The sequence below is a fragment of the Ochotona curzoniae genome, unplaced genomic scaffold (assembly GCF_017591425.1).
Source record: "Ochotona curzoniae isolate NIBS_2020 unplaced genomic scaffold, NIBS_Ocur_1.0 contig_1, whole genome shotgun sequence".
Lineage (NCBI taxonomy): Eukaryota > Metazoa > Chordata > Mammalia > Lagomorpha > Ochotonidae > Ochotona > Ochotona curzoniae.
Genome location: NW_024464918.1, coordinates 36,963,929 through 37,078,894, shown reverse-complemented (window position 1 = coordinate 37,078,894; position 114,966 = coordinate 36,963,929). Strand labels below are relative to the sequence as shown.

General features: G+C 51.0%; 1 protein-coding gene across 6 annotated transcripts; it reads right to left on the bottom strand.

The window, feature by feature from the left end:
* Window positions 1-457: 457 nt before the first annotated feature.
* Window positions 458-76,919, bottom strand: JADE2 (jade family PHD finger 2). Of its 6 annotated transcripts, none has more exons than XM_040971894.1 (12): window positions 76,835-76,919; window positions 33,982-34,039; window positions 32,009-32,103; window positions 22,528-22,685; window positions 18,839-18,981; window positions 18,011-18,222; window positions 16,816-16,983; window positions 15,400-15,516; window positions 13,825-14,289; window positions 7,350-7,467; window positions 5,741-5,869; window positions 458-4,889 (listed from the first exon to the last, which is right to left on the bottom strand). In XM_040971894.1, the coding sequence occupies exons 2-12, from the start codon at window positions 34,037-34,039 to the stop codon at window positions 4,075-4,077; spliced, it is 2,478 nt and encodes an 825-aa protein (XP_040827828.1). In that variant the 5' UTR covers window positions 76,835-76,919; the 3' UTR covers window positions 458-4,074. The 6 variants fall into 6 exon arrangements, with proteins under 6 accessions (XP_040827828.1, XP_040827809.1, XP_040827837.1 ...); XM_040971875.1 differs by lacking the exon at window positions 76,835-76,919 and adding an exon at window positions 41,172-41,261; XM_040971903.1 differs by lacking the exon at window positions 76,835-76,919 and adding an exon at window positions 41,172-41,181 and having other exon boundaries at window positions 33,982-34,057.
* Between the last annotated feature and the right edge of the window lie 38,047 nt (window positions 76,920-114,966).

Genomic DNA, 114,966 nt, shown 5'->3' with positions numbered 1-114,966 from the left:
AAGTAGATGCTGGATGAGTGAATTAACTAATGGTGCCGCTTCCTCAAAAAAAAAAAAAAAAAAAAAACACGCTCGCTGAATCTGGCCCCAACGCCCCAGCCTCAGACTAGCCTACAGAGGACCAGGAGCTGTTTCTAGACCTGCTTGGCTCAGCACTAACTACTGCATGAGTGCTTCTGTGAATAAGCGAGGAATGAACCAGACATCTTCAGGTTTAGGGGCAGATGCCCTGGGAAGCTGTCCTGCTGTCCCAGGCACATAGCCAGCAAAAGCACTGCCTCTGCCCGGAGGTATGATTTGGATCTTTGAGCTGCAAGGGACAGCCCTGAGAACTGAATGCTGGCCTGCCCTTGAGCAGTTCCCCTGCATGTGGTCTAAAATGTCTACCAAACCTACCCACTGCCACTATCCTTAGGGCCCCAGCACACCCCATGCAATTGAGTCTCATACCAGCCAGCACAGAAAACATTGCTTTATTGATTGCGTTTGCCAACACATGAGGAGTGCAAAGGGCTCCAGGAGACACAGGCCCTGATGGGGTGGAGGTGAGAGGGGCCGGGATCCGGACAGCCCGGTCAGTGAACAGGACAGGATGGGGCTGGGGGCGAGGCAGCAGCGGCAACACAGAATCATGCAGGGCACAGCAGGCGGCAGCCACACACAGGCTGCCAGACATTCTATTGCTCGTTAAGGGTTGCAAACATGGACAATGTACAAAAAGGAGAAATAGGTCTTTGCGGTAATGAAAAATACATTTTTTTCTCTACAAAGGAATCTTCTCTAATACAAGAAAATAAATATTGCAACATAAGCCAAAAATAATTTAAAATTGCTCTTTTCAATATATTTTCAATATTTCTCTTGTATATTAACAAATGGCACATCACTTTCTTTGAAACAGACAGAAGGTGTCTCCTCCTGTGACATTCATATCACCCCCCCACCACCCTTCAAGACCATTGCAGCACAAGGCATGCGACTGAGGGAGAAGGTGGCAGGAAGCGCCTTAAAGAACAACCAAGGTTCCCAGACTCCAGCCCTGGCTCTTTGGCCAATGTGGCCAGATGGGCCAGGGACATGGGGGAAGTGGCCTCCCTGAGGGCCAGGCTATAGGGTTCCAGATCATTCTGCAGGGCGTCAGGAACAGGTAGAGGTTGACCACACCTGGCACAGAGCAAGGCAGTGCCAAGTACTGTTGCTGCTGATTTGTTAGAACTGGACAGTGGAGTCGCTAGGACAATGCCATGTCCTGTGGGATGCACCTGCAGCCATGCATGAACAAGGACACATGCACCCCACACCCCAGTGCCACATCTGGAAACCCAGGCAGCTTCCCCAAGGAAAGAGGCTCTTCCTACACAAATGCTCAGGCTCTGCCCCAGGGCAGCATTCCTATGAGAGGAGTGTTCTTCTTTTGTCTTTCAAAATATACTTATGATGCAGAAAAATACTTTTCCTTGCACATTATCCTTTGTCATGTGATGAGGGAGTTGGAGGTCAGGTAGGGTGACCAGGACTGGTGAGAATGTGGGACAACAGCCAGAATGAGTTACGGAGCAGCTGCTGCCTCCCGGACAGGAGGCAGCCGATGTGTGGGCAGATGCGGTTGGGAGAAAGCTCTGCCATGGTATTGGAGTCGGGCAAGGCCCCCTCTACTGTGTAGACAGGAGGTCAGGAAAGGAGTGAAGGAGCCATGACTAACAGGAGACAGGCAAAGGGGTCAGGGCCAGCGGACTGGCATCCCAGCCTGTTTGAAGCCTGTGGCCTCCCTCGAAGTGGAGGGCTGCCTCGTGAAGTTGGTGTGAGGGCTGGTGTGGTAGTGAAGCAGCCCAGCAACCAGCTTGCCTCCCATACACTTGGGTGCTGAGGGTCCCAGAACCAGCCTCTCTCCAAAATACTCCACTGGAACAATCCCTAGCAGGGTTTGGTTGTTCTTTAGGCCTTTCCTCCCACAACGCCACAGGAAGTTTGCCAGCCAGCAGGGACCAAAGCCCTGGGGTGGGGAGGAGGGCCATTCAAAGGCAGTAAACAGAGACTGGGGTTGGGACGCTGATGCTGACACTGCACTGGTCACTACTACCAAGGCAGGCAGGCAGACTAACTACGTGGTAGCTCATGCCCTCCCGACGCCCACCCATGCCCTTGGTGTCCACCTTGGACTGCACGCGCAGGGTGCGGCGTCTGAACCAAAGTTGTCTTTAGTTGCCTATTTTGCGAAAATCCACATGGAACTGAGTGTCAATGCTGATGCCACTGTCGTACCTTGAGTCAGGGATCAGGCGATGGCCAGGCTTGCCCCTGGACATTATTTGCTCTGTAGACTTGGGTGGATGGGTGGGAACCACAGGGTTGAGACTTTTCCATGCTGGTTGTACTGGCGGGATTGTACCCCCACTGTGAGTTTGAGTCCAGGCCAGCTCCTGGGGAGGGAGAGGGGGGCCCATCCCAGGACCTGAACCCCCATACCCAGGTGCAAGGGAGCGGCAGTGAAGCCTTCTCTTGCCAGGGCTGGGCCCATCCCTGTGGAGGTACACGACGAGCCCATCTCCGTCCTTTGTTGCTCAAGAACTTGATTGGCAAAAAGTCCAAGTGACAAGTTGTCAGGTCCCGGCTGTGCTGTGTTATGGTCAAAATATTCTTTGGCATCCATAGAATGATTCGACTGATTCACTGGACTTTTGCAAAGTTCTTGTTGGAGATTTTCTGGCTTCACCAGTGGCAGAAGTAACCCCGGAGTAATTCATAAAAGAAAAAAAAAACATACAACGTTTTCGAGGAATCCCTTTTGTTGTGTTCCCTGAGCTATCACCCTGGGGCCGCTCCACTAAAACTTTCCACAGCCATTACCTGGGACCTACAGGGGTGAGGGGAGGAGGAGGTAGGGCAGTAGTGGTGGGGAACAGGGCACAGGTAAGAGACGGGATTAAGGCTCAGGAGAATGGAGGAACAGGGGGATGTCCCCAGACTTCAGCCAGCACCAAGGAAGGCTGGCAGCGGCCTGCCCTGGGCCCCGGGATCCCACTGCTTGTTGGAAGCAGGGGTTTCCTAGAGGAAACCAAGGAAGAAGCTCATCTCTTAGCAGGACTAGGAAACTCGAAAAGGCAAATGGTCTGGTCTGGTCAACTCTGTCTGGGAGTGACCAGACTTTGGCCAGGACTGGCCCCAAAGGAAAGGAAGGAAGCGGGAGTCCCCCCCGAGTGGTTCTCTGCAAGGGGCTGGTCTGAGTCCCCCACCCTGGCTGGGCACTGGCCCTTCCCAGCAGCCACCTGCACAACTGGCTGCTGCATGGGAGTCCCCTGAGTAAACAGCACAGCTCCAGGACTGGAGGAGCCCCACCTCCCCAGAGCTGCTGGGCCCGGCGCTGGCAGGGGCAGGGCGGTGAGGAGGGGTTACAGGGTTGGGGAGTAGGCCTCCGATGCTGTGGGCTGGTCAGGAGCAGCTGCTGGGTGCCCAGGAGCCAGCAGGCCCCAGCAACCCATCAGTGCTTTCTCAGATAGACTCGTTGTGCTTGTGACAGTGAGCAGTCTCTGGCTGGGGGTCACCTAGTGAACTGTCTTGGGGATCAGTGGAGTGCAGCAGGACCCCCGCCCCCTCCAAAGAAAAAAACAACTCCCCCCAAAAAAAACAAACAGAAAAAAAGAAATGAGCCCCAGTGAGACCCCGGGACAAGGTGGGTAGGCCCTGGGCTGGCCTGTCTTCTGTGAAATAATGCCCAAACGACAGTGCGAGTTACCCAGCGGCCTCGGGCCAGGGGCCTGAGTGCCACTTTTTACCACCTCTGGTTAAGCCAAGGCCCAGCAATGCAGCGAGGGCCAGGCAAGGGTGGTGCACAAGTCCTGGCCCAGTGCAGGTGGCTGGAATGCAGGAAGGACTCCTGACGTCCTAGGCCAGTGTGGAGGAAAAACGACAGTGTGGAATCCAAAATGTGCCCAACATCCAGAAGGAACCCACAGAGGACTGGTAGCTCGAGGCTCAGGATGGGGGCCCTCAGCAGAGATCAGAAATGGCAGTTGTAACTGGGCTGAGGCCATGGGGTGGGGAAGGGACGGGCCAGGGCATGGCCAGGGGTGAGTTTTAGGAGGCCAGGACTCCCATGCGGACCACCTCCTCGGCCCCTGCCTCCCGGGGACCCTGCTGCACCCCAGCGTCATCAGCTTCGACATCCGAGTCACTCAGCTCCCCATCTGAGAAGTAGCCATCAGTCTCGGTGTCAAAGTGTAGGCTGACCTTGGGCCGTTCGGCCAAGGTGGAGGGCGGTCCTGTCCCAGTGTCAGGCCTGGTGCCTGAGGACCGTCGGGTTCCCTTGCTCTCACGGGACGGCCTCAGCCGTCCTGGGGGCTTAGGATTCGCCACAGGGCCAGGCACTTGGACATTCAAGTCAGCAGCTGTTGGGGCTGCCTCGTCTGGGGTCTCGGGGTCCAGCAGTGGGGGGTTTTCAGGGACTTTTGGGAGGGGACAGTCCCTGGTGGCAGGGCTGGATGGCAGGTGGGAAGACGTCCGCCGCGGTGGCTTCCGGGCAGGTGGCTCCTGCCCACCCTTGATGCTGCCCACATCCTGGGCCCAGGGCTTCTTAGGGGGCCTGTCTGGGGCCGTCCGTGAGCCGGGCGTGTCCTGGGGTGGTGGGGGTTTCTTCTTAGCAGGCAGGCGGGTGCGGCCACGGGCCTTTCTGGCGGGGTCACCAGGCCGCAGTGAGGGGTCACGCATGAAGCTCAGCAGGGTCTCTTCGTCTTGCAGCAGCTCTTCCGACAGCAGCCCCGGGGCAGGGTCTTCGTGATGCCCATTGTTGAGTGACCACTCGCTCATAGCCATGTTTTCAGCTGTGATCTGCACTGACTGTGCCAGCCAGCTGTTGAAGAAGGTGCCGTCGATGGGGAATGAAGTGGACAGGCCTGGTGAGGGAGAGGAGGCAGGTGAGACAATAGAAGGGGTGTGCCCAGCCCTCCTTTGGGGGGAGAGGGAGGGGAGCCTTCCCGGCTCAAATATACATAAATTTCCCACATTCCTTCTGGGCCACATTCAAGCAAGACATCTTGTCCATTCCCCTCTTCTCCTCTAAAGACATCCTGCCCCCTGGACCGGCACCAGCACCAGCGTTTGGAGTGGCTACAAAGTCAGGATGTGGGCCCCTCAATCCTGTATCATGCAGACCCTTGAGATGGCAAGGACAGGACACTACACCCATCAGAGAAGGCCTGTGAGGGTAGGGATGGTGGGGATGGGAAAAGGGAAGTGGAGAACACCTTCAGGCCACCAGAGGGCGCTGGGAGGTCATGAGCACTTCTTGCCAGGGTACCAGGGCAAAGAGCTTGGATATGGAAGAGAGGTCACAAAGTAGACGCAAGGTGCAAGGTGGCAGGTAGCCTCACAAATGTCAGTGTTGCTGAGACTGGGCCTCCCTCACAGACACACAAACTGTCACTTCCTTGATACTGGGGATGAGGCCTAGACAGGAACCCCACTCTGCTCTCATAGGCTGTGTGTGATATCCTGGGAGGCGAAGACCCAAATGAGGGCCTGTCCTTCAGGGACACAGGGAAAACAGAGGTGAGCCCGCTGTGTCTCCCAGGGTTAATTCCAGGCTGGGGTTGAAGGATGGGTCCTTATGGAAGGATTCTGGGCAGGTAATGTGGGACTGACTGGGCTAGGCCTCCTCCAGGTACTACCCAGAGAAGGGGCAGGGTGTGAGTGTGGAAGGGGTGAGCACCTGGCCAGGACCCAACATGGGATGATGGTCACTCACCCAGCTGCCCTAGGACGGAGTCAGGCCCCGCCTTCACTTTCTCCTTCTTCTCGGGGCTGCTTTTGGGAGCCTCACGACTGTTCCTCTTGCACTCACTCTTCTTGCCCTTAGCTCTCTTCCCAGACCGTTCTAGAGGATGACAGGAGGGAGATGGTGACCCGAGCAGACACAGGACCTTCATTACCGCATGGCTGCCCAAGCGCCCTTCACCACCCAGAGTTCACCCTTCTTGGCACAGAAGGTCACAGCCAGGGGCGGGGACAGCTGCTCACTGCTGCTCCTGGGGTGGGCACAGGGGCAGGAGGGAGGATTGTCAGAGCACCTGGACCATGTGGTCTGGCTGCAGCAGCCCTGGGCCTTAGGAGAGTGTGGACAGGGCAGGCCTTAAGTACCAGGCCAGGGGGCTGGGTACTGAGGGGCAAAGAGTACTGCTGAGGGTGGGATGCCTAGTGGGCATTCCTGACACCACTGTCAACGGAATACTGGGAGCCAGTGTTTGGCCTGCATGTCCGGCTTGCCAACAAGGTTAAGCAGAGGAAGGCACCTCACGTGCAGCTTCTGGGCTAGCCAGAGGAAGGCGTCCTGAACAAGGCTGAGGGGCATTGCCCTGTTCCACCCTTGGGACAGATCCCCAGGTCCTCTGGAGGGAGGCTCCCTGCTGCCCTCAAGAGGGCCTGCACTCCTTCCCAGGCCACAGCCAGTGCCCTCTGCCTCACCTGAGGCATCACAGCCTCCCTGTGCCCAGCAGTGGTATACCAGCTGCAAGTGTCTCTACCATGCCATTGCTTGACCTCTGGGCTGTTCCAAATCTGCTGTGTGATTGGCTTGTCCTTCACTTAGCTTGTCCCTGGTCACATGGTTCCAGGAAGCCTGAAATGCTTCAGTCTGGGTACAGGGTGAGCTCCTCCTGGCTGTGACCTGCCCTGACCCAGTACCCGTACTTGGCTGTACCAGGTCCTCAGTCACGGACTCCAGCAGTGGCCCTGCTGCTCTCTTCCCACAGCTCCAAGCCAGGCCCAGCCTGACCCAGAGCTGATGAAGCAATGGCAGGCCTGCTAGCTACATGACAACTCAACATCAGGGCTTTCTCCCCAGCACACAGTGGGAAGGGCCTGTGAATGGCTAAGATCAGCATCAGTGACTTTGGCCTACAGGTTACGGGTCTGCTAAACGCACATGATGGTGAGAGGAGAGCAGAACCTGTGGCTGATGTAGTCAGTAGCATTGTACAGAAGGAGCACGAGGCCACGTCCCAGCCCTGGGGCAGCTCCTGTGAGGCTGTGTTGTGGGCATACCTTGCCAGTTCCTGGCCCTTCCTGCTTCAGCCCCAGCTGAGCCACCGAGATGTGGGGCCTGGAATGCCCCTGTTCATGAGCCACAGCTCCAGAATTGCTGGGACTGGGCAAACTAGGAAGCTCCCTGCAGGAAGGTCTGAGGACCACAGTGCCCACCTTCGTCACAGCCCCCTCAGGACCTCCTACCTGGGTGCTAGAGAGAACAGGCAGGAAGCAGTGGCCCCTGGGACCCTGAAACACTCCCTCCCTCACTGCTCCAGGGAGCTAGGCCTAGGCTACCATGCACACGGTAGCAGATAAGGGAGGGCGCCTACCTTGACACAGATCTTGTTCAACAAGCCTCATCTGCAGGTGGAATATCTGCTCCTGAAGCTTGCAGAGGGCATGCTTCGTCCTCTCGCGCCGTGTCACCATGTAGCACAGGTTTCTGACCTGAGGACACAAGAGAGATGTTCTCCGCTTTACTCATGGACAGTCGCTTGTGGAGGTTGCAACCAGGATAGAGGCTGCTGCTGCTGCCCCCTGTGCTGCCTACAGCATCCGGGAACCGGCTCCCAGGCCCTGGGAACAGCCTTAGCCCGGGACCACATGCTTCTGATCCAATCATAGCCAGGTCAGCCATACTGCCCCTAAGGTCCCTCCCACACAGCTTCTTTCCTTTAAGTCCGTGATAGCCCAAGGCTCATCCGCATCTGGCCAGGCCTTCAAGGTCATCTTGTGTTTCTTGTCCAGTCTTTCTTCACACACGGGCACCACAGACAACACCTGTCCCATGACACACACGGTGCTGGGACATGGAGCCGGACCGCACTCTCACATGGGGGCTTTGCAGATGTGGGCGCTCCTGACCCACTTGAGCCAGCCTGCCTCTGACCCAGGTCTGCCTGCTGCACTGGGACCTGAGCCAGATTCACAGAGCTTTGGCCAAGGCTCCCACATCCACGTAGCTTTTGTGGAACAACTCCATAGCACCAAGGCCAGAGGCCTCCAGGACCACCACTCTCACCTGCTCCGCCAGGCCAGCTTGAGAACAGTCTCCCCTTGCTAGGTCCTGTACTCAGAAGCATCTAAGGCTGGGCCAGACTGTTGCCTGCACATCTGACACCTCCCCCTGAGGAACCGTCGCTCAGCCACAGCTCTCAGGGTGGGTCAAGATCAGGACCCCAGCCTGGGACACTTCATTTAATGTAGTCTCTGCAGCTCAGGAAAGAGCCTTCAGCAGCAGACAGCCAGCCCAAAGCTGACCATCCTGAACCTGAGACCCACCACAGTCTGTCCAGCTGAGGTACTGCTGTCGCATTTTGGGGTCCATCCTGAAGGCTGAGTTCAGTCCCCTGTCCTTAAGCTGCCTGAGTAGTGATATCTGGTTGCAGACTGTCTGTGCACACGACCACGGCTTATTTCTCCTGGCCCACTGGAAGCTGTGGCCAGGCCTACAACAGGCCTGAGCCTGCTCTCTTGCTTCCCGAGCCTGGCAGATGTGAACCAACAGAAGAGAGCTTTATTCATCCAATTAATCCATTAAAGTGTTCTCTCTGGGAGTGGGCAGAGCCCTCAAGTACACATTTCACATGGTACCAATATCTGGGCCTCCAGAGTGAGGCTCAAAAATGTACCACTGGGCCCAGCGCAGTGGCCTAGCAGCTAAGGTCTTCGCCTTAAACACACCGGGATCCCATACGGTCGCCAGTTCTAATGCCGGCAGCTTCACTTCCCATCCAGCTCCCTGCTTGTTGCCTGGGAAGGAAGCCGAGGACGGCCCAATGCCTTGGGACCCTGCACCCACATTGGAGACCCGGAGGAGGCTCTGGCTTCTGGTTTTGGATCAGCTCAGCTCCGGGCTATTGCGGTCACTTGGGGAGTGAATCATTGGATGGAAGATTTTCGTGTCTGTCTCTTCCTCTCTGTATATCTGACTTTGCAGTCAAAATAAATGAATCTTTAAAAAAAAAACATCAAATAGTAAGAACATTAGGACCCCAGCAGTGTCTTCTTTCCTACTCCATTGGACGTCTCGTTATATTTGCTTTAGATGACATACTGGTAAACACAAGTAAGATCGTTAATGTGCAAGTTGAGTTGGTTACTTCTTGGGTGGCCCACACCCCATATGGGAGTAGCCGGGCTGAGTTCTGTCTGCTCTACTTCTGATCCTACTCCCTGCCAAAGTGCCTGGGAAGGATGGTGGCCCCAAGGCTTGGGTCCCTCGCTTCCCAGTGCTGGCTGATGCAGCTGTGAACCAGCAGATGGAATATCTGTCTCTCCGTGTCCTTCTGCCTTTCAAATAAACAGGCAACTAGAACTTCCTCCTGTGTGAATCCAACACTCTTGGCTGATATGAGGCCCACACTTTGATCCCTCAATCCCTCATTTTCTAGAATCGTCAACTGCTTGCTTCTCAGAGGGACTCAGGCTCCATTTTACCAAATACTGCACTATCCAGTTCTCTCACCACAATGGCGTTCAGGGCCAAAGTGCTGCTCTTATTTTAGATGTTCACACAGCCTCCTCACACTGTCAGGTTTTGTCTTGTTTTTTAATTGAAGGAAAAAATAGTGTCATTAAAAAAAATTAAACAGTACAAAAATGAATCAAGCAGAAAAGTCCCCAGTAACTAGGGCAGCGATTGGTAGCGCAGGTTTTCCGGTTTGATTAAGTTGTTTTGGTAGCAATAGGTTCTGCAGACAGAGCCCAGATGTGGGGCTTGTGCAGCTAGAATGGACTTGCTGGGATCCTTATAGAGGCGGGGCAGGGGAAGGTGGTGGGGGCAGCAGGCAGGAGACGCCTGGAGTGCATGTGCAGATCCAGAGCTTTTGCTGCAGTCAGATCCCAACTCAGGTGGAGGCTGGGAATGGGGTGCTTCAAGGTGGAGCCTGGGGCCTCCTCAACCTCTGAGAGAGACCTGGCGGTATGGCCAATGGGGCTAGAGAGTGTCTTAAGAGGGCCCAGACATTGTGAGGGCCTAGTTGGAGCATCTGTAACTGATGGATCTTACCATGGGGGTGCTCAGAGCCTGGGTGCTGCAGCTGGAGAGGCGGAGCTGCTAGGTGCCCAGCTGCACAGATGAGATGTGACAGAGGTGGCAGGAGCCTGACCCAGATGGAAATCAAGGCAGTAGAACCATGTGGGCCGCCAGGCAGGAAGGTCCTGGGGTGAAGGTGTGGGAGCTGGGAGGGAGGGCTGCTCCCAAGGGAAAAGGGGAGGCTGAGCTGACTCTAATGGAAGGGGAAAGGGACCTGTATGGTGGCCCAGGCAGAGACTCCCTTGGCCCGGGCCACAGGGAGGGTGAAGAAGGGAGATGGCATCCAGAGGGCTCCAATGTGGGAAAGCACGTGGGTGTCAGGTGCCTGTGAGTAGGCTGCAGCCCTGAGGAGGAGGGCAGGCCAGGGGAAGTCCCATATGGGAACCTCACTGCGTCATGCCCAGGCTGGCTGGCAGGTGCCCGCAGACTCACTTGTTCATTGTCCAGTATCTCCTGGTGTAGGGCGTGGCTTTGGCTATGAGCTGTGCAGTGACAAGGACTGTGGAACATGGGGTTGTAAGGACAAGGTGGGCTTGGGCGGGGGCCCATAGGTCTCACTGTGGACATCTAGGTCAGAGTCAACAGTGAGTGATGAAGTGACAACTTGGCGGGTAGCCAGTATCTGAGGAGGGCAGGGCCTATTTCCCACTGACCCTCTTTCCCCAGGCAGAGGGAGCAACAGCCTTGGGGAGTCCCCAGCAGTCCCCCGGGGTGCCAAAGATCTGCCTGTACTGTATCAGTGCACCCTCAGGCCAGGCCAGACTCCTGGATGAAGCCCTAGTGAGGAGATGTGGACCGCAGCACAGGCATCTCCCTGCACAGCAGCCTGTGGGAAGGCATGGTTGCTAGGGGATGCGGCCGGCATTTGGCTGTCAGTGCTGCAATGTTTCTGTCAGCTGGGAATAACTCTGGGAGGCCACAGGGGCCTACAGCTGAACTTTAGGAAAGCCTCTCTTCTAGACTGACTGTAAATTGGATTTCTCACTGGGAGCGGCATGGGCCCCTTGCCCAGTGGCCATAGGCAAATCCATCAGGGAGGAGCCCTGATCCCTGGGCCCCACTTCTTCCAAGAGGCCAACTGTCTGAGAGTCCAGAGTGAGGCCAAACCTAACAGCCCCCAAAAAACTGCATGGGGCCAGCTCTGCCCCCGGGTTCAGACTCCCATTTTCCAGATGCCAAACCCAAAGTTCAGAGAAATGGAAAGAGAAGCAGAGGCGGTATGCAGTAGGCCAGGCTGGAAGCGGACACAGACCCAGCCCACCCAGTGCCGGGATCCCAAGCCCTTCCCTGCCTCCCAGCTGGAACTGAGCCTGAGCTGGCTCAGCGCCTGGCCACAGGCTGGATCCTCCTGGCTGCTGGCTGGGTGCCACAGGCAGGGCTGGCTACCCCCACTGTAGGGCTCTGCAAAAACCATCCTTCGCAGCAGCTGAAGGGTACTCTAGTCAGCAACCTGTGGCTATGGCACCCACACCCGGCTCCCCTCCATCTGACACTCAACCCTGCCTGGACCCTTCTCACCCTGTGCAGTGGCCCCCTCAACGTCAGCCCATTTCCTTTTCCTGACATGTGTGTGTGAGGGGGATATCCAGGCCACCTGGACTTGGAGGACTCTGTACCCCACTCCTCCAGAGAGCTCCATCACCTGGGCACCCACGCTCAGTCCTCAGCCCCACCTATGCTCCAATCGTGGGGTCAGGAGGTTGCAGGACAGTCCAGAGAGCACCTCTGCACTTTGGATCAGGAAATAGGCAGCCATCTCTTCTCCTGACCAGTCCCCCGCCGCCCGCCAGCACCAATCCAGGACCGAGTCCAAGCTCAAGCCCCAGGAAATGAGTTTCTGTAAGGCTTCCTGTGACGTCAGCTCTCCTCATCTCCTGGGCAGAACTGGGAGGGCCTGCTTCCAGGCCCTTTGTCCAGGCTTTCTATCACCAGAACAGCCTAGCCCGGTCACTTTATAGGGCAGACTGGTACAGACTTGATGGCACTGGTGGAACCAGCAGGAATACAGTGTTAGGAGGACGGGCAATGTTGGGCTGAAAGGTGGCTTAAGTTGCCACCTGCCATGCCGGCATCCCAGTGTGAGCCCCAATTCCGGTCCTCAGTGCTCCATTTCCGATCCAGCTTCCTGCTAGTGCACCTGGGAAAACTGCGGAAGAGGATTCCCCAAGTACTTGAGTCCCTGTCACATCCGTGGGCAAACAGGATGAAGCTGTGACCATTTGGGAGGGAAAGAACCAATAGACATAAGATCTCGTTTGTTCTGTCACTCTGCCTTTTAAGTAAAATAAATCTTTAAAAAAAAAAAAAAAGAGGGTCCAGCTCAGCAGCCTAGTGACTAAACCATTGCCTTGCACCACTGGGATCCCGTGTGGGTGCAGGTTTGTATCCCAGCTGCTCACTTCCCATCCAACTCCCTGCTTGTGGCCTGGGAACGCAGTAGAGGATAGCACAAAGTCTTGGGACCCTGCACATGCGTGGGAGACCCGGAAGAAGCGCCAGGCTCCTGGCTTCGGATCAACTTCACTCTGGCCATTACAACCATTTGGGGAATGAACCAGTCGATGGAAGATCTTTCTTTCTGTATCTCCTTCTCTGTGTATATCTGCCTTTGCAAAAATTAATAAATTAAATAAATAAATGAACAAAAAAGGATTAAAAAACCAATCAGGGGCTTGCACTGCCGACCCTTGGAGTTTGGGACAACTCTGGCAGCTGCTTCGGTCTGACAAGGGCTCTCACGCACCTGCCATGTGACTGGAAGCTGGGCCTCCTAGGATGAGGTGGTGTGCCTTCTGCCCTGGCTACACAGCCAGCAATGCCAATTTTGCTCACTCCCTCCTTTCCCTTTGACACAGTAGCAGGGAGTAGGATTCCAGCCAACAGGGTCTGCTCCTCCTCACCCAGACCCCAGGGCAGAGGAGTTGGGTGAAGGAGCAAGGGGATACTGGATTGTTACCTGCTATACAGTACAGTACCTGCTCAGATGGCCCAATAGATTTACAACAGATCAGCAACAGCCTCTGGTCACACAAAAACCCTCAAGTGCTGCTGCCCAGGGCCTGGGGACAAGTTGAGCTCAAGAATGCCTGTGGAGGACACCTGATAGGACTCCACAGGCTCTGTAACTCTGGGACTCATTAGAGATTCAAGAGCTAAGCAGTTCCCCTGCAACAGACCCAGGGGCCCCAGGACCTCTCACTCAACCCTTAAGATTCCCCCATATTTCAAGTCCCACCTCTAACCTGCCTCCAGCAAGTAGCTGGGCGGGGGGCAGTTCTGAGAAAACTAATCATGTACTTCCAGAATGAAATTCCAGAAGTTCCAGCTGCACTTTGGTCCACCAAGGCACATGGAATCCCAGGCCACAAGCTCAGCTCTGGAAACCCATGCTTACACTGCTAGATAACAGCCCACGAGCTGGGCAGGAGGCGCAGATATCCACTTGTGTTGGCTCATACATGCCTGCCTGGCTGGTGGAGCCCCCAACTTTTTATGATCTTGGATTTACACCAGCAGCTCAACCAGGACTGGGCAGGATGCAGAGGCCGGACCAAAGGCCTGAGGCTCAAGTCTTTGCCCCAGGCAGGTTCACTAACCCTCACCAGGCCGGCAAGAGTGCAGGGACAAGAAGTTGTAAAGTAAAGAGCTAGATCCTTCTTAGTTACATTAAGTATTGGTCAGCCTGCCATGTCTGGGACCCAGGACCCTTGGCTAGCTCAAGAGCTCGGTGTTGAGTCGGGTGTACAGGCAGGCAGCAGGGTACTCACCCTCTCCAGGTCCTGCCGCAGGTGCATGAAGAGTTTCAGGCGGCGGTACAGGACGTCCTGCTCCTGCTGGGCCAGGTTATCCACTTCATCGGTCTTGGGGGTCAGCAAGGGCTGGTTGCCATTGGCTTTCCTCTTGAGCTTCCAGTACTGGTAGATAAAGTCCACCAGCGCCTCTGGTAGGTCCAGTCGCTCGGCCACCTCAGCTGGGTCCACCAGCTCATAGAAGTCCTCCTCTAACTGCTGTAGCCGTTGCTTACGCAGTGTCACCTTCTCCAGGTCCTCGCCAGACTGGCTGATCTCCGCAGGCTCAGTTGGGGGCTCACCCCGTGAGCCACCATCACTGTGCTCCTGGCAGAACGACTTGAACTTGACCTCGTCATTGTCTGCTAATATAGTCCGCATTTCCAGGCCATGATCAAAGGCGCATGTGACATGGAACGCTGTGACACAGGAAGGCATGGAGCACTGGAGGGAAAGGCAGGGCAGTGTCAGGCATGAGCAGGCCCTAGTGGGAGGAGAGGACGTGGGGCCTCCTTTGGGCTCCACCTAGAACACAGAATGCCGGGGACACCCCAAATCAAAAGGACTCCTAGCATCCTACGCAGATGGGATGGAGCAGCTAGTGAGCTAAAGGAGCCAGCAATCACAGAAGATTGGGCAAGCCCCATAGGGATAGGTGGCAGCTTTATATGGGCAGAATGACTGGCACCAAAGGTATAAGAAAAGGCAGATACTGGGTCACCACTTCCTGTACTTCTACCATGCTAAGGTGGGTACATTTCCAGGAGGAAATAGACCTTTTCTTATTGGATATACCCAGGCAACCTGGAGCTGGATCCTCTCAGTCAACCTTGGATAATGGCCTGGGAAACCTAACTGCCGCACAGTAACAGCCAACTCCTGGTGACCACTGCCACTGGCAAAGTCTTTCAAATGCAGGGAGGCGCAATGACAACTGCTCTTGGAGTGAAAGGGTGGTCAGGCAGAGGGTGAAGCCCACCCCCACAGTACAGGACACAGGCATAGCACCACCCAGAAACTTGAGAGACATGCACATTTTCAGCCTTATGTGAGACCCGCTGAGTCAGACCCTCTGATGGGCCCAGTAAGCTGTTTGCCAATCTTTCCAGGTAACTCTAACCTGGGAACTTCTACTGGAGACAGAGCAGTGTGGCAGTGTCCTGAGTCGGGAGAATCTACCAAATCAGCAGAGAAGTCAGATTCCCACCCCTTCCATGTGTTCAGCCTGATGGCTAACAGGAAACCAGTGCACGCATGTCTGTCACACCCACAGATGCCTACTCCAAAGCCAGAATTCCCCACACTCCTAGTACTGGTCCTTTGCCCACTCAGGTAGGGAGGAGGAATGATGCCCCCGGAGGAATGAGCAGTTTCAGCTCTGCCCAGACCCACACTTCCCAGACCTTTTAGCTTTCTGATGTGCAGCAGCAACCTTGGAGCGGGCAGAGGGTAGTGACAGCCACCCATTTCCCAAGGCACTACAGACTCGGCTCTCTGCAGCTGGCTCATGAGGGCAGGAGTGTGTGTGTACTGGGGGTGAAGTGGGACACATACCTGGATACAGGTGCCTGTGCACTCCTTGCAGAGGCTGCAGGACAGAGCCCAGCGGCTGGCTGGAATATGGGAGATCTTGGTGATGGGCTCCATCTTCTCTGGACAGCCGATGCTGACCTGGGCAAGACATAGGAGCTGCATGAGGTCCCCAGCCTCTCTCCAGGGGTCCCCCAAGTAGGGAGGAGGGGCTATCTGCTAAAATCAGATCGGGGCAGTCAAGAAACTGGCCAAGTCTGCAAATCTCTATTCCTTCTTGACCCCAAACAAGCATGGCTCCAAGATCTGCATCCCCCCAATTCTCCCAGGCTGGACAATGTCTGAGTACATTAGTATGAGCTTCCCAGTAACCAACCTGCAACAATCTGAGGGTGCATGAACGCATGGCTATATGTGTAGCTGACTAGATAAAGTGTGCCTGGAGATAGAGATGCCTCAGGGTGTGGGTCTGTATGTGTATACATGAATGTGTGCACGCAGTCCTCCTTGTAGCTTTAGACTCTTGTAACAGTAGCTTCAAGGCTCTTTCTACAACCTGGGCTTATTTTATGTACTGTGGCACCAAGCAAAGGCCTCCTGCCAGCATCTCCTGGTGGGGGGACTCCTGGGATCCTTCCTGTGGCTTGTCTGAGCCCAGTTCAAGGGAAGTGGATTAAAAGTCACCCAGGTCAGAGGGCACAGCCCACCCTCAGTCCCCAAGGTAGGGCACAGCTGTCCCTAACTGTCTCCAGAACTGGAGGATTGCCCTAGAGGGAGGGGCCCTTGTCAGTTCTGCCTTTCTTGCTCAGGGTACATGCAGAATTGGCTATAGCTTTCCTTACCCTGATTGGGGAGCAAGTGACCACTCACACACAGGGATATCAATCAGGCCTGCAGCATGTGCCCAGTAGGGGAGGCCATGTGCTGTCAGGGCCACCTGGCCTGCCTGGGCACAGGCTGTGCATCCTCGATCTGGGTCAAGGTACACAGCAAGGCCGTCAAGATACCAGCAAACTTGAGTAACTTGCAGGAGACAGGGTAGGATGGGGTCCTCCAGAAGCCCCAGTAACTTTCCAGGGTCCCTGATGGCACACCATACTCCCACCTAGACTCAGGCACAGCCCACTCTTCAGAACTGGTCACAGCTACCACGATCACAGCGGTTGGCTCACTACCTTACTGTTTGCTCGTCTGTGAGGTCTGTCTGCCATATGAGCTCGGCTTTGGCGGGAACCACTTCCTTGATCGAGATGGATCCCTCAACCCACTTATACGGTCCTCGGTGGTGCCCTGACTGATTCCTTTGGTGGCTCATAGCCTTACTGACAGAAGGCACCATCAGAGCTCTGGCCAAGTTCATAGATCAAGCTCCCCGCTGGATGCTGCCCGAGTCCTGCCCTAGCCTGAGTTCTGAGTTGCTCACGGCAGACACCTGCCCACCTCGGGAATCCACAGGGCGCAGCTGACGTGCACCCACTTCGTCCCGCTCCTGGTGGGCTTCAAGGCTCCTCCTCGCTTGGGGCAGAGCAGGCACTTGGGCTGGACCCCCAGGGCGCAGGTCCGGCACAGCCAGCTGCCCATGGGTACTTTGAGGATCCCATAGCATGCCTGGGGAGAGAGAGCGACTGGTGAGGGTATGAGTCTGGTGTGCAAATTACCTGGCTCTGGGTCCTCCCAGCCTAAGTCCCAAACCCCACTGCTATGCAGCCTCCAACCAGGAGAGCACCTGGGAGTTCCAGAGGACCTGCAGAGAACACCTATGATGTCCTCACCCCCACCCCCAGGTCCCTGTGGGCTCTCTGCTAGGCTTCAAGAGAGCCCGGAGACCCCTGCAGGCCAACACTCTCTAGAGACAAGGCCCAGAGCCCTCATCCTTTAACACAATGGTCTGTGTTCAGGTTTCTTCCAGCTCAGACCTGGGGTTTGGGAAGGACACAGGGAGCTTAGAGCCACTGAGAAAAAGAGATGGGAATGCATGAGAGGCAAAGACACTTTTTGAGCTATCAGGCCAGGGGTGCACATTCTTACAGAGAGAGCAAGGACAGCCTCTAAGTCAGTGCCAAAGGTCTGGAGGGTCAGTTAGGTCTGCAGGCGAGGATTAGAGACACTCAAGACCTTGACCCCCAGATCAAGGTGGGGCCCCAGCCAGACTGCACCAGCAATGGGGGTTGGGCATTGTGGTGGAGCAACTTAAGCCACCACCTACAGTATCAGCATCCCCTGAAGGTGCTAGTTGAAATCTAGGCTGCTCCATTTCTGATCCAGCTCCCTGCTAACTAGCCTTAGAACGTAACAGCATTCTAACTAAGAATGCAATTGCTTGGACCCCTGTCACCCACATGGAAAAAATTCCAGGCTTCTGGCTATGGCCTGGCTTGGCTCAGCCCTTGTGGTTATGGCCACTGGGGAAGTGAACCAGCAAGTGGAACACCTCCCTTATCTCTACCACTGTCCTTCAACAATAAATAAATAAATCTGCTCCACTCTGGCAGGCAGAACCGAGTCCAGGATCCAGGGACTGACATAGCCCTCCACCCTGCTGCCCTGCTCCTCCAGGGGAAGGATGAGTAGCCCCAAGCATTGCACCCTAGGGTGTGTGTGCAGCCTGTGCAAGGCCAGTTGGGTGGCTGCCAACCTGGTGCACACAGACGTTGCACTTGTCACAGAAGACCATCTCGTTGCCATCCTCGCCCTCAGGGGAACGGCACACGTCACACACGACGTCTTCATCATACTCAATGCCTAACCCCTCCTGCGTCTCGATGGCCCGGGTCATGTTCTGGTGGCACAGGGTTTCCAGCTCTTCCAGCACACGTTCCAATGTTAGTTCGTCCAGTTCTGGGCGCTCTGTAGGGGACAATGACAGAGGATGGGATTGGGAGGCCCATCTGTGGTGTGCTCTGCACAGGATTCAGTTTTATGGCATGGATTTGGGGCAGAGGCTATCTTGGGAGTGAGGGATCGAGGCACACACCTCTTTTTGCCTCAGCATGAGGGCCCGCACCTCACAGGCATAGGAACAAAGGAGCATGTGTGAAGACAGTCAGTGGAAAGTGGCTTGCATATGCAGCAGCACCATGGGGACCCACAGTGCACACCGGGTGGGCTGTGGGTATCTCTGCAGAGGGCAGACCAGGGCAGTGCCAGCCCCTCTGGCAAGCAGGCCTGCAGCCACTCACTAGACTCCGTATCACCCTGGTGAGTAGTGTGGTCCCTTATTCTTCCCATGATATTCCCATTTACTACAAAGTCCCACAACCCCTGCCAGTCATGTCTATCACATCCAACATTCAACAGTTCTGCACATCCAACAGCTGCCCAATTTTGGGAGACAGAGGGACTCCAGGCAGCTTCCTAGTAATTCCCACTGATCTGGGGGAAACCCCATTCCAGCCCTGGAATGAGAACCCTTCCTGGCTCCCTGGATCATCCTCCCAACCCCTCGATGCACAGAGTTGCCTACCCATCTCCCTGAGTTCACAGTTGATGAGCTCCAGCCAGTAGGCGTCAATCTCGTCCAGGTCATAGCGGCTGCCTTCTGGCCACTCTGGTGTAGAACTGCTCCGGAACGCCTGTGGTTTAGGGCCTTCCAGCGGTGGCAGAAGCCTAGGGAATCAGGAGGGGGTGTCATATAGGGAGGACCCCCCATCCTACTAGGTGATACAGCTCCAGTAAGGTTGAGGCAGATGCTTCAGAGGAAGCAGCCCATACTTTGTGCCTCTTCTACCTCTTGTGGCTTCTGCACACACCACAGGTGGCAGCAGGGACCCTGAAAGCTCAAAGGGCAGATCCTGAGTCTGGCACTGTGGCCTAGTGGCTAAAGTCCTCACCTTGAACACGCCAGGATCCCATTTGGATGCCAGTTCTAATCCCAGCAGCCCCACTTCCCATCTAACTCCCTGCTTGTGGCCTAGGAAAGCAGTAGAGGATAGCCCAAAGCCTTGGGACCATGCACCTGTGTGGGAGACCTGGAGAAAGTTCCTGGCTCCTGGCTTTGGATTGGCGCAGTATTGGCTGTTGTGCTCACTTGGGGAATGAATCATTGGACGGAAGTTATTTCTCTCTGTCTCTCCTCTCTGTGTATATCTGACTTTGCAATTAAAATAAATAAATCTTAAGAAAAAGCGGGTAGCAGTTTCCAGATCCACAGCCCTGCTCACACCTGTCCCACTCTACCCAGAGCACAGCCCAGGTCCTGTGATAGCCACAAGGCCATGAATGGGACAGCACCCACTGGCCTCTAGGTCTCAGGTGTCCAATGGCTTCATAGCTCTGTGATTGTCAGTTACCCCGTTGCAACCCAAGGAATACCTTGAAGACACAGGTCCAGTATACGGGCAACCCCCTCACAGAGGGACCAGAGAAATGAGATTCTGGCTGGGTGTCACCTGTGATCCTTCCCTGCCCACTCCCACCCCCCCATCCTGGGACACAAAGGCCTAGATCACAACTGGCTCGGCCCTCTCTTAGGGCCCTAGCTCCACCCTATACGCTGCTTAGATGGGCAAGGCATGAAGCTCAGTTCTACCACTGATTATGTGGCACTGGGAAAGCCCCAGTGTTCCTGTCCTCCCCTCCTCCGCCTCTCCTGCTATGGGCTGATGGACACAGGAGTCCTATAGACAGCTGGAGAGAGGACTATCTATCCTGACATAGGTGAGGTCATGAGATGCGCCTGGCTATGAATCAAGTAAACCCTGGGTATCACCATCTTCTGAAATGGAATCTGTGGAGGAGGACACAGCTTCCCTCTAACCACCTCCACCCTACTGCTGAGCTATGAACCGCCCTTTAGCTCTAGTGACAGTGCTTCCTACCCCCCCCACCAGTTGCCATGGTTATTGCCTCAGAGCCTGGCCTCTAAACTGCCAACCCTGCCAAGGATTGTGACTCAGTGTTAACTAGGGAGGGAGAGCAGGACCCAACATGACCCAGAGACATAGGGTCACTTGGTGTTATCAAGACACAGGAGACCAGGTAGGCAGAGGCTCGAGCAGGGAGGGAGGGGGCAGTCTAGGTGAGGTGGAGAGGCATGAGGGAAAGGACTTGGCACTGCCTCTTTCTAGCAGAGAGGTCATGTCCTGGGAGTACATGCAGGATAACATGATGATAATATGCAGGAGTACTTACAGCACAACCTGACCCTGCCTTTGCCCAGGAAGCTTCCTGCTTTCCATCGTGGCCTGGCTATCTAGGAGCCTGTGGCCTGGTGCCACTCTTGGGTGAGTGCCATGCCCACTGGCCCAACTCCCCACATCTGCCTACCACCTGGCTAGGCCTGCTCTGGCAAGCAGGGGTCCAGAAACTTGCAGTTTCTGAGCTTCCTGGCTCTCATCCTCATTTGCCTGTCCCTGCTGGCTTGGAAACAGACTTTGCTACTAGTTGCAGAAGGACCTAGAAGGACTAGGTGATCCTCAGCCATCATGGGGAGAGGAGACAGCTAGCTGAGACCCACCACAAATGTCAGGAGATGGCTCTGAGTTGGCCACAATGGAGGCAGCACAAGCCATCATTTATAACTTCTGACCTCAAGGTCCTGGGAATGGCCTGGGACAGAGATAGCCTACACACCATGGGGCTCAGGGCCTCCCAGGGATAGCCCAGCTCTGCTTCCTGTGCCTGGGATTTCCTGCCCCAGTCCCCTATGCCCTGGGGGCCATTCAGGGAATTCCCCAGAATTTTCCTACTTCTTCACCTATTGAAATGGGGACAGCGACTGACTCAATAAGGTGGGCTGAGCAAAGTAGTGATATGGAGATGGAGTTTCTCAGATAACCTGGATACAGGGGCTGTTGATGGGGATGATACCTCGGGGGAGTGGGATGGACACAAGGGAAGAAGAGATATGGGGAGACTGCTCTGGCATATCCCATGACTCTCCCCTCCAAAGAAAATGGCCAGGCCAAGGACACCTGGCTCATGCCAGCCCAACATGGCTGGGTACGCACTAAGTAAAACCACAGCAGCATGAACATGTCTCCCACTCCAGGCAGGCTGAAGTCAAGCTGCCAATTTAAGGGCACTCACACTGGAACCATGTGACAAACATCTGATGAAGAGGACAGATCAAAGGGCTCACCCTACTCTAAGGAATGGCCTGTCCCTTCATCCTGCTCCTGGGTCCAGCAGGTATGACAGTGGTGGCAGACTACATACGTTCAGCACCACACTGTCAGGAAGGTCCCAGTATCACCTTCTCTGCACACAGGAGTATAAGGATGAGGGAGTCGCTCATGGCCCTTCCATCTATGGAGGTGAGGGGTGGCAGGGCTGTTGAGAAATGCATTTTTCCAATTGTGCATGGGCCTCCAGTGGGACATCCCAGGAAATCACTAGCGGAGGACGCAATTGCCTCAAACCTCCAGTGTCCACCTGGTGCTCTGGCAGGGCTAGTAGCTTATTTAGCCTATAATCCCATGCCCACCACAGGTTGGCATAGCCCAGCTATCAGTGTCTGTGAGTCAGTCTCAGGCACAGCTGCCAGGAGGTGACAGTGCCAATGTCTAGGGAGGAAATGGTTGCAATCCTTGTCCCAGCCTGGTCCACATGGGATCAAAGAACATCCACAGGGCTGCCAAAGCCAAGATCGAGTGCCAATAGCCCAAGCAATCCAGATCGGGCAGGCTGGTGGCCAGGGCCACAGGCTGCCTCCTGCTGGGAGTACACAGGGTTCTGTCTGATCCAAGAAGAGAAGAAAGCTGGGGAGCAAAGGCTTGGTGACAGTAGCTGCTTCCTGAGGGCGTACTGTGTACCTCCCTGCCCAAAAAACCCATCATCAGCAGGCCTGTTACAGGATGTCAAGAGCACAGCTCAGCCCTTTTAAAGCCTGGAGGCCTTCCTGAACAGGCAATCTAGTTAATTTGGACTAACAACACTCTGGCCACAACCAGACTCCTGGAGTGCTGGCTGGGTGCCTGGTCCCAGGCTAAATGGCATCCAAGCAGTGTTCCTCTCCTTTCAGCATCTCAGCATGCAGGTGTCTATGTCTCAGGAAGGGAAACTGAGGCCCGGGGATGGCAAGGTTCTGGTGCAAGGTCAGTGAATGGAATGGCCAAGACTAAGCTCAAGCCCTCAACCTTTCAGAAAACACAGCAGTGAGACAGGCTAGGAAGAAGCATGAGTGCCAGCACATCTCTTGCCCACCCTGCTCACCTCACCACAGGCTCGGGAATAGCCTCCGCTCCGGCGGGCACTTGTACACCTTTCTCCCATTCTTGCCGCCATGGGTCTGCCAGGATGTAGTAATCATCCGGGTTGAGCTGATAGGAATCTGGAACCTTCATGGCCGTGATCAAGTCTGTTCGGAAAACCTGCAGGAACAAGGAGGAAGAGGAGAGTTGCTTCAGCCAGCCTCAGGCAGTCTGTTCACTGGCCCTGGGAGAGGCTAAGTACATGCACCATGGGTAGGGATTCTACCCACTTTTAGGGAACCCAAGAAAGAACTTCGCTTCTCTAAATCCCACACATCCTTTGCACAGATGAGATGAACTCACTCTGCTCTGACCCACGAAAGGACACTCAGCAAGAAACAATAGTAGAGCAAAGTGAGAAGACAGGATTAAAAAAATCAGGGACAGAGGCTAGCTTTGTGGTCCAGTGGAATGAGCCATCACCTGTGATATAGGCATCCCAGGTAGGCACTGATTTAATCCCAGCCGCTCTACTTCTGTTCCAGCTCCCTGCTAATGCACCCAGGGAAGACAGTGGAGGACCACTATTATCCACTTGGGAGACCTAGATGCAGTCTGGGCTCCTATTTCGGCCTGAAGCAGCCCTGGCTGTTTCAGCCATTTTGGGAGTGAAACTGCAGAATATACTCTCTCTCTAACTTTGACTTCCAAACATAGATTTTTTAAAACATTTATTTGAAAGGCAGTTATAGAAAGAGAGGAGAAAGAGAGAAAAAAGGAGAAAATGGAGAGATAATCCATGCACTGGTTCACTCTCCAAATGACCACAAAGGCAGGAGATGGGCTTGTCTGAAGTCAGAACTTTCTCTGGGTCTTGCATATGGGTGCAGGGGCACAAGCACGGAGCCGTCCTCTGTGGCTTTCCAAGGAGTATCAGCAGGGAGGTGGACTGCAAGTGGAATTGTCAGGACTTGAACTGGTGTCCACATGGATGCTGATTCTGCAGATGGCAGCTGTACCTGCATACCACAAGAGACCCCCCCCCCCACGCACATCACCCAAATTCAGAAATAAACCTTAAAAAAAATTAGAGAGCAGAAAGGCTGCTGTGAATGCAATACAGCCATTATGACTGCTGAGGGATTTTCTAGGGGACAGAACCATGAAACAGTACAGCAACCCAACCCTAGGAAAACCAAAGGCCAGGACTTTATGCCCATCTCTGAGGGGAGTCCAGGCTTGGGGCAGCCTACAGAGTGACCCTGCACTGAACCAGGGTTCCTCAAGAACAAGGACACAGGCTTCTAACCTGGCAGGGCCTGCTTGGGGTCACCGCAGTGTGACAGAGTAGAAGAAGGGAACACCACACTTGACACCTGTCATTTATAACCAAGCAGGGTGGGGTTGGAGGGGCAGCTTGCTTCCCAGTGTCTGTTGCTCCCTATTTCCAGCCCACAACAAACACCAACTCCTGCCTCGGCTGTCACGAGCAGTGCCTACAGCAAATGATGCAGTGTGATGGGTGGCGCCCCTGCAGGGAAATGCTTGGGTCTCTAACACAAGTGAATAGCACTTGAGGATAACAAGCTACAGAAGAATTCACAAGAAGGAGGCAAGAGAAACCACCTCATATTGAGCAGATCAGGCTGAAGACAAATCTTCAAGCTACCACCCTCCCACAAGAATCTGGCACACGCTGCTTTGTGACACCCACATCTAGGAATGCCTTAGCATGAGTCATAGCTCCTCTTGCAAGTCCAGCCTCCTGTTGATGCACACCCTGGGACGTAGCAGTAACAGCTCAAGCAGTTGGATCCCTGCCACCCGTGTGGGAGATCCAGATTGAATTCTCAACTACTGGCTCTAGCCTGGACTAGTTATGGCTACTGCGGGCATTAGGAAAATGAACCAGAGCAAACGGGAGATCTCTATTGCTCTCTTTTGTCTCCCAAATAGGTAAAAATTTTAATGGGGGGGAGGGACAAAATATGATTTCTGGGAAAAGTGAGTATTCAGTGCTTTGTCCTGTCCAGCTCAGCTTCCTTGTACTGTCAGATGTCAGAGGCTTATGATGAGCTGAGCCAGCAGCAGCAGCCTCTGTCAGGGGGCACCTCTGCTGCCTCTGTGTGCCTCAAGGCACCCAAGGGCCATTACTATGAGGAAAACATGGAAACAGGGCAACCAATGTGCCTGGAAACCACATCTGGGAGAACCTAATTAACATCTGCATCCAGGGCTAAGGGCCCTGGCTCAAAGAAGGGCAAGTTTCTGGAAGACTCTATTTGCCAACATAATATAATTGTTAAGACTAACACCCTAACATTTCATTAGGGTGCTAGTGTGAAAAAAAATTAAAATCAGACTACGATTAAACGCTACATAGCTTCTTAGTAAGTAGTCACACAGGTATGGCAGAACACAAATGGGTGCCAGGAGCTTTGGTGGTGCCCTTTGGCAGACCCCCTTTGGCTGGCTCAGGCCCACCCTGGGCTGAGGCCTCAGGAAACTATCAGGAGCCACAGGGCTAGGACCAGGGTTTTTTCCTTAGGGGTCCCCAGAACAGGCCATGGTAGGAATAACTGAGTGACCACAGGGGACCTACCCATGGGGATCAGCCAGCCTTCTTGCTCCAGAAACCAACCCCCACATACCCCTGTAAGTGTTCCTCTCCCAAGAGTCACTGGGAAGGGAAAAGCTCTTAGTTCCCTGTGCTGCAACTTCATTGTCGCCCTCCCCCTGCTCTGCGCAGCACTTTCTCTCCTGCCACACCTGTCCTGCTGCTATTGTGCTTGGCTTCTCAGGACCTGGCACTGCTTACAAGGGCCTCCTGGGGAACAGCCAGTTGAGTCTCAGGCCATGGCTGGCTCCTCAGCAAGGCCTTTTGCACCTTCCAGAGCAGAGTGAGAGACTTAGAGGACACCTGCTAGGGCAGAATGGACACGAATGGCCCTCTCGGGCAGGACCCTGGTGTCCTCACGTCAGCACCAGCACACAGAGCTGCTGTGTGCTAGCAACAGGGGCTATTCTTCAAGGTAACTTATCACTGGGACCAATGCTGTCATTCAGAAGGGTAACACCAACAGCCACTATTGTATTAGAGTGCCAAGTCTTGGCTGTTCCCCTTCTGATCTAGTTCCCTGCTAATGCAGTTAGAAAAGCAGCTGAAGATAGCCCAAGTGTTTAGACCACTGCACTCATGTAGGAGACCTGGATGATTTTTGAGAACCCAGTCCTGTTTTTCAAGGCCATATGAGAAGTGAACCAGAGGATAGAAGATGGATCTCTCTTTGCAAAGACATAATTCATTCATTATCAGTCCCTGTGCAACCTCTTGGACAACAGCATTATTATTATTCCTATGAAATGAAGGGCTGGGGCCATCATTTGTGAGACAAAAGGTTTTACACAGGAGTGGCAGGGACCCAACTAACTGAGCAACAGCAGGAAGCTGGAAGTTGGAATAGAGCCAGACTCAAACCTAGGTGCTCAGATACTGGGGTAGGAGCATTTGTCCTATGCACCAGGCCAAATGTTGCCCCAAGTTAGTTACATGAACTACCCAAAATTACAGGAACCTAGGCCAGCACAACTCCCCTGTCTGCTTAAGTCTCAGGGTTGTTGCTAAGTTCATTTGCACAGTCAAGCAGCTTCTGCAAGGGAATATGCAAATCTGACAGCAGCCTTGGCAAACCACAGCAAGCCCTGCAGGGTGCATGTACACCGTCCTCCTGCTGCCTGGCCACTATGTGCGTGCCCGGGTACTCTCCCAGTACATTTTCCCCTTCATCCAGGGGAGGATTCTGCTTGGGTCACCCTTCTCTCCCTCCACACACACACCAGCCCAGGTGGTACTTGCAAGTCTCAGCCACCAGGTTTCAGTTTAGCCCTATCTGCTCAGGGAAGCCTTCCCTAGCCCCCATATCAGAATGTCTTGGTTCTGATGTACCTTGCCCAACAGGAGGTGAGCTCTGCGAGCTCTGGCTGGGCAGAAGGGCTGAAGTCATTCTAGACCCTTCCAAAGGGTCAAGAGCCACCTTCCTTGGTGGCTGACCAAGGCTCCAGCCAGGCAGCTGGGCGCTACACATCCTGTAAGAACTTTGGACCTCTATGTAGAACTGCCCACAAGCTCCAGTCCTCAAACTTAAAACATCCTGCTGTTTTGAACTGCTAGGGATAAGGACTAGAAAATGATTCAAAAATTATTCTCTTTAAACTGCAACTCCTTTGAACAACTTATAAAAACTATAAGAATCTAGTGGACACAGTTGAACAGGAAGAGGGGGTGGGGAGGATTGTACTGTGGCAAGAAAGCTGGAAGCCAGGAAACAAGCAATTTTCCCAGAAGGTGGATTTTACTACGTTTCTCCCTCTTTTGGCAGAGAACCAACACTCATCTTGAAAGGTCTGCTGCCTGGCAACCCAGCTCAGCCAGGCCTGGGAGGGAGCCACTTACTGTGGCTTCTTCCAGCAGCATGGGGACTCCCTCTCTAACCAAATTTCCCTCTGAGGGCCAGAGGTATCAGGGTCTGTGGCCCCTGCTCTGCCCAGATATAGGGATACTGGCCTTCCCCTCCAGGTCCTTCTTCAGGGGCCACTGCCAGGGGAAGGTCAAAGCTAGAGGAATACAGGCTCCGCAGGAAAAGTTATCAGTGGAGTCTGAATGACCGCCAAAAGCAAACAAACAACAGGTGACACATGCTGATGGGGAGTGGGGGAAGGCCTGGGAGGCAGGCACTCCCGCAGGCTGCAGTACATGACTGCAAGAATGGTAGCTTTCTGCTTCCCTTTCTCAACGGGTGTCCTAGACTATTTCAGGCCGAGAGGAAGTTCAGCTACTTATAGGAAGGACTCCAGTATCTAGCAGTTTCAAAATCTACTTATTTGTGTAGTTATTTGTTTACTGCCCATGAGAAGGCAGAAGCTGCACGTGTCCTACTTCTCCCTGTCCTGATGGTGCCCACCTGCAACTCGTTGTCTGGCACACAGCAGGTGCCCAAACAATGCTGGCGGAGTGAGTGAGAATGAACCATGGGTCTGGCATTGGGGCAACTGGGCTCTGAGACTTCCCGTCCTGTCCCAGCAGGGAGGGTACAGGCAGGGAAGCTGCTCACGCTTGGCCAGGTTCTTGACTTCTGTCCCCAGCAAGAGTCCCAAGGTAGTACTTTAGCCATCACTGCTGCCTCCCTCCTAGGATGTGCTTTAGTGTAAGGCTAGAGTCAGGAGCCAGAGCTGGCTCTCAGATCCAACATATCCCAACAACCCTCTGGCTACACACCCAGCTCCAAACTGCTCCGTAAACACTGCCTGTGGAAGAGCCAGGCATTTCTTCTGTTAAAAAAAAAAAAATCTTATAGAAGAAAAAAATCTGAGCTGGAACCTGATAAAGAACTTCCTTCAGACCAGGGCAAACAGGGTGGAAATCAGGTAGGAAACACAGGGAATAGTGTCCAGGCACATTTCCAGCTACCGCTAGGCCAGTTTGATTGGATACTTAAAAAATAAATAAATAAACCTCAGAAACTTTTCATTCATGAGGATAACAACACTTCCTGCTCTTAAAGAGAATTTATTATGCACATTTCTTTTGCAAGACAAATCCCAGAGACCATGAAGTCCTTCCAGCTGGCGGGAGCAGCAATGTTTCCAACTATACTAGCAGTTGATGCTGTTCCCCATCCCAGAGGAAAGCAGGGCAGGTGTTGAGAGCTGGGGAATAGTTCTCCCCAGCTGCGGGGGGTGAGGTTGGCTTCCACTGATTTATCGCCCAAGTCTATGGGCACCGTGCGTTTTGCTGCATCTGCTATCATCAACTGAATTTAAAACATGCCATTCCTAACACCTGGCCACATGCTTTCTCCACAGGAGGACATCTTGCTGATGGGCAACCTGTGCCCTGCCCTGTGCTCCTATTCCAGGGCAGGAGCATCCCTCTGTGACAGCATAGGGCAAGCTATCCACTGTGTCTGCACATACTACCTTTTCTTAGGGGGCAGTGAAGGGAGGAAGTTCTGGGCTCCCTACATAAGGATTTTTTCACAGATACAGATCTGGGGGACACTTCCTGACTGGCAGCAGACATAGGTAATCCACCTCTTCCCCAGGCTCTAGCCCCAGAAAGAACCCTGGGGAACATGCCAACATCTGCAGATGTCCTAACTGGTGAGGAGCTGGTAGCTGCATCTTAGCCCCCACCCACCTGTTCTGGGACTGCCTGCTTCATCTTACAGCATCCCACCTACATGGGACAGTAGTCCCACCTTCAGGGCAGACGCTCCCTGGCAGGGCCCAGCACAACAACACCAGGGATTAGACTGGGCCTCTGGACAAGGCCAGCCGCACCTCCCACAACACTTCCAGGTGTTCAGGGTTGTACCTGCACCCTGCTAGCAAGCAGAGGACCAGCTCCCAGGGGATAGCACCTATGCTTTCTGACTTCCTGGCACTGGCCACTGCACTGGATAGGCCTACTAGGTGCCTTCAAACTTGAATCCTGGTTCTCAGCCTCTGCCCACTGGCTGACTTCTGGAAAATTCAGTTTACGACCTCCTAACAGCCTGCCCAGGGAAAGCCCCACTGCCTGGCCCACCGCGTGCTGCTTTGCCTGGGCAAGACCAGCCCCAAACCACAGTGGCCTCCAAACCACAGTGCTGACCCCCTGCTCTCAGCCCCACTGCTGGGCAAGCCAAGTCAGTCCCCCAAGGCCCTGGGGGAAAGGCAAGGCTTGGGGACCTTCCCCTGTAGCCTAGAGCAGTTTCCCCATCCCCCTTTGAGGGAGCAACCAGGCGAGCAAGACTAGTGTTGAGTAAATGTGGGGGAAGTCTGTGGTGGAAGTGCTGGGCCAGACTCCCCACAGGAGGGCTATTTTAAGGCAGCTGGGACCCAGTCCAAACATTTCCATCAAAATACCTGGGGGTGGGGGTGGGAGGTTAGGGGTGTGGTGTTAGGCTTTTTAAAAAAATAATCTGATTCAGGAAGTTTCTTCAGTTCCACAAAGGGTTAAGGTTGTGCTATTGGGAGAGACCAGCCAGCCAGAAACCGGAGGCCCTGGAGGCATTTACAAAAGAATGTGCACCCCAGGCTAGGCCCTTCCTATCTCACAGGACTAAGGGCCTAGACCTAGGGACAGAGCAGGATTTGCTAGGTACCCCAGGGTAGGCAGAAAAGGGCAGTGTTCTGAAGCCTAGTTAGGGAGGAAGGGGCTAACTCCATTGTTCTCACCTAAAATCCCAATCTTGCTTCACAGGCCTCCTAGCACCTCCTCTTCCACTCCCGCTGAAGGAGGGGCCATCTCTGAGTCAGGGCCAGTTGGGTAGCCAGGCCTGGAGACCTCAGCCCTGTCCAGGGTCCTGACTGGTCAAGCACTTGCTGCAGCCCTGGGGCATACCTTTGACAACCTTGGGTCTCAACTGTGTCCACTACCAGTGCCAGATGAAGCATCCCTCAGGTGCCCTTGCTGGTCAGTGTCCATGCTGAAAGATGAGGAGATGCAGGGCAGCAAGAGTCCAGAGCTCTCCAGTCTGGCCTTGGGGAAGGACCTTTCAGCAAGCCTCCCTGCTGGGGACCATGAAAGACAGCCATCCACAGGCTTTTCTTCCATCAGGGCTCTGAAGCACCTGGGCCCAGCAGACCCCTACCTGCCCTTAGAAAGAGCAGGGAAGGTGCTCCATGAGGAGACCAAATGGAATTTTGAGTTTTGCCAAGTCTTACTCTTAGCTCCACCCTTAGGAGCTGAATCCTTTGGAAACTCCCACTGCTGGTTTCTCCTCTACTTGGAATATATGTCAGACCTGGCTTAACCTTCTCATTCAGAGGCCAAGGAAATCCTGGCGGTTGCTCTCCAGCCTGCTGTGGGAGGACACGTGGGTCCTTGGCTGCCATTCAAGGAAGGGAGGACTTCCTCCACCCCACAAGGGCTCTGGACTTCAGCGGAATTGGGTCTCCCAGGCAGGCCATGGAGGAGCCATCTGCAGAGCCTGGGCTTGGGCCTGGGGCCTCCTCCACCCAGTCCCCAGCAGGGCTCTAGCATGGGTGACTATTTTTAGGTACAAAGCTCTGCATTGGAAAACCCAAGAGGCAGGGGAATTTTCTACCCCATGCAAATCGCTTTCTTCTCAGCTTCTGCTGACACACCTGTTTCCTCCCAGCCAAGCCAGACCAGAACAGATTACAACAGATCTAGACAGGGTGTAGATGATGGAGGCGGCCCCTCCCCCAGCTGGTGCCTGGAGAGAGTGGGAGAGGAGTGTGATGGCAGGAGCTCCAGATAGAACTTCCCTGCCCCACCCCCACCAGCAAGCGCCTGTTGTCTAAAAAAAAAAAAAACCTAGGCAAGAAAACTCAGAAAGGCAGTTCCTGCTTCATCAGTTCAACCATAGCAACTGCAGAATCCCCTGAGTGAGCTCAGGACAAGGGCCGGGCATGCAGAGCCCACCAGAGCCCACCAGGGCCTTGCCTGCCTCTTGCTTCCCCAGCTGTCCCAGCGGTAAAGCCACAAGCTGTGGCCAAGTCACCTTCTGGAAAGCCCCCACTTTCCGTATGGAGTGCTGCTGGGGATGCTCTTTGCATTTTCCAATCCAGCTTTGCACTAAGGCAGCTGGGAGGCAGCAGATGATAACACAAGTACTTGGGTTCCTGCCTCACACAGGAGACCCTGATAAAGAGTTCCTGCCTCCTGGCTATTGCAGAATGAACCATCAGATAGAAGATTGTCCTGTCTTTCCTCATCACTGCCTCTCAAATACATAAATCCTTAAAAACAAAAGGAGGAGTATCCAGCCCAATACCTGACTGTTTAAGCAGGAAAACCCAGCTCAGAGCCTATATCCTCCAAAGTTCACCAACCCTTCTGTGCCCAGAGCCAGGAATGCCCAGTGGCACTGACAATCAAGATCTGAGAAGGGGCAAGATAGCCCTAGGGTATCAGCTTCCCAAGATAGTAATCAGGGTCCTGAGGTTCATTCATCTATCTGCCCACGCCAGTACCCTCCACCTGCTCTCACAAACACTCTGGGTCAAAGCAAGGCAGGCTGAAATGCCCATACACGACAAGCAGGCACAATCAGACATTCACCACTGTCACAAAGGCTCTGAGGACTCCATCCTCTTGACCCAGGGAATGCTGACAGCCTTAGCTCCAGGATACCCCAAATCCGACTGCCCTTAGTCCATAGCCACCGGCCAGCTCTGTGCGTGGTCACCCACCCCTTGCTCAAGCTTCTGTGGGACCTTTCACCAAGATATCAAACCAAACCACTGCCCTGGAACAAGCACAATAAAATTTGTCCCCTTCTACAGCTTTTAGGAACATCTGCATAGCAAACCCCTGCAGGGTTTAGAAAAACCAGCCCTGCAGGCCCGATCCATCCTGCAGATTCCTCAGCCTACCTCTACACTAACCATGCATGAGGCCAGGACCCTCCTGTCTACACTCTCTTGACCCATGGCTCTCCACAAACCTCCCACCCTAGCTTCCTCTTTCCTGTGGGAAGCTTGGCGAAACCAACCTCGGAGGGTTTCTTCTCGTTCTGCCGGGGCCAGCCGGCCTTGGAGCTGCTGGGCAGTTTGGAGCATCTTGATGCTGACGTGGATGTTGCGTGACCTGCAGGAGAGAAGAGCCCTTTAGGGGCCCTGGAAGCCAGGAACAAAAGCCACCCTCACCTGAGGTTGAGCAGCCTGCAATTAAAGCTCCCCATTCAAGGGTTCAGGGAGAGAGGGCTTGGGGAGCACCTGGTAGACTGGCCCTGCCTCAGTTTCAGTCTCTCCATGGGTGGAGACAGAAGCCACCTTCGCTCAACAACCAGCAAACAAAGGCAGCCAATCCCACCCTTAGTGCTGACCTACCATGTGACCCCACACAAATCCTTGGTGCTCTCTGGGCCTCTCTTCCTCTGTGGCCCTGGAGAGTCACCAAAGAAGCCTTCCATGCCCTCTCCCCAACCTGCCTCAGGTCAGCTACTCACAGTCCACCCTGGGTTAACCAATGGGCAGAGTGTGCAGGAGCAGGACAGGACAGGGCCAGATACAGCTCTGAAGAGGACTATGACCAAGGCACTTACTAGCTTATCATTCCAGGCAAACAAGGCATCTTGCATAGCCTCAGTCTGCCCTAACAGAGCAAAGGAATAGCTAGCTCTCCAAAAATACCCACTTGTAAAGTCGAAGCACAGTCTGCAGCACATGGTGCTGCCTCGATAAGTACCAGCTGTTAGGACCAGGATCTGAGGCCCTGGCTGGACTCCAAGGTTGTGGGCTCCAGGCCCATGAGTCACAGGAGCAACAAGGAGTACCATGGTCAATCCTGAGGCTTTGGCACCATGGGTGGGCCTGGCCCAGGCCTGATACAACATTAGGGCATGGCAGCCCATGAAAGCACCCCTGCAGGTGCCTTGCCTTCTTCAAGGAGTCCTTGGCCTGCATCACAGTGAGAAGCAGAGTATGGTTCTGGGTTCCTTGGAGCCAAGCCAGAAGGCCATGGGTTGCAGACCCAGAAGGCCGGACACTAGATCTCCTGTTGCAGGGAGGGCATGTTGTCCAGGAGGGCCAGAGCTGCACAGGTACCCACTGTCCAAAGCACAGCAGGGATGACCCAGAGGGAGGCCAGGGCCAGGGCCTGACCAGCTGCCCTAGGGCATTTTCTGCTTTGGTTCCTGGGAGGCAGGAGAAGCCTCAGAGATCTGTCAGCCCTGCTTGTTCACCACGTGTGTGGACATGTAGGTCTAGTGGTGCAGGCTCTTCCTTAGCCTGGATGCCCACAGGGCAACCACCACTAGGAGAGACCTTCCCTGACCTATCCTCTCTACCCACAGCCGATGAACTCCTTATTCCAACAGGCATGGGCAAGCCTGGCTTGCCAGGGCATCCGGGAAGAACCTCATGACCTCATTCCAAAGAGGAGCCCTGGCCTCCCTTAGCATCTCCAGATCTCAGAGGCAGCTGTCTGAACCGCATCTTTTCTCCAACTGCAATACAACAGCAGACCTGCCCCCAACACATCCAGCCAACGCGCAGGTCTCCTGCCAAGACGCCAGAGGGCTCAGGCTTCATGGACTTGCTCAGTCATTGTTCACCAAGCACTGACTGGGGACCAGCAACACACACAGGAGACCCAGCCCTGTTAGCAGGGAGCTCATCCATGTTCAAGAAATGACACACATTGGCTAGTTTGAGAGCAATAGGTGCTGCACCTGCAGGGCAGACTTCCTATAAGCAGGAAAGGATTGCTTGTTCTGGACAGCAAAAAGCTTAGGTGTCCAACCATGGCAACAAGCTGGAATGGAGGAGGGGACAGACAGCAAGGCCTTGGAGGCCATGATCAGCTGCAGGACCATTCTCAGCAGCAGCAGTGCACCCAACAGTACAGCCCCAGATGGTGTGGAACCCACGTGGAATGGCATTCCCACAAACCAGGGCCCAGCTATGGTCCTGATTATTACTTAAAATGCTTTCCCAGGAGGAGCCACGAATTGGAAGGCCTTACTGTCAGTAGTGTCGGAGTTGTCGCTGCTGATGGAGTATTTTCGCCTCTTCTCTTCCATCTGCAATAGAAGGCAGGCCTATTACACTTATGGACAGCCTGGAAAACCCCGAGCCTCCCAGACAAACCTCCCAGAACCTCTGGCCCCACACTCAATCCGGTGCACCTGGCCTGCTTCTCTGCCAGCAGGACCCTCTTCCCACCTACCCAAGCCTTCCAGGGTTGGGCAGGCTCACAGGGGGCTGCCACCCACATGAGATGCGAAAGTGCTGGCCAAGTGGCTTCCTCAGGGTAAGAGATGGGGTAGAGGGAAACCAGACAATGGTACAAGCTGCGGGACTCAGGCAGGAACATACTGTTGGCCCTGACTGCTAAGCATGTACTGTTGCGGAGAAAGGGGATGGGGAGGGGATTGCCCTGGGACGAGATGCAGGGACCTTGGTGGCTTCCCTTTTACAGATGAGGAGGTCAAAGCTCAGGTCAAGTGACTTGTCCAAGATGACACAGCTTATTATGTGATTCAGGAAACCATGCTTTTGACCTTCAGACTTCCCTGTCCCTTGCAACAATCCAGCTCATCCTGCCTGGCCCTGCCGGGACACCCCCTTTGTTTCAGCCATCCTGGTCACAAAACCTGCTTTCCTGGGTTCCAGCAGAGGAGGTACTTTGAAACCAGGGTCTCCTGTAGAACTGAAAGCAGGAGCAGGGGGTGTTGGGGGAGCTGAGTTCATCCCCGGATCAGGGACCTTGCGGAAGACAGACTCTCCTCAGAGAATGCACACTGACTGGATCTGTATTTTCACGTAAATCTGAATTTAAGATGTTGGCAACTGAATCCGAATTTTTGAAACACTTTGACAGGGCCAAATAAAACATATCCATGGGCCAGAATCAGCTGGTGAGAATAAATGAAAGCCATAAAGCTGTGGCTGTGCTGATCCCAGCTGTGCCTGGAGCGCCACAGAGTGTTCATCACCACAAACTCTGCAGCCTCAGGTGGGTTCAGCGGCACCCCTCCTGTCAGCGCTCAACTGGTGGGGTGGGGCTTGGGAGTAGGGCTGTAAGCCTGGACAACAAGCTAAGGCCTCAGACCAGAGTCCTTGGATGTCCACATCCCTTTCTTGAGGTTGTGTGCTATTGCTCAGGGAGCAACAGGTGACAAGGGGTGAGTGTGCAGACCATGGTGCACACAGAGCCTGTCCTCCATTGACCCTGCCCTCTACAAGACACACAGTGTCTCAGGTTACGACTCCACTGTCAGAGTGGCTACACACAGGCTGTCATTAAGGAGCAGGCTTGGTGGCTTCCTTGGAATAATCATGGTACTGCAACAGGAAGCCACTGGCTGCTGGGGAAAAGAGCCTCTTTCCTTTGAACCAAGTCTATCCCAAAGGCTTCCATACCTCACCTGGGCCCCTAGTGTCACATAGCTAATAAGCACCCCCACCAGGAGACAGCCTAATGCCCCTAACCCACTAGGTAGGGCTGTTGGTACCCACACTTCATCTTGGTCTTCCCTTCCCCCTCCAATCTCTCCAAAGCAAAGTCTGAACTGGGAAATACCTCAGCATTGTAAGGCACTGGCCAAAAAAAAAGACTCTAAGAAAGAAAGGAGCCCCTACTCCCAGCCCTGGCACCTCTCCCAGCTCACCCCCTCACAGAGACACAGACGGAAGTGTGGGCATCCTGGAGTTCCCTCCACAGCCACCCCCTATCAGGTCCAGAAGGCCCTCCCCACCCCAGTCCACCCTCCACCCCTCACCCCTGTGGCTCTACTCTCATTGGGGCAGTCCAAGCCAGTGCCAGCTTTTGCCTGGACCCCTTGTTTCTCTCTTAGGCTACAACTGCCCTCACCCCAACCCAAGCCACACAAAGCAGCCTGAGCAACCTCTTGACAAGGCAGAAATCAGTGCCCCTACTGTATGTCTTTCAAAGGCTTCCTGCTGATCAAAGCATGCATCACAAGCTCCTGACCACAAGACCCTTTGCAAACCGGCCCCTGCCTGCCCAACAAGTTTACTGTGACTGAAGGATTCCCCAACCTCACTACTTCCCAGTCACCTCAGCCCACCTCCAGGCTCTCCCTCCCCTGCTCCCCAACCCCCTGCCCTGAACATGTCTGTCCTTTGTGTCTGACTCCTTCAAGCATGGGCTTCAAGGTCACTGCTGCCATAATGCCCATCACCCTCTCCAAAGAGACCTGCCATGCTACCTTCAGAAGCTTCAGTGCAGCTGTCACAGCCTGACTTGTTGGGTGCCCTGGTCGTTGGCAGTGTCTGTTCTGCTGGGTCAGCAGTAAGGTCTCCTGTCCAGACCCCTGCCCCAGAAAGCCTAGCACAAAAGAAAGGCTGCTGGGTATCCCTTTGTCCTTTCCCCTGCGTGGACGGGTGTAGTGACCACACAGTCCAGCAGGCCTGCCTGTGGCCTGCAGGAACAAACAGCCCAGCCTAGGCCTCAGTCCTGTTTTTGCAGCCTGCTTTTCCTATGCTGACCTCCCACATTTTCCAGGAGGCTTTATTTGGTCGGGCTCCTGGCTAATGATCAATGTCAACCCAGTAATAGGGCAGCAATTTGGTGGCAGCTGTTTCTTGGCAGCACCAGCCAATGGTCTTGGTGGGGGCCTTGGGTCTGGACTTGAAATATCTACACTCAATGCCAGCCCCCTTTAAAGACCTCTCTGCAAATAAACTCAAATAAACACCCTGGGCCTCCATTAACGCCCTTCCAACTGACCCTGGGAACATTGGTTCTTTCAGATGTACTACTGCAGCCACTCTCAGGGCAGTTAAAACACCCCAACTCAGCCCCTAGTCTCTGCTTGGGGGGTGGGGAGGAAACCAGGCCTGCCCTGCCCACCACCACACACAGCAGGATTTCATCTTCCTCCTTAAGCCTGAGTGGGTGGGGGCCAAGGGGGCTTTCAAACAGGCAATTTACCATTCCAGACACAATCTTCCAAAGAGCAACAAAAAACTTGGCCTGTCTGAGGCAGCCCGTGAAGGCATGTGTGTAATAAGATGTTAATACAATTTAATGATATTTCAGCTAGAAAACCTGTCCTCAGAGCCTCCTTGTGTTGTGAAAGGCCAGACATTCAGAAAACAAGAGCTGCACACCCCTAAATCGCTTTAAACTGGGGTCAGAGCTATGTGCTCTCCTATCTCTCATTAACTTTAATGTCTTCTCAGGGACAATAATTGGAGTTACAAAAAAGAAAAAAGAAAAGATTTGGTGCACATCGATTTGTGAGCCACCACTGGGCATCCTCAGGCCTGCTACTTGGAGCTGAAATCCTCCAAAATCCATCATAGCCCACCTATCACTTGACCCAACACCCCTAGAACATACTTCCCACTCCCGCCCTCCAGATCTACAAGGGCATCTGGGGAGAATAAAGGGGACTTTGTCTACTCAGCCCATTCTTCACTTGACTGGGGGAGTTGGGGAGTAGGGGTGTTGGATAAAGGAGGGATATAAAAGCTCAATCCTACTCCACCAGGCAGAACCCTTTGGAGAAAGGAGCTGGCTCTCTGGCTCAGCCAGAAGGTCTAAGCTGTGTCAGAGGCCATTGCCAGGTCATTAATAGTAATGGAAAGGGTGGCCGGTACTAACCAAAAGCTGATTGGACATGCTTGGCTTTGGACTTTGTCTTTTTCAATACAGCAAAGAAAGTGAGGCATAAGGCCATCACCATAGCTAGTAAGTACACAGGTAGAATTCAACCCTGGGCTGTCTACCACAAAGGGCTAAAGCTCCCCAATGTGTGGGTAGATGTCTCAGATTCTCACAGCTTGTTCAGGAGGAAGCCCCCAGGACCAATTTCATTGGTCCTAAGCTTTCAGCTGAGACCTGCAGTAACAAGCGTTGCAAGCCAACACAGCAGTCAGGGACAGCCAAGGGTCCCCACCTCCATCTCTGAGCCAGCTCCCTTCCATAGCCCATCTGTAGAGGTCCTCACAGAGCTGGAACAAACCTGGCCTTGGAGCCTGTGGTCTGGGCCTGGAGCATGCGACAAGTACATCCATGACTAAAGGGAACAAAGTACCTGTTGCAGTTCAAGGACCTGAGACTCACTGTCAGAGGCCAAGCTGCACCTGGACCCTTAGGGAACAGCCAGCCCCCTCCCCCAGCGAGGGACAGCTAAGTGGAGGAGACTTGTGACAGCCTCTTGGATCTGTGCTGCAGGCTGTTTGGCCCAGCAACTGAGGGAAAGCAGAGGCATGTTGGACGGAAAACACTGCGGAAACTCTGGCTGCATCCCGAGCCCAAACAACTCTGTCCTTAAACACTTCACCTCCAGAAGTGCCCAAGAGACCCTGGGCCAAACAGTCTCAAACCCAGCGTTTGCCGGTAGTCCTGCCACCCAGGCCAGAACCTGCTTCCCTCCGCAAGGCATCTGTTGTGGAACCAAATGCGTCTCTTGCTCCGAGCAGCAGCCAGCGGCCAGCGGCGGCACTTGGGACAAGCAGGAGGGCTCCACATCAAACATGCCTTTCTTCCCTGACCATGCAAACTTTCTCAATAAATTATTTGCCCTCTTCGGATCAAAGCCTGTTTTTGCAGCCTGTGACCTAAAAAGCAAATAGCATCTCTTAAACATGAAAGCTTTCCTCTCTGCCTGGGTTAGGTTATTACTCACCCCGCCCCCTCCCCAACCTCCGGGCCAGTTATTCTGTTGTTATTTTCCTCTTCTTCCCTGTTAGAACACCCTGCGAGTCCCAACTGGCTAGAGGCTGATGGGAGCCATCATCCATAGGACCACCAGAGGAATGGGGGCATTAAGGTGAGAAAGGAAGTCGCAGTACTGGAGCAGCCAGCATCCCAGGAACCACAGTCAGATCTGACTGGCAGCTCCTTGCTGGAAGCCTTACTGGGAATCCCATAAAGTGAAGGGCGGGACTAGATGCCACTCTGGCATCTAGGTCCCAGCACTCAGTTTCAACGTTAAGGGGTGTATGTCAGGGGAGGGTTCCTCCACCAGGACTCCTCAGGTTCCAGGAAGACAAGGGAACAAGTCCCACACAGTCCCACTCCAGCCCCTCCTGCAGGGCTCAGTGTACCAACAATGACCTTCAGACGACCCCTCCCCCTCGATGTCCCACTCCATACAAACTGCTCTGGCACAAAACTTTGTGTCTTGGAACTGCGCTGGTGAGCCTGGGGTGCCAGGTGCAGGGGTGAGGCGTAGGCATCTGCAGCAACCCGGAAGGGAGGGGGTCCGACTGCAGTGGGCCCTTAGTTCACAGTAAAGGAACCGGCGCCACCCCTACCCCGCCCACAGCCCCCTGGCATGTGGCCTGTAACCAGGCTCGTTTAAAAAAAAAATAAAAGTGCCCCGGCACTGACTACCGAGATCCTAAGGGGCTGACGCACCTCCAGCCTGCCCCTGGAGGCGGACCGTGGGACTGCAGGCCGGAGGCGCGCCGGCGTGATTCCGACCGCGGGAGCCGAGAGGAGGAGCCCGGGTGGCTGCGGGGGTCTCCGGCCCAGGCGAAGGAAGAGCTAGATGTGGTTTGGGCGCGGGGCAGTGCTGGGAGGTGGGTGGGTTGAATGCCCAGGGCGGAGCAGGAGCCAGGGAGACACGGCCTGGGGCGACCAGGCCCTCAGGGAAGTGGTTGGTGGGGTGCGGTGGCCTATGTGTAGTAGGGGGACAGGATTGGGTAGGGGGGCTGGGCCTCTGGAAGCAAGAGCTTCCCTTTCTCACTGACCACCTAATCCTATGGCCGAGCAGGCTCGAATCACAGGACGGACCCACAGGATGGAAGGGGGTATCTCAGGACCCCACGGCAGGGCGGGAAGGCATTTTGGGGAACCTCAAGTCTGCACCCCGGGTGAGAAGGAGGAGGCAGGCGGGAGACGCTCCGCAGGCACAGGCGAGTGGGTGAGAAGGAGGGAGGGAGAAAGGAAGGAGGTGAGGCCGGGAAGATGCCACTGCCGGGGGCGGGGCGCGGCCCGGGATCCGGTTGAGGGACTGCAGCATTGCTTAATGGGGGCGGGGGCTACGATGTCACTCACGGGGTAGTAGGGGGGGAGTGGGTCAGGTGTGCAAGTCTCAGGCAGGATTCACCACTTGCCTGCATCTTCCCGGTACCAGCCAGAAAGCAGGGGCGGAAGCGGAGGGCCAGGGAAGAGGATGGGGGTGGTGGTGGCTGCGTAGCCATCCCCAGAGTGGGACTTGAACCAGCAGAGTTGGGAGAAGGTAAACAAGGGCCACGCCCCCTGCCGTCGCCCCGCGGGCGCGCACCCGCGCTCTGGCCGCTGCCGGTACATTTCCACTCTCCCAGTGCCTCTCCCCGCCGGACTCCCCCGCGGGCCCAGAATGGGGCGGTTGAGAGACCCCCGTTCTGCAACCCTGGCGACAGAGCTGCGCAGCCTTCTCACTCACCTGTAAAGGGTATCCCCCGCCTCTCCAAAAAAAAAAAAAAAAAAAAAAGCCAACTGTGTCTTCATTTGTGCAGCGCTTCCAAACCCCAGAGACGAGCATGCTGCCCCCGCGTGCAGCGCCCGCGTGCATCCAGCCCAGGGGAGAGGGGCCAAGAGGGTGGAGGTGGTGGTCCCCCCATCCCCACTCCCAGGTGTTGAGACTGGACTGGCTGCACGTGAGCCTAGCGTGGGGTCATGTGCACCAGCTCAGCCTCTGGTTCGGAGCCCGGTCGTGCTGCGTATCAACAAAATGAAACTCGGGGCAACCAGGAGGGCAGACAGCTCCGGGTTCTACAAGACCCCCACCCCACGGCCACTCGACCTCCCTTCCCCGTGCCCTTCTCGCACCGGGAGCCCCCTCTGCCCGGCCGGAGCCCAGCGAGACAAGTTAACAGCCTTAGCGCGCCCCCGCCCGCCAGCCCATGCCCCCCACGCCGGCCCGGGGGCTCTTTGCCGCAGTCATTAATAAAAGAGGTCGCCAGGCTCACCCTTCCAAAAGTTGTGGTTGCATGCGCCTTCTCGGCCTCCTCGCACCGCACTCTTTTAAAACACGACTGACCAACATGCGCAATCTCTCTCCCCTATGCTGTGAATCGCTCCCCCCCCACCCCACCCCCCGCGCTGGCTTCCTAGAACAGGCAGCCAGGAGAGAGAGCGAGCGAGCGAGCAAGAGGAGAGGGAGCAAGGAGGTCTGATAGATGTGTTGCAAAAACACAAAATAACGACGTGAAGATGCGCAGGGCCCATCCGCTAGGGGGGCTGGATCTTACCTTGCTCCGCGGTGGCCACCCGAGGGGTGCTGCCCCCGGCTACGCGCCGCAGCGGGGGAACTGGTGCGGGAAGGATGCTCCCCAAACCAGGAGCTCCTGGGGCCAGCGCGGGAGGGCGGGGGGCGCGCATCCATCCGGGGTCAGTCGTGGCGAAGGAGGCGGCCGGGCCCGCGGTATCCCGGCCCTGTTGCCCCTGCCGGGACCAGTAGCCCGCCGGTGCCCCTAGGAATGGGCACAAAGTAACTCCATGGACGCTACTCACCCTACCTCTTAAAAAAAATAGGCTCCAACTGCGATGGCCGCGGTCGGCACCATTCACCAACCCCCCTGTGTGTTTCTGTTTCTTTTTAAACCAAGACTTCCTTGTGATCTCTTTAGAAAAAAAAAATGTGTTGGGGGTGGGGGTGGGGTGGGGGCGGGCTGGAGGCGCAAGAGAGGGGGAGTAGCTACTTTTTTCTTATTCACTAGGATCTCCGCTTCCAACACCCCCCAATCGCCGCCGCCCACCCCCCCCCGTCTCCTCCTCCCCCCAATTGCTGGGCCTCTAGGCGGGTTCAGGTAGCGTGGTGGGGGCCCTGGGGTGGGGAAGGGGGAAGGGGAGGCCCCCCGCTGGCCGGCTGCACCCTCAGCCCGGGCTCCCCATGGACTCCGGGGCGCCCCCAGCCCGCCCTGTCCCCAGGGCCAGGCCCCAGCGGCTGCTGCGCCCGTGCAAGTCCCATCAGGTCTGCTCACACTTCGCACACTCACGCGCGTTCCCCGCCCCTCCACTCTCTCGCTCACACTTTCTGTTCACACCCCGCCCCCTTCGCAACCCAGACCCGGGCAGCGCCCCCCGCAACACGGAAAAAAAAAAAAGCAAGCTTATACTTAAAAAATCTTTTGGCGCCATATTAATGACGTACTTAAAATTTGCCATTTCTCCCTGCGTCAAAAAGACGTTTCTTTGCAAATAACAGCCTGGAGGCGACACTCGCGGACAGAACGTGGTTTGCACAGTACCCCGCCCCTCAGGGGCTCCGGTGTTGGGAGACCCTAGCCCTCCACCCGGTTTCGGAATTGCTGGTTTTAAAATGCGAATCGCAGAAATCGTGTGGCGGTTTTTGCAGCGCCAGAAGTGAACAGAAAGTGCTGGCAAGGGACTGAGGGTAGGGGCGCGCAAGAGTCTGGGGGAGGGGGCGCGGCCCTCCGCCCCCATCCACACCGACTGCAAATGAATGGGGGGGAGAGAGGCTTGAAATTGTGAGCAACATTCAGGGGAGAGGGGCGGTCCATGCAGAGGGTCCCTCTCGGGCTTGTCGCCCCCTCCCCCTTCTCGGGTGCCTCCTGGCGCCCGGCTTGCTCCGCATTTCCGGGGGGTGGGGAACGCGGTGTTGGCTGGGTGGCTGGGTGGCTGCTCGGCTGCTCCTCTGAACCCTGCAGGAGTTTCCCTAGGGGCAAAGCCCCCTCCCTGCTCGTTCCTGCCATTTCCCCCCACAAAGGGTTAACAACCGAGGGGGCAACTTCCACGAGCTGGCACTGGGGCAAGGAACCGGGGTGCCCCTCTCCCCACCCTGGACCGCCTCGCCCCTCCTCCTCCGGCTCCACTTCCCGACTTGACCTTGTGGTGCACAAACAGTGCGCTCGGATCCTCGCAGTTTCTGGAAGAGGAGCCTCTGCTCGCCAGGCGGGCTGCTCGCTGGCTTTTGGGCTGCTTCCCGGAGCCCGTGGGGCCACACCCACCCAGCCGGCTGCGCCCGTGGTGCTCACCTTTCTCTCGAGGAAGGAGAAGGGCTGGCCTCCTGGGTGGGGAGGGGCGGGGGGGGGGGGGAGACAAGCTCGTGGCTCCTCCGAATGCCCGCGGCTAGGGAGTCCAGGGTCTGGCCTTGGAGTGGAGGCTGCTGGGGGCAACGAAGAAGCCTTCCAAGCATCTTTGCCAACTCCCCCCGCTGCCCCTTCCCCCCCCCACTTGGCTGGCCCTCAAAGGTGAGCCAATAATTCCTTTCACTCACCTTCGGCTCTGGCGGCACGTGGGTGAGTTGTGCACCAGGCTGGGAGTTGCCCGCCCCCCCCCCAAGACTGAAGGGTGTTTATTCTTCTTCCTCATGCCCCCCAGCCCCTTCCTTGGAAAGATAAATATTCAATTTACATAAGATGACATTTATGTGACAATTAAGAAGATTCCCCAATGGAATGTTGTGAACACATTTGCTTATAGTAGAAATAAATCTAATAATAAACAAACTCATAATAACAGCACAAATCCTCTGACAGGGTGATTGTCTGCACAACAAAGAGGGGGATGATGGATGCTGAAATAAGCACTTTTTACGACAGGAAAGAAATGGGAACGCAAAGAGACTGCCTTGGCCTTCATTCACAAAGTCTGGAGAAGTTGGGGGACTGGTTTTACTCCCAGTTAGACCTGGCTCTGGCTCTCTGGCCAGCGAGTAGGATCCTTGCAGGCCAGGCTCAGTGCCTGGAACAGGTGTTGCAGGCTGGGTACGGGTAGCACTACAGTTTGCTACCTGGATTCTAACCCCAACTTTGCAGCTGGGAAGCTGTGGGGTGTCAGACGACTGACTTTCTCTCTCCAGTCTCTCCTCTTCTGTAGGATGAAGGATGAGTTAGAGGGTTCCTGAGGTCAGATGTGTGTCTGCATGTGCACACGCATGCACACACAGACATAAACATGTCCAGGTGCATGTTCACCAAGCCAAAGCCAAGCCTGCCCCAGGTTGGGCAGTGGGGTGGTACACCATGAACTTCAGTACTGCCCCATGCCTGCTGGTTTGATTTTCAGTTCTGAGGGGTGACAACACTCTGCAAAAGCTCTCAGCGGAGGAAGCCAAGTCCAAGTGGACTTGATGGTCATGGTACAGTCTCAGCCATATGGGTAGAGTACACGTGGCGGTGGCATTGGCAGAGGCGCAATTTAAGAGAGCGGTTCTGATTGGGTCTATTGGCAGTGTGTTTACATAGAGAAGGGGGCAAGACAAACTCCTCCTAATAGCTGGCAGGGCTCTATCAATGGGAATGAGAAAAAGCCTTGGCAAGCAGCTAGGAAAAGATCAGAGAGACCCAAGAGGAAGGTGTGCTCATTTCAAGATTGGCTTTTGGCTTTAGCCTGGCCTAGTCCTGAGTTGCTGGCACATGGGAACTGAACTGGAGAGTGGCAGACGGGTCTCTCTGCCTTTCAAATAAAAACAGACATGCACAGTTTTAACAGTACTTTTTCTTTGACATTCCATCCTCATTTTACCAACAGTCATACTGAAGTAAGTGCTGGCACAGTTGGTCACTAGGTCCATTTGACCTTCAGACCTCTATGCTCTCCATGTGACTACTGGCTTGACCGCAGCAGGAAGAACTGGTTGCTGTCACTTTGCCTCTGAACTGGCTTCCTGCCTTGGGGTGAGAACCAATCCCCCTCTCCAGAATCCCAGGGATTGCCTCTTGCCATAGGAATCCTTGAATTTCCAGAGCTCTCTGCTACAGTTTAAGGTTAACCTTGGGAATGTTAGCAGAATGATAACGATAAATCTAATTATAACTCCTTAATCTTTATTAGAGGTCTCACCAATTATTCATTAACTTTTCACAGGAAAAAAAAAATCGGAAGACACAGTAGAGTGCTTGGAGGAGGAGCCACTCAGGCTGTTCTCCACAAGTGTCTGTTGGCTGTCTCGTGTCTACAGGGCACCACTGTCAGTACTGAAGACAGAACTCAAAATAGAGAAAAATGCCAGTCCTTGGGGAACTTACTTTTTAGTGGGAGGAGATAACATATTTTTAAAAGGTAAAATAAAATAAAGATACGTATGCAGGTGATTCATTGCTATGGAGAAAAACTTAACATGGGTAGTAAGCAGTATGGAGGTGTGATCTGGGCTGGAAAAATGGCTGTCAAGGGAAAGGAAGATCCAGAGAGCCTGCAGAAGCTCTTAGAAACTGTGCCTTAGGGAAATACCATGTGTAGATTTCAGAAAGTATTGTATCCACATAGACATTTTAAAATTTTGTTTTCCAGAAGTCTCTCAAATCTGTGGGTCACAGGCACCATGCTCCCTCGGCCTGTGTGTCCTGATACCATAGTTGAGAAAAGAATTGTACCTTTTTCCTAATTTAAACTGAGCATGTTTTTTCCTTATGAATACAGATAACAGATCAGTGGTGTTGCCATCACCCATGGTATGGTTGCTAGTAAAAATCAGATATTGTATATCACTTCAAAGTTTATGCAAATATCTTAAGATGCCATGATATTCATCACTACTTCAAAATTATGCTGCTACTACTTGTAGCTTGATGAATTTATAAGACATGTATATTAGCTACTTCACAATTTTAAGGTATTTTGAGAGTCAGCTTGTTTTTTTTTTTTTTTTTCAGTCCTCATGGAATTTCTCTTACAGACTTAAAGGTATTATACTCAGGAGTCTATAGGTAGTTCAAAGCTGTCCTTGGTATACAGGAAAGATGAAGGATCACGGTCCACAGACCTCATGAAGTAGGCAGGCTCTGAGTTAGAAGTGTGTGAAAGCAGGAGCTTGTCCTTCGTACCCTGCACCCGCGTGAGAGACCTGGAAGAAGCTCCTGGCTCCTGGCTTCAGACTGGCTCAGCTCTGGCCGTTGCAGCCACTTGGGGAGTAAATCATCGGACGGAAGATTTTCCTCTTTGTCTCTCCTCCTCTCTGTATATAAGACTTTGCAATAATCTTCCTCTCTGTCTCTCCTCTGTATATCTGCCTTTCCAATAAAAAATAATAAAAATAAATCTAAAAAAAAAAAAAAAGGGGCCCGGCGCGGTGGCGCAAGTGGTTAAGTCCTCGCCTTGCACGCCCGGGATCCCATATGGGCGCCGGTTCTAATCCCGGCAGCCCCGCTTCCCTTCCAGCTCCCTGCCCGTGGCCTGGGAAAGCAGTCGAGGACGGCCCAAAGCTTTGGGACCCTGCACCCGCGTGGGAGACCCGGAAGAGGCTCCTGGCTTCGGATCGGCATAGTATCGACCCGTTGCGCTCACTTGGGGAGTGAATCATCGGACGGAAGATCTTCCTCTCTGTCTCTCCTCTGTATATCTGCCTTTCCAATAAAAAATAATAAAAATAAATCTAAAAAAAAAAAAAAGACTTTGCAATAAAAATAAATAAATCTTAAAAAAAAAGAAGAAGAAAGCAGGAGCTTGTGAAGGGCCTTGTAGGGCATCATTAGGGATTTTGCTGGAGTGACATGGAGGGTTTGGAACACAAGAGTGGATTAGTACAGGTCACTTGGCAAGTGTCACTGAGAACAAAGGGGACAAGGCTGAGGCTGGACCATGTAAATAACAAACCAGGTGACAGGGCACATGGATTGGAACCACAGCAGCAGCAGTGGAAATGATGAGTTCTGTGTCTAAATTTGTGTCTAGCGGGAGGGTAGCTCTGACAGAATTGGCGGGAGTATGGGGGAAAGCGGGATGTTGAGGGTAACTACAGGTTTTACGCTTAGGCATTAACAGGGATGGGGGAAGTGAAAACAGGAGGTTTGGGGAAAGAGGAGTAGTCCAGCACTGGACATGTTAAACTTGAGATGCTGGTTAGATGTTCAAGTGCAACTGTCTACACACAGGCAAACATGGTAGCCTCAGTTGAGGGACAAGGTCCGGATTAAAGATGCTTGAGAGTGATTAGGATAAGGGTGGTCTTTAAAGCTATGGGGATATTTGGGACGATCATCAAAGCAGTGAGCATAGACAGAGAAAGGATTCAAGGATGGCACTGGCTGACCCTGCAAGAGTGCTGGAAAACAAAGAGAAACCATTAGACATTTAAGAAGAAGCATCGTGTGAGAGAGGAATGTCCTCAGGAGGATGGGCATCCTTGTGTCCAAAGCTGCTGAGCGGTCAGGTGAGCTGAAGACTGAGCACTGATCACTGGGTTCTGCACTGGTGGCTTGATGAAAGTGATGTCAACTGGAGAGAGTTCAAAAAAATCTGGCAAAGTTTATGGCCGTCAAAGCCTATTCTGAGATGCCACCTGCAAATGAGATGTCCTGTGTATATGTTTATCTTGAATGTGCATAGAGATGGATAATCCTGAGGCTGTAAAAATTCAGTTCAGACAACTTCCTTTGAGGTTCTCTTATGAGGTAAGGTCATAACCATGGTCATGGCTGCTGCAGGTACTAATAAATAAAACGCAGACGGACTTCCCAGAGTTTTAAGACTTGCAAACAGATGACATGTCAGATACATACAAAACAATACATATGGCTTAAGTACACAGCCAACCTGTTTCCAGTGTAGTAGGCAACTTGGTGAAAAGTGTAGATTCTGCAGTCAGGCAGTCCTGGGTGTGAGTCCTGTTGTCACTTTGTACAAGCTGCCTGGCCTCCCTATGCCCTGCCTTACTCTTTCTGTGTACTAGGGATGCAATCATCTCACACTTTGAGTCCATCTAGGATGGGTGGTAACAAACAACAAAGCAGATTTCTGGGCTTTAACCTCAAAGATTCTGGGGCAGGGCCCAGGGAGTGGCACTTTCAACAAGCACCTGGTCATACCTAATGCCCTTGACCAAGAGCCACACTTTGTACAACACTGAGAGCATGTCCACATGGTTCCAAGAACTGGCCTGGCACTCAGTCATGGCTCATTAGTCAATGCTGTTCTCACTGGGAACAAACTAACTTGCAATTTATCTCTGGAGGCAGAGGTCCAGCATACCTTAAGCACCCTAAATTGAGAAAACAGCACAAGCTTTGTTCACATTCATGCATTGAATAGTTATTGAGTGCCTGCTATGTTCCAGGCAGTAGTCAGTGACTAGAGATAGAGAAAACACCTGATGCAATTATCTGAGTCATCAAAGTAGCTAGAAGCCCCAGATAGAGCTGGCTGTGCTCCCTAGCAGCCCGCCTCTGTACTGAGGAGGAATTTCTCATTTCAGTTCCAGTCCACTGCTTAGGACACTGTTATTCCAGTGACAACACACACCCAGATCACCCAGGATCCAGTTCAAGAGCACAGTCTGATTCATTATGTCTTGGGTGGGGCCTGAGAGTCTGCATGTCTAGCAAGCTGCTGGAGGCTGCTGCTGGTGCACAGATCACACTTGAAGTAGCTGAGTGCAGGGATGAGGAGAGTTGAGTCAGAAGGTCTGCCCTAGTTAAAGGGTTCCCAGAGAATCCCTGAGAATCCTGGAGGGAAGACATGAAGTTTGGGAAGACTTGCTGATGGCACAGATGCAAGTAAGGAATGCCCACACTTCCATCTGTCTCCTGTGTTTCTGGGATCCAGCCTTTACCCTTCCTTTCACCCATGGTCAGAGGCATGAAGTAGCTTCCTTTGAAAGAGGAAGAACATTCATCCTGTTGGTCATGCCATAAGTATTTCCTGAGTGCCCGCTCTGTGGCAGGCCCTGCAAAATGCATAACTTGGCATTCAGGAGCCTGTTGGGCTCCTGGCAGAAACTGCAGCTACCCAGGGCTGTGCTGGTGGCTGAGGACTGCTTTGGCATAATCTAGATTTGGCTCTTTCAGGGTGGACAAGCATGCCTGGGAGTGGCATCTCTCTGGAGCTCCAGCCAACCAGTTCAGAGCTGGGACTTGTCAGTCCCAAGAGATGTCTAGAAAATGTGCCAGCTAGGCCACCTGTCCCTTCTCAGACTCTCAGAACCTGCCCAGAGGCCAGAAGTGGCAGAAGGCAGTGATGCTCCCTGGGGTGTCCAAATGCTTCCCTAAAACCTGGCCAGCAGCCAGGAACTCCAGCTGACAGAGTTCAAATCTGAGATGACCGGCTTTGAACTATCGGGCCTGGCCCCATCCTGGAACCACCAAGAACCAAAGGCATGAGCTGTCAATGAAGCTGAGCAGCATAAACAAAGCCCTTGGCCTTCCTCAGGGTTCCCAACAACTCAAAGCACATCTCTCTCCACGTGATAGTCCTCCTACATATTTACTAACAAACTTGAGGCACGGCAGAGGGGAGCACATGCACTCAAAAACACCTACACAGACAAGACTCAGTGCTGGGACAGAGCCAGCTCCTTAAGTATATGCATGATGATTGGTCAAGGTCAAACAAGCCTACTGAGAGGCCTGGGCCTTGGAATGGCCAAGAAGAATTCTTGAGACAAACCTGGAGATGAATGGACAGGCAGAGGGTGACTCAGAGGACACAAGGGAGGAAGGATGCTGTCTGCCTGGCCTTCAGCTATGAGTGATGTACAGGGCAAGATGCCAAGCCCTGGGGGCTCCTGCTGTGGAGGGAACTGATGTGCATTCACAAAAGTCTTTGGGGGAGTTGCTGGAGGGAAGCAGGGAACCTCCAGTTGCCCCAAATTTGAAGAAGGGTATGAGCAAGTGCAATTCTATTCCCAGGAATCTCCCCCAAGGAGATTTCCCCCACGATGTGGGCACAAAGCCTATGGTTTTGTGTCTTTTTAAAATATATACATAAAACGAAAAGATTTATTCAATTGAAAATCAGTTACAGAGAAAAAGGGAGAGACTGAGAGAGGGGTCTTCTTCAAATGGTTCCAATAGCTGGGGCTGGGCCAGGTCAAAACCTGGAGCCAAAAGCTTCCTCTGGGTCCCCCAAAGGGGTGCAAAGGCATATTAACAGGGAAGTGGATAGGAAATGGAGCAGCAGGAACTTGAACCAGTCCCCATATGGGATGTCAGTATTGCAGGTGATAGCCTAACCTAAACCTGTTATACCCTAAGGCCAGCCAGACAGAGCCTGTTTAAGAACAGTCAGTTTGTGTCCTGACTGCTCCACTTCCGAGTCCAGTCCCCTGTGTATGACTTAGGCAAGCAGCAGAGGATGACTCAAGTCCTTGGGCCTCGAACCCATGTGGGAGATCCAAAAGGAACTTCTGGCTCTCAGCTTCAAACCTGCCCAGCTTCAGCATTTCAGTCATCTGAGGAGTAGACCAGCAGAAAGAATATTTCCTAATATATATATTCCTTCAAATAAAATAAATAAATCTTTTAAAAAGGCAGTCATCATAGGGTCTCCATCATGGTGTAGCAAGTCAAACTACCAAATCACCACCTGTGACACCAGCTGCTCTGCTTCCATTCCAATGCCCTACTAATGCACCTGGGAGAGTAGCAGAGGCCATGTGGGAGACCCAGACAGAATTCCAGGCTCCTGGTTTTGGCCTGGCCCAGCCCCAACTATTACAGCCATTCTGGGAGCAAACCAACAGATGGAAGATATCTCTTTCTGAAACTCTGCCTTTTGAATAAACAAAATCTTTATTAAAAAAAAAAAAAGCAGGAAGGAGACACAGACTAGTCATGATGGGGTTATTTGTGACCATGAGAAGTTAGAAGCAGCTTTAACATACATCACTGGAGGTTGGATGAAGCATGGTACAATACAAAGCAAATGAAGTAGCCACAGAGGTCACATCACAGGACTTATGTGGCTGGCATGGCAAGAGGCCCCAAGAAAGGTTTGATGGAGCTAGCACATTTCAGGTGGTGTGCACAATCTGAGCCTGTTCCTGGTACAAACAAACTTGAACGCAAGGAGAAGCCACATTTTCAATCTGCACACAGGGACAAAGGAGGTTTGCAAAGTGAGACCCCAGGGCCAGAATGGCTGCTGCCCATATTGGCGTATGGTGAGAATGACTGGAGGGGAAGTGTTACCTGCTGCTCAGCAGCCCGGGCAGGGGTGGGGAGCATGAGCAGCCTGGGAAAGCTCCCCTCTCTGTTTGCTCCAGAGCTGCTTCTAGTGTGGGCCAAGACCACTCTGGATCTCTAGGATGCTTCACCTGTCCGAGTCTCAGATCCTATGGGCAGTCTAGAGCCTTCTCAGGGAGGCTTCACTTAACTTTGGCCTGCCCAGGCTTAGGAGGGACAGGCTGGGCATGAGCAGTCTGGCCTTCAGCTCCTTCCTCCAGTGTTGGGAGTCTTGTTTCTTCCAACATCATACTGGGCCAGCCTGGCTGCTAAGGCTGTGAAAGTGGAGAGCATTTGTTTTCTGATAGGTTCTGTATAGTTAACAAGATTCCATGGACTGGAGCCTCTGGTTTGGTCACCAGTGAGCTGAGTAGATAGACACTGCTGAAGGCCAGGGCTTGGGCTGTGGACCTGGATCTGTGAGGAATGTTGGTATGAGCTGTGCTCAAAGGCAGGACTGTGCTGCACATACTTGCCCTGGCTGCTATGGACCCAACCCTGGGCTAGCTTCAGGCTACAGGAATGAGTTAGATGAGGTCTCTGCCCTGGGGATACCACAAGATGGGGGATGGGGAGGAGCTTGGATTTGAACGGGATCAAGGTTTAATGTGTGGCCAGAAGCAGCTGGCCCTGACATGCCTCACACTGGTCAAGGCTTCACGAATGGAGTCCTGGCCTTGACCAGCCTCCTGCAACTGAGCAGCACTCCAGGGCACAAGGCAGTTGCCCAGTAAACCTCCTTTTGGCACTAGTGAGCAAGCTGTCCCTCCTGCAGGACATTTACAGGGAAGACTGGTGGGGCTGGAGTGGCACCAGGCATGGTGGCCGTTGGATTTGCTAGACCAGCATCTCCAACAGATGGTAAGCTGCCTTCAAACATGCCAGTTGTGTAGCTTGCACATGAACTGGACTGTGGGCACTGGGCTGCACAGAAGAGTAGACACAAGAAACCTTTGTGGAGCTGACCCACCTTGGGGCCAGCTCTTGCTGCTTATCTACCTTACCTAGTCCTTGCAACAGTTCTCCACAGAGAAAGGAGACCTCCCGGTTGTCCTGGCACCTAGGTTGGTAGGAGGGGCCAATGCCTGATGGAGATGAGGGGCCTCGGGGTAATGAGAGCATCTGCCCCAGATATTCAAGCCCCCATACTCTCTGATGCCCAACTAATCATTAAAGCTTAGGGGAAGGCCAATGGCTCCTGGGTATCCCAGGTTCTGGCCGGCCAAGCTGGGAGGCCCCATTCTTGCTGCAGAAGAACTCATAGTCTGCGGGGAGGTAACAGTGCAAGCCTTGAAACAAGATGAGTTAGTGCTTAAATGGCCCTATGTGTGAGTGGGAGGAGGGAGTCAGGAAGGAACTGCTACTATGGAGGCAGAAAGGAGAGAGGGAGCATGTGTGTATGTGTCTGTGTGTGTGTTGCATCTGCATGAATCCACCTGAGACCATACCTCTGGAGTCCCCATCTTTGGCACTATTTGCACAGACAAGCTAAAAATAATTTCCACTCAACTTGAGGATTTTCTGTTTGATGTACAAGGTGCCGGCCTGGCAGACACACTCTTCTGCCCACATTTTATCTAAGATCAACATCAAGTTAAAATGAGCCTGCATTATTTATGCATACACAAGATGGCTGGGAGCACAATGCACACTGAGGCTGCCAGGATTTGGATAAAAGTTCTTACAAAAAATTCATATGAATGACAAAATCAGACTAGGCACAGGATGGGGGTGATAGCATGGGTGGGGACAAGGGGAGGAAAAAAACTCGGTAGGGCCACTGGGGGTGTTAGCAGCCCCTGTTTCACTCACACATGACTGTCCTTCAGTAGGTACTGATGGCATTTGTTTGTGCACAGAGAGACAGAAAACCCATCACGTGGGACACAAGTGCAAATGAAGCCTGGAATGAAGAGTCAACTCATTAGATAGAGGGTTGGGGCAGTTATGATTCTGAGAGTTCCAAATCTACTAAGAGGTGAGAGGTTGGCAAATAACTTGTTGATGCTTGATAAAGTGATAGGAAGATAAACTGTGGTCATGTGACAGGCTCACAGAGCCTTGGTTGGATGCAAAGAGCTAGGGAGACAGGTAACAGTAATGTGGTAACAGAGCAAAGGATACAGCCAAGAGGGCTAAGCCTCCATTTGGGATGCTCATATCAAGTATGGAGTGCCTGGTTCCGGTTGCAGCTACTCTGCTTCTGATCCAGCTTCCCGTTAATGAGCCTGAAAACACAGCAGATGATGGCTCAGATGCTTAGTTCTGCACTACTTACACAGAAGACCTAGATGGAGTTCCTGGCTCCAGCTTTAGCTTGGCCCAGCCCTAGCTGTGGTGGGCATTTCGGGAGTAAACTAGCAAATAAAAGGGTCTCTCTCTCCACTCTGCCCTCTATGTAACTCTGCCTCTCAAACAAAACTTCACAAAAGAACAAAATGCCAGAAGACAAAAGGAGAGAGAAATGATGCTATAACAACTACTTTTTTAAAAAAAGATTTATTTTTTACTTTCATTGGAAAGTCAGATATAGAGAGGAGAGACAGAGAGGAAGATCTTCCGTCCGATGCTTCACTCCCCAAGTGGCCGCAATGGCCGGCGCTATGCCAATCTGAAGCCAGGAGCCCAGAGACTCATGGGTGCAGGGCCCCAAGGCTTTGGACTGTCCTCAATTGCCCTCCCAGGCCACAAGCAGGAAGCTGGATGGGAAGTGGGTCACCAGGATTAGAACCAGTGGCCATATAGGATTCCAGCAAGGCAAGTACTTTAGCCACTAGGCTATCATATCAGGCCTTAGAGTAACTTAGAGTAACTACTACTTGCAAAAATATCCACATATCTTGGCACCTGTAACCAGCTACCTGAGCTTTCCTGGTAAAGCACTTGACAGATGTGGATGAGTTAAGGACCTTGCGAAGGGGAGAGCAGGCAGGCTTGCCCATGACTTACTGCTGGCCTCTCTTCCCCTGAGTCCCAGTCTCCCCGGCATTATCCTCCAACCTTGATGGCACTAACATCATTCCTACCTCATGTCCTTTGTACCTCCTGCTTCTTCTGTCCCTCTTTGTCACCCAGTTCCAGCAAGAGCTGCCACACTGCTTCCAAATTTTTGTCCTAATGCCTGGAGTACATGTTGTTCCCAGGGACTGGACTGGGGCAACGGGGCATCCAAGTTCCTAGCCTGTGCTGGCTGGCGCTGTCCCCAGCCCTGAGTCCCGCCCAAGGTTGCGGGATGGAGCAGTGTGCATGAGTCATCGGGCCACAGACACAGTCCTCTTGTTGGAGGGACCTGAGAGGTTATGTTGTGGCTGGCTCCAAGGGCCAATGGCCCCATTGAAAAGGCGGGTCAGGAATTTCCCCAAGTTCACCACATTCATACCAGGCCAGGAAGGCAGAGAAGCTGGGGATGGTCTGTGTACACGAGGACCACATGCTCCACCCAGCATGTCACAGGTTCACTGCCTCCAACCACCCTGCCTTCTACCTCTCGTTTAGGGGGCATACACAGTGTATCTGACCCAAAGCTGCCCTGCCTGGAAGGCACTTCCTCGCTAAACAGGGAGAAAGATTAAATCTATCAAATGAGGTATCAGAACCAGGTGCACAGAACTAGGGATGGGACCCGTAGGCAATGAGAGGACCTGCTAGAGAGACAGGGCCAGGTTATCCTGGCTTGCAGGACTGGCCTCACTGCTGTGATCAAGCACCAGGGACTGGATGTCTTATAGCAGTGATGAGTCCAAAATCAAGTTGCTGACAGGGTCATGTCCCCTGAAGCTTCTGGCAGTCTCCAGGTGTTCCTCAGCTCTTGGCAGCTCTGTCCTCTCCCTGCCTCCCCCTCTGCGAAGCAGATGTGTTCCCTCCTACAGCTTTCTCCCTGTGTGCTGGGAGGCTGAGTGCCCAGCGACATCTCACTCAGGTGCTACAGGAAACTTGGACGCTGGAATATGGGAGGATGGAAAAGCTGGGACTCCTCCACAGAACTCTGTCCAGAGGAAGTAGCAGGCTACAGGATACGCGGACCCGGAGGCCACCCTGCTAGCCTGCTCTGCCCAGGCAGATGCACTTGGGCACAAGGGCCCAACTTGGGCTCAGCTTCTTCCTTTCTCCCTCCCACTTGCCCTGGTCCTGCCTTCCCAGGCTAGAGTCCTGCCCTCATGCTCTTCCCGCTGCTGGCTGTTAGTGTTCTTTGGACCAGGCGGGCACTGCGGTCTCTGGGTCCCACGCCCAGGCTGGCATTCACAGGGAGAGGGCCACGATTGTCCCTCCTCAGTGGGCAGGTGGGTGCAGTTTCACAGAGTTCTCTACTTCCTATGCCCTCTCTACCTGTCCCCAGTGCATGAATGTAAATCTGACCCCTCACAGGTACTTAAGCCAACCCTTACCTTTAACTGGGCATGGTCACTGCCTACATAGCAGATGGGTACCAAAGATGTCTTGAATTAAGACTTTGTGGAGAGGGCCTGGAGTGGTGGCTTAATGGCTAAAGTCCTCACCTTGAATGTGCCAGGACCCCTTATGTGTACCGCTTCTAATCCCAGCGGCTACCCCACTTCCCATTCAGTTCCCCTGCCTGTGGCCTGGAAAAGCAGTTGAGGACAACCCAAAGCCTTGGGACCCTGCACTCACACGGGAGAACCGGAAGAGGCTCCTGGCTCTTGGCTTCAGACTGGCGCAACACTGGCTATTGTGACCGCTTGGGGAGTGAGTCAGCGGATGGAAGAACTTTGTCTCTGTCTCTCCTCTTTCTATATATCTGACTTTCTGACAAAAATAAAATAAATCTTAAAAAAAAAAAAGACATGGAGAACTTTCTGGTGGCCCTGGGGGGTGGTCACAAAAGTTTTTGGGGATGGGGCAGGGAGTTAGCTAAGGCTGGTTTTAGATACACTGCTTGCAGGAGAGAAGCCATCTTTCTCCCAGGACTGCCTACCAGCTGTGATGCTAAGGCAGCAGGTTGGGGACCAACAATGCCATGGGGAGCATACTCTGCCAGTGGTCCATTTCTCTGCCAGGGGAGGTCAAGTCTGGTGGTGCCCTTACTGGCCACTGGCTGATGGGGGAATAAGGAGACCACATAGAGCACAGCCTGGGGCACAGGCTGGGGCCCGTGGGCCACAGCTGTGCCCTGAGTGCAGCTGCCAGGCTGAGTAAGGAAGGAGCCAGAGACAGTTATGGGTACCCATGAGGCAAGGCAGCCTGTCTCTGTCCAGGAAGTGAATGCTACACCTGCTGCCCTCGCCTCACACCAGTCCCCAGAAACTCCTCTGCAGAGTCCAAGCAGCACAATCCCCAGATCCAGTAGCAGTAGATTCCACAGAAAGTCTGTGGGATCCCTGTGCTGCTCTGAGTTGGGAGAACACTGCCTCCCCCGACCTTCCCTGAAACTTCCCCAGCAAGCTTGCTTTCAGCTCTCAGGGCTGCAGTCTGACTAAAGAGTTGATGCCAGCTTCATCATTCCTGGTAGCTGTGAGACCTAGGGCAGGGTCTTTAATCTCCCTGGGCCTTATTCAACTGATGTATAAAATGGACATTATGTTAATCCCTACCTCAAAGAGTCTCACCAAGGGACATCATGTCCTCTGATCCTCCAGACCCAGACTTGCCCCTTCCTAAGAGCCCCCACTACTGGCACACGGCTGGCTAGTCAAGTCCAGGAGAGCAGAAAGCAAAGCAATGTGATTCTGAGAATCTTGCCTCTTCCAGAGCCTGGGAGCCTACACGTTGGGCATCATTCACGCTCTCAGGCCTGGGGTGGTCAGGAATCAACATTTTTTTTTCAAAGATTTATGTATTTAATTATATTGGAAAGGTTGATATACAGAGAAGAGAGACAGAAAGGAAGATCTTCCATCCACTGGCTCTCTCCCCAAGTGGCCACAACAGCCAGTGCTGTACCAATCTGAAGCCAGTAGCCTGGAGCCTTTCTCTCCCAGGTCTCCCACATGTTTACAGGGTCCCAAGGCTTTGGGCTGTCCTCAACTGCTTTTCCAGACCACAAGCAAGGAACTATGTAGGAAGCGGGACAGCCAGGACATGAACTGGTGCCCATATGGGATCTTGGAGTGTACAAGGCGAGGATTTTAGCCACTAGGTTACCACACTAGGCCCAGGACTCAGCATTTCTGTTGTAGAAGTCAAGGCCAAGGCCCAGGGAGGGTGATGGCGAGAGTACAGCTGGGGCCATGCAGCCGAGTACAGGCCTGGGTGGCTGGTGGCCAAGTCACCATGCCAGCCAGCTTGCCTTCTGTTTCTCCAGAAGCCTCATAGGAAGCTGCTTGGAACTTTTCCTGCTCAGGAAGAGTGCAGTGCAGAGCCTGTGCCCTGGGCCGCGAGCCCTGAGCTCCTGGGGCAGGCCTACAGGCCGTCACTGGGAGAGACGTTATCAGAGCTGGTGATTCAACTTCCTGCCTTTTCGGAGTGCCCAGACCACAGAGGTTTTCTTCCTCAGAGGAGGAGGGAGCACCTCCCTTCGGAGGGCCAAGGATGAGGCCCTACCACAAACCAAGAGGACTGGGCAGTGCACAGGCACCAGGCCAGGCCAGGACCCTGGCTCCCTGAGCCTGTCCCTCTGTGTGAATGGTGACCACTTAGGGTAGTCAACTGTGCCCAGTTGCCTGGAACTGTTTAGTTTTAATACACACATACACACCCACATACACACTCGCTCTCTCTCTTTTTCTCTCTATCCTGAATCTTAGGAACTTCTCAAGACTAGACAAACCAGAACCATTGGTAAATTCCGCTGCCACTCCTATGAAAGTCCGGGACTTACTGCCTTAGTGACTGTGAGGAGCCTGGGCCCCAAAACAGTACATTCTAAAACAGGGGGACTGGCAAGTGATGGCCTCAGGGCCAGAGCTGGCCCACTGCCTGTTTCTGTACAGCTCTTGAGCTAAGAATAGTTTTTACATTTTTAATGGTTGCAAACAAAATTAAAGCAGACTAATACTTCATGACATGTTAAAAATGATCTGAAATTCAAATTGCGGTATGCACAAGTAAGGAGTTTGCCCACAGCTTATCTCTGGCTGTGTTCACACCACACAGCCTTTGGTTGCAAAGGGAAAGAGATTCATGCCCTGACCCTCATGGTAGCCAACCCCTGCTGTCTGGGCAGACCAGAGAATGATGGGTGAGAAGCAGAGCTTACAGAAAAACCCACAGCCATGTGAGGAGAGAGAAAGGATGTGAGGCAGGCCTTTAGCACCAACTTCCCCCCAAGACTTGGTGCACCCATCTGTACAGTGGGGTGAAGGCAGAGTGAGTGGGCTCTGTTCTGACAGCCCAGCCACAAGGGAGAGATGTGTATCAGGCAGAGATTCCTGAATCCCACAGCATGGGGGCTGGGTCAGCCCCAATCCTATCCCTGGCTTGGAACCTCCTCAATATCCAGACTTTGACAACAGTCAGGATGTACCCACTAGGCATGAGGCACATCAGACTCCCATTGCCTAATGAATCCCTGTTTTCCCTTTATCCAGATTTTGGGGCTGGGGAGTTCTCTCCTCTGACAAAAAGTATGGAGGGGAGCGCTATTAGCCTCCATCCCCCACCCTGTGTCACCAAAAACTCCCCTAAGGATGGGCCATGTCCTAAGTGTTGCTGAGCCGAGTCAGCAGGAAATGGATAATCCATGAGGAGCCAAACAGGATAAAAAGACCAAGGACAATGGGACCCTGTGCCCTAGCCAACAGGAGGAGGCTCTCCCCCTGTCCCTAGAAGGTGAAATAATGTGTTTTCTTGGCACATGAGGTTATTTAGCAGCCATCTTCTGGTCTACACAGGCAAGGCTGGAGGCAGGCCTCCTGGGAGAGTCACCCGCCAAGACACCTCCCTCTTCTTCTGTGTCCCCACAGCTCTGGTTGCTGATGTCAGGCAACTCAAATAACCAAGGATCAGCAGAAGTCACCACACAAAGGGATGCTCGGTTTCCGGGCTCTCCCTGGAGTTGCTGCCTGGAGTAGGTTGGGTCAGAGTTTGTTTTTTTTTTAAGTAAGTTTTTAAAACTGAAGTTCATGGAAAAAAAAAGAATTAAAAGTATAGAGTAAATAAATAAACCTACTTATAGTTTTTCATAATTACATTCTCTATAAGCTTTTTGAAGACTTCATATATACATTTGTGAGTGTGTGTGTGTATACACAAACTCACATATATACATAAAAAGAACACAATTGCCAAGAGTTAAGCTCTCGCAGTCACACTTTGGAATCTTCACTTGCGAACTCAGAACAGAAACCTCACTGGCCCCCAGAGCCACTGGCTCCTCTGCACCCACCTGCCCCCAAGGTGAAGCACTATCGGGGTCTGGATCACCCAAGATGACTTCTGCCCATGTTTGAACTTCTCATCAATGCAATTATACAGCAGGTACTGCTTTTACATCTGAGTCCCTTTTCTTAGATTCAGCCCTGTTGTTAAGTACAAAATCCTCTGTCTAATCTCCTTGCTGTATTTCCATTTTATGACTACTACGATTTGCTTATTCATGCCACTGCTGATGGAAATTGGGTTTGCTTCCAGCTTCGGCTACTACAAATTGTGCATGGCTTTTGGGATATATGTGAATAAGCCTCTCTCTACACTAGGAAAACACAAGGATACTATGAAAAATTCATGGAAAGTAGAATTTAAAAAGAAGTTTATTGGGGACTAGTACGATGGTTCAATTGGCTAATCCTATGCCTGCAAATGCCAGCATCCCAGAAGGGATGCTGGTTCGTGTCCTGGTTGCTCTACTTCCTATCCATCTCCCTGCCTGTAGCCTGGTAAAGCAGTGGTGGGTGGTTCAAGTCCTTGGGACTATACAACCATATGGGAAACTTAGAAGAAGCTCCTGGTTCCTGGTTTTGGATCAACTCAGCTCCAGCTGTTGAAGCCTTTTGGGAAGTGAACCAACAGATGGAAAAATCTTTTTCTCTCCTATTATCTGTATATATGTTTTTCCAATAAAAATAAATTTTTTAAAATAAGTTTATCTTGTTCAAAATATTTGGAAATACACATGTGGATTTTCCATAGTAGGCAGGCATTCTCATGAATTTTTTTTTAAAAAGGCTTATTTGCTTTAATTGAAAGGCAGAGTTGGGCCTCGCACAATTGCTCAATGGCTAAATCCTCATTTCGCAAGTTCCAGGATCCCATATGGGCACTGGTTCGTGGCCTGGCTGTTCCATTTCCCATTCAGCTTCCTGCTTATAGCCAGGAAAAGCAATAGAGGACAGCCCAAAGCCTTGGGACCCTGTACCTATATGGGAGACACTGAAGAAGCTCTTAGCTCTGGCTCTGCTTCAGCTCAGCTCTGGACATTGGGACCACACAGTAAGTAAACCAGCGGATGAAAGAACTTTCTATGTTTCCTCTCCATAAACCTGATTTGCCTTTCTAATAAAAATAAATAAGTCTTAAAAGAAGAAGAAAGGCAGAGTTTCAGAGTAAGGGAGAAAAAGAGAATAACTAATCCATTAGTTCAATCCCCAAATGGTTACAACAGTCAATGCTGGGCTAGGCAGAAATCAGAGCCCATAACTCCATTTGTGTTTCCCACATGGGTGTCAGGGGCCCAAATACTTGAACCATCTTCAGCAGCTTTCCTAACTACAGTAACAGGGAGGGAGCTGGATTGGAAGTGGAGTAGCTGGGATGTCACCAGGTGTTGCAGATGGCAGCTGCTGTACCACAACACTGGCCACTACTGCCATGAACTTTTTGATGATTCCTACATATGCACAGATTTCAAAAATTTTTGCACCAAAATAAACTTAGATTTTAACTACATTTCTATGAGTTTTTTTTTTCAATTTATTTATTTTTATTGCCAAGTCAGATATACACAGAAGAGGAGAGACAGAGAGGAAGATCTGCCATCCAATGATTTACTCCCCAAGTGGCCACAATGGCTCGAGCTGAGCCAATCCAAAACCAGGAGCCAGGATCCTCTTCTAGGTCTCCCATGTGGGTGCAGGGTCCCAGGGTTTGGGCCATCCTCGACTGCTTTTCCAGGCCACAAGCAGGGAGCTGGATGGGAAGTGGGGCTGCCGGGATTAGAACTAGTGCCCATATGGGATCCTGGCACAGGCAAAGCAAGGACCTTAGCCACTAGGCCATCACGCTGGGCCCTCCATGAGTTTTTTGAAGTAGGCTCACCCATTTAGGAGAGGACCTGTGAGGTTACAGGTTGCTTTGGCGGTTGCTGCTGAAGTTTTCAAATGACTTTACTTGGGTCAGTTTTTTCAAAAGCACAGGCTCACATTTCAGGTGATGTTCCCAGATTCTGTACACACGAAGTGTACAACTCCCACAGTTACAGCCTTGTAACTCTCATTTGAGCAACCCAAACCAGGCCCTACAGGGGAAAGGCCATGTTGCCACCCATCTCTCAGGCTGCAAACATTTGCCTGGCCAGCTCCAACTGTGGTTCAGAAGCACTGCCCAGGCAGCCTCTGTGGCTTCCCTCCTCAAACTGTGGCCCAGCTCTGCAGAGTCAGGCTGGCTGGGGGCGTTGGGGGCAGGGCACACATGCTGCCAAGTCCTTAGTCCCAGAAACAGCAGGATTCCTGTTCAGTTATCAGTGGACCCTACACACTAGATCCCAAATCACAACATGGGCTCTGAGAGCTGGATGAAAAGTTTGGAACTAGGGCAATCCCCGGTAGCCCAAATTTCCTGGCTCTGGGTTTATGTAGGGTCTGGTACTCCAAGATAGTCATGTAATACTCTCAACATGGCAGGGTCTCCCTGGGCCTCAACAGGTCTCCACCTGTGCTAAAGCCATTCCCAGTGACTTGATCCAGAATCACTGGGGGGCTGGCAGGCTGCTCCCAGTGCTTGGACCCCATTAGCTCACTTTGAGTTGCTTCCAACTCGAGCACCCTGATTTTTTTGCCATTGTCAACATCTCCAAGTAGGGTTTCTCAAAGGTGGAACCCACCTCTTAGTCCTTTCCCCTAGAAGGACAGAGCTGAGTGCATCACTGAAATAATCTCTCTGTGTTATCCATGGAAAGAGGGTGGCTTCCATAAGTTTTGGGTAGTGCTTCCATCAGTCTGAGTGGCCATTAAGGACAAAAGCCACAGAGAACTCACTGGTGGGAACAGTAGAAGTCAACCCACAGTCACTTGTTCTCCATCTCATTGAGAGGAGGGACTGGGCTCTCTGGGGACTACCTTTGCAGAGACCCGGACCAAGAATAGCCAGGTTGGGTGGGGTGGGGTATAGTGTTGTGGCATAATGGATAAAGCCATCACCTACAGTGCCAGAATCCCATGTAGGTTCCAGTTCAAATCTGGGCTGCTCCATTTCCCATCCAACTCCCTGCTAGTGTGCTTAGGAAAGAAGACAGATCAAGGCCTTGGGCTGTCATACCTATGTGGGAGTCTTGGAAGAAGCTCCTGGCTCCTGGCTTCGGACCAGCCCAGCTATGGCAATTGTGGCCATTTGGGGATTGAATTAACAGATGGAAGACCTCTTTCACTTTCTGTCTCTACTTCTTTTTCTCTGTAACTCCCCCTTCCAAATAAACAAATCTTAAATTTACAAAAAGGAAAAGCCAGAGCCCTGACTCTGAGGAACACCTTCGTGCCAGGAAGGATTTCATAACAGACCTAGGGTAATTTTTTCTGCCCTTCATGGAAAATAAGTGTGCTTGGTCAAACAGCCTACTAGACATTGCCTTACACACTAGTCAGGCTGTTTCAGGGTATACCTTTCCAGAGGGACTCCTGTGGGCTTGCTCCTGAGATGGGAAAGAGTTATTGTTGGCCAACTGGTGCCTTGTTCCCATGGGTAAAATGGGTTGATTCTAGAGGATTTGCCTTGTTATGAGAATCTGAAGATCTGGTGTGCTACAGAGAAAGCCCTCTGCTGTTTTCCTTGTGGACAATCGAAGGAGTTGGCTGGTGTTTTGGTGAGGCATGTGAGAGAAAATCAATTAGAACTCTTCTAGCTGCAAATCATACAAACCCCACCTAGGTTGGGTACTGTGGTACTGTGGGTTGAGCCATTACCTGGAATGCCCCATTCCATGTCAGAGTGTCGAATTCAAGTCCTACCTCTGCTTCTGACGCACACCTAGGGTGCTATAGGTGCTATAGGTGCTACCACCTATATAAAAACCAAGTAAAGTTCCTGGCTCCTGCTGTTGTTTGCATTTGGGAGGTGAACCAGGAGATGGAAGAATTTCTTTCTCTCCTTTGTTGCTCCTTTAAAAATTTTTATTATTTTTTTTATTGAAAAGTCAGATCTATAGAGAAAAGAGAAACAGAGAGAAAGATCTTCCATTCGCTGGTTCACTCCCCAAGCTCCGACCATTGCGGCCACTTAGAGAGTGAACAAGTGAATGGAAAATCTTTCTATCTCTCCCTTTCTCTGTAAATCTGCGTTTCCAATAAGAATAAATAAATCTCTAAAAATAAAGTAATATAAACCATTAAAAAAACACACATTAAAAAAACTTGCTCAACCTAGCTTAAGTAAAAAGAAACTATTCATTTGGTTGGTTGGTTTATATAATAAAAGTATTCAGAGGTTTCAGGCCCAGCCTGATCCAGAGTGTCAGGTATATGCTTGGTTACCAGTCATTATTCACTTGTGCTTCCTTCAGGTTTGGCCCTGTTCTTGGGTTCTGTGGTAGCAGGGAAACTGCCAATGGACTGCTCCATCTCAAGTTCAGGTGAGAAGAGAACATTCTTCTCTTGCCATGCAGATACCCTGTCCCAGCTCTGAAGGGATATTTTGGCTTGCCTGGGCCCCGTCCAGCCCTAACCAATCACCACACAACCCTAAGTGACCGGACTTAGCTCACATGTGGCTCACATGCCAGGAAATGAATAGCACCCGCTGACTCTGAGCTCAAAATTACAAGAATTGTTTCTCTGTAAAAAGCTGGGCTGCTGTCACTGCAATAGTAGAAAGGAATGCTAAGCAGGGATGTTATACAGGTGTCAACATAGAGCAGCATGCTGGGCATGATTCCTCAGGCCAGGTGTTGACAGTCACCCAAGCCTCCTATGCTCAAGTGTGCTGTGGGTCTTTCAGGGCATGACCTGTAACTTTCTCCTCACCATGTCTGCAGAGGTATTTATAGACTGGATGACTATGCATCTTGGGCAAATGTGTAGTACCTGGTACCTTTTCTGGCCTCTTTCATGCCTACACTTTATTGGTTTCTTTGTTCTTTCTTTGGGCTGCCTGGCCTTGCTCTCCCTTCCTCCCCACCCTGAGACAGAGATCACTGCCCATCCTGGAAGCTCAAGGCAGCACAGGCTGGCTTTCCCAGCCTCCCAGTGGCCAGGCAAGGGCACCTAAACCAGGCTCTGACAATAAAGCACAGGCTCCAAGCTCAAGTTCCAGAGGCTGCTGAGTCAGGAGCAAGGCCCCAGTTCCATGACAGAACTGGCTTAGGGCCTGGCTGATATCACCGTCACCATGAGCACTAGGTGTGGACTCAAAAAGGCTGGGGCTGCCCACGCCCTCTAGCTCTACCAGCTTGGCCAGCCTCTGTACTCAGAGTGACGATCCTTGTGCTTTTGCTTCTTTGGGCAACCAGCAAGAACTTTCTCCTAAGCAGAGCTACCAGACCAGGTAGAAAACTCCCATTACTGGAGGTGTGGATTTTAAGAAGAGGCTATGCAGAGAAGTTCAAATTGCCAAGGATGACCCCTTTTCCAACCCAGAATGTTCTTGGTCAGTGTGAAAGTGTTGAATCAAAAATGCAACTCCTAGACTGCACAGCTTCAGGTTCTCACAGCCTCTTTCAGCTGCCCTATCCCTGTCTCATGTCATGGGTGTTCCTGATACCATATCCCAGGGCAAAGTCATGGTCTTTATTGGCCTCCATCACTTTAATGAAAAAGCCCCTACACCAAACAAACACAAGCACAGACATTTGCAACTAATTACAGTATTGCTGATCAGTCAAATTTCATTGCAAATTACATGTTGAAATTGATAGTGTGCGAGTCAGGAAAAAGTCTGGAAAAGTGACAGGGGCACACATATTAATAATTCAATTTGGGCTTAGCCAAACACCATGAAGAGGAGAAAGCAGATCTGTATTGCCCCCCAAGACTGCTTATTTACCCAGTTACCTCCTGCCAGTAAGCCTGGCATCCCAGAGCACTGGAGCCTGCTGGGGTCCTCCCCCTTTCGAAGACCGCGGGACACTGAGTATCCCAACTTTAATTCTTGGTTTGCAAAATTGCAGCTCTGAGTGGTGTGGGGAGGGGGAGTTGGTTCCATATTCCCATCTGTCACTGAGAAGCCCACCCAGGAGGCTTCTGGGGGACAGACACCTCCTGTGGCAGCCGATACACACTCCTGGCCTACCATTTGTGGTTCCTGAGCTAGGGAGAGCTAACCTGCCTTGAAAGCTCAGGCGGCTTCCCCAGGTCAGACTGCACTCCATCAACATGAGCTGGAGCAGGAGGAGAGAGCCAGTGTGTGTCCCTGTGCATCAAGAAGCATGCATGGAAGACACTTCGAGCATGCAACATACAGTAGAGGCAGGAGCCAGATCCTGTACACAGGAATGTAGCCAGGGTGGTCCCCTAGAGCCTGGCTGGGAAGGCTTGGCCAGCCCAGCATGGAGAATGAGTGAGCACCTGAACCTGCGAGCTGGCAGCATGCACTGAGCCACTGCCCTCGCCCCCCCTGGGGACTGTGTGTGGGACAGGGGAAGGTCTCCGTTTTGGGGACCATAGGGGAAAGAATTCAGAAAAAAGGGTTAGGCCAAAGATTTGGGAAGTCATTAGCACCTGAAAGAGGTTTAAAGCCAGATTGTTGGGGGCAGGCAGTTAGCCTATTGGTTAACAACCTCACATACCACATCAGGACTGCCTAGTTCCTTGTCCACCTCCAGTTCCTGACTACAACTTTCTGGCAATGTACACCTGGGAAGCAGAAATGATGGCTCAAGTATTTGGGTCCCTGCCACTCATGTGGGAGACCCAGATTTAACTGCCAGATTCCCATTGCTGTCTGGCCTGGCCCTTTCTGAGCTAGCATTTAGAGAGCAAACTGGTGGATGAAAATACACTCTCACCTCATCGTGCTTGGAGTGGTGAGATTGGCAGCAATTCATAACTGTTGAACTATCAAAACCAATTGAGCAAGACCCTCGGAGCATGCCCCACATCAGGGACCTGAGGTGAGTCAGAGACTGGGTGGGGCTTCTCCCTTAAAATCCCCCTTTAGCTCAGATATATGAAGGAAACAATATGGAAATAATAGTCTGGGCCCAGAGCGATAGTGTAATGGTTAAGGTCCTCACCTTGAACGCTAAGATCCCATATGGGCGCCGGTTCTAATCCCAGCAGCTCCATTTCCCATCCAGCTCCCTGCTTGTGGCCTGGGAAAGCAGTGGAGGACAGCCCAAGGCCTTGGGACCCTGCACCCATGTGGGAGGCTCAGAAAGAAGTTCCTGGCTCCTGGCTTTGGATCAGCCATCACCGGCCTTGCGGCCGCTTGGGAAATAAATCATCGGAAGATCTTCCTCTGACTCTCCTCCTCTGTGCCTTTCCAATAAAATAAATAAATCTAAAAAAAAAAAAAAAAGAAATAATAGTCTTACCCATTTTCCTGTAGCCCTTGAACCTTTTAACCCTAATTAACTATATAAAGATTGTCAAAAATTTTAAAATGGAAAAGAAAAAAAAGAAAATACACTCTCCTTCTTTCAGAAAAAAAGTCAGGACATTAGAGGAAGCAGTTATCCAACCAGCAAGTATAGCTAAGAGAGCAGAGATGAGAAGAGGTTTGAGGACTGAGCCTTGGAGATGAGGAGGCAGACAGGTAGGAAGGGACCAGGGAGAGGCAAGGCCACCAGCGACGGTAGCCAGATTTAAACAGAGGGAGCGCTTCGCTGGCTGTGACTGGCGGGGGCTCAGGCCTAAGAGTGGGTGCCAGGTAGGTAGGAAGGAAGGAGAGCACAAGGCAGCACAGAGTGTATTCCTTCTGGGAACTATGCCACTACGAGGAACCCAAAAAGAGGGTGAGACTTTGAAGGGGATATAAGGTCAACAGCAGGTTCTTTTAAAAAGTGCCTCATCCTCGTGTGCTGATGGAGTCACTCCTGGAGAGAAGGGGTGAGCGCTGGCGGGGAGCCCTTGAGTGGGCAGGTGGGGATGCATCTGGTGCACAGAAGACGACGGGGTGCCCTGAAATAGGAGTCGGCCGGTGGGGACTTGTGGGAGGCAAGACAGAGTGGATGAGCACAGATGCAGGTGGGCGGGGGAGGGGCGGGGAGCCCTGCAACTTCTGTTCCCAGGGCTTCTATTTTCTTAGCAGAATCGGAAGAGGTTGTCAGCTGAGAGTGAAGTGGAGGAGGAGGCGTGAAGCAGCCGTCTAGGAGAGAGGGTGTGAACAGACTCCGGAGGTAGTAGGATTGTTGGGCAGGCGGCGGGCAGCCTCAAGGTCTCACTTAGGGAGGGTGGTGGTCACTAACTAAGGTAAGACTGGGCAGCCCCAGGGTGGGTTTTTCTGTAGTGCTGGTCAGTCTGGGGGTGGGTAAGGGGGAGGGCACTTGTATGGCTGGTTTTGCCAAAGCCATGGTTTGGCAGGGTGGCTACAATGGAGCCAAGGACTGAGTCTAACACTGAATCATGGACTCCAACCTGAAAAAAGCAGCATTCCAGGGTGAGGGATGATGGAGACTGGCTTGGGTCCTCAGGCTCCAGGGAGGACTGCGAGAGAGCTGGAGAGAAAGGCAGTGTTTGTCACAGTGGGACACATGGAATTGAGATGATGAAGGGATTGCATTGGCAGATAAAGACTGGTTTAAGGTCTGGCTCTGGGACTGAGGCTGAGGTCTGGCGGAAGCCAAGATCTCAGAAGGGAAGCCCAGGGGATGAGAGGATTGTTCCTCCACATGAACAGCGGTGAGGGGAACTGCATGCAGTGAGGGCTAGGGTTGCAGAACGGGACCCTGGGCCAGGAACCAACATGTTCAAGCAATGAGGGAAGTGATTCAGGGATCTGTAAGTGACTGTCAGGAGGAGCAGCAAGTGGTGATCTCACTGGGTGACCTGGCAGTCAAACACAGCTGTTCCTTACTTTTTTTGTTTAATGGTATCATATCTATTAATTTCCATCTTATTTGAAATGCAAACAGAGAGAGTGACAGATCTTCCATTCACTGGGTCACTTCCCCGTATACTCAGTCAAGGTTGGGTAGGGCTAAAGTCAGGAGCTGGGAATTCAACTCAAATCTCCATGTGGGTGGCCCAGCTACTTGAGCCATCTACTGCTGCCTTGAAGGGTGTGTGAGCAGGAAGCTAGATCTGAAGCCAATTAGCCAGCGCTGGCATTCTGATGCTTAACTCACACTGCAGCACAACACCTGACCCCTTCCTTCTGCTCTGATCCACTCATTTGCTTCCCCTAAAATATCTGTGATACGTGGAGCTGGGTCAGACTAAGCCAGGAACTAGGAAGACAACCCAGGTCTCTCATGTGGGTGTGCATTATCTGAGATATCACCATACCTCCCAGGATCTGCATTAGCAAACATTTAGAGAAAGGAGCCAGAAGTGTGTATGGAATTCATGCCCTCCAATGAAGAACTGTGAGGCTAATTAACAAATTAGGCCTGCTCCTAAATACTAGCTTTTTATTTTAAATAATCTCTTTTTAATTTAAGATTTATTTTATTTTTATTGGAAAGTCAGATTTATAGAGAGAAGGAGAGACAAAGGTCTTCCACCCATTGGTTCAATCTCCAAGTGGCCGCAACAGCTGGAGCTGAGCCAATTGAAAGCCAGGAATCAGTAGCCTTCTCTGGGTCTCCCACATGTGTGCACGGTCCCAAAGCTTTAGGTCATCGTCTATTGCTTCCCAGGCCACAAACAGGGTGCTTGAAGGGAATTGGAGCAGCCAGGACACCCTTATAGCATCCCAGCACATATGAAGTGAGAACTTTAGCCAATAGACTACTGTGCCTAAATCTAGGCTTTTAGAATATAATTTTCTCTTAGTTGCTTTAAGATACAGGATTTTTGTAGTTTTTTTTTTTTAATATAGGAAACTAGTTGAATTATAGATTCATTCTATCTGTAGAGTAAAAAAAAATCATCTAAATACAGTTTTAACATCTATAAATAATGACATTTATTTCTTTCCTTTTCAATCCTCACTCCGTTTCTTTTTTTTTGTTCATTGTGCTGGCCAGAACTCCAGCATAATGTCAGATAAAAGTGGTAGTAATGGATATCTTTGTTTTGTTCAATATTCAAAGGAAAACTTACAGTGTTTCACCACTAAGTATGATGTTTGCTTTACTTATTTTTAAAAGACAGCCTTTATAAGATTAAGGAAGTTTCTTTCCATTTCTAGTTGGCAGAATTTTTTTTTTTTTTTTGAAGAAACACTAGCCATGCACTTAATTCAATCAGCATTGAATTAAATCCAATGTTTCTTTTGGATCCATCGAGATAACCATGGTTTTACTCCTTTTATCCACTAATGTGATAAGTGACACTGATTGGTTTTTGAATGTTAACTAAACTTTGCAACATAGAATTAAGTATAGCTCGGTGGTCATAGGTATGTACTGCTAAATTCTGCATAATTACCTAGGATTTTGATATTTTCACTGTGTTCATAAATGAAATTAGCCTTTTGTTTTCCTTTATCAAACTTATCATATTTGGGGGGGTCACAGTGATATGCCTTCGTACAATGAGTTGAAGAAGATAATTTCAGTTCTTTAATAACTTCCAAAATGTTCTTTTATGTTTCTTCTTAAAAGATTTGTTTTATTTTTATTGGAAAGGCAGATACATAGAGAGAAGGAGAGACAGAGAGATCTTCCATCCAATGATTCACTCCCCAAGTGGCCGCAAGGACCAATGCTGCGCCAATCCAAAGCCAGCAGCCAGGAACAGAAAGATCTTCCACTCACCAGCTCACTCTCTAAAAGCTCACTGAAGTGGAGAATCATGGACTCAGTCATACAAGGGTAGCAGGGACCCCACTTCCCAAGCCATCACCAGCCATCTCCCAGGATGCAGCTGAACAGGAAGCTGGAATCAGGAACAAAGCCGGGACTTGAACTCGGCACTCTGCTATGGGGATGCTAAGTCATACGCTTATACACTTTTAAACTTCCACAAGAATTTGTATGTAAATGAAATTGTAGGTATGTGAATGGAATTTCTTTTTTTTCCTTGAATATTCAATGTAGCTCACAAGTAAGTCTATTGGGATTTGAAGTTTTCTTTCTGGGTAATATTACATTATTGTTTAAATCTCTTCTGTCCCTGTAGGACTATTCTAGTTTTCCATTTCTTCATGAGTCACCTGGTAAATTATAATTTCTAGGAATCTTCAATTTCCTATGAACTTTTTTGCATTTATAGGAATTAAGTTGTTAATTATACTTCAGTATCTTATAAGTGCATATAAGAAGTTCTTGAAAATGATCCTTTTTCCATTCCTAATAGTAATTATTTGTTCATTCTCATTTTCTGTCTCAGTCTCACCAGAGTTTTATCGATTTAGTTAATCTTTTTGAAAGTCAAAGTTTAGTACTTGAAAAAAATTGTATGTTTAGTTTTTTTTTCATTGATTCATTTTCTTACATTTATTATTTAATTTCCTGTACTTTAAGCATAACTTTCTTTTTTAAAAAAAGATTTTATTTTTTTATTGGAAAGGCGGATATACAGAGAGGAGAGACAGAGAGGAAGATCTTCCGTCCGATGATTCACTCGCCAAGCGGCCGCAACGGCTGGAGCTGAGCCAATCCCAAGCCAGGAGCCTCTTCCAGGCTTCTCACACGGGTGCAAGGTCCCAAAGCTTTGGGCCATCCTCGACTGCTTTCCCAGGCCACAGGCAGGGAGCTGGATGGGAAGCGGGGCTGCTGGAATTAGAACCGGCGCCCATATGGGATCCCAGCCATGCAAGGCGAGGACCTTAACCACTTGCGCCATCGCGCCAGGCCCTAAGCATAACTTTCTGAGATGAATCTTTATCACATTGTTACAATAATTCGTTTTAAATATATACATCAAAACTTTACATACTGTCTTAGCTACACCCACATATATGTGCAGCAAATAGATATATAACAATGTAAATTACATATGTTTGTATATATATATATATATGCACACACACATACCTATATCCATTGTTAGTTCTTTTTCTCATGAATTGAGTTTTCTATTCAGCATACAAGTAATTTCCTAATTATATGCTTTGTAAATATTTCTTATTGATCTAGATATATTTTTAAGGTTTCTTTATTTGAAAGAGTTACAGAGCAACAGGGACCGAGAGATACTCCATTTTTTAGTTCACTCCCCAAATGGCTTCAATGGCCAAGGCTAGGCCAGCATGAAGCCAGGAGATAGGAGCTGCTTCTAGGTCTCCTATCGGGTGCTAGGTGTTTAAGTAATTGAGCCAAACTCTTCCACTTCCCCCAGACCATTAGCAGGGAGTTGGATCAGAGGTGAAACAGCCAGGATGAAAACTGGTGCCCTTATGGGATGCTGGTGCCACAGGAGGCTGCTTTAGCAGTTATATCACAATGTCAGCCCCCTTATAACATTTTTTGTAATAATATTTTGATGAGTAGAAGTTTTTACTTTAATAATGTCCAATTTGTGCATTATGGTGCACAAATGAATTAGCAGATGAGAGGTTCCTTTTCTGTGTCTCTTAAATAAAACAGAAACGCAAAATTCTATTTTAAAATGGTAAGTCCTTAGGCCTGGCATGGTAGCCTAGTGGCTAAAGCACTCACATTTGTACTCACCGGGATGCCATATGGGAACCAGTTCTAATCCTGGTTGCTTCATTTCCCCTGCAGCTCCCTGCCTGTGGCCTGGCAAAGCAGTCGAAGACGACTCAAAGCCTTGGGACTCTATCCCCACATGGGAGACCCAAAAGAGGCTCCTGGCTCCTAGCTTCAGATTAGATCAATTCTGGCTATTTCGGCCACTTTGGGAGTGAAAAAAGGGACAGAAGATCTTTCTCTCTGTATCTTCTTCTCTCTGTACATCTCCCTTTCCAATAAAAATAGATAAATCTTTAAAGTAAAAAAGATCAGTCCTCCTCTCTGACTTGCTCACTCACTTTTAGGACTCAATGTAAAGAAATGAGCCTCAGGAATTAACTTACAGCTAAGAAATAATCATAAAAATAATAACTAAACTTAATACATAATAAAATTTTAGATAAGTTAGATATATAATAAATCTTATCTCTAATGAAATATTCTGCAGCTATTGAAAAATCATTATAGTGTTCTGAGATTTGCACAGAAACCTCAACTGTTATTTCACTTTATCATGAACAAATACGTACATATGTAGCTTAAAAATCTAATAAAATATTCTGAAATCACACTTTTAAGGGGTTTTAAATTACGTAGTGATGCTTGCAAATATAAATTTTTATTGAGGTGAAAGTCACATGACATAAAATTAATTTGACTTTCTAGCATTTTGCTGAGGATGCCTGCACACCCAACAGATGCTGGTGTGCAGATGAATTTTTTTGTGATAGCCTCTGACCTCTAAACACTATCTTCAGGGGCGGGCATAGGGCAGAGTGGTGCCTATGCCACATCCTGATGCCATGGGGGGACTTCCACACTGCGTCTGGGATCTGCTCTCCCTTCCTCCTTCCTGTTAATGTACACCATAAGAGGCACGGTGACGGCTCAAGGACTTGAGTCTCTGTCAGCTACATGGGAGACTTGGGTTGAATTCTATGCCCCTGGCTTAGCCTGGTCCAGCCCTACCTGTTGCCAGGATCTGGGTAGTGAATCTGTGTATTAGAGATGTTTCTCTCTTTATTTCCTGTCTCTCAAATAAGTAAAATAAGAAGGAAAAAGTAAACACAAACTTTAAAGTGAATAATGTTGTGGCATTCAGTCCATTAACAAAGGTGTGCTTCCAGTATCTATCTAGTTCATTGCAAAAGGAAGCACTGTTCCCCATAAGTCACTGTCTTCCCTTGCTTCACAATCCCCATATCCTCCTCCAGCCCTTACTAACTCCCCACTCTGCATTATTTCTCTATGATTTACCTATTACGAATATTCTTTTTTTCTAAAGATTTATTTATTTTTATTAGAAAGTCAGACATACAAAAGGAGGAGAGACAGAGAGGAAGATCTTCCATCCGATGATTCACTCCCCAAGTGACTATAACAGCCAGAGTTGAGCCAATCTGAAGTCAGGAGCTCCTTCCAGATCTCCCACATGGGTGCAGAGTCCCAGGGTTTGGGCCATCTTCGACTGCTTTTTCAGGCCACAAGCAGGGAGCTGGATGGGAAGTAATGCCTCTGGGATTAAAACTGGCACCCATATTGGATCCTGGCTCATGCAAGTTGAGGCCCTGAGCCACTAGGTTACTGCACCAGGCCCTAAAACAATTTTTTTTTTAAAAGTTCAGGGAGGGCCTGGCGCGGTGGTGCAGTGGTTAAGGTCCTCGCCTTGCACACCCGGGAGCCCATATGGGCGCCGGTTCTATCCTGACAGCCCCGCTTCCCTTCCAGCTCCCTGCCTGTGGCCCGGGAAAGCAGTCAAGGACGGCCCAAAGCTTTGGGACCCTGCACCCGCGTGGGAAGCCCGGAAGAGGCTCCTGGCTTAGGATTGGCTCAGCTCCAGCCGTTGCGGCCGCTTGGCGAGTGAATCATCGGACGGAAGATCTTCCTCTCTGTCTCTCCTCTCTGTATATCCGCCTTTCCAATAAAAATAATAAAAATAAATCTTTAAAAAAAAAGTTCAGGGAACACTACAATGGCCTTGTGCCTAAATTCTCCCTAAATTCTTGCTTTACATACACTGAGATCCCGTATGTGCATTGATTCATATTCTAGCTGCCCCACTTCCCAGCCAGCTCCCTGCTTGTGGCCTAGGAAAGCAGTAGAGGATTATCCAAAGCCTTGGGACCCTGCACCTGTGTGGGAGACCCAGAAGAAGCTCCTGGCTTCTGGCTTCTGGCTTTGGATCAGCTCAGCTCTGGTCATTGCAGCCACTTGGAGAGTGAACCAGCAGATGGAAGATCTTCCTTTCTGTCTCTTTCTCTCTGTATATCTGCCTTTCTCTATATATTGCCTTTCCAATAAAAATAATACACTAAATCTTTAAAAAGAAGTTCAATAAGATCACATTATACAAGATGACTATACAAAAAAATCCTTTGTGTTCTGTATACTAGCAAAAAAATTTTTAATGTACTAAGAAAACAATTAAAAAATAATAAAATACTAGGGTCCAGTGTGGTAGCCTAGCAGCTAAAGTCCTCATCTTGCATGCGCTGGGTTCCTATATGGGCACCGGTTCGTAACCCACCCTGGTGGTCCCACTTCTTTTTTTTTTTTTTAAAGATTTATTTTTTATTATTTTTTATTGGAAAGGCGGATATACAGAGAGGAGAGACAGAGAGGAAGATCTTCCATCCGATGATTCACTCCCCAAGTGAGCCGCAACGGGCCGATACTATGCCGATCCGAAGCCAGGAGCCTCTTCCGGGTCTCCCACACGGGTGCAGGGTCCCAAAGCTTTGGGCCGTCCTCAACTGCTTTCCCAGGCCACAGGCAGGGAGCTGGAAGGGAAGCGGGGCTGCCGGGATTAGAACCGGCGCCCATATGGGATCCCGGGCGTGCAAGGCGAGGACTTAACCACTTGCGCCACCGCGCCGGGCCCGGTCCCACTTCTCATGCAGCTCTCTGCCTGTGGCCTTGGAAGGCAATCGAGGAAAGTCTTGGGACCCTTTATCTGCATGGGAAACCCTGGAAGAGACTCTGGGCTCCTGGCTTTGGATTGGCTCAGCAACAGCTGTTGTGGCCACTTGGGGAGTGAATCATTCGACAGAAGGTCTTCCTCTCTGTCTCTCCTCCTCTCTGTATATCTGATTTTGCAATCAAAATAAAATAAATCTTTAAAAAAATAATAAAATACTTAGGAATAAATTTAGTCAACAGAAAGACATCCCATGTTCATGGATCAGAAGCCTTAATGCTGAGATGGCAAAACTCCCTCAGTTGGACTACACATTCAATATAATTTTCATTAAATACCAATTGCCATCTGCAGAAATTGATAAGCTGACCCTAAAATTCATATGGAAATGCAAAGCAATTAGAAGTGCTATAACAACCTGGAAGAGAAAAACTGGGAGGCAGGTACCTTTCACAAGGTTTACAGGCAAACTACAGTAATCAAGATGGTAGACGTCAGTGTTGTGACCCAGTGGGTTAAGCTGCTAGTTGTGACCTCAGTATCTCCCACTGGGAAGTCCTGGCTGCTCCACTTCTGATCCAGCTCCCTGCTAATATGCCTAGGAAAGCAGCAGGAGATAGCCCTAGTACTTGGATCCCTATCTCCCAAGTGGGATTGGGAGACCCAAAAGAAGCTCCTCGTCCTTGGTGCCAGCCTGGCCTAGCTCTGGAAACTGAGTCATTTAGGAAGTGAAGACATTTTCTTTCTCTCTCTCTCTCTGCATCCTATTCTATCTTTCAAGTAATTTAAAAATTTAAAAATTTTAAAATAAAAAGTATGTATTATAAAACTGTGTCACACAATGCAATGTAATTAATTTAATAAAAAGTATGTATGGCAATATCCAAAAGAGCAGACACACAGAGGCTGGCATGATGGATCAATTGGCTAATCTTCCACTTTGTAAAGTGCCAGCATCCCATATGGGCGCCAGTTCATGTCCCAGCTGCTCCACTTCCCATCAGCTCCCATCCATAGACTAGGAAAGTCGTATAAATCAGATTTCATCAAAATACACATTTTTTATAGCACAGGGCACCACAAGAGAGTGTCAAGACAGCCTTCCAACTCCAGTCTGGTATGTGGCACCTATAAAGAACCCTTCTACCTCAATGATAAAAACACAACTAACCCCGTGTGGGAAGCGGGTAGAAAACACCTGGATATTTCGCCAAAGAAGGTAACACAAAAATGTCACGTGGAAAGATGCTGACATTATTGGCCATTAGATTAACTCAGATTAAACCCTGATGAGATCTCAATACTGCAAAAATGGCTACAATCAGAAAGATAAGGAATAACAGCTGCTAGAAAAGTGTACAGAGAAACTGGAATCTTGGTCCACTGCTGGTAGCAGTGTAAAATGGAATGGCTGTTTTAAAAGACCATCTGACAGCACTGGATAGTTTCTCAAAGGGCTACACACAGAATTTCCATGCGACCCAGACATTCTGTTACCTGCGAGACATCCAAAAGTAACCAAAACACAAAAACTTGTGCGTGAACGTTCATGGCATCAGTAACTTACACAATCCTAAAAGTGGATCAACCCTAATGTCCACAAACTAGTTAACAAATAGCTATATCCATACAATGCAATAGCATTTGCCCATAGAAAGGAATGCTATTCATACATGCTACACTGTGAATAAACCTTGAAAACATACTTGGAGCTAACCTCGTGGCTTCGGGGGTTAATGTAGCACTTGTGATGCAGGCATCCTATTTGGAATGCCAGGGCAGGGTGGTGGACAGTGGCAGGGGTTAAGTGCATTTGATCTAGAAAAAAAGATGTGAAGACAGGGAGCGCAGCTGGTCAAGAAGGCAGAATGCAACCTGATGGGAGGGAGTGGCCACAACAGGGCAGTGTGGTAAGGGGAGTGGGGAGAGGGGGACCCCCAGAAGACTTCCTGACATGGAGCCTGAGACCTGGTTTCTCAAAGGATCTTCTCCAGCCCGCTTTCCCAATGCTGGCCAGACCGGCCAGGCCAGTCCTCTCCTCTGGACTCTCCTAAAAGTTCAGCCACCTGGGAAGACTTGCCACACCCTACTCCTCTTGGAGCCTGTCCCTGGAGCCTGCAGCTCTCAGCTTCCACTGACCACTCCCTTCCCAGCCTGCTTTCAGGCAGAGTCCAAGATGGCAGTGCCATATTGCATGTGAATTTCATACACGCTTACAAGCATGGGAAGGATGTAGTCACCACACCACCCTCCCAATCGTCCCTGACGCCCCAGGGAGGCATATGATGGAGGAGCTGTGTTAGCAGCCCTTTCTCCTACCTGCTCAGGCTGGTCCCCTCAGCCCCTTGCTGGTGCCCCAATGGCTTGTGCTTGCCTCATGGGCTGTTGCAGGTGAGCTCTGGAATATGTCCAAGAAGGCATCCCATGCAGTCTGTCTCCTGTGGTCTCCAACTGCTTCCCAGCAAAGGTGTAGCTTCAGCTGGTGTCAGCTTCATGCTGTCTGAGGGTGCCTGAGCCACATAGCCTAGGTGCGGGTGAGGAATGCCAGTATCTTTTTTGGTGGACCCAGGTGTGAAGCCACTTGGGGCCCCACTCTGGAACGACTCCACACTCAGCATCAAAATTGCAGCTCCTGCCACAGTTCACAACTTGTGCTCAGCCTGCTCTCTGCCACAGCCTGAGGTTGAATCAGATCAGATGCAGGGACCCAGAGCTTCAGGAAGTTTGCCAAACTAGTTTACACCAAACATCCTCACCCTTTCCTGGGGTTCTGTGTGGACGTCGAAAAGAATTTCTTGAAAAGCATGTTTAGAGCAACCAAGAAGCACTTCTTATTCTTTGGGCCTCAAGGTTTTCACAAGGACAAGTCCTTGGATCCTGGGGACTTGGAGAACGAAGATGCTCAAGACCTGAGAGGTGTTCAGCTAGGTCCATTAGTGTTTGTGTCCATCCATACTTGGGACCAGAGCCTGTGTTGCCAGCCTGCCAGTCTCACTGGCCAGCTCCTCTCCTCTCTATGCACTTTTACAAGGCATATCCCACACCCCGTCCCCTCCCCCCCCCAGAAGCCTCCACCTGCTGGGGTGCCTGCATCTCTGAATGAACCCACCTCATCCCCTAGTAGCCCCTGGCTTCAACATCCCCAGATGCTACACACCATCCCCCTCTCCATTTGCAGGCATTCCTTGCAGTCCATGGCATACCACACATGACAACAAGCCAAAGGGGCAGGATTGGCCTTTGATGTCCTCTCAGAATCTGAGCCTCTCTCTCTGCCTCCCTACCCCACAGGGACTCCACCTCAGGCAGAAGAGCAGGGAATCGGACTGGACTGCAGATGGAAATGGGGGTGGGGAGGGAAAGCCCCCAGGCTGGTCTCAGCCAAGAGCCTGGCATTTGGTAAATTGAAGACCAAGGTGGTCCTTAGGAAGAGGTCTCCTTCCTCAAGTTACCCCCTAATCCCAGACACAGTCTCTAGGAGGGAACTGGCCACTTCCCAAAATTCTAGAAACATCCTGGCTGGAACTGGCTGCAGGCCGGGCATCCCAGGGGCAGCCCGGCAGGGCGGGGTGTCCTGCCGAGCAGCGGATGGGCCTCACACCCAGGCTGGCCCAGGACACCCCGTCCTTGGCAGAGGCCCAAACCGGCTCTGTTTACAGAATGTGTCAACTCGGGTCCCCTCCCCCACCCACCACTTCCCCTGGAGTTGGGGGTGGGGGAGAGGCCGGGCGGATCCTGAGGGAGCTGAGGCATGCAAGCAGCTGCCGCCATGTCCCAGGCGGGCCCCCTCCCAGGAGACCCAGATCCCCTAACCTGCCCCCAGTTCGCCCGCCGTCTGGGAGTAGGGGGTGTCCTTCGAGGGGACTCTGCAGAGGGCTGACTCCTCAGGAGCCAGTAGCTGGGTGTGTGTGGGGCGGGCGGGCGGGCGGCCAGGCCTTCCTGGAAGGCCTCCAGACGGCGGCCCGGGAGGCGTCTGCTTCCTTCCCTGCGACCCCAGCCCACGGGCCCCGGGGACTATTTCCAGAAGTGCTGGAGGGAATTGGCGAACATTCTCGACGGCCTGGCAGGACTCGGCAGTGGCGACGTGAGGAGATAAGGCCAACGGCCCGCCCGGCCCGCGGTGACTCAGCGCTGCGGGCGCCCTCAAGCGGGCCGGGGCGGGGCCTGCGGCGTCCCGCCTCCGGCTCCGGGAAGACCCGCCCCCCGCCCCCAGCTTCCCAGCGGCGCCCGGATTTCCCACGGGCTTCCCCACCTGCTGCAAATAGTGACGGCGGTGGCTGAAACGTACGGAGCGCTCGCCATGTGCTAGGCCCGACGCGGGTGTCATGCATATTTCCCCGACACACCTCTGTAGCAGGTGCTCCTGCTGTCTCTCCTGGTAGATACGAGGGACTGGGTGACTTGTTCGAAGACACAGGTATGAGTGGCAGAGGCCGCAATTTGGGAGTCTCAGCTCCTGTCACCCACCCTGCCAGGTGCCGGCGGGTCCCCAGGGAGTGTTTTCCTAGGTAGGAAGGCAGACATCCCCTGGACTGGGGACTAACTCCATGCAAACATTTTTCTGGGAGTATTGACTAAGCGCCTGCTGAGTCTTCAGGCGCGTTTCAGACTCTGGGTGCAGAGTTCCCCAGCCTAGAATTTGCCCTAGATCTCCACTCAGGGAAAGTCCTGGTTAGGGAGGGGGCTGGGCGCCCTTGGGAATACCACCCACTGCAACATTCGGCCTTGCCCCTTCCGCGAGAGGCAGTTTCTAGAAAGTTCCAGATTGCTCACAGCACAGTTCCTGAAACCTGGGGCCTTGACAAGTGAGAAGAAGCATGCTCCTGTAGGAGGGGCTAGAGGTGGGTACCCCGCAGCCAGGGTCAGGAGCAGGACAAAGCCAGCCTGAGCCCCAGCGGAGGTTGGGTTATAAAAAAAAAAAAAAAAAAAAAAAAAAAAGAGCAACCTGCAGAAGGAGCTGTGCTGGGGTGAATGTGGGGGTTTGGGAGCATCTGTGGCAGGGAGGATGGGGTGCTGGGACCCTTCCTAGTTGCACAGCTGCCTGCCAGGAGACTTTCCCAGGCTCGACCAGTTCCTTCCAACTGTGACCTCCTTCTGCTGGGCCCTTGATCTTCCACCTGCCGGGTCAGACAGTACTGGGAAGAGGACCTTTCTACGTGTTCCTGCTGCAGTCTGCCGGTCTGAAGTTGGGACCAAGTGGGTTCTGGGTGGGGTAGAGGGTGCAAGGAGGAAAGAGATGTGGCCTAGGGTTCACTTGGTGCGACCTGGAACTCTTTCCCCCAAACGTGGAACCTTGGGCTGTGTCCTTTCACCTCCCAGAGCCCCTGCAAAATGAGAAAACTCTTCTCTCAATTACACTTCTCCAGCCTAACAGAGTGGCAAGGCCCAGCTCTGAAGGTACACATGGTTCTGTCTGGAGGAGGCAGGTTCCCAAGGAAAGGCAGGTTGAGATGGAGAGGAGGTAGAGGGCAAGGAACATGACAAGGGGCTACAGAGGGTTGGGCTTCCTGCAGTGGGCCTTAGGCAGGGGACCAGTGTCCTAAAGATACTGCTGAATTTTGCCTCTGGGTGCAAGGCATAACCCCACGTGCTTCATGTATACTGTCACTTTGAAACAGGTGTTAAGTATTATTATCCCCCATTTCACAAGTGTTAAAGCAAGTCTTGAAAAGACTAGAGGACTTGCCAGTGGAGGAGGCAGGGTGCAGAGCCAGGGAGACTGACTCTGGAGTCCTGCCCAAGGTCTGGTACAGTTCCCTATTCTTGGCTCTGTGCCTTCCTCCACAGTTGTCTTGGAGGCCAGAGCCCAAGGGCCCAGCTCTTGTGCTCATCCCTCTAAGCTCCCCACCTTGCCTGGCACCTTCCCTCTCCCTCTTCCGGCAGCTTTGGCCAACCTGACAAAGTCTGGCATCACAACTGCATTGGACCTTGTGCAGAAAGACTGAGCTTGGCAGGGGCTTGGATCAGAGCTCCAAGTTTCAGGATCTGGAAGGTGCAATGGGGTAGGGGTTGGGCTCTTACCTTGTGCAGGAAGTCTAGGAGTGTGTGCAACCTTTCCCTGACCCCCTCAAACTGGGAATGACCAAAACCCTGGTAGGACCTAAGACCAGAGCTGGTACCAGGACAGCTGAGGCAGTCAGGCAGCTCATAAGCGAAGTTGTAAGGCTGGGGCTGTCCCCGACTATAAGAAAATCCTAGAGGCACCCCAGAATGCCTTCCGCATTCTCCTCTGGATCTGGAACTGACCTTGAGCATCTAGTGGTCAATGCCTGTGTTGCAATCCCCACAGGCATCACAGAACACCATCAACAGCCCTGAAGCCCAGGAGGGGGACCTACCTCTGAATCAGAAGAGCCCCCTAACCCCCACCCTCCCACCTCCACTCTGCGACTCCTCTGCATCTTCACTTGACAACAAACCTCTCCCAACTTCGAAGCAACATAATTCCCCCCACAAAGAGCAATCTCGAGAATGTCAAGGGGAAATTATTGAATTATCCTGGTTGGCAGAAAAATCTAATTTATAGCAAAGCATTTCTCCTGAAGTTTTAATAGATTTTCCCCCCTTCAATGGATTTTAATGCACAGTTGTTTCCTGGGCTTGGAGATTTAGTTGGAAGCACTAACCTCTCTTGCAGTCCTGGATTTATGACCAGCTAGCTCTTGAGCCTTGATAAGAAACCCAACATCCCATTTTCCCTTCAGCGTGAGAGAACTTCACTCTGATCAGACATTGGATGGCCCTTGCACCTCATCCAGGTTGCAAGGGAGGCCTGGGCACCTGCTTGATCCACTCCTTGCTTTTCTTGCTGGGTGCACCAACAACTCTCCTGGATAGTTTTACTGCAGTGGAATCTCCAGGCCATGATCTAAATGGCTCCTCTTCTCTGACCACTCTCTCAGTGCACGATGTGTGGTAGCCAACAGGTGTCAGATTAAATGGAAGGGACATGGTTGAGGGTTCTTGCTTGGGCTAACCACAGCCCAAGCTGTGGCCCGGTGGATTGGGATCACCTGGGCACCTGGCAGGGTGCAGCTGGCAAGGGTGCTACCTGGAGGCACCCGGCCACCAGACAGATGCAAACCCCATCTGAAAGCTGACCAAAGCCACGTGGATTTGACAAGGAGCCAGTGGGCTTTTGGGATGAATAACAGGCAGAGAAGGGAGCTCTTTGGAAATAAAAGAAACTTCTCAAGCCTTAGGAATAACAACACCCAATATACAGCTTCAAAAAGTGGCTCAGAAAGTGGCAGAGACTGGCGAAACTGGCAACTGGTCCAAGCGACCACGGGAGCCCCTGTGGTTGGGTCCCCGGGGGCTTTTCTCACAGTGGCATGGGATGCTCTTCTAGTCACTGCAAGCCTGGTCTTGCAGGCAGAGTGAAGGGGGGGTGGGGAAGGGGCTTCCACAGGACACAAGATAGAAGCAGGTGGACAACTCCCAGAAGCACCTTTATCCCACAGTCCCACTACCCAACCACATCTGTTCCAGTGTGAACAGCCCCCCTGGGGAGTTCAGCTGCTGTCTTCCCAGATGCCCCCTACTCTGGTGTCAAGTGGGAGAAATGCCTGGTCGGAGCAGGGTCACAGTGCAAGGGCTGTCTGCTTGTCCTTGGCTCAATCTGCCCTGCCTGACCTTCAGTCCTTAGGGGACTTGGGTTTCCTGTCACGGGGCAGTCCAGGAACAGACATGGAACCCTTGAACACCCTGACATGCTCCCTGGATGCAGAGGAGACACACTGGCCAGAGTCCCTGTTTGGAGTTGGTGGTGAAGATAGAGGAGGCACCACAGGACACAGTCTGGCCAGGGTGGCAAGTGGACACAGCTCTTCTGTCCCTGTTCTGCACCCCAGATGAAGGCAGAAGGATAGAAGGAAGACCAGAGGTGATGCTAACTGGGCTGGCTCAGCTAGCAGCTGGCCCTCACAGTCTGCTGCCCCAGAGGATCTGAAGGCTACCATGTAATCAGAGGAGCCCATGGAACCATGGCAGACTACTGTGGCAATGGAGCAAGTGGCTGCCAGCAAAGCCCACTGTGTTCAGACCCCCTCTACAGCCTTACCTGGTTGCTACCAGCCTCTCTCTTGGCACCCTCACTGTGCCTGGGAAGCCTCGCCCTTGCAACTCACTCAGCAAGTGTACAGGCACTAACCCAGGTGTTATTTTCTGTCCCCCACCGTTCTGCCCCCCTAGTACACCAGGACGCTCTGTGAGGTCCCTCCCACTCCATTCAGTCCTCTGGAGCTTGGAGGGTGGGGAACTCCTCGGGCTGTAGAGTGGGGACAAGGGCCAGGCATTTCTGTTGTTTGCAGGGTTAAAACCAGGCATGGGGACTAAGAGCCCAAGAGACTTTGCTCCTGTAAAGGAGGTATCCTCACCGTTTCTCATCCAGGGCCCATGTCTCCAGGTCATGGAGGAGAAACCCAGTCCGGGCTGAAGGGGGCATGGCCACCTTTGCGTACCCACTCCACCCCTGCAGAACTCAAGATCCATGAGAGCGTTCTCTGGGCTAGGTCTGCTGCCCACATTGCTGGTGTCCTACTGATTGCACTTCTCGCTGCACAATCACCTGTCCAGGGCTCTTTCTTTTGCCCTCTGGCAGGCATGGGACTGGCCTAGGGTGTACCCCAGGAAAGCTGAGTAGAGAGTGATTGGCAGGATGAGTTCCCTGTGGCAAGAGGGTGGAAGAGAGGGCTTCTGACTTTATGAAGTCCCTAGGGAGCACATTGGTGACCAGATCCTGGCAGCTTGGGGGACACTCAGGCTGGGACATTTACTCAGTGAGTATTGGGGAGCAGGTTTCCAGGGTAAGGATGGGACACTGTAGCACCAAGAAGGGCAAGGTGGAAGATCAGGGATGAGAGATCCCAAACGATTGGCAAATCAATCTCAGCAAGTTGTGGGGCCTTTGAGGGACACATGGATCCTCTGCCCCCACCTACAATTTGGTAGGACAGGGTGTAGATGGGATAGTCCAGTGCAAGAAGCCAGCACCCCTGCTAACAGCAACTCTAATCATCAGAGCATGGGACCAGGACCTCAGGCCTGGGTTTCTGAAGTCCTGCCCTCTGGTGAGTAATTTCTTGGGGTTTATGCCTGGCATCAAGATCAGAGGTTTTGTTCCCTACCTCCTTACCTCTGAGGGAGCCATGAGGAAGAAGCTATCTTGGGGGCCCTGGGGAACACTCTGATCTGAGAGGGCTGCAGAGGCGGAGTTGGAAGGACGTGTGTGGACCTGAAGTGCTTAGGGCAGGAGGCTCTTGCACTGGGCCCTGCAGCCCACGCACCCTGGCACAGGCCGCGGGGCTCGGCATGTTGGATGGTGGTCATGCACCAGGCATGCCTGCCACCCAGGGCCTAGGCCCCCAGGCCACCCCTTCACTCCCACGGACTCTCAGCACTTGGGCAGACTGCACCAGGGCAAGGTGCAATAGCCTGAGCTCACATTACAGCTGGAAGGACCAAGTTAGATGCCAAGAACGCTCTGGCTGGGACGACTGTGAATGTGTAACTGGTGGCAGGGGAGAAATATGTGGATCCCTCAGCTCTCAACAGCTGGGTGCCAGCCTGGTCTTTCCACTCTGTCTGCTGAGACTTGGGAAATGGTCTGACGGTACACCCTCCACCCAGCCTCTCTGGGGACACAGTCCCCCAGGGTGACAATCAAAGCGGGGGCAGGTCTTAGTGCCTCCTGTTCTGAAATGCCTGTGTCCTTCACCTCCCCTGGGCTGAGCATCACCTTCTCCCCCTGGAACTCCTGTGGCAGTCTCCTCTCTGCCTGCTCCCACCCATGCCCTCTGCTATCCACACTCAGCACCCAGACGCAAGCCAATAGTTCCTCCCCTGAAGGCTCTGTTCCCACTACCCCAGACAAACTCCCTCCCCTATTTGGCTTCAGTTTCATCTCTTGCTGCCTTGGCCACTGCCCAAAGCCGCATTGATCTCTTCCCACATGCCCTTTCTTTCTCCACTGTGGCTTTCCCACCTGCACAGCTCCTGGGCTGCCATCTTACAGACATACTAGCTAACCACAGCCTGTCTTCACTGTTGTCGCCATTATCATCATCATCATCATCTGTGTCCCTTACTGACCAGATTTTATGTGACCAATATTCTTCTAAACATCTTTGCATGGTTTACATCACTGAGCAGTTTAGTGTGATTTACTCTTCATGGCAACCATGTGAGGTTGGACTGTGCTGGAACACCAAGCTGCCCAGTAAGGGTATTCCTTGAATATTTTTCATTTTGATGAAGCATAATTTTAAAAAATTATTGCCTGGGTTTTTTGGATCAAATAAGAGAAATCATTGCTAAATCCAGTATGGTGAAGTTTTCACCCAGGTTTTCTTCTAAAAGTTTTTTTTTTTTTTTAAGATTTATTTATTTATTGGAAAGTCAGATATACAGAGAGGAGGAGAGACAGAGAGGAAGATCCTCAGTCCTATGATTCACTTCCCAAGTGACCACAACCCCGATCCAAAGCCAGGAGCCAGGTCTCCCACATGGATAAAGGGTCTCATGGCTTTGGGCTATCCTCAACTATTTTCCCAGGTCACAGGCTGGGAGCTAGATGAGCAGTGGGATTGCTGTAACGTGAACCAGAGTCCATATGGGATCCTCACGCGTGCAAGGTGAGGACTTTAGCCGCTAGGCTGCTGCACCGGACCTGTCTTCTAGGAGTTTTATAGTTTTAACTCTTGTGTTTAGATCTTTGAAACGTGTTAATTTTGATATATAGTTAAAGGTAAGGCTTCAGTGTCGTTCTTCAGCCTGCTCTGTTCTTTTTTTTTGTCCAAAGCTATTTGTTAAACAGTCTGTTTTCCTCATTGTGGCCTCCTTGCTGAAATCATTTGACCCTGTGCTCCTGAGGGCTATTTCTGAGCTCAAGCTCATTCCATTGGGATGTCTGTCTCCATGTTAACACCAATTGCGTGGCTGTGGCTTTGCAGCAAGTTTTGAGGTCAGGAGGTGCGAGATCTCCAATTTTGTCCTTTTTCAGGATTGTGTTGGCTACACAGGGTCTCTAGGGATGACATGAATTTGTTTGGAGGTATTTTTCCATTTCTAACAAAGATGGGGATTTTGATAGTGATTTGATAACGATAGTATTGACACATATGTTAAAGAGGGCTGGGCTAGTGAGGGTGTTCCAAGGGGACCGGAAGGCAGCATGTTGATAACAATGAACGGCTGAGCAGAAGAGAAATACCAGGCTTAGTGTATCAAAGGGTGGTGGCAACAAATGCCCATCTTCAAAAATACTAGAAGCCCTGGCTCTTCTTGAGCGTTCTCCATCCAAGAGTGGGCTCCAGGGCAGGTGTCTAATGCACATTGTATATCCGGCTGTATAATGTCCAGTTGAATAAAGGACATTACATGTATAAGACACTGACAAGACCTCCACAGATGACATTCACATGCAGCAGCAGCAGAAAATGTGCATGGGTGGCCTTCTCCTGCAGTCGAGATTATTGCAAGGTGCCTCATGAGCCCTAAGCCTGGTATTGAACAACTTCTTCACCCAGTTCATCATTGTGGACAGAGGGATGGACACATGAGCAGAGCTCTCCAGGCCCATCCACGGGGCACAGTTCCCAGTTCTGAGCTATTACATTCACCCATATTCCGTGCTGGGCCACAGGGGATGGTAATGTGGCAACAGCAGGATAACTTAGTGCTTGTGATGCTGGCACTCTAGACTAAAGCACTGATTCCAGTGGGCTTTGCACATTGTAGGGACCATCACTGCTTGGCCACCAGGTCTTTGGAGTTCCAGGCTGGCCAATTGGAATACAGGGAATCCAGGCTGGGCTTCAGGGGTGGGGTCTGGCAAAGGCCCAGGGTAGAGAAGGAGCAGCCTGGGCTCCAGCTGTGCCTCTGTCTGAGCGACCATATGGCCAAAGTTGCCAAACTTGGGTTCAGCTCAGCCTGGGCTTGTAGTGGTAGGTTGCACAAGGTCAAGGGCAATCTCTGGAAGCCTGGTTGCCTTTTGAACTTGAGTTTCTGGCTCTTGGGTGAATAGAATGACTATTCCCACACAAGCTAGGAATGCCTCCCGGGGACTCTGGTCTTTGAAGCAACTTGTGAACAAAATCAAGGAATCCAACTAGTTGACCTTGCAAATTTTCTTTCAAAGGAACCCAGATATGCACTGCCAGACCTCTTCCACCATCTCTGCTGCTGCCACCAGCACATCATGGACTTTGGAAGGCTCCCCAGGTCCCCTGCTGCTGGGTGAAGTAGGTTTTCATGTGTACAGCCTACTGCAAGCTGAACTCTTGAGGTTGTTCCTGAGAGGAGAGAGCTGGGCTGAGACTCACGCTGCTGTAATGTGGGAATGTTTTTACAAGCTTGGATCACCTCTGTAATTACAGATGCAAATCTAGTAAAAAGCTCCATCCCTGAGGCCATGGGTTCAGAGGGCAGAGGATGACAGGGCAGCTCGATGTGTAAGGCTGCGGGGAAGCTGGGCCCAGCACAGGACAGTTGGGTATGGCAGACAGGCAGCCACAACAGTGACAAGGGAACATTTAAGAAAGGTGAAAGCAAGATCTGGTAGTCCCTCAGGGTAGAGGTTGGGCAAGCATGTACAAGGACAGGCACATGGTTAATTAGTATAAGGTCCTGAATGCCAAGACCAAGGAGGCTATAATGAGAGGGTTTCTTTCTTTGTAACACTTTACAATATTTGTTCACTTAGTGGAGTAGAGAGAAGAGAAAGCCCATCCTCTGGTTCTCTCCCCTAATGCTATGGTAGCAAGGGTTGAGCAGGGTGCCATGTTGGGAAGCATCTGGGGCCTCAAGCCAGGTCTTCCACGTTGGTGGCAGGGACCCAATCCTATGAGTCATCACCACTACCTCCCAGGGTCCCTACCAGCAGGGAGCTGGAGACAGGCTGCAGCCATGCACTGTACCCGTGCATTCCAATAGGTGAGGTGGAAATCTTTTTTTTTTTTTTAAGATTTATTTATTTTCATTGCAAAGTCAGATATATACAGAGAGGAGGAGAGACAGAGAGAAATATATCTTCCATCTGATGATTTACTCTCCAAGTGAGCACAGCAGGTGCTGTAACTAATCCAGAGCCAGGAGCCAGGAACCTCCTCCAGGTCTCCAACATGGGTGCAGGATCCCAAGGCTTTGGGCCGTCCTTGACTGCTTTCCCAGGTCACAAGCAGGGAGCTGGATAAAAAGCAGGGCTGCTAGGATTAGAACCAGCACCCATATGAGATCCTGGCATGTCCAAGGCGAGTACTTTAGCTGCTAGGCCATGGCACCTGGCCCATGATATGGAAGTCTTAACTGACATCTTAGCCACCAGGTCCTATGTGATGTGAGAGATTCTGAACCTGAGCAATGTGACCCTGTTGGCTCTAGTCTGCTTCCAGCTCTTCTGAAACTAATGTTAGATGAGGCTCTTGGGGGAGGGAGGGGCATGACTGAGCAATGTAACCTCGTATGAAGTGGCAGTCTGAAACCAGAGGAAACACACACACACACATACACCTGCCCCTCACCATGTGATGCCCTGCATGACCTTCTGGCAATGAGGCCATCACCAGATGCAGTCCCTACACCTGGAACCAAAACCATGAGCCCAGATCAACTTCCCTTCTCTAAAACTTACCCAGACTGTGATACTGTGTCATCAGCAATAGCAAATGGACCAAGACAGTCAGGTTCTCCAAGAAGATGGAGGTCTCACCTCCTTCCCAATTTGTGGGACCTCCACCATCACAGTCAGGCACCAAAGACCCTGAGATAACAGCACACTCAACAACTCCTGCTGAGGAGTGACTTAACTCCTCTGGCTGCCTCAGTGGTAACAGAATCGAGGCCTCCCTCTGTCCCCAAGGAGCCTGGAAACTCCAGAGGGCAGAGGACACCATAGACCAGAAAACCTCCTTCCTGTGCCTAGGAATTTCAGGGCCTATTCCTCCTTCTGCCTGGAAGGTCCTTGCTGCTGGCTCTTGCCAGCTGGGAAATCCAACGCCTTCTCTCACATGTTACCTCCTCTGTGAAGCTTTACTTCCCCACTCTACAGGCATTTTTCCCTTCGACGTTAGTACTGGACCTTGCCCTTAACCTCTCACTGCATGCTGCACTCTTTGTTGTTTTATCTGTGTGTCTCGGTAAATGTCTCATTAGAGCCTGTCTTTGCTCTTTGCCCCCAGGCATAACTGGTAGGGCAAGTGCTCAAACTGTATTGGTGCAGCAGAACCACAAATGGAATGTCTCAGTCCATTGCAGGTCCTTCCAGCTGCTTTCTCTCTCCTCCCTCTCCTCTTTGTTTTCCCCTTGGGACTCTGACTTCAGCTGTGACTGGAGGTATCTCTCTTGCAAGGGCCTTCAAGCAAGGAGTCTATAGACATCCTCCAAGGCCTTGCTGTTGAACTTGGGATTGACAGAGATAGACTGGAGAAGACGGGGAGCTTTGGTGATCCGCTTTCTACTCTGAGTCTTTGTGCAGCAGCAGCAGCAGCAGCAGCAGCAATGTGATGCTGACTGACACCCCAGCAACGTGAGAAGCATGTGCTATGGCCTGAGTGAGACAACACACTTCTTACCCAGCAGCCTAACACTGCCAGTAACCAGGTAGGCATACAGGACCCATGACCTATGTCACCCAGCTTGGTTCCTCACCCCCAGCCATGGGCAGAGAACATGAGTCTAGCCAAGCAAGTAGGAGACACCATGCACCATTCAGCAAGTGCCACTGAGTTTCCTGTTCCACCCTTGATTCAATCCACTGTCCAGCAGATTGTGGATTACAAAAGAAAGCCAGGCCCTGCCAAGAAGTCCTGGGAAGGACCCACTGTCCACTTGGGTGCACCAGCCCTGGTCTTCTTGTTCCAGACTTTGCATTGTTTGGGTCACAGTACTTCCTGTCAGTCATCACTCACCAAGCCAGAGCCTCTCCTTTCCTTCTGCCAGGGCAGCTTTTTCTTCCCGTGGTTTCTCAAGTTTAGGCTTCTCTAGCTGACCAATGGCTCATGCTCTGCCCATCCAGGCTCTGCCACCCAACCCCACCCTCCATCTCCTCCTGAGCTTGAGTCAGCACTCTGCTGTGAGAGGCCTGGCTATGGGCTCCAAGAGGTCTCCGGGCAAATCTGCAGCTCAGCTCAAAATGCTTCCGCATTTGGTCTCCGGTTCATTGATCAGGAATCATATGATCTTTCAACAACACAGCTGACAGAGCTGCCCATCTGTGCTTCCACACTTGGCTCTGTACATCAGCCTGGCTGGCAATTCATTGACACCTGCAGATCAGAGACTAGAAGGAGGCTGCCCTCACTGAGCCTCCAGTGCTAAGCTTCCGCTTTCTGAGTTGTCTTCATTGTCAGGACAACCCTTGCCTGGGCTTCCCCGGCCTGTTTGGTGTTCAGGTTCATGTCTCCTGAGCTCCTCTGGGGGCTGTTTTCTCTTTAGACTCAGATTCATTAATGACAGGATGCCTAGATACTTGACTCCCCCATGGCTGGGCTGGTTGAGTGCCTGGACATCCAGAATAAACATGAGGCTTCTCAGCTACCTTTGTGGCTAGACTAAGTTCTGATCAGCAACACCAAAGCCGAAGTTAGAACACCTGTTTGGGAACATGAAGATGTCAACAAACCAAGAGGGTGGCAGGTCTGGCAAATGCCCTCCTTCTGGTGTTTGACCTTTGTGTGGTCCTTTCCCTCCCTCCATAGGGCTGACTTGCAAGGGCCATGGGTTTTTGCATAAATGAGGGCACATGACGTCTGAGATGACATCATAAGAGATATTGTTTTACCTTCTCTTGGGTCACCTGTCTAGGTCACAGAAGCCGGCAGCTGTGTTATCAGCCACACAAGGCACCCTGACCAGGAAGTGAAGCGCAGAGGAAGCCAAGCTTTCTGCCTGCAGCCAAGGGCATCTTGCCAGAGAAATGGCAGTCACCAGAAAGCCTTTGGAGCCCCACAGCTCCATCAGATGGCTGGCTGCAAGCTGGCTCAGGCTGGAATCACCCCCAAAGATAATCCCAAATCCTGACACACAAAGTGTGAGGGTGATCTACAGGCACCTTGTGACACCCACATCCCATATATTAGTGCAAACCCCAACTTCGTTTTTTTTTTTTTTTTTAAAGATTTATTTTTATTATTTTTTCATTGGAAAGGCGGATATACAGAGAGGAGACACAGAGAGGAAGATCTTCCGTCCGATGATTCACTCCCCAAGTGAGCCGCAACGGGCCGATACTATGTCGATCCGAAGCCAGGAGCCTCTTCCGGGTCTCCCACACGGGTGCAGGTTCCCAAAGCCTTGGGCCGTCCTCGACTGCTTTCCCAGGCCACAGGCAGGGAGCTGGAAGGGAAGCGGGGCTGCCGGGATTAGAACCGGTGCCCATATGGGATCCCGGGCATGCAAGGCGAGGACCTTTAACCACTTGCGCCACCGCGCCGGGCCCGGTCCCAACTTCGTTTTTTATGCCAGCTTTCTGCTAGTGTACATGCTTGGTGACACCAGGTAGTTGGGTTCTTGCCACTCAAGAGGGAGATGTGGATGAAATTATTGGCCCTGACTTTGACCTGGCCCAGCCTTGACACTGTGGACATTTGGGGAGTCAACAAATGAAAGGAAGGTCTCTGTTTCTGTGATGTACAAATACATTTAAAACAATTTTTTTTTTTTAGAAAAAGGAAAATGTGAAATGTTGGTTGCTGCAGACTAATGAGTTTTGATGCAATTCACTCCTCAGTAATAGAAGAAGACAACAAGATACAAGGAGTCTTGGTGTTTGGGAGTTAAAAGAGCCAGTGCAAACCCTGAACACTGTCCTTGGATATATGTATATTTATATAAATATACATATATCTAAAGTTGTTGTTGTTGTTGTTTTTAATATGAGAAGCAGAGTGGCAGAGAGTGAAGAAAAACAGAGGACAGATTTTCTATCTGCTGATTTCACTTCTCAAATGACTGCAACAGCCAGGGCTGGGTCAGGCAGAAGCCAGGAGTTTCTTCAGGCTCTCCCATACGGGTGCAGAGGCCCAAGCACTTGGGACACTTTCCGCTGCCTTCTCAGGCCATAAGCAGGAAGCTAGATTGGAAGTGGAGCAGCCAGGACTCCAACTGCCACCTTTATGAAAGATCCAGAAGAAGCTCTTTGCTGTTGGTTTTGGCCTGGTTTAGCAACAGCTGTTACAACCATTTGGGGAATGAACCAGCAAATGCAAGTTCTCTCTACTTCTCTCTCTCTGTAACTCTCCAAATAGGTAAAATACATACATACACACACATTATATATATATTAAAGGGAGATAGCCTTTTTAAAGGAATGGCAAACATTGATGTAGATAGATATGTTTAGCCTGCTCAGTCTTGCCTTATGTTGAATGAACATTTCCTTCTCCAAAGAGGCAAGCTATGTGAATATATATAGATAGATGAATAGATCTGTGAAAGCTGATCCTCTGCCTGGGAGCATCCCATGAATTAATCATGACTGGCCATTTGCACAAAATCTCTCTTTACAAAGCACTTTTGCAGAGAGCTAGCTCTCCTACCCAGACAGAGCTCCATTCCTGCTTCATGATTCGTGTCGGCCCTACACTCCCAGCTGTGGCTCTCACTGGACCCCCACGCCGGCTCTGGAGGCTGAGGCACAGTCTCATTCCCTATTTCTAATACAAGAAAACCTGCACAAGGAAATGAGGTGGTGGTCCAAGGGGCAGGGCAAGTCATAGTCCATCAAGCACAGTGTGATTGATGTAAGGGTCTGTGATGCCTACACAGACCTAGATGCCATGGGAAGCTTCCCTGTGATCAGTGAGGACTGAGATGTGCACATAGGCCTGGAAGTCATGAGGTCATTGGACATCTTGGGTGTCAGCTCTTCCCCTAAGTAGGCACATCCTGGAACAGAAAGCCAACCCAGCCACAAATGAACTGCAAAGAATTCAGATGCAGGAACCAATGCTGTGATCCAGCAGATCAAGCTGCTGCTGGCAATGCCAGCATCCCTGTGGGCACTGCTGGGAGTCCTGGCTGTTGCATTTTTAAATCCAGCTCTCTGCTAATTTCCTGGGAAAGCAGGGGATGATGGCCCAAATGCTTGGGTCCCTGCACCCACATAAGTGACCTAGATGGAACTCCAAGCTTCTGACTTCAGCCTGACCCATCCCTGGTTGTTGCAACCATTTGGGAAGAGAACCAACAGATGGAAGATCTCTGCCTCTCAAATAAAATCTTTTTTAAAAAGCACACAGATACAAGAACATTCCAGGAACTGGAATCCCACTGGGCAACCTCCATCTCTCTTGCTGCCCTACCTACAGTCTTCTTTTTGTGTTATGATCATCTCCCCTTTTTGTAAAACCCTTTCACCATGCTTGACCAGCCATCATGGCTACCAGCCCTGAGTTGGCCTTGACTCATGGCCTAGTGCCTGCTACCCTAGAGACAGAATGCTGCAAAGCCTTGGGAGTGCTTATAGGCATGGCCTATGGCTGTCAGGCATCCCACCCACCCTGGCCTAGGCTTTCAGCTCTGACCATCACCATAGAGTGAGAGGATAGGCTACACTCACTGGTAATGGCAGGGCATCAGGGAATATGCCTAGGGGAACTCCCAAGGGCTACTGGTAGGGAGCCAAAGTGTAGAGGGAACTTGGAAAGCATGAATGTATTGTGTATCCTGAATAGTTTTCCATCTAGATTATCTCTGCCTCTTACTGTCTTAGACTGTTTCTCAGCTCTCCCAAGACAGGTGTTCAATATTCAAAGCTGCATTTCATAGCAGAGTGCTGATTTAAGTCCCAGGTGCTCTGCTTCCCATCCAGTTTCCTGCCAATGAGCCTGGAGAGGCAGTAGATCGTGGTCTTGGGGTACTCATGCCCCTGCCACACGTGTGGGACAGCCTGATGGAATTCTGGGCCCCTATCTTCAGCCCAGTCTAGCTCTGGAAATTGTGGCCATTTTGGGAGCAAACAAGTAAATGAAAGCTATCGTGTGCTCTCTCTCTCTGTTTCTCTCTAAATCACTGACTATGCTTTTTAAGTTATTTCTTTTAAAATGATTTATTTGTTTTTATTGGAAAGGTAGATTTACAGAGAGAAGGAGATATAGAGAGAAAGATCTTTTATCCATGGGTTTACTCCTTGAGTGGCCACAACGGTCAGCACTGAGACGATTCAAATTAGGAGCTTCTTCAGGGTCTCCCATGTGGGTACCGGCTTTGGGTCATCCTTGATTGTTTTCCCAGGCCACAAAAGGAGCTGGATGGGAAGTGGAACAGTTGTGACATGAACTGGAGGCCATATGGGATCCTGGTATGTACAAGGCCAGGAACTTCTGGGTTTCCGATGTGGGTACAGGGTCCAAAGGCCTTGGGCTGTCCTGCACTGCTTTTCCAGGCCACACACAGGGAGCTGGTTGGGAAGTGGAGCAGTCAGAATTAGAACCAGTATCCACATGGGATCCTGGGGTGTACAAAGCGTGAATTTAGCCACTAAGGCTACCGAGCCAGGCACAAGCATGTATCCTTTGTCTTTTTGAATAATTTTAATTTTTAATATATGCTAAAAGAATTTTAATGAAAGTTGCCCAGGCAACTGCTTATGGTTCACTTGTTTGTTTTTGTTTTAAATGATTTTTCTGTATTAAAAAAAATAGCATTAGACCTAGCACAATGTCTCAATTGGCTAATCCTCCCTTTCAAGTTGCCAGCGTCCCATATGGGTGCCTGTTGGCTTCTGGTTGCTCCACTTCCTATTCAACTTCTTGTTTGTGGTTGGGAAAACAGTAGAGGATGGCCCAAAGCTTTGGGACCCTGTACTCATGTGAGGCTCTTGGCTCCTGGCTTCGGATTGGCTCCTGGCTTCGGATTGGCCTCTTGGGAAGTGAATCAGAGAAGAGAAGATCTTTCTATCTCTTCTTTCCCCTGTAAATCTGCCTTCCTCATAAAAACAAATTTTAAAATAAAAAACAGCATTAACCCCCTTAAAATTTATTTGTTTATATGAAAGTTTATTAGTTGAAAGTCAAAGAGAGAGATCTTTCATCTGATGATTCACTCTCCAAATGGCTGCTGTGGCCACGACTGGGCCAAGCTGAAGCCAGGAGTTTCATCTAGAATTTCCTACTAGTGTGACAGAGACCCAAACACATAGGCCATCTTTGGTTGTTTTTCCCAGGGCATTATCAGGGCACTGCATAGGATGAGGAGCATCAGAGAGATGAACTTTTGCCTATACTGGAATTTAGTTTTCTAAGGTGATGGCTCTGCCTGCTCTGCCAAAATGCAGGGCACTACAGCACTTTTTAAATTATCTGTTAAGCTCAAATTATGTAGGACTTGTTTAAACTTTTCTGGTGGTATGTTACATTTTCCAATGTGTAAAGCTCCCTGCAACCTCCCAGAAAATACATGAGGAATCACTTAATCTAGTGGCTCATATGCCCATGTCTCATCCATGTACCTGGGTTCAGTACTGACTTCAGGTCCTAGTTTCAGCTTCCTGATCACGCACACCCTGGGAGGCAGTGATGAAGGTTCTGGTAGTTGGGTTCCTGCCATTGGGAGCTCTGGACTGAGTTCCTGGCTCCTGGCTGTGGGCATTTGGGGAATGAATCAACACATGTAAGCTCTTGTTATTTATCTTTCTCTTTCTCAACCTCTCAAATAAACAAATACAAAATTCAAAATCTAAATAAAAAACCTAGTACATGTTATCATTCAGTTGTTCAAACTTTAAAGGAGAACACGAAGCAAATAGGCAACATTACATCATGGCATATTGCTGCAAGCCAGACATGGATAACCAGGGGGTGGTTAGGTCAGATGTCTGCCCTCTGGGAAGATGGCTGGTTTCCACTATACCCATATCACAGCATTCTAGGCCCCCACTACACCCTTCATGCAACAGGTGCTGCCTGTAGCTGGCCCCTGGCAGACCAGCCCAGAGAGCCCTTAATGGAAAGATAAAGCTGGAATAGAAGATGGGCTCCATTGGCCCCTCCTCATTGCCTGTCCTCAAGGTGGGCACCTGCCAAGCCGTGTCTTGCACAATGCACTTCTGAGAGGCATACAGCATTTTTGTCAACTGAATCGTGTCTTCCTCCTGACTTACATGATGGTTCAGATATGCCCTGGCTTCTATGCTCATGGGTGAATCATCAGCTGGTCAGGCCTCCCAGCACCATACATTCTTCTGTCTCCATTAACCAACCCGTTAACCAGTCTGATCTTAAGCACAGAAAGGTGAAAACTTCCTTCTAGGAATGCCACAGTCAAGTCAGCTGGCCTACCATGGGCAGTGGGGCCACCTCTCATCTCAGTCCTGGAAGTGCCCACCACTTTATGCTGAGTATGTGAAGTCTCTCACACTCGGTCCTCTGCAACAGGTGCTACCTGAATACACTCCAAGGCAAGAAGTGCTGAAGAAGAGAGAAGGCAGGTGCACAGTGCCTCTCCTGCTCGCCAGACAGAGCCACAGTCTGAATCTTGCCTGAACCTTGGTGAGGAATTTCTCAAGCAGTATGCACCTCCCACTTGCGGAGGCAGGGTCTCCCTCATAATTGCTACTGCTTGAGGATGTTTGAGCTCCGACTAAGCCATTTGACCACAGTCCTCTAAGTCATTCCATCATACCTCATGTCCCAGCTGTATAGCCTGGCCTTCAAATCCCTTCCTTCTCAGACTGGTCCCAGCCCATATCTGCACCTCCTCCCTATACCACATGCTCCATGGCTTCATCACCTGTTCACTGCACACATGCTGCCATCCAACCCAGGGACAGTTCTAAAGGCTTTTTTCCAAGCTCTCACAGCTGCCTCAGATGCCTCACCCATCTCAACACAGCCTCCCTCATTAATGGAAAGAGAATGCATCCCTCTTGATACAGATGCGGGCAACAACAGCAGGCATCCTACCATTGCTCAGGCCACTCCTGGCCCCACACCTGGGCAAATGCACACAAATAACTTTCTAGAATGGCTGGCTTGTTGGGAGCAGCTGTAGGTCCCACCCACCCCAAAAAGCTCACTGGTATTAGGACACATCACAGTCTCTCACTGCCAAAGTGATAACTACAATTAGGTTTTGGCTGACAGCTGGAACTGAGAGAACGTACAAATTGCTGAGTTTCTGGAGTGTCCATGAATCAGCAGATTGGGCTGCATGTCCAGCTGGTGGGCTAGGTGGATCCTTCTTGCCTATTATCCAGGTCCTCCCTCAGTGGGCAGCCTGCTGCCTCTTGCCTTCAGCCAGCACCTGGGACTCTCAGGTGAGGTTCTCCACTGGGAAGGGAGAGTGAATGATCCCAGACACCACCCCAAGACCCAGAGGAGCAGAAGAATCAGGGTGGTCAAGCCCAAGCAAGGTCAACTTTAAGGGCAAGGAATTGGTTTAGCCAAGGCTGAGCTGCCCAGGGGTGAAATCCTTTATCTGGACAGCCTGAGACAGGATGTGGTCATGAAAGGATGAGGTTCCTGGACAACTCCTATCTGTCCAGCCTCAGTGCCCCAGACTGTGTGCCCTGCAGTGGGGTCAGCACGGAGCAGGATTTGAACCCGGGCACATTGATTTCAGAACTTGCTTGTGTCCTGCCTCTGTGTCTTGGTTTGGCTCTTTTATTTCACCTTGGGCTGCAGGACACTAAGGAGCCTCCAGAACATCCCTCCCCCCACCACAGGACTAGTTGTGTCGGCCTCTCCCAAGTAGACTTTAGCCTGGAAGTCAACAAGCTACCCAGGAAAATAGGTAGCAGCTCCTGCAGGTGACAGGTGCTAGGCTATGGGTTTGAACAGGAATGGGAAAGCCTCAAGGATTTCCTTGTTACACAGTTTTGCATATTCAGCAGAGTAAGGATCACTGGGAACCTGCTGCCAGCATCACCCAGGGAGACAGCAGGCAGGAGCAAGAGCCTTCTTGTCTCTCACCAGGGGTCCAGCCCAGGCCTATGGGAGGGGTGGGCTGAGGTCCTCCAAGCTCTCCCAGGAGCTGCTGCACTTCACAGGCCCTGGCCAAGAAAGAACCTGCCGGTGCCCCCATTGTGCCCAGACACCTGCCAGCTAGGGCATAGCCCGCAGCCAAGTGGGCATGGGAAGCTGGTAGGGCCAGGCCGCGGGAGTGTTTGTGTTCCAGGCGGCTGCTGCCCGTGAATCACCAATTTCATTTTATGCTTTCAGCTCTGCGAAGGCATCATTTCCACCCAGCCTCACACGGAGCTGGCGGCCAGAGCCTCTTAGTGAGGCTATAAATAGCAGATCATCAACTCACCTCTTGTGAGCTCATCCCAGGCTCCGCGGTTCACTGTGCGTCTTCCAGCTGCCTGCACGTCATTGTCACTCACATTTCCCAGGTGAAGCCTGGCTAGGAGACCTGGGGCACGCTCTGGGGGCGCTGCAGGGTTTCGATTCCCGGAGCTTTTCAGGGTGACAGGGAGGGCAACGGCAGACTTTTGAAGAGCTTGACATTTAAGACGTCATAATTATAATCTCGGTCTCTGTGCTCCTCTCCAATTAAATGCAGCAGCTAGGGACTGTCATTCCTCTACCAGTCCTTGGAAATCAAAGGCAAAAGACTCACCCACCACACACACAGACAGCCTGCAGGATTGAGTGGGGTGGGGCACCAAAGGCAAGGGTGCAGGCCCTGTCTGCTGGTGCTTAGGGGACCACTATGCGGTCCATGGGCTTCAAACAAGAAGGTACATCCTTGGGGGCTTCTCTCAGTGCTCCCAGGCTGGCTAGCATGGTGCCTCATGCAGCCATCACCATGCCCGTCTCCCATCAGGGCTGATATCATCTGCTGTCAGCAGGTGAGGAGAGCACAGGTGACCCATCCAGGTTGGTATTCCATTCAGCCTAGTGTCCAAGTCACTACCCCTTCCACCTCCTGGAGAAGACCTGTGCATGTCCTCCTGTCTATGTGCATGACTTCTTGTGTCCCTGTGTGTACCACGTGTGTGTGTGAGACTCAAAAGAGCTGGGCTGCAGCCTCCTCTTCCCAGCTCCATGACTATGAGAGGAGTGAGGTGCTCACAGGGTCTCTACTCCTCCCCAGCCCCAGGGCCCTGTGGCTCCTGGGTGCTCCTTGTCACTAGCCACTTCCAAATCAGTCTTCTGGGGCTGACTTCATAGCATGATGAGTTAAGTAGTTGGCATGTCCTATGAGTACTTGTTTATATTAAATTTGCTCTACTTCTGATCCAGCTTCCTGCTAATGCATCTGAGAAAGCAGCCAAAAATGGTCCAACTGCTTGGGCCCCTGCCACCCACATGGGAGACCCAGACAAAATTTTTGGCTCCTGTCCTTGCCCAGCCCCAGCTGTCTGGCCATTTAGGGACTGAACCAATGTTTTGAAATCTCTCTCTCTGTAACTCTGCCTTTCACATAATACATCTCAAAAATACACTGAAACCTCTGATTCTCCGAGTTCTTTGAGAGTCTCTGGGCCCACTCTATGGTCTTCCCTTCTACCATCACCCCAGGTCTTCAGAGAGCAGAAGTAAGGTGGGGAGTCCCCCTTTTGAGAAGTTCACTGTAATCTACTCCTCCCCCCCTTGCTTCCCAGTCACCCCCTCTGCGTGGAGTCTACTTCCCCTGGAGAAGCCCGGCATAAGTGCTTCCCTGGTGGCACCTGCTTATCCTTTTGAGAACATAGACTCTTGGACCACACCCAGACCTCCTAGATATAGTTGAGCACCTGGAATCTTTTTTCAGCATCTGAATTTTTCAGAAGCTCCCCCAGTGGACTGCCTGGTCCAGTTGAGAGCCCCTTTTCTAAATTTCAACTTCTGCCTCTGTGGCCTCTCCTCTCCAAAGCTGTCAACTTAATCTGGTCACACTGAGGGTTATCTCATGTCATTCTCCTGCTCCACATCCTTGGGTGGCTCTACTGCAGGAAAAGTCTGAAGCATTTAGTGTGGCATTCAATGCTGTGTTCATCTGTACATGCCAGTCCTTGGTGTTCACACCTGTTTCACATTCATGGTCACCATGGCCAGCCCCTAGCCCTGCTTTGCCCCATGACATGTTTGCTCTTCAAGCTGGCTGTTGGGCACGGCAAAGCCCTAGCAATGGGGGATTGCCCCTTTCTAAGCCTCAAAGCCCTTAGATAAGGAGCTTGTCCTGAACATGTCTCGTGATACAAGACCCAGCATAGAGTGTACCTAGAGTCCTGTGTGGCCTATGGGTCTTGTGCTATTCCTTGGGAGGTCAAGAGAGCTTCAATAACTTCTTAAACCATGCCTGTGTTTAGGCTCAGCTATGCTTCCCATCAAAAAACATGGACCTCCAAAATACAATCCAAAGTGGAAAGCTGTGGTTTCAGAACGGACCCAGCCATTGTCATCTGAAAGTATTTTAGGAGTACAGTGACACCAGGGGCTGGTGTGTGGCACAGGTGGTTAAGTTCATAGAGCTGATTCCGTTCCCAGATGTTCCACTTCCAGTCCAGCTCTCTGCTAATGCCTTTGGGGAAACAGTTGAAGACAACCCAAGTGCTTAAGGTCACTGTCACCCACCTAGAAGACCTGGTTGCAGTTCCAAGTTCCTGGCTTCCACCTGGTCCAGCCCTGGTTATTTGGGAAGTAAACCAGTGAGTCTAAGATCATTCTTTCTATCCTTCTAAAATAAGAAAAAAAATCATTAAACACAAAATGTGACACCAATAACTTCTTGCCCAACATGGCAAAGTCTGCTCCCTCCCCAAACCCTACAAGAGCAATTGTGGAGGAGTCAGGAGAGAGCGACAAACCAACTGCATCTCTGAAGAGGAGCAAGCTGCAGAGGAGAGGGGCTGTGTAACATCTTGGGAGGTAGGAGGAGAGGAGGGAGCCATGAGTCACAGGCAGAGTCGTGGGAGAAGCAGGCTAGGCTGCCAGCAGAAAGGAAGACAGAGCTGGGATGGGAGAATTGGGGCTGCATGAGGGCCAGGTGAGAGACCAGGTAAGAAATGGGTGGCCTGCACCTGCTGGTTCCTGCAGGTGACCTGAGATTCACCTCCCGGGGACTCTGGGTCAGCACGTCAGGGGCTATGGAGAATAGTATCAGATGCAGCACTGAAAACAATTAAACCCCATGGAGGCTAAAAGGTGAACTCTGAGTCCCTTCTCCTCATCCTCCTTCAAGTTGAGCTGGCGGTCAGGCATACCTCTCATCCTCAAGCTGAAAGTGAAAGAATCCTTTTCTATACAATCTGAGCAGATTCAAGGGAAAGTCGTACACATGCAGAGAGAGAGAGGCAGAGAGATTTTCCATTGGTTGGGCCAGGCTGAAGCTAGGAGCCAGGAATTCCATCTGCGACTCCCATGTGAGTGGCAAGGGCCCAAGAACTTGCATCATTATCCACTACGTTTCCAAATGCATTAGTAGGGAGCTGGATCCAAAGTAGAGTGGGACTTGAACCACCACTCCAAGATAGGCATCACAAACAATGGCTTAACTTGCTGGGCCTCTTTCTTGTTCTCTTGATGCATGTTAAGGATATCTTAAACCTTAAAGAACTATTTTATGGGACTGTTACTTGAAGAATGGGAATGGAGGGCCTGGTGCTGTGGCCTAGTGGCTAAAGTCCTCGCCTTGAACGTGCCAGGATCCCATATGGGTGCTGGTTCTAATCCTGGCAGCTCCACTTCCCATCCAGCTCTTGCTTGTGGCCTGGAAAAGCAGTCGGGGACAGCCCAAAACCTTGAGACCCTGCACCCATGTGAGAGACCTGGAAGAGGATCCGGGCTCCTGGCTTCGGATCGGCTCAGCACCTGCCGTTGCGCTCACTTGGGGAGTGAAACATCGGACAGAAGATAATTCTCTTTGTCTCTCCTCCTCTCTGTATATATCTGACTTTGCAATAAAAATAAATAAATCTTAGGGAAAAAAAGAATGGGAATGGAGGGCATGGGCATTTGTCACTAGCCCCAGGACCCACATATTTAGCACATTAGCAGGAAGCTGAATCCCAAGAGTGAAGTAACTGGGACTCCATACAAGTTGTATGCATCCCAAGCAGCAGCTTAACACACTGTGCCACAATACCTGACCTCACAAAGACATGCAGACACTGATATGTATGGGGATACCAGTGAAAGAGCCAGTTTGGGACCAAGCACCCAGGCAGGGAAGTCCATCCTCAGACAAGCTCTGTCCAAGCATGCTGGGTGCCTAGTCTAGTCCTCAGCACCTAATCCTTTAATAGGATCAGAGAGCTAGGATCCTCAGATATTTAAGGAATGCCTTAGACCTAAGGGAAGGGGGGAGGGCCAGGGCAGGAAGGGCGGCAATAAACTTGGGGTGGAGAAGAAAATCTTTCAAATGCTATGAAATCCTTAGGAAGGGAAGAATTTCATGCCAAAGTTCATTACTGTGACATGGCAAAAAAAAAAAAAAAAAAAAAAAAAAAAAAAAAAAAAACCACCAGATTGAAGGAAAAACCTGAAAGTACATGGAAGAGAAAAGCAGGTCTTTGTGGGATCAGGAATCTGGGGCTTGGACCTCTCTGCTGCCACCCTGTACAATGGAGAGAGAATCAACATTCCAAATGGGAGTCAGGCACAGCCTAGGACTCTAACCTATAACCCATGCCTTTGTCAACAGGCAAAGAATTAAATGAAGCTTCTACCAAGGGAGGTAGAATTCGCCTTTCTTGAGAAGGCCTCCACCCAACCAAGAGTGTGTAACAAGGACCAATGTTGTGCCACAGCAAGTTAAGCTGCTACCTGCAATGCCGCTATCCTATGTGTATGCTGGTTTGAGTCCCAGCTTCTCTACTTCTGATCCAGCTCCCTGCTCATGTGCTGGGAAAGCAGCAGAAGATGATTCAAGTGGCACTTGTGGGATGATCAATCACAAGGGAGATCATTATGGATGGGCTATTGACTTTAGCTGTTGTGGATATTTGGGGAGTGACTCAACAGACAGAAGCATTTTTCTTTCCCTTTATCTCTCTCTGTCTCTCCCTTCCTCTCTCCCTCCTAACATTTCTCTCTATCTGAAAAAACAAAACTGGGAGAAATGACCAAAGAGTTGAACTGGAGACCTGCAGAGACCAGAGTAGGAGCAGGAGTGGGAGGATCAGGGCTTTGTCATCACCACACGCCTATGAGTACCACTCAACTTTTTAACTTTTGTGCACATCCACATTGCTCTCACACAAATCAGAGAGTACTTTATACCTATTTATTTCTAGTTTGAGAGCCCCAAACACAGAATTCTCATCCTTTGGTTGACTCCCCCAAATGTCTGCAATTGTGAGGGTTGGCCCAGGCTGAAGCTGAGAGCAGGACTACAACCCAGATCTTTCATGTAGGGTAGTAGGAACCCAAATACTTGAGCCATCAGGGTGCATTTTGGCAGGTACCTGGGTGGGAGAATGGAATTGGGGGACTTGAACCCAGGTACTCTGACATAGAATGTGACATCTCAATTGACTTTCCCATCATTAGTCCAAATGTCTGACTCAAAAGAACTATCAGAAGTTAAAGGCCAAAAAAAAAAAAAAAAAAAGTTAAAGAGCAGGCTTTTAGATTGAGAAAAAAATCACAAGAAGTGTTAGCCATTAATTGCATCTCTGATTTGTTTCTGTCCTGCTAACTGCCCCTTCTCTACCTCCCTCTGTTTTCTTCCTTTCCCGAGCTTAGATTTTTGACTGAAAAATGTGGTAGGGTTGCCAGATTCTATGCACTGGGGATATATACTTACACCACAATTTATTTGTTGTTTATCTGCAATTCAAATGTAACTAGCATCTTTCATTTTTATTTGCCAGACTCGGGAAGGTAAAATGTCAACTTGGGCCTCATGGTCCCCACATGCTGGGACAGTGGTTGAAGAGATAATGGAACCAGAAAAGCCTTTGGTAATGAATATTCACAGTGTAGGTGTTGAGCGCCCCAGTTGATGACACTTTCTGGTTAGATGCTGAGCCCAGATCACATATCCAGGGGCGGAAAGGTAAGACACCTTGCCTTAGCCAGAAAGGTCACAGCCCAAGCTCCACTCACAAAGACTGGTCCACAAGAGAAAAGCAAAACAAGCTCATTGCATCCAAATTCTTGGGGTGGCATGGGAGGCTTCAGAAACAAAAACTCAAAGGTTTCAGGAAAACCGCTTCTAAGCTCAGGTTGGACAAAGTGCCCTGTCCTGTAGAAAAACAGCTAGCCTTTAGGATGTGGCCTGGGGGTGGGGGGCGGTGGGGTAGTGACCAGCAGCACCTGCCTGCTCAGATTCCTCTGGGCTCCTCTGTGGCGCCTTCCTTGCTCCCTGGGAGGGGTGCGGGGAGCACAAAGGAGGGAGGAGATAGGATGACCTTTGTACATTTTCTGGCTGACTTCTGGTGGAGAGGAAGAGTTCTGGGTATGGGGGAGAAGAAAGAGGTAGAAGGGACAGAAGGTGGGAAGGCCTCCCATCCTGAGGTTTTCCCAGAGATGGGAGGTGAGGAGGTGGTGGGGCTGCAACCGTGGTCTTGAAAGCTGCAAGAGGTGGCCTTTGGTACCCAGCAGGCCCCTGCCTGGACCTGGTGCACACCAGCAGAGGTGGCCTGCGGCTAATCTGGATTGACCCGCACCTCACTGCGGCATGTTAATGGCACACCTGCCTGAAAACAGCTGACCATATAAGGAGAGAAAAGGGCAAGAGCTCCATTCCAGAAAACCTCCACCTTCTGCCCAGAAAAAACACCACGTGCCTATCTCTCCCCTCTGATTAGTACGTACCTTCCATTTATTAGGATAAACCTCCCCTTTCATTAGACCACTCATTTATCAGTAAACACAGTCCAGACCCATTCCAGCAGGCCTCATTCTGTAAGTGTTCTTTGTTTTCTCAGTATAATGCTCACTGCTTGCTATTCACTGTTCCTTCTTCTTTTTCTTCTCTTTTTCTAAGATCCATTTAATGATTTAAAAGGCACAGCCAGAAAGAGAAAGAATCTTCCCTCCACTGGTTTACCTCACAAATAACTGCAACAGCCATGGTTGGACCAGGCTGAAGTCAAAAATCAGGAGTTTCATCTGGTCTCCCACGTAGGTGCTGGAGCCCCAAGCACTTGAGCCATCTTTTGCTGCTTTTCCCAAGCCATCAGCAGGGATCTGCCTTGGAAGTTGAGCAACCGGGACATGAGCTGGTGTTTGTGTTGGGTGGTAATGTGGCATGCAGTGGCTTTACTTGCTATACCACAACACCGGCCTCCTGAATTCCTTCTAGAACTGGAATCAATGACCTGGGTACTAGGCAGCTCTTGCTCTCCACACTAAGATCCCACCACATGCTGGTTGTGGCACTTGAGAGAGTCACATTGTGAGTCCCAGGCAGGGTCTGTTCAAGATGTGCAAGGCATGGAGACATAGGACCAATCAGTGTCTATGAGTGCAGGAGTGTGCAAGGGAGTGCAGCTCTTGTCCTGGGGACCTGCAGCAGGGCCTCTACACCCCCTACATGGCTGGTCCACCTTTTTACATGTGTCCCTCAGGCATGGGAAGCTGGGCCCAACATGCGTCTTAGCTTTGACAGGCCCTGGTTGCACTCTTTCTCCTCATAGGGGCGGGGTAGGAGGGCATAAACTACCCCTTCCCACCACCCCCCACACCTGCAGCTAAATTAAGGAGTGGGACTACACACGTCACCATCTCTTGCCTTTTATGGAAAACCCTGTCTTCAGGCACACTGACACAGCTTTGTGTTCAGTTGTCTATGATGTGCTATACTCAAAGCTTTAACACTCAGAGGAGGATTTGCTCCTTGAGCTGACTCAGGGCAGGAAGGGGTCATCTTTTCTCCCCTGTGTGCTTAGGAAACCAAAAGAGATCAGAGGGGTGCTGCTCGGAGACCTCTCTGAGCACCTGAGAGGCCTTTTATCTGCATAGCTTTTGCTTATCGCCCCTTGTCCCCACCTTCCCACCTTCCCATAGCCTTGGTACCCCTCTCCCCCGCAGTCCCTGCCCTGCTCCTTTCTGTAGCTCCAGCTGCTATGGAAACTTCAGTCACTTGATCCTTCTCGGAGCTTCTCACTCTGTGGGACTCCTGCACACACATATGTAATTACATAGGGGGGTTCTATTAACCTGCATTATGCAAATTGAATGCATCCAGTTAAGGAACTGAGAGGGTGGAGAAAAGCTTTTTTTTCCCCCTCTCCTATGAAACTGCTCGAAACTGCTCTTCCACAGTTTTAGAATTAAGGACAAGGGGCCTGGAACGATAGCCTAGTGGCTAAATCTTTGCCTTGCATCTGCCAGGATCCTATATGGGCACTGGTTCACATTCCAGGTGTTCCACTTTCCATCCAGTTCCCTGTGTTTATGGCCTGGGAAAGCAGTGTGAAAGACCCGGAAGAAGCTCCTGGCTCATGGCATCAGATCAGCTCCTATGGCCATTGCAGCCACCAGGAAATGAACCAATGGACACAAGAGCTTTCTCTCTGTATATCTGCCTTTCTAATTAAAAAGAAGAGGAAGAAGAAGAATTAAGGCTAAGGTGACTCCTTCTGAAAGCTGACATCATCTCTTACAATGTAGAAATCCAGAATTCGGATATAATGAGAGAGGAAGAGCTGAAAACCTGAACAATTAAAGATGCAGAAAGGGGACCAGCATTGTGGTGCAGTTGGTTAGGCTTCTGTCTGCAGTACTGGCATTCGCTACGGGTGCTGAGTCCAGCTGCTCCATTTCTAATACAGTTCCCTGCTAATGAATCTGGGAAGATAGTGGAAGATGCCCCCATGTCCTTGGACCCCTGAGTCCTTGTGGGAAGCCCTTCAAAGCTCCTAACTCCTGGCTTTATGCTGGCCCAGTTCCAGCCATTGTAGCTTTTTGGAGAATGAATCAGTGAATGGAAGATTTTTTTTTTCTGTTTCTTTTCCCTCTGCAACTCTGGCTTTCAGACAAGAATAAACAAATCTTAAAAAAAAAAAACTATTTAAAAAAGATGCAGAATTCAAAGTATTTGTATTGTTTTTTGACATTAATTGTCCCTTTGATGTGCACTAGCAGGCAGCCAAGAGAGTTCCCCAGGTCAGAAACCCAACTCAGGTGAAGACAATTAACCACACAGTCCTGATCTACAAAGCCTGTGGCCTGTGGTCAGAATAGCAGAAGTATCGGCTTAGACATGGTCAGAGCTGTCTAAGAACAAAAAGCTCTGGTCCCCTATTGAAAAAAAAAAGTGAAGCGTTTTAATTATGTACATAGTTTGGATGTGAATTTATCAAAGCCATGTGAGATGACCATTCCTTTGACTTCTCCCAAGTACAGGAGCTTCATCAACTTTTCCTTATGTTGACACACCTTTCCTTATTCAAAACTCTTTCATGTGGGGTGGACATATGATGCAGTGGCTAAATCCCTGCTTGGCAGGTCTGCATCCCCTGCTGGAGCCCTTGGGTTTCAGTCCTGCCTCCTCTTCTAACCCATGTTCCTGGTTACATGCTCGCCAGGGCGATGGCGGGGAGAGAAGACAGTCCGTGCCTCTCTAATGGTTGTGTGTCTGCCACCTATATGGGAGATTCTAAATTCCTGGTTCTGGGCTTTGGCCTGGCTCTGGCAGGTGTTTGGGACGTGAACTAGTGGATAGAGGATGGACTTACGTGTGTGTGTCCCTTGCAAATAAATGTAGTAAATAAATTAAAAACATTTTTGTTAATTTTTAATTTTATTTTTAATGTTATTTACATAATTGAGAGGGATGTATGTCCATGTGGGCCTCTGAATAGGGTGGGAAGGATTAGGTACGGAGGAAGTTGACTGGGACAAATGTTTCACTTTTTTTTTTTCTCCTGTATGCACAGAGGAGGAGGGAGAAGGGAGTGCTCCTTGCTATCAAACTACATCAGCATCTGGGAATGGGGGACAGTTCTTTGATGATGCATGCCTTAGGATCTCGATGTGTTCCAAGAATGTCACTTGAGCAGTTTTGACAGTTTTGAGAAGTTGTTGGTTTCATTGCTTCAGGGTTGAGAATACCTTTCCAAAGTCTATTGGTTGACAAAGATCACCTCCCTACATTCACAGACCCAGGAACATGCTACAAAGCTTGGCCAGGAGAATTGTCCAACTTGTTCTGCATTCCATCCTCTGATGAGACAGTCAAAATGCCCTCTTGGTCTAGATTAGCTGGCTGTCATGCCCACCCCCCGTCTGCATCTGGGCATGCTGTCCATCACACAGGCATCAGCAACTATGCTGTCCATTGCCCAGTCCCAATACACACTTTCCAAGGACGGACAACACATCCTGTGATTTTCCCTGGTCAGGGTCTGAGTCCCCCAAGAAACTTCATTTGGGATAACCTCAGACTTGATTCTTGTGTGTGCCAGTCAGTGCAGAGTCAGGTTTGGTCTTTATCTGCACCAGTCAATGCAGAGCCCAGTGGATGCGGCTGCCTGGTCAGTCCACAGCCCTAGCTCTTGAACCTACCAGTGGGAACTGCAGCCCAGCCTGCACATATCTTCCCTATCTTCCCCACTTATATTTAAATTTTTTTAATTAAAAAAAAATAAACCACTATACTGGCATATTGGTATAGTTAACACAAATTCGGCATTAACCAGGCCCAGAATGTTCACCAGCTATTGGCTGCTCTTCTCCCAGCAGTGGAACACTTTTCTAGGTACAAAGCAATCTAGGCAGTTGCCTACAGCTGGGGGTAGAAAATGTAAGTGTTTCCATTTAAGGATGAAATCTGTCTTTATAGAGCTCTCATATAGGGCTCTCTACTTGCCTTGAAATAGAACAAAGAATGAGCCATTTTCTCTGAAGCAGCCCTTGAGATCTGAAGATGTTCCAGGGCCTCTCTAAGCGGAATCCTCTACTTCTCAGGCAACTTGGTCTCCAGTCCCTTCGTCCACCGCACTCCCTGGGAGCACATGGTTCATTAAGGCTGTTCTTAAAATAAGTCACTCAGACACAAACTCTCCTAGCATGGCCCGAGGTGTCCGTGATAGCAAGGAACTTCGACTTTCTGTGATTTGAGCACTGAACATCCATTTAGTAAAGGAAAACCAGCCACTAGGTTGCTGTGAAGAGAACATCGATATTCAGATTGCTAGCAGAGAATTGTCTAACTCATCACAACAAACTTGAGCTTACTTTTACAACAGGCAGCAATGTTCATGCATTTGTGTACAGAAAATGCTGCCTTGTATGTCTATAACTCATGGGCCAATGGACAAACTTTTGGAAGACAGAAGCTAACCTCATTTTCTATCCTTACTACCTTTGCAGTAGAAAGATTTGGGGAATGTCATTCCCAAGGTTTTGTCGTGCCAATTTGAAGAAATTATCACAAGTATATTAAAAAGGTTTTGCACAGAATTCTGTCCTGTGAAAGCCCTGTGCAGATGGCCAGGACGCAGGAACAGCCCTAGAAGAAGAGCACAGTAGGTCAACGGAGAAGGAGACTTATTTCAGCAAAGTCCCCATATCTCCTCGCTGAGTTCCCAGATTTGAGGCCAGTTTCCAGCTCTCTCTCGTTTTTTTGTATTTCAGAATAAGATTTTATTTAGGCCACTATTAAAGAAATTATTGTAAAGGAGATTCATTAACTATTTTATTAAGCACAGAGTTGGATCAGGAATTGTATATAGAAAACTATATATTCACAAAATCTTTTTTTTTTTCCCAAAGTGTGTAATTGAAAACATTGGTCAGCAAACTTTCTTAAAAAGACCAAATGGTCATTACTTTTCATGTTAGGCACTCCATGGTGTCTGCGGCCACTACTTAACTCAGCTGTGGTTCCAGCTCTTGATTCCAGCTTCCTGCTAATATGCACTGTGGAAGACAACAGGGTCAAGCAGCTGAGTCCCTGTTGCTCATGTGGGAGACCTGGACTGAGCTTCCTACTCGCAGCTTTGAACTGACCTTGCCTTGTCCTTTACAGCATTTGCAAATGAACCAAAGTGGGTGGCAGCTTCCTGTCTTTAAAAAATATTTTTTTAAAAATGTGTTTTGATGTTAGGGGAAAGTCTTGTCTTGGAATGTACAGACTTACATTTTTTGTCGTTATTCCCCCAAAACAATACAGTATAACAGCTATTTACATCTCATTTACAGTACATTTGAATTCTAAGTAGCCTGGAGAAGATGTAGTGCATAGAGGAGGATATGAGTGGGTTATATGCAAATATGTGTGGCACAATTTTCTCTGGGGGATTTGAGTATCTAGATTCTGGTATCTGCAGGAGACACTAGACCCAAGAAAGCTACAAAGGGATGACAGGATTTGGAATGCAGATACTTCTCTAACAGGTATTAAAGCATTTTTCCCTTCCACTGCAGATGGAGAAGCCAGATCAAAGAGCTCTGAGTTCTTAATGTTTAAAAAAATAATAAAGTGAAGGGTCAATGCGGAGTACTTGGTGTACTGGGAAAGTCCCTAGTGAAGCACAGCCCAGACTCCCCAGCTCCGCCCAGAAAGGCAAATTACATAACTGGGAAAGCCCATTGGACCATAAGGAAACACCCCACCTGGGAGGAAGCAAGCACCCCCTGCTGCCCCGCCCATCGGCCCACACTCAGCCTCCAGAGCTCCCTGGCAGTCTGTTTAATAAATCACTCTCTCTGATGGCTCTGGGGGGATTTTTTTCACTACCTATGACACTGGCTTCCATCAGTCAGTTTCATGATCAAATATTCTAAGTTGAATGTTTCCATTTAAATATCAAAAATAATTGTTTTTCAGCTTTTCTCAGGCAAGATGGCGAAGACTCACACTGCCTCTCAAATTCATGTGGCTCTTTTGGAACTGTTTTGTTGTCTATGCAGGAAAATCAATATTCTTTTTCTTCCTGGCCCTTTTGGGACTTTGGGGACTTTAACTTACTTCCTCTGCTGCCTGTGGTGGCAAGAAAAGGCAGCTCTGGGATCCATGGCTCAGTGCTCCTACCATCCAGAGGGGTTTCAACCTGCTGGAACTCCTGCCTCTTTTCTGCCATCCTAACACCCCCATCTCTCTGATCCTTTTTGCAAAAGATCAAAATCAGCACAGAAGAGCTGCAAGTGCTGAAGGGTCAATTTTCGCTGGTTGTTTTCCCAGGCCCATGTTTGAAAGCCAGGAGTTCTGAGCCACAGGATTTGACATCAGCAAAGAAATTGGGGTTCAGGGAGTTGGGAGGGGGGCTACATGGGGAGAACACCGGCTGCTTGGTGAGCCTGGAAAATCAAGGGTGTGGAATTGCAGGGATGCGATTCCTTCTTCAGGGAGCGAAACTGCCTCTGGTGACTGCCACTGGAGCATAATTTGACCAAACTGTCAAAGCCTTAAAAGGGTACAAGTTCTTTTGATTCAGGAATTCTACTTCTAGAATTTATTGAAAAAGATGTGGGGCGGTGGGGGGGGGGGTAGGGGGAGCTGGCATATCCACAGAAGCGTAGCTAAAAGCTTAAAGTCGTGGTAGTATTAAGTATTTGCATGAAACATAATGAGGAAAGCGTTCCATTGTTGAAAGAACATGGCAGCAGCTTAGCTCCATGAAGTCCCAAACTTAACAACAAACCTGAAAACTCTGTATTTGATGAACCTGGGAGTATCATGATACTGCTGTGGACAGAAAAGGGCCAGGAAGGCTGGTGGGGAGCCTTGGGAGGAGGGGTGTATAGCTTCATGGGACTTCAAGGGCTCCAGGAGTCACTCCCTTCCTCTCTGAAAAACTCCACTGAGGGGCTGGCAAGCATGTTAAACCTCTGTCTGCAATTATGCTGCATCTCATGTAGGCACCTGTTGGAGTTCTGGCTGCTGTATTTCTTATGGAGTCCCCTGCTAATGGCCTAGGAAAGCAGTGAGAATGTCTGGAGTCCTTAGGCCCCTGCAACTATGTAGGCAACCCAAATTCCTGGCTTCTGCCTTGCCCAGCTCCGACTGTTGTGGCTATGTGGGGAGTAAAACCAGCGGGTGGAAGATCAGACTGTCTTTCTCGCTCTTAACTCTTTCAAATGAAAATAAACCTTTAAGAAAAAATGGAGCAAAGCATGATTTCTGGGGACAGTGGAGAAACAAAAGTTTTAGTCATGGTTACCTTGTCTTAGAGCAAGGACTGTAAGAAACCCTGAGAACAGTAATGGGCAGAAGCGCTCTCCTCTGCCTAGCTGGCTGCTGAAATCCAGAGAAGGACTGCCCTCATCTGACCCATGTCTGAGGTCCTTTCCCCAGCCCCAGCTGTCTACCCCCCAGCACACACCCTGTGGACATTCCTGCAAGAAGGAGGTCAAGCCTGGGCCAGAAGCTCCAAGGAAGTAGCCCATAGCAGGTTAAGCCACCCGGGACACCAGCATCTCGGTCTGCCTCTGTGCTAATATGCCTGAAGAGCCCTGCCAGTGCAGCTGTTTGGGGAGAGAACCAGCAGACAGAGGGTCTCTCCCTCTCTTTCCATAACTCTGCCTTTCAAATAAGTCAATAAGTACCCCCTTCCACCCTTTAAGCCTTCAAACATCTCTAAATCCGGAAAGAAATCAAAGGATATCATTGTCATATGTCACCCCTTCAGGCTCCCTCACCATAACAGTTGCAAAGAAAGCAATGGTGGGCAGAAGGGCAGGTGTTTGTTCAGTGGTAAAGGCACTTCCCATGTTGGAGTGCCAGCTGGAGTTTCAGCTTCTTATTCATGTGCCCCCTGGGAGGCAGCAGGGCTAGGTCGCAGACCCTAAGTCATTGTTCATCCGCAGTTCCAGGCTTCTGGCCCCATTCTAGCTGTTGAGGGCCTATGGGGGAGTGAATGAATGGATGCAAGATCTCTGTCTTTCCTTCTCTCTGTCTTTCAAATAAAATGAAAATAAATACAAATTTAAATGTTAAAAAGAAAGGAAGGGGCATTGAATTTCAAAAAAAGATTATAGCAACTCAATTGGCATCTTAAGCACCACATCAAATGCCTATCCTTGGCTAATTTTTTAAAAAGATGATTTAGTTGTACTTGAAAGGCAGAGCTACAGAGGGAGACAGGGACAAGGATCTTCCATCCGCTAGTTCACTCACCAAATGGTCACAACTGGAGCCGAGCCAATCCATATCCTGTGTTAGTCTCCCAGGGACTTGAGCTATCCTCTGCTGCTTTCCTAGCCCATTAAAAAGGAGCTAGATTTGAAGTGGAGCAACCAGGAGGCCAGTGTCCATATAAGATGCCTCCACTGCAGGCAAGGCTTATCTTGCTACACCAGGGTGCTGGCCCCTAATTCATCTTTTTTTTTTTTTAAGATTTATTTATTTTTATTGGAAAGACAGATTTACACAGAGAGGGACAGATGGAAAGATCTTCCATCCGCTGATTTACTCCCCAGATGATAGCAACAGCTGGAGCTGAGCCAATCCCAAGCCAGGAGCCAGGAGATTCTTCCAGGTCTTCCACATGGGTGCAGGGTCCCAAGGTTTTGGGATGTCCTTGATTGCTTTCCCAGGCTACAAGCAGGCAGCTGGATGGGAAGCAGAGCGGTCAGGATATGAATCAGTGCCCAGATGGGATGCTGGCACTTGCAAGGAGAGGATTTAGCCATTGGACACTTCCCTAAAATGCTAAAGACAGACTTGGACAGAACAGCAGCCACTAATGGGAAAATACTGGAGACACGACTATTGAGGTGGTCATTAGACCGACTAATCAGTGGAATACAGTCACAAAAAAATCAACTAATGATAAACATGAAGAGAGATTCTCAGGATTATCCTCAGTGAGCTTAAGAGTACTGTGCTTCCAATGAGAATATTGGTTAGGAATGTTTTAGACAACAATCTCAGGAGGCAGAGGAAGAGAAAGCGAAGATGCCAGGGAGGAGGTCGGGTGGTTGAAAGAACAGTCAGAAATCCTCTGACGTTCTTTGGAAAGGGTGGAGTGTGATTTGACTCCCTGATAACCATGTGCTAGCCTCAGTGACTCATCGCAAGTGGATGGAGGAAGGCAGAGGTGATGGCCAGGACCTGGGCTCCTGCTGGGCTCCTGCTGGGCTCCTGCTGGGTGGCTGCTGCCTCACTCTGCCCACAGGAGGACTTAGGCTGCTCAGGGGAGGTCCGTGTAATCAGGAGGAGTGAGTCATGCCATAGGTGCATCCTCCTGCCCTGGACAGACCTTTCCCCAGGCTGATCCTCAGACAAGCACAAGAGCTGGAATGCACCTCCAGAGATGAGTGAATTCCCGTCACGGGAACTGGGCGATAAGAACTGCTGACTATTCTCAGTCGTTGACTTCTGGACTTCTGTTACGCAGTCACGACACTCATAGAAAAGGCCAAAGGAACGCGCTTTCAGAAGGGCAAAAAGGGCGTTTGACTCCAGCAGGCTTGTACCAAGGAAAATCCAGATAGAAGGAACATAAATCCAGAGGGCTGCTAAGAGACAGATAAGGAGTGGAGAACAAACAGAGCGTATGAATTCAAAGTTTCACTTCCTTTAAACATCAAGATAAGTATAGAATATATCATGCTCATGGGTAGGAAGATACTATATTTACATTAAATTTTTTTTTAATTCTTACTTTTCACATGTACTTGTGTTTGTTTGTTTGTTTGTTTTTTAATTGGAAAGTCAGATTTACAGAGAGAAGGAGAGACAGAGAGAAGGATCTTCCTTCCGCTGACTCACTCCCCAAGTGTTCACAAAGGCCAGAACTAAGCCAATCTGGAGCCAGGAGCCAAGAGCATACAAGCGCAGGGTCCCAAGGCCTTGGGCCATCCTCCACTGTTTTCCCAGGCCACAAAGAACTGGAACGGAGGTGGAGCATCTGCGACATGACCTGGTGCCCATAGGGGATCCTGGCACATGCAAAGCAAGCATTTTAGCCGCTAGGCTATCACACCATGCCCCACATTAATTCTTAATGTTAATTCTTGAATTAGCTAGAGGTTCTTTTTTAAAGATCTATTTACTCATTCATCTGAAAGGCAGAGTTGCAGGAAGAGACAGAGAGAAAGAGAAGTGTTCTATTTAGTACTTCACACCCCAAATAGCCACAACACGTAGCCTGGGCCAGACCAGGCAGAGGCAAGGAGCCTGGAGCTGTTATTATCTGGATTTCTCTCCCACATGGGTGCAGGGCCCCAGCACTGGAGCTCTGCTGGGCCTTCCCAGGTGCGCGAGCAGGGAGCTGGATCAGAAATGGAGTTGGAGCTCCAATCTGTGCTCATAAGCACGTCGACTTCACAAGGGCACTTTAACTCCTTGTGCCACAACACCAGTCCTTAACTGTTAGCTCAATACAATCCCCGCACGTGTCTGACAAGAAATTGACAGCCTGGTGTTGGCATTTATATCAAAAACCAACAAGCTAAAATGGCCATTTTGTCAGGGTCACACACAGTTGCTGTCCTCACAAAGAGAGCTTTTTGCCTCCACACTCCCTCCTCCCTCAGACTCCCACCTGGGAGACCCCTGGAGTCGGTCAGCCAGAGCCGAGTCCCCAGAAGTGACGGCATCTGTTCCTGGCACCGGCCTGGGTATCCTGATGTCATTAGGGATGGGGCGGTGTCCGGGGAGCCCTCAGGACAAGCGGACACTGGCGTGGCTCC

Bases quoted from the DNA above. Each gene is read 5' to 3' on its own strand.
- JADE2 (XM_040971866.1), bottom strand. From the start codon at position 41,305: ATGGATGCGCGCCCCCCGCCCTCCCGCGCTGGCCCCAGGAGCTCCTGG. The intron at 22,686-33,981 runs GTAAGGCCTTCC...TTGTTCCTGCAG, and splicing joins CAACTCCGACACTACTGACA to GTTTTCCGAACAGACTTGAT. The intron at 7,468-13,824 runs GTGAGTACCCTG...TTGTGTCCTCAG, and splicing joins TGCGGCAGGACCTGGAGAGG to GTCAGAAACCTGTGCTACAT.